We start from the raw sequence: 143,381 nt of genomic DNA on the forward strand, positions 1-143,381 counted from the left end.
GGAGTTGAGGAGGTTAAAACAGATGAACCAGAAATATGAAACAAGTACTATATATAACCCCCCCAAATTGTAACAGTAAGTAACAACTGCTTGAGGCAAAAAATTCTCCGAAAATGAGACCTCAGGTTGAAAAGCCATAGAAGCTTGTCAGCATGAAAGGAAGAATGAGAATATCAGTAAGGTTTTTTTCTTCTAATCAGAATATGCCAACCTAGCTGGATTATTTAGAGTATAGGAAACAAGAAAAGTCGAGCTTTACATCAGCATCGCCTTACACAACCCTTCCAAAAAGAAATGACACCAAAGCCAAACTCATAATGAAGAGCTAGATATACCTGGACAACCTGTACCCCAAAACTGGATCTTGTTTCATAGAAATCATCATTTCCAACGCCCTTCAAATTCGGCCCACACATGTAGTAACTCCGATCAGGACTACAACATTGAAAAAACCAGTCAACTAAACACCAGACTGCAAAATAACAAAGCACAAAAGATTGAAATTCAAACAAACCTGCAATGGTCCCACCGACGGATCCTTAAGTCGGTACCCCCAGTTAATAAATCACCCCCAGGTAAGGGAAGCAACGAACGGATGCCAGGAAGACGAGGAGGAAGTTCATTAAGTTCATCAACTCTGTACTTAGGATTCAGATTTCGCCTCAAATCTGCTCTAGAATTATTTGCCTTGGATGGCCTAGACGATGCCCCTGGCATATCAGACAGCCCAGTATCAGCATCATAATTTGCCACCCTCAGCACCTGGAATCAAAAGATGAACCACACAAATTAAACAAATATGTAGGTTAAAATACTGCCAGTATTCTAAAAATATAGATACCCAGGTCTTCCTCGAAAAATCCAGCGTCAATAACATGCTCATCTAACAGAACACAAACAACTAATTCTCCATAATCTAAAGAATAGACGCACTGCAAGTTTTCTTTTTAATTGATAGTCAATCAACTAGGTTCTTCGTCATTAGAGGGAACATTCTCTTCATATGACAATTTCTAACCACTCTTCCAATTCATTATCAAAAGTTTGTTCATGCAGTTAAAACATTAACTTTAAATGGTAACCAGATCTCCTTAAAAGATAAAGGAACTGAACACTAATCACGTGAAGTTAAGATTGATTATCCAATTATTAAAATGACTTGAAGGAGAAGATGGATAACATTTATAGTTACTGTGTTGGAGGACCAAACTGAGTCCTCATTTAACTCATTAACTTGCATAAAAATCACATTCGAACTTGTTACTCTAAATCTTCTGTCAATTTTTATCCCTCATCATAGCAACTTTGCTCTCAAACTCAAACTAGTGCTCTATTGATAAATCCTTATGTTCACCGTCCCATCTCTTTTGGCTACATGTGAACATTGGTTAATATACTAGCTCTATGTATCATGTGCATCATAAATTCATAATGTATCTAATATTCTACTGTCATTGCAGTCACGGGTAATTAAAAAGCAATTGCCACATACCTGATGGCAGCTCCCATTCTCCGCATTCCAAAGTGACACTTCATTACAACCTGCAGAAACATAGACAAGAGGTCTTGTCGTAGTAGCAAGAGAGGCATGTGGAGGAGGAGCAAACAGGCACATTTTTTCTATGGGGCATACAAGAGAATATTGCCATGAGTTCACAGGTACGAGGAACCTCAGGTCCCAAAGAGTAAGCACACCCCTAGATGACCCTGAAACAAACCAATTTCCACAGGGGCCTGCTACCAAAGAAGACACAAAGCCTTCCTCAGGAACTGATTTTAAAGTCCATGCATCTGAATTTTCCCTAATATCCCAAAGATGAATCCCACAGTTTTGGGTGCTGTACATAACCATATGACTGGCACAATTTTCAGCTGAGTAGTTCAGAAGGCTTAGTATGGCACCTTCCTTGATATCCTTCTTTTTTATATCAGCAATGCCTGAATATTTCTCAACAACATTGCCAACTCCTTTGGAGACACGATCGACAGAAAATAAATGCATCATTCCATCACACGCTCCAACAATGACTCGAGCAGAGTTGGGGAGCATTACCGTGCACAGTCCTCGGCTTCCTTCCAGGTGATATGTCAGCCTCGACCTAAATGAGATGTCTTTCTCCAACTTTCTTGAATCCCACACCTTGACAGTGGAATCATCTGATGTACTCACGAAAAAGCTATGATCATTTGATACTGCAATGGCATTAACTGCAGAACGGTGCTCCTGAAGGTGTGCAACTAAAACCCCTCGAGGCCTCCAACTGGAATCTGGTACCAGCGTTGTTCGCGCAAAAGATGGCAATCCCAACATATCGGGAGCAGAAGCATCTTCTGCACTAGTACTCCCTTTCGATGAATCAGATAAGCTCAACTCTTGAAATTTACTACTAACATTAGATATTTGATCATTTTCCCTGCCTTCTGGTTCATGTACCACTCTATGAAACTGTTTAGAACCACCACTGATACTGAATGAACCTGAAACAAGCTTAGGCACTGGAACCGAACTAGACAAGCTAAATGATTTATTTACAGGATCCATCCAAGGCATGGATGACGAACCGATTCCTATGTAATTGTCTAGTGATGGGGAGTCAGAAGCCATTGAAGGAATTTTCACTTGGCGCTTGTCCCTGCTAAAGGAGTACAAGGGTATGCCTTCCGAGGACTTATCATACATAAAACTATTCACACCACTAGCTCGTGGAGGCATGAAGCCTGAAAACTGTAATTTTTCTGAGCTTAGGGGATCAAGGATGTCAGCAGTACTAGACCCATTGTACATGATGCTTCCCACATATCTCAACTTTTCTGCATCATCATCAAATTCAGTTGGCTCGATTGGATGCACAGTTCTACCTGGTTCTTGACCCTCAGAATAGTGTTGTTTGTCAGGCCAACTCTTCACTGAACTTATATCCTCTACCTCTCTCTTAAGAAAGTCCAAAGTGTCCCATTGTTTGGACTCTGCTGATGAACTGTACCATATCTTTCGTTGCCTCTCCAACATGTCTGAGCTCCTGGCATTTTCCAGGACTTGGTAAAACACCTGCCTCGAGACGGGAGGCTTCAAACACATGAGGAGGGCCCTCTCAGAAGCTAGAGATGCCGGTTGTCTGCAAAGAAAAGGGCTTATCAAGGGTGCAAGGAACACATATGAATCCACTGCACCTAAGCTGTCACTGCTAGATGAAATAAAACAGACAGCTGATCTTCTCACCCATTGACTAGGATAACATAACAATGGAAAAGCATGTTCTATCATCTCAAGTAGTATCCTCTTCCGCAAGAAACAACTTTTGCACAAAATGGCCAAACAGTCCAAAGCATTGACAATGACAGCCTCCGTTGGATCACTTAAAGCTTGCTCAATATAAGGTAGAAGATATTCCTCCACGCTTCGTTGGCCGACAAAGAAACAGACATACACAATTTGCCCATAGAATACTGCCCTCAGCAGCTCATCTTGATCATTAAGAAATGCTGGAAGGATGGGTAAGAGGAAGTCATTACTCTGCCTCTGACCAAAGAAGCAACAAAGGTTACCAATGTCCTGAAGGAGGGCTCTTCTGATATTTGGAGTCTGCTTTGGACCCATCACAAGTTCTTGAATGACCTCAGCTAATGACTTTCTCAGTTGTACAAGCTGAGCATCACCATTCACCCTATGCAGCTGTCCAAAAGTCTCACTAGATGATGAAAACGCCTTACCTGATGGACTCAATTCATCAAGAACCCCAGCCTCGCTCAAGCGTATCGAGTGCATCAGGAATCCATATGCAGTGAGTGCAAGTTTTGCGATATTGCTCGCGTAACATATTCTCACACTTTCCTCTGGATCATCTGGCAGCATAGAAAGCATAGGAAGAATATACTCAGGAAAGATTTTTGCATCACTAGGCGGAAAATCCTGGATTAAAGGCAGAATGTCACACAATGCTTCCAAGGCTGCACAGCGCACTATTGCTGCTGGATCAGAAAGCATTGCAATAACATATGGAAGCACCCGCTGCAAGCGATCTTCATCATCAATGTATAATGAACAAGACTTCAACAAAAGTATAGCCACCCTCCTTAAATGAGGCAACCTCACATTTCGTATGCAGGAACAGAGCAAAGAGGCAATCAGAACCATTCCTTCACATCTCATACCATCTCCAGGTGTTGGAAGAAAACGCATGCCAAAAGTGTCTGATTGGCTATTGTACTCAGATATCAGGGCACTCAAATGATTCATCGTAATCCTTTTCATGAATAGATGACCATTTCTCCCAAATGCATTGGAGATGCTTTGAAGAAGCTCTCCTGGAGATTGCATGCTACATTTCTTGAGATTTTGGGAAAATGCAGTAGCAGGACCACTATCTAGTGTCAGCTTTACATCGCAAGAGTGATGGTTTTGTTTTATGTCTCCGAACAGGATGTTGATATTGGCAAGTTTGGATCTGTCATGAACTAAACCTTTCTCACCCTGTGGGTCCTTCGTATGGTCAACCTTTTGTTTTGCGGTTGATACAATGCCCCTCCTGTCATCTGGAGATAGGCTAAGTCCCATATCTGTCTCCTCACCAGACCTATTGCCTGTCATTTGCTTTAGTATCTCGTGGAAAACACTCTGGCACATTGCAACCTACAACATAATTCAATAGGCGTATTATATAGTCAGTTGACTCAGTTCTACAAAGAACTTGATTGTTTTTAAACACCTAATTACAGAATCACTTACCCTCATATCAGAATAAAGAGGATTCCAGCAGCAGTAAAAATTATGCAGAAATGGCGAGAAGTAGCTGGGAAAAACAATAGCATAATCCTGCAGGTAGCTTTCAGCAGAAAGTCGTGACTCTGAATCCAACTGAATCATATGAAGTACCATCTTCCGTACTCCAGAATCTGGAATCTGCACAAGGAATATGATTTCTTAATTAAACCTAGTGCACGAATAGCCAGCACAGGGAAAGGAAAATACTTCAGCGGAGCACAAAAGAAAATTTGCTTTCACGGATATAGCGGTGATGAATATTAACAAGTCAGTTAAAGGCCATATAAAAAGGACAAGCTAATTTCCTTCGTACTAATAAATTATCTTCAAGGAAAAAGGATGCCCATATGAAGGTGTATGTATCTAGCTGAGATTAAAAGGGACTGTAGAGCTGTGTTTAACTGACTTTCAAACTAAATATCTAAAATAGATGGATGCAAAAGAGTTTGAATTCGAAAGTGAACACAAAAAGCAGGAGAGGAGGATACCTTTTCAAGAAGTTGACTAGGATCATATTGTCCCCTGCGATAAGCAAGAAGCTGAGAGAGTTCAAACAAAGGTTGACCCTCGAGAAAAAGCTCTGCAATTACACACCTGAAAATTTAATAACAATACAATTTCAGATTATATTATAGTATATACAAAATAATAAATAATAGTACATCCAAAACCACTGAGAGAGAGAGTGAGAGAGAGAGAGAAGAGAGTTTGAATGGATCAGAAGTAGCTCTCCAAACAGATGTGGTACAGTAGAGGGAAGAGAAAAACCTTTTGAGCTTTAGTTTACCACATTAGTTTACATCTTGCTGAATAACTAGTCTTTTATGTTTGGTCATAAGCTAGCTTTTAGAAGTAAAAGAGTTGGGCAACAATTTTAGTTCAAGTGGTCAAGCTAATGGCCTAATGCTATACGGTTCAAATACCCAACCCATCGAACAATTTAAGAAAAAATCCATGCTAGAAAGTCATTGCTGTTCTATATTTATGTGTTCTAATCATATTAGATCTGGGAAACCTAAAAGTCATATAAATATTAAGAAGAAAGACATCAAGCTAAAGTTAGTATTTGGCTTATTTTGAAGGATGGTTAACTAGTGTTATCCTTTCTGTTCTCTTTTCGATTACTGTCCTTTTCTTCTACGGTAACTTGGGTAATGTCGCTCTTTTTTAAGTTGAAAACTACGCCCTTAATTATTCCCTTATCCCTCCAATCTTCATGACAAATTTAAAGTATTCTTTGTTGTTTTGAATCGAAAATTTTTATTGAGGCACCTAGCTGGTGCAAACAGAGATCACACAGAGGCTAAATTTATAGCCGCCAGAACATTGTTACAAAGGAAAGTACACAAAAACTTAAAAGCAACTAAACCAGCTTATCTATGAAGCTGTCAAAACTTACAAGATTCAATCCCTATTAAATTCTAAAGCCTATCTTTTCTTCCTACTAGATAAAACACCCAAAATATTAGTCTTTAAAAGCCTAAATCACCCAAAAACAATTGCATTGTAGAAATTTAAAATATGTCCTGCTTCCAGAAGCCTTAACTCATTCTTATGATTCATACAAGCGCGCGCTAGAGCTCACACACACATATATATTTGATGTGCAGTATTAGCATAATATCATTCATGGAAACAACGACTAGAAAAGTTAATATCTAAAGTAGAAGAAAACATTGAAGAACATGTTTTCTTCACACACACACACACATATTATTCTTTATTTTTAAAATCTATAGGCTAAGATACAAAGATGTTGATAATAAAGTTGCTTACCCTACAGCAAAGATGTCCATAGAAGGCTTTAAGGGAGCTTCTTGAGCAACTTGCATATCACCTCCATGCTCATAAAATCTCTGGAAATAGAGAACAAACTTTTCTGTTACAATTTGTAATAGAATTATCATACTCAGGAAAAGAAAATAGGTGACTAGCAACTATTTAGGGTGAAAAACAAAAAAGAATGATATATCTCACACACATTTCTCCCTTTCACTTAAAAATGATTTCATTATGAAAAAAGAAAAGGTTAGCAATGATTTGCATCATGCAGCTCCAACACTAAAAAAAAGAGTAAAAATTATCATCAAAGTCAAAGATAAAATATTAAAATTGTATCACCCAATGAAGATGGAAAGTCATTTACGTGATAACAGTTTTGTTAAAATGAGTTACTTTGTCATTCAACCCAATAAGTTAACTTGTTGGCAAAATCAATGATCAAATTGTACCACCAAAAGAAAATGGAAAGTCATTTACGTGATAACAGTTCAATGAACCCACACTTACTAATGAAACTTTCAAACTAATTTTATAAATTGGGTAAAAAAACTGACAGAAAGATAAAAAGCATCCTAGAGGGAAAGAAGCAAAAGTAGGGATTGCTTTTCTTAGATGCAATAAAGTACTAGGAAAGCCGGAGATTGAAATACAAGGATTCCCATAATGAAGATACAAGTCTTTTCCCAGTTTATCTCAATGACTATAACTCCACCATGTACTATAGTGATACGAAGACATCAAGTGCCAAAGTTGGATCAACGACCAACAAATGAAACAAAACTGAGAGCAGCCTCATGAGCATAGAAAAAATTGGCCAGCTTGAGGCATAATCCATAGATCATTTAGGATGATCTCACAAAACTAAATTCCTATTTGGATAAGTTGGTTTATGTACTTGTGGTAGCTATATAGCTTATTCTATTAACTGTTCATGATTTGCATGTAGCAACGGAAAGTCCAAAATCCGATTTAATTTCAGTTTCTTTTTCACGGGCAATTGGAAAGGTGGAAGATTTATGTATAAACATAAAGCAATGAACCAGCCACATTTTCTAAAAAACTACAGTACATAAGTTCAGATCATGTTTAACATAATCACAAATCTCACATCCTAAGTCAAAAGACAATGAATTTGCGAACTAAATTTTCAGGACTTGGTAAAAGTCAATGGAAAATTAGCAGAAAGAAAGTTTAGAACCAACTTCAGGAGCAAGATAACAGAGCCTCCTCCCGACAGTGTCAAAGAAAAAGGAGAAATCTGAAGGATCATCATAGGGGATGTAGGTGGGTTTGAATGATGCAAAGTCAGTAAGGTACAGCCAATTCCAGGAAGTGACCAATACATTCTCGCATTTAATATCACCTGCAAGAGGCAAACTATTAAAAGCTAGATAGCAGGTGCACCGAAGCAGAAAAAGAAAGGAAAAGTGGAAAAAAAAAAAAAGTGTCCCCTAAGATCTCACCATGACAAATTCCATTCTTGTGGCACTGTTTCACGGCAAGTAGTAGCTGCAGAATCACCAGAAAAAGGCAATGTAAGTGAATTATAGTTATTAGAAATTTATAAATCATTCCACTAAAAGAGAGAGATGGACGGAGACCTGAAAAGCTAACCACTTCTTCTCCACAAGACTTAGAAAAGGTCGAGTGCTAAGTCGATCATGAAGATTGTTGAAGAAGTATTGCCTCACGAGATAAGCTGCTTTATCTGTTTCTAGCCAATACTGCAAAAGGACATCACTGCTTGAGAAAATTTTAAAACCAACCCTAACTAGATAATAAGACGACAAGTCCAATTAAGATTCTTCACATCCAAAAGCTTCAGACAAAATGTAGCTAAACCTATTGCCCTTTTTTTTATCTACATTAAGGAGTGCAGCGCCATTATATTTCAATTTCTTCTTCCCAGAGCAATCACTTGCAAAGCTATATCCTATTCAAAACTCTGAAATCAACAGGGACTCGGTACTCAGAATTGTACTCTCTCCCTCAATGGCAATATACCAAGCTAACCCCAATAGAATTGTACATTATAGCTGCTTTATACCCTAAGTTCCCATCAACCAAAAACAACAAGAAAACCTCCGCAAACGAACAATTGGAAAATAATTGGACCTGAAAGGGCCAAACATGAGGGTGGTCAAGGGCAAGGAAGGTGTCCTTGATCTCAGTCAAGCGGCGTTCGTACTCTTTGAGATCATTGCGCTCACCACGCTTAAAGTAGACCTTAACAAGAACCAGTCCCTCGTCGTGCTTACACAGAATCGTCTTGAAGAATCGACCTCGCCCAAGGACCTCCTTTAGCACCAAATTGTACGACGACGGCAGGTCGTGGAGGTAGTACTCCGACGCCGAGACCTGAGTCGTGCGGGCGATCTTGTTGCCCATCTGTAATTAATGTTATCTGTGCCGTTTATGGCTACTATTTACTTGTCGCATTCTCTGGTAAGAAATTGTGTGTGTTGTGCGCGTTATCTCGACAGCGTCTATGCGAAGCTAAATAGCTAGAAGAAAACGAAGGTGGACATGGCCGGACTGTGTAATATGTTCCGGCTCCGAATCCATTGATCGCTTAATTGGGTCACGTGAGCGCTGCGTGACGATCTGGCTCTTGCATGGGGGCTCCGGCCAAAAGAAGGGCTGGACCGTGTTTGTATGCATATTTATTTTTGGGACAAGAATCATTTTGGCCCTGAAATTTTAACAAATGAGTCAATTGAACCCCTAAACTTCATTTTAGGTTAAACAAGCTTGTGAACTTTGATGAATACCCTCTATTAGTCCTTTGTTGTGTTTTCCTTCCAAAATCGATGAAGTGGCATGATTTTTCCGCTAAATAGATTACATGGATTATTTATTAGGATTTGATAGACACTTATGTATTTGACATGTCATTTTAATTTTTCTAAATGAGGGTATCATGTCATTTATTAAGAAGCACATCAACGATTTTGGTACGAAAACATGACAAAGGGCTAATGAAGGGCATTTATCAAAGTTCATAGGCTTGTTTATCCAAAAATGAAGTTCAAGGTCTTAATCGACTCATTCGTTAAAGTTCGTGGCCCAAAACGATTTTTGTCTCTTTATTGATATTGGAGCGAGATTCAATGGCTCTAGCAAAATTCTAGATAGAAAAGTTTGATAGAGAGAACGATTTCAGTTTGTGACATATCAAGATGCGTGGATTTTTGCGATAATTATGTTTGGCGACCATTTTGGATGCAGAAGAGGTAGCCAAGTTACCCAAAGAAAAGGTAGCAGAGATGGATGAGAATATGCATAGTACGATTCAATTATCTCTTGCATATGCAGTTCTTAGTGAGGTAACAGACGAAGAAGCAGCCAAGGGACTGTTGGACATGCTAGAAAGCTATGACGAAGTCTCTCATGAATCGGTTGTATCTAAAGCAACGATTGTATACTCTCAAGATCGACTCAGATATGTCAATAGACTCAATACAACAACACCTTCATAATTTTATTAGAATTATCATGGATTGGAAAAAGTTGATGTCAAGGTTGACGAGTAGGATCAAGCTCTTATTCTTTTGTGTTCTCTACCAATTCGTATGATTACTTTGTTAATTCCATGCTATATGGACGAAATTCAATCTCCCTGGTTGATGTCAAGGCATCTTTGAACTCAAAAGAGTTAAGGACCAAGTTGACTGGTGAGGATAGTGGTGATCGGGCAATTGGTATGTTGGTTAAAGACAAGAAAGATTCAGGAAAAGGCCGCAGTAAATCAAATAAGAGTGTTCAGTGTTTTTATTGTCATCAATTTGGTCACTTCAAGTCAGAGTGTCCAAAGCTCAAAGATCGTGGGAAGACAGTTGCAGATGCGAATGTTGGCTCAAATGAATATTCAACTTTTGCTCTTTCTGTTACAGTTCCACAGATTCACTCCAAGGAGTGAATTTTAGATTCGGGTTGTTCTTATCACATGTCTCCATATAAGGATGCGTATAGTACCTATGATTCAGTCAAAGGTGACATAGTCTTGGTGGGCGACGGTACTTCTTGCAAGATTGTTGGGAAAGATTCAGTTCCAATCCGGATGCAATGTACAGCTCTTAGGACGTTGATGAATATCTATCATGTACCTGATTTAAAGAAGAATCTTGTGTCTTTAAGTAGTTTGGATTCCAAAGGCTACATGGTCTCCGTGAAAGGTGAAGTTTTGAAGGTGAGAAAGGGATCAGTGACAGTAATGATAGGAAAGATGATTGGTGGTTGTTGGAGTTATTTCAAATTAAAAGAAAATAAATCATTTATGATTTTGTAATCAATTATTTTATTTATTACCATTATAGGGTTATTGATTGATTTTATGTTCAAACTTTATCCATAATTTATGTGCATTTATTAGGACATTACAACTGTTAGAGTCCGTAAATGCTAAACCCATTAATAGCCATTAAATACAGCCCAACCTATATAAAGCCCTCTACCCCAACACTCTCTACACACACTTCTCACAAGCTCTCTTCTCTCTACAAAGAAATACCCTCTCCAATATTCTCTGGGCAGAGATCAAAAGGTGTTCTTATGGGGCTTTGAGCTAACCGACCACGTGCAAGTCCAAGTTAGCTACACGATCGAGTCGGACTGTTGTATCCTAGAGGGGTCAAGCCAAGAGAATTCTGGTGTATCGGTTCTGAAGAAAAAAAGGAACTATTGAGGGCTCGAATCTCCTTGAAGATAGCGAGATACCTGTGCCTCAGTCCACTACGATAAATTTATATTTCTGTAATTTTCTATTATTTTTGTACTACTGCACCAACAGTAATATTTATGTTCTTCAAGGTGGTACAAACTGTGAAGTGCAAGATAGTACTCCAGTTCGGTCTATGGTGGAGAATTCTCAAAGAAGATAGGGTGGTCGTTCTTGGATGAGAAGCACAGTTTTGGAAGCACTTACTAAGGCTGAGAATATGGGGGTTCCTTGTTCCAGAGTTGTCAAAGCAAGTGAGACTGGTCGACAGACTAGAGTGCATCAGTTGATGTGGCAGACAAGTTCAAAGCGAGTTTGAAAAATGGTCAGAGTTAATCTCTAGAGTTTGCGATTTTGTTGGAGAAGACAACATGAGAAAGGGTGTTCATAGGGAAGAATGAAGATTTTTTTGATGTACTATTGTGTTTTCTATCGTTTGTGACGCTCAACTTCGATCCAATGTGGAGATTTGTGAAGTTTGGCTCAAAATTGAATTTTTTTGTTCAGACGAGATTGCCTTTCCTCGAGGAAGGGCCCCATGTCTTCCTCAAGAAAGCCACGGGCCTGACTTTTTTTTTTTGAGAAAATTCCAATCCTGTACCACTTGTGAAACTTTTGAAAACTTAAGTCCAGTCTAAAAAACTTTATCCCTCTAAGATACCACTAGTATGCTAATTAACTTTTTTACCTTTATCTTTTTCCTCCCACAACAACTACACTTCTCTTCTTCTTCCCCTCCTTATTGTTGCTCGTTGGTATCCAACCTAAACTGAAACTTACATAACTATGAACATACTCTGATCGACCTTCCACCACCACCAATGGCCATCCATTTGGCCGAAAAACGATCGAAAAGTCGAGACCATCGCAAGATAAAAGCCTTAGATTCGACTGATTCTTGTGACGGTTCACTACACCACCATTATCGTTGGACTCCCTTCACTGAGACGCACAATGCCTAGCCAGATATGGCCCAAAATAGCCGCCGGATATAGCCATTTTAAAACGGTAACATTGGTTGGCCAATGTTACTATTTAGAAAAAAAAACTTCAGATCCAGTTGATTTCAGCAACGGTTCGCTATACCACCATCACCGTTGGACTCCCCTCATTGAAGCACACAATGACCAGTCATATACGATCCAAAACGGCCACCAGATATGTCTGTTTTAAAATATTAACATTGGTTGGCTAATGTTACTATTTTAAAACAGTAACCTTGGTCGGTTAACGTTTTGTTTTGAAAAATCTTCAAATTCGACCGATTCTAACGACAGTTCGCAACACCACTATCACCGTTGAACTCCCATCACAGAGACAATAATCCCAACCATGTTTGGACCAAAACGACAACCAAAAAAAAAGATGAGAGAGAGAGAGAGAGACAAAGATGTAATAATGAGAGAGATAAAGTAAAGAGAGAGAGAGAGATGCAACAAGAGAGAGAAATTTGTTATGATGAGAGAGAGATGCAGTAGAAAGAGAAGATGTAGTGAGATATGAGAGAGATGTAGCATATAGAGAAAGTAACAATAGAAAGAAATCATATTAGATCTAATCCTCTTTGAAAAAAGGAGAAAAAGGAATCAGATAAAATTTAAATGATTTAAATATTATAAAAAATAAAAATTGACTTATGAGGGACAAAATTTTTTGGAGTGAACCTAGATGTCCAATAGTTTTGAAACTGTAATACCCTGCTCTGCGTCAGATGAGGCGAGGTGTGGGGGTTACTGTTCTGGATGAAAATACCACATCGGCCAGGGATGGGTCTTGGGTGCAGAATATAACACGCTGCAGACCTTAAACCATTGCCCAATCTTTTCTAGTATGGGCTGGAAAGGGTTGGGAACTGCCAGGCTGGGCTTGGTATGGGCCAAGTCCAGTGGTTGGTGGGGAGATTGGGTCGTGGTGGGTCGGGCTGTTACAGTTGGTATCGGAGCCGACCTGGTGGGTATGTGGCTTTCGCCCTCACGTCTAGCCGGGGCGCGGTGCCCGTGTCTGGCGTGACCCACGGGGACGTGGGCTCCTAAGGGGGGTGGACAGTAATACCCTGCTCTGCGTCAGATGAGGCGAGGTGTGGGGGTTACTGTTCTGGATGAAAATACCACATCGGCCAGGGATGGGTCTTGGGTGCAGAATATAACACGCTGCAGACCTTAAACCATTGCCCAATCTTTTCTAGTATGGGCTGGAAAGGGTTGGGAACTGCCAGGCTGGGCTTGGTATGGGCCAAGTCCAGTGGTTGGTGGGGAGATTGGGTCGTGGTGGGTCGGGCTGTTACAGAAAGTACCAAAAAGAGTTGGCTTGGTTGGCAATCTACTGGATTAGGCATATGTGTGTCTAAGATTCGATTCCAACCTCAAGCGTAATTCTTTGTGGTATTTCAAAAAAAAAAAATTTGAAAGTGGTATTAATATGTCATTTTTCATTTTTTAAGTTGTAAATCAAAATTCTATTAGGTTTTGAATTGGAATTAGGGTTTCATTCTCTTGTGTTTTGGGTAGCCTATAAGAGTTTAGGTATGTGCAACTTTCTAAGATGTCCCAAGAAGTCTTGGTGTCCAGGAATATTAGAGAGGAGTTTGAGAGTGTGAGAGTCCGAGAGAAAAGGATTTGGGTTAGTTCTTAAGTTCAAGTACTCATCTGTTTTGTAATTTTCTTTTTGTTAGTGAAATTCTTCGATGTTCTTCGCCCGACACATGCAAGTTGTCTCGAACCTTGTTAAATCTTGTGTCTTTTTTCTCTCTTTTGTCTCCACAATCTTTTTTCTATATTCGAATTTTGTTCATTAATTCACAACGCACCCTATCATATGCCTTCTCCAAGTTTATAAATATTAAATGCATGTCTTTTTTGCTTCCGTTTTCTACAAGTCACCTTAATAAAAATATCGTCTCTCTTGTGAATTGTCTTAGCATAAAATCAAATTAGTTTTTGGATATTGCAGATATCGATCTCAATTCCACAACGTTTTTCTAAAGATTTGTGGATGCGTTAAAAAAAATTACAACAGGGGGTTTTTGTGGACTTCATAACTAAAATCAAACTCATCAAGCATTAAGTTTAGGTAGCACAATCAATTCTCACAATTCCATTAAGCATAGAAGAATTACGTAATCCCCATTTACCCTCAGTTCAGTTGGCTAATCAGTAATCAATTACCAATCCCTTCCAATAAACTATTAATGAAGAACACTGATTACTCAACAAAAGAAAAGAACATTAAGACTGGAAATCAAAACAAACATATGATTTCAATCGAGTCAATTTGGAGCTACAATAAACCACAATCAATAACAAAGTACCAAAAGGTGCTACTATTGACACTCCCTTTTTTACTTTGTAAACTCTCATCCCTATTATTCTTCCAATCAAATCACTTCAACTTGGATAGGGACCCACACTTTATCTTTTCACGTGCCAATACCACTTCTCTCTTTCTCTCCTTACCACAACCATTCATTCTCCTACAAATGCCACAACCTTTTCTCTCTTTTATAAACTCCTCTCCCTATTATTCTTCCAATCAAATCATTTCAACTTGGATAGGGCCCCACACTTTATCTTTCCACGTGCCAATACCACTTCTCTCTTTCTCTCTCCTTACCCCAACCATTCATTCTCCTACAAATGCCACAACATTTTTTCTCTCTTCACGCTAGCCATACCCTACGTCCACAAAGTAATGGTATGCACATAGTGTCAAACGGGTTAGTCCTATGTGTGTATTATGTAAAGTTTGAATGGTGTCAACCTCATTCATATATTTATACTCACATCTATCTTCAATACTGCATACCCCAACCATGTCTTTTTTTGCTTATAATCACCTCTTCTCTCACTCAGTATAACTATATGCATTTATATCTTCAATTCTGCCTATACTAGCCCTGTATTTTTTCCTTTTTTTTTTGCTTATAATCACCCTTCTCCCATTTCGAGGTTGAGAAAAAATGGATCATCTGAGATTATGGGGTGAAGAGCTAAGATTGTCAAGTCGTTCTAGTAATAAGGTAAATATATCAATTTTTATTTTTTCAATAATTATTTTGATTAATTGCATATATTAAAGTGAATTTATATTGTTGGCAGAATGATATTGATAGAAATGAAATAAAACAAGAAGAAGAACTTGATCTTGTAGATGAAAGTGAAGAAGATATTGAAGTGGATGTTACAAATGAATTTTCCACCGATATGGTATGCTAAATAACTAAATTAATACATGCTATATTTTGTTAATTTCTAACAAAATTAATACATTCTCACGTATTCAATTCACGTCAATCGTTAATTGAATGAGTGCAAAATACTGGACGTAATTTGAGTTTTGTTATTGTTATTAAAAGGTCAGATATTGGTGGATTCGGGAGGAGACACAAATTATTGTTACAATGTGACCGTGGTGGCACCTACGATAGTAAGAAAACCTCCACAAGGGTAATTGACACAAAAAAAACGAGATTGTCCATTCAGAGTGAAAGAAATGAAATTGAAGAAAGATGATGATTGGATGGTAAGAGTAGTATGTGGAATGTATAACCATTCCACGACATTATATATGGAGGGACATTCATATGTCGGTAAGCTTTCTGCTGCTGAAAATGACATATTGGTAGATATGTCAAAGAATTTGGTGAAGCCACGAGACATCCTATACACGTTAAAGAATAGGGATTCGAACAATGTGTCCACCATTAAAACCATATACAATGCATGTCAGAAGTTTCAAACTGCTGAGAAAACTGGTAAATCCCAAATGCAACAACTCATGTCATTCCTATACCAGTACGAGTACGTTTTCTTTAATCGAAGCAATGCTCAGACTAATGAGCTTGAAGAATTATTCTTTGCACATCTAGGCCCGTTAGAACTATTGTGTGCATTCCCGCATGTGTTACTGATGAATGCTACATATAAAATTAATAGGTTTAGGATGCCTCTATTTGAGATTGTGGGCGTGACATCTTGCAATTAGAAAGGGAGGACAATTATACTTGGGCACTAAATTGTTTGCGGTCAACAATGGATGAATCCACTTTTCCAAGAGTTACACCGTATACAGGTATGATTGCATAGCTGCATGAGTTACACCGTATACGAAACAACTTGCAGCATACATTCAATGTAGACGTTCTATATTTCCTTCTGAAACCATTGTATTATAATTTACATAATTGTAAGAGAGGTGGGAGATTACATTGAATATCTAAGTCATCACATGAATCATCTATTTTTTAGAAATTAAGACAAAAATGTCACTCCCTCTCTTATTTTGTCACATCAACAATTATTTTATTTTTGAAATTAAAAAGACACATCAAATTCAAGAGTGGATGTCTGGGTCAGAAAGAGAATATGTAAAACAAAAAAAATCCTCATTTTTTTTTGAATTTCAGACAAAAAAGACAAAAAACTTGAGGTCATTTCATAGAGCAATAATTAATGTAAGAGAATATGTCATAATACGGGGTGAAACAAGTAAATTAGGGGAGAGGCTAAATACAGATTCAATTTTACTTTGTAGAGACCTAAGCTCATAGGTCTGTATAGCTATAAACAATGTACTTATTCTATCAAATCAAATAATTTAATAAAAAATAAATAAACACTTCTTTTCATGTTTTTAAAACCTACACATTTTTTACATTGTATAAAAAAGAATAACCGTACATGATTTTTGATAATTGTACACGATTTTTTATGTTATTTTTGACAGTGTAAACAGAACAAGTGATATATAGCTCATACCCCCTCTTCACATTCTTTATAAACACATTTCTCTACCAAATTTTATACAACATTCATTATTTCTCTTCTCATTTTGTATCACAATTATAAATAGCATCTTGTGTTAGTAATATGGATAAACAATGGAAGCTATGGGCTGAAGATCTACGTTTATCAAGCCATTCGAGTAAGGTAAAAATTGGATCAAAATTTTTATATCTCTGTTAATATCTGTCAAAGATCTATGTTAATATCTCAGTCACATGTGGTTGCAAAACTCATTTTAATGTAAACATAATTAATATATTTGTCAATTAATTTTGTTTGGTAAATTTGAACAGGATGATCAACACGTTGTGATGAAAGCAGAATTAAATAATAATCAAGTAGAAACAGATTATACGGAGTAGTTTACAACTGATATGGTATGATTAAATATTATATTGTGTAATTTTTTGAATATGAACGAATACTAATTACTTAATTTTCTATTAGGTATTTAATTGTCGTGAAGATTTAATTTAGTGGACACGAGGTAGAGGACGTGAGTTGGGATTCGTTTTGACTATATCCAGTTCAAATCAAGATGCATTCGGTCTGAAACCTAAATTACTTATGCAATGTGAACGAAGTGGGCATTATTGGTCAATAAAAGCTTCATCCAAATTGACCGGTACTAAAAAATGTAATTGTCCATTTCGTTTGAAAGGAATTGAGTTGAAATCCGGAGATGATTGGATGCTAAAGGCTGTGTGTGGGATCCATAATCATCCTGCTGCATATTACATGGAAGGTCATTCGTATGTTGGTAAATTATCACATGATGAAACTAACATTATGATTGACTTGTCAAAAAATTTAGTGAAGCCACGGGGTTAGTACCACTTTTGCGCACCCAAAGATAGTCAACGTTCCAATTTACACATCGTAGTTTAAAACGTTTCAATTTAGTCATTCACATATGAAAATGTGCCAATTCGGTCATTCGGGCAGATTTTTTAAGTTTTGGGCAATCAACCTGCCCATGTGGCAGGTTGACCGACCTAGGTGGAAAATAATTTTTTTTTCTCAAATGAAATAACAGATGTAAGAAATCAAACCATACACTTGTCTTCCTTCTCCTACACACTCTCTTCCCTTGCTCTCTAACCCTAAGTCAAAGAAGAGGCCGCCATGGAAGCCCACCTGTGCTTCTCTAATACCCTTAATTTGGCCTTATTCCGCTCTTTGTTAGTGTGTATATATGAATACCCATGCCTCCACTTATGGCTTCGCATCTCTAGGCTTCGAATCTTAGTGAAAAAGACCCATGCCTCTGCTTATGGCTTTCATACCACCATATGATAAACAGATAAACACAAAAAAAAAAATTGACAGATGAAAGAAATCAATACACCATGCCTATGAAGAGACTAAGAATTTCTTCGATTTGAGGGAGCAGCGACGGGACCCAAACCGAATACCTTGCCTTTTGTTTTCTGTATTGAGAAGAAATCGTTAATTATTGGTGGGAATACTTGGCTCTGATTTGATGAGAGATTGGTGGTAATGAAATTGGTTGGAATACCAGGAAGCTTACGGAGGGACTGGTGGTATTGGCGGTGGTGGTTGCTGTTGCAGGTAGTGATGGTAGTTGTTGGGAATTGCCGTGGGCGGAGGTAGGGGGAGAAGAAAATTCCTTCAGAGGTCGGTTTAGGAAATGGAGAAGAAATTTTTTTCTTGATTAATTTATATTTCTATTTTTTTTTGAGGTGGCTAATATATAAATTATTTTTCTGTCTTATTACACATGTATGACTCTGATTTTGGCATTTATCTTTTGTTTTTGAGAAAAAAATTTTATTTTCCACCTAGATCGGTCGACCTGCCACATGGACAGGTTGACTGGCCAAAACTTGAAAAATATGCCCAAATGATGGAATTGACACATTTTCATCTTTGAATGACCAAATTGAAACGTTTCAAACTACGGTGTGCAAATTGGAACATTGACTATCTTTGAGTGTGCAAAAGTGGTATTAACTCGTGAAGCCACGTGATATATTATCTACATTGAAAGCCAAAAATCCATAGAATGTATCAACTATAAAGACGAAATATAATTCTCGTCAAAAGCATCGAGTTGCAGAAAGTGTTGAGAGAAATCAAATCAACAATTGATGTTTTTACTTAGTCAGCAGGATTACATATCGTGGCATAGAAGTGATGATGAGTCAAACGAGCTTCAAGACTTATTTTTTGCTCATCCTCGTTCACTTAATTTGTTACGTGCATTTCCTCAAATATTGATTATGGACACAACATATAAGATTAACAGGTTTCGCATTCTATTTTTTGAAGTTGTCGGTGTTACATCCACGGAGATGACTTTTTGTGTTGCCTTTGTCTTCCTTCAATTTGAGAAAGAAGAAAACTTCACTTGGGCATTAAGTTGTTTACGAACTGCTATGGATGGGTGTTTATTACCACTGGTGGTGTTGACAGACAGAGATTTAGCATTGATGAATGTTGTGGAACGTGTGTTTCCCAAGTCAACAACTTTGTTGTGCAAATGGCATATTGGCAAAATTGTACTGGCAAAATGTAAGAAAATGTTTGAAGATAAGCCGACATGGGAGAGTTTCAACTCCATGTGGTGTCATCTTGTGGACTCTGAAACCCCTGAAGAGTATGCCATGAGGTTGTCATCTATCAAACAATTATTTCATAGGTATCCAAAAGTAATAAATTATATCAAAATGGTGTGGCTCGACAAGTATAAGGAGAAATTTATTGCGACAAATCGAGTTGAAAGTCAACATGCATGGCTAAAAAAGTGGGTAGGAACATAGTTACATTGACCAGTTTCCAACTCATTTGCATCCATATATTATCTCTGTGACTGATGTTATTGCTGATGAGAATTGTGGTTTTCGTGCTATTGCGTATGGCAAAAGGTGAAAATGCATGGCCTCGTTGAAGATATGATTTGCTAACCGAGCTGAATAACAACACTGATGAATATGCATCATTATATAGAAGTTATGAAAGGTTCTCGTTCATAAAAGAAGCATTGACGTTTTTTGAGAGAGATAGGTCTATATCGTTGATTCATTGGATGAATTTGTCTGACATGGGTCACTTGGTTGCATCATGGTACAATGTTATTTTCATTATAATTAGTGGATCGCAATCCAGACGTTTCTTCCATCGCGGTTTGCCCCACCACCACGAGAAGAACAATATGTGATATGTCTTGGACATGTTAATCAAATCCACTTTGTGGAAGTAGCCTTGGTTCCTAATGCTCCAATGCCTCCTATAATGATTCAATGGGGCACATTCAGGCACCATTGTGCAGTACAGTGGGGCATAAGTTATGAGCAAAACTTTAAAAACTACAGGCATTTATGGAATCCATTGAGTGTTTCCCAATTAACTGTACATTTAGATTCTGATTAGTATTTTATATGGACTTGTCTTTTCACTTCTCCGCAATATTGACTATTAAATAAAAATCATCACTTTCACTATTTTTATACAAATATATGATCAAATCAAATAATTGTATAAATATGTACAAATAAAAGCAGGGCAATGAAAAATTGAATAAAAAACGTGTATAATATCTCTGAAAATCTTGTTATTTTCATTAAGTGATTGAGTGGTAAAAAAACATATAGAATAAAAATATCAAAAAGTGATAATAAAACATGTAGAATAAAATATCAAAAGACGCGCTGAATTGTTTTTATTGAATTTTTTGATATGATTGATTGAAAAGGTGAAAACCTATGAACTTAGGTCTCTACATAGTAAAATTAGATCTGTATTTAGCCTCTCCCGTGAATTAGCGGGTGTGGATAATCCTGTCGAGTACTAAATTCAATCTGAATTAATCAATCAGACAGAGAGACAACAAAAAAGATCAATAAAGCATAAGAGATTTCGGGTAATACTATTGAGACCCCATTTTTACTATTTAAACCCCCTAATGAAAAGACATAATAGGGGTTCTACCGAGACAGATGGCTAGGTTTAGTACAATTTTTTTAGCACAGACTAAAGTGAAAAAACCTCATCATCTCTTTTCGTCCTTTACTCCTCTCCATCTCTCACAACCCTTCTTCTCTCTCCACACCCACAAACACCAGCAATCTCACCTCTTCGTCCCATGATTTTCGCCTCACATAATCTCAGATAATCTTCCTCTTCCTGTCATTAAAAACCTCGATGTCAAGCTCCTCATACAAAATAAACTCCAGAGCCTCATTCTATACCAAATCGAGTCATGAAGTCGGCGACGATGTAGGGGCTAGAGCTCCTGGCCATCCTTGTACAAGAAGAAGATTTTGAGAAAAAGAAGTGTTGGATGACTGTGAAAAGGGAACTGAGGAGGATGTAGTGGCTGGAGCTCCCCTAGCAATCCTTGTAGAAGAAGAAGATCTTGAGAAAATGAAGTGTTTGGATACTTGGATCTGAGAATGAAAAGAGAGCTGAGTTGAAAGAATACATTTTTTTCATTATAATTTCTGATGAAAATTTTAAAGTGGTGTTATTTTCCTCCCCAAAAACCTTAGCCATCGCAAAGCAAAACACCTTCAAGAGTGTTAGATCTAGGAGGAAGAAAAATATAACTTTAATCTGTAATGGAAAATTTTTTTTCAAAAAAGTTTAACTAGGAAGAAAATCTTATGAGAATGGTGCGATCTTGAAAGTAAGAACGAGGAAGAATCTCACAAGACAATCTTGAGAAAGTGAGATGGAGAGATAGAGATTGGAATGGAGAGAAGAAAATAAAGTGAGAGAGGAATGGAGAGAGAAACAGTTAAGTAAAGTCCTTTTTTTTAACCGATTGACAGTTATCACGTCATGAAGACGACCGTTAACACTTAATACTGCGTATAACATACAGACATACCAATTCTCAGAATCGAGACACTTCTCTTAACCAGATTTGATTGATCACCCTGAAATCCGGTCCGACCACTAGTCTCTCTCACTCTTGACACTCGCAAAACAAGAAACAAGACCGTACTCCCTCCCAAGGCTACTACTGGGTACCACTACTACCTCTATCTCTCTCGAGCTCCGAGACAGGACCCTTTTAAGAGACGTTACTCTCTGTCTCTTCCTATTAAGTAACAAATCCCCGGATAAGAAAGAGTAAACTCATTGAGAGAGCTTGAGGAAGGAGAGCGTCTAGAGTGGGCACACAATCTGCAACACAAAATAGCAAGACTTGGTTTTGGGGAAGCAATGGCGAGGGGATTCAAACTTCTCCTTGCTATTTCGCTGTTGATTACACATTTTGGTATCTCATTCCTTAATCAATATTCTTCCTTTACTCTATCTACAGCTTCAGTCTCTGCTCTGTTCCTGCATTCAATGCTTCTAGCTCTACTTGTGTGCTTCGACTATTTTATAGTCTCGATTAAGCCTTTTTTAGCATTGTTAACGAATTCATTCTGCATTTAGAGACTGATCTGCTATTGGGTTTCTCTTTCATTGCTTCCTTTGGTTCATTGCCTTGAAACTCTCTTGAATGTCTGTTATCTTAATCTATAAAACGACAGGCAGCACCGTCTCTCTTCATATGTGTTAAGTTTTCATGATTGAAGCTTCGATCAGCAAATGGATGTTGACCATTATGTTAAAAAAAGAAAAAGGGATATTTATAATAAGATTTCCCTAAATGGCCAACCTGATTCTGCAACAAAGTTAAATCATTGACGATTTTTTTAAATTGCAGGTAGTTGTGTGTTTACTATTTTATGAGGTTGTTAGGCTTTATGAGTTGGACAGATAAATTGCAGCATTGGTGTTTGCGGGCCCCTTTTGGTTTCCTTCAAAATACAATGCACTAACATGTAAAGCTCCTAAATTCTGATTTCAGAGGTTTTTTTTCACAGTGTAAGGATTTGCGAAGTTGGTAATGTAAAATTATAGCAGAAGTAAAGCATGTGGGGATTCGAGGGAAATAATCAAAACTCTTCAGTTTGCATCAGGTTCCTTGCATTTGATTACATATGCCGATATGCCCCTTTGGATATACTAGACATGAATGGAGGCCTTTAATGGGGAGTTTTCAAGTCAATGGGACTTGGGGACATTTGGTTCAATAGGATCGCTTTAATTGATACCTTTCCTCCCAAGTCATGGACCCATGGTGGAATGTGTAGCTTCATGGGAGAGTCTGTGGCTTGTTTCTCTGGTTCTGTCAGTATCTTGTGAAGATATTTGTTTCTCATTGCTCTGCTCACATGTTAAACCACTCTTGGCATGGTCACCAGAGCCGACTGTGCTGACTTGACCTTGTGAAGGTTTTTATTATATCTGTGATTCTTGATGTGATGAATGTTGCAGATGCTCCATCTGAGTGATTTCTTTTTTATATTTAACATTATTCTTGTTCGTTTTCTGTGAACCTGACTTTTTTGTAATTTTCCCATCTAACTTCTAATCTTGAGTTCATGTGACAATAAGAAAACATGGTTAAATGTTTGTTGTGTATGGAGAAATAACTTTTGCTGGAGGTTTGCATTTTCCTTTCATTGAACTTGTTTACCCTATTAAGAATCCACCTTCCTGTTAAGGGATGTATGTCTTGAAGAATGATGCAAAAAAGATGACCTTGTGAAGGTTTTTAGAAATTCTATTTCTTTATGTAGGCGGGGCTTTGGACTGCATATACAAAAGCAGTTTTCCTTCTCTCCTTGTATTTCTTGCTATTCTGGTTTTTTTCGCTGGAAAAACTATGTGGCTTTGCAGTTGATTAAATATTACATTGTGTCAATTGCGTGACAGACATCTGCATAGGAAGCACTATTGGAGTTTGCTATGGAAGAAATGCTGATGATCTCCCTACTCCTGATAAAGTGGCGGAGTTAGTTCAACAACGTAAGATCAAATATGTTCGAATCTATGACTCGAATATCCAAGTTCTCAGGGCCTTTGCAAACACTGGAGTTGAACTTATGATCGGAGTTCCAAATGCAGACTTGTTGCCATTCTCCCAATTCCAGACCAATGCTGACACGTGGCTAAAGAACAGCATCCTTCCTTACTACCCAGCTACAAAGATCACATACATAACTGTTGGTGCGGAAGTAACAGAAAGCCCTAACAATGTCTCGGCTATGGTTGTGCCAGCAATGCAGAATGTCCTCACAGCCTTGAAAAAGGTTGGCCTACACAAAAAGATAAAGGTTTCAAGTACCCATTCCCTTGGTGTTTTGTCCCGATCATTCCCACCCTCTGCAGGGGCTTTTAATAGCCGCCATGCATCTTTCCTAAGACCCATGTTGGAATTCCTTGCTGAGAATCAGTCACCTTTTATGATTAACTTGTATCCTTACTACGCCTATAGAGATTCCTCCAACAATGTGACTCTGGACTATGCTCTATTTCAGTCAAGCTCAGTTGTTATAGATCCAAATACTGGTTTGCTTTACACTAATATGTTCGATGCTCAAATAGATGCCCTTTATTATGCGCTGATATCTCTAAATTTCAGAACAATTAAGATCATGGTCACTGAGACAGGCTGGCCATCTAAAGGTTCACCCAAGGAGACTGCTGCAACTCCCGATAATGCCCAGACGTACAACACCAATCTGATTCGTCATGCCATCGATGATGCAGGCACTCCTGCAAAGCCAGGACAGGAGATGGATGTGTACATATTCTCCTTGTTTAATGAGAACAGAAAGCCTGGATTGGACTCAGAGAGGAACTGGGGATTGTTTTATCCTGATCAGACAAGTGTATATAACCTTGATTTTACTGGAAAAGGTGCGGTTGATACAACCACAAGCTCAAATCATACCAGTTCAAATGGAACCACATGGTGCATTGCTTCTAGCAAGGCTTCTGATCTGGACTTGCAGAGTGCCTTAGATTGGGCTTGTGGTCCTGGTAATGTGGATTGTTCTGCAATTCAGCCCAGCCAGCCTTGTTTTGAACCAGATGCTTTGCTTTCTCATGCCTCCTATGCATTCAATAGCTACTACCAGGAAAATGGGGCTTCTACTATTGCCTGCGGTTTTGGGGGTGCAGGAGTGACAGTTGACAAGAATCCAAGTACGTATCTGCAGAACTTACCTTTTTAATTAACGTATCTTTTGCTAGTTTGCCTGCTCTTTTCGAATATGAATGCTACTTGGGCGAGTTGCTTTTTGTTGTCAATGTGAAAAATCCATAAGCAATATCTGACTTTTATTAGTATAAATAAAGATAATCTGTTCATTCTATGCAGGCATCTGAACTCCGAGTTATGGGTTATATTGCCTAATGTCTACAAGTTTGACGTGTTCATATTCTAAATTTGCTTTTGGTCTGGAATCAAAATCCTTTATTAGAAATGTCAACTGACCAACCCTTTTTTTTTTATTTGCTGGTGTAGGCTATGATAATTGCTTGTATACGACCACTGGTACCGGGTGAGTTTCAAAACACCAGAAAAGCTTGCATTTCATTGACCTAATTGCTGTTAAATGTAATGTGCTGAACTTGATATGCAAAAAACATGCAGGACCAACAGAACAACATCATTAGGTAATGCAACTGCAATTGCTTCACCTACTTCTTCCGCACCAAACGAAGCTTTTTTTACATTGATTTCTGGCAGTCTTTTAATGGCATTGCTTTGGTTTATCCTCAATGTTTGAAAAGCTCAAGTTAGAGTTTTGAATCATGAATGAGAGATCAGAGATGCCGGTTTGCGATGTAATGGAGAGGTATCTCAACTCCATTGATTTTTCTGAGTCCTAGATTTGTATGATATCAGTAGGTGTTCTGAAGATTTTGTCGAAGAATACTCCATCAATGGAATAACCATATTTTTCTATTGTATGATAAATTGATAACCCTATTTTTTCCCCTACTTTTCCATTTTATTTACAGCGGGGAAATGGGTTTTGTTTCTGAAGTCATGATTTCCAGGTGATGCTAAAACTGCTCTTCCTGCACCACATTCAACTTTTCTAGATTTCAAGCCGCTTTGAAACAATCACCATAACTCCTACCCACCAGAAAAGTAGCAAAGAAGAAATTAAGAGTAACAAATTCCTTACCAAAACAAATTACACACAGCAAATGAAATCACTGTCTTATAGATAATTGACTCACTTAGCAATAATCAGATTACCATTCACCAAGAGAGGGAGAAAAAAAGAAGATAAAGATACCATATCCATCACTCTTACATGCACCATCACCTTTCTTTCCACACAATTCCTAGTACTTTAAACAGTTGTAATATTATTTCACTGCAGTAGACCATTTTAAACAGGAGTGTGGCAGATGCTAGTTTGTATAGAAGCCAATAGAAACTGCAACTTAAGACTGGACATTTGAAGCATCTAAAAACCCTGGTCGAGGAGATAATCGCCAAGCCTTTCAATGATAATGTTGCACTGCCCACCAGTCATAGGCTCATCATAGATACCAACAATTATAGCCATATTTGTCTTCTTAATAGTAGCACCTCCAGGTCCCTGAAATTAAATTAACAATTGCCAAGAGTTGAGCATGAGGGCACATATTCATTTGTGTACAACATAATGTAATTCTTAAAATGTAACCACACGTGCACACTTGTCTGTACAACATAATGAAGAAAGCCAAATAAAAATTGGATGCGAGTTCATCACCTTCTTCCCTCGAATGACAGCTCCAGCCTCGCCTTGGATCACCATATATTTGGAGCCACCAAGGTATAACCCTGTTGGTGCAAGTGAACCAGGTTCGTTAAAGTCATTCATGATGCCAGTAATTTCTTCAGGCTTCAACTGTGACGGCATTAACACTAAAAATGAGTTTATGTCCATCAAAAAGGAAATAACATGCATAGAATTGAAGGATACACAAGCCTATTAACAGTCATATATTGAGATTAAGAACTTATCTATTAGTCTCAGTGGAAATATCGGGATGTGCAAGGATGTTAAGTCCTAGGATTTTGTTCTGTTCAGTCTAGTATTAAATTGAAAGCACAAAGAAAAGGAAATACTAGTAAAAGAAACAAGATTGTCTAACTGAAAACAAACGAACTTCCCAGATGCTTCCGCAACCAAAGATACTTAGTCAAGGGAAACTTAACCAATATGCAATAACCAATATGAATTGTCCTGGCATAAAACCAAATTAATTTTGGGATACTGCAGATACCGATCTCAATCTCCATTCCACAACTCTTTCCCAAATAATATGTGTACGCATCACAAACAAAAAACTTCCCTCAAAGGGGAATTTTCTTGGACTTCATAACAAACATCAAACTCATAGGCACTAAAATACGTTTAGGTAACACAATCAATTCCCACAATTCCATTTAGCATAGAAAATTACCTAATTCCCCTTTACCCTCGGTTCAGTTGGCTAATCAATCACCAATCCATATCCAATAGACTATTAATGAAGAACACTGAGTACTCAACAAAAAAAAAAAAAGAACATAAGACTGGAAATCAAAACAGATATAAATGATTTCATCCAATTCAATTTGGAGATGCAGTGAATCACAATCAGTAACAAAGTACCAAATCCAATCAGCTAATCAATCAGACAGAGAGACAACAAAAAGATCCATTAAGCAGACGATAATCAGATCGCAACGGATACATCAAGGCCACATAATAATCAAACAAAGTAACAGAGTAATAGACTAGTAGTAGAATAATCAAGTACAAAGAAGAAAAACAGGGAAACCTGAGGGAAAGTGGAGCTCTGGGCCCAAACGCTGCCGTCATGGCCGAGGATAGCGGCAGCAGAGAGATGGTTGCCTTCGATTTCGCACATGAGATGGTCATCGACATAGGCTTGCCACGACATGTTTGCTTCCTTCGCTCCTCTTCTTCGTCCTCTTTCTTCTTTGACCAGCTGGTTGTATCTCTCTGTGCTCTATAAAACGCTTTAGAAAATGAATACCATTAATAAAAGGAGCATTAAAGCTTGGTAGTGGTTGGCCTCAACTAGTAACACTCATTGGGCTGGCCCACCAAGATATTATAAACTTTAAACAACGAAATACAGCACACCAACCAAATAATATAAAAAGCAATGGTGTATATGTGTATATATATATATATATATATATATATATATATATAATTATCATATAATATATTTAATTATGCGAGATATACATAACATACTAATAAAATTAGTATAGTAAATATATAAATTCTAACGAACCCCGCGTAGCTCAGTTGGTGAGTTGGGTCATATGCAATCTCGACTCTGAGTTCCAACCCCATCCCCTTCCCCTTTTAAAAAAATAAAATAATATATATATATATATGTAAAAATTGTGCATAATAATTGATTTATTGCTTCTCGAAAGCAGGGGAAAACTTAGCAAATCGGACGCATAATTTTATCTTAGAACCAAAGCCATATAAAGGTTTTATTCATTAGTTATAATTTCAAAAATATGAAAAATAACACTAATAAATCTCTATTAATAAAACTATCTTAATTTCTTGACATATCAAAATTTTTACTCACATTTTCATTCATTTTCCGCCCACAACTGAACATAGCATTAGTTTCAACCTGCAGAGCCAAAGATCCGGTCTATATCCCCACCATAATTTGAAAATGGGAAGGTCCTCAACCACATACTGTGGGACGATTCTCGTGAAGGATATAAATATATATATATCTATTCCTATTCTGCTTGCGGACTGTAAACTGAAAATGACGTTTTATCCTTCAATCTTTAAGGCATGGTCTATGGTCTGTTCTTCTCTGGCTTTATAATGAATAATTCATCATCATCACATGCATTTGTTTTCGTCATAACGCCCCAACGATATTCTCATTTATACTCATGTTCATAAGTTGGGTAAAATTTTACGTTGATTGTCAACCTATCACAATCCTCCTCCTTTATCCGGGGTTGGGACCGGCTTCCAACGCAGGCAGAGTTGGCGTTATAATGAATTGTTTAAGAAAAAGACCTGTATCATCATGATTTAAGCCATAAAAGGGACCTGCTGCCCATTGACAGCCCCAGATGATGATGATGATGCATAAGAATGTGTAAACCCACGTGAATAGATATGAAGGGGGGGGGGGGCAAAAATACGTTATAGCAATGCAACTCAAAAAAAACAAACATCTTAGTTCTCACATTGTTACTGTCTGCAACATCATCATCAAAAATTTAAGGCCTTTCAAGAAATCACATTCAAAAACCAGACAACAAACTGGAAAAATAATAAAGAAAAGGAGCCATGGTTGAACCCCAGAAAGAAATGCCTCGATCATGATAGAGCCAGGCGGCCTACAGACCCTGATCAACGAGGTAGTCCCCCAACCTTTCAACAACCATGTTGCACTGTCCTGGAGTTACAGGCTCCTCGTATATACCGAACACTAGAGCTTGGCTAGTCTTCTTTATGGTGACTCCTCCAGATCCCTGTCAAATAAAACAGCGAGCTTCTGTTAAGATCATGGAATAAAATTGTCATTCTAAGAATCTACGCAAGTTTGAGCTTAGGAATATGTTATGATTTACATCTTGGGGAATCCAAGATTCATTTAGAACATATAAAATAACATTATCATGATAAGCTTATGGAAATGGCCAAAATGGGCCGGCTACAATCACCTAATAGGACTTTCAAGGTCAACTGAGCATTCTAAATTTCGTCATTTCTCATTTATAACAAAATCACCTTCTTTCCACGGATGACAGCTCCTGGCTCTCCTTGGATTACCATGTACTTGGTGCCTCCCAAGTGTAAGCCTGTGGGGGCAAGGTGCCCTGGTTCATCAAAATCTTTCATGATGCCAGTTATCTCTTCAGGCTTGATCTGGATATAATTAGCAAAAACATAAGTACAAGAGATTGGATTGAGTTTCGAGGTTATGAACCATAAGAATAGGGAAAGAAATAAGAGTATTTCTCTTCCTGTCCATCTTAAATCATCAAAACCTAAGAACAATAATTAAACACGGGTTAAGGCACTGAAGTAATTCTCCGAACAATTGTGGAAACAGCAAAGAAAATCAAGCATTCTTTTATTATTGTGCAGACCACATGATGAAATTCAATAAGTACGATCAAATACCACGGGTGGCAATAAACTGCACATTTTTGGCACTTGTAAGATTATTTTTTGAAATGCAAAAAAATTATTAAGCAAAACCAAGGAGGTGCAGCCACACAAAGGGGGATTCATTTTATTTAGGCGGACAAGGAAAAAAGCAGGAAAAGAAATAAAAATAGCATATTCAAATTAGTACTTTCATTGTGCGTGGAACTCAAGACCTCCCACTCACTAAACAGGTGCAATCTGCGTAAGAAAATCATCAACAGAATAGTAAATAATTGGAACCGATATTGAAATGAATGTGCTACTCAATTGATAGTTGACTCAGTGGTGTATATGCTTTACTTGGAAAAAGCATTAATCTAGCATAATCCTATACTAATACTAGTATTTCATGTTCGGAAAAAAATAACTATACCCTCTACTTGCTTTCATGTAACACAACGAATGAAACAATTACACACTTGCTAGATTATTATGCTCATATGTACTTGAACATTCAACAACGAACATTGAAATCAAAAGGATATATATTGAAGTTAGGCAGCTCAAGAAGTTCAGTGTTGGTACTAAATATTGTGTTAGGGTGCTGAACACTTACAAGCTCAATGATCCAGGTGGAAAAAACATAACTTGCTCTTATGCACTATAATTATGTAATACAAAAAAACAATCACACATCATTGATACAAGCACATAGTATCTGCGGCCTTTGCCCCAACTAGATTCTTCGTGAATGTCATTAATCAAGGAAAATAATCTCTCTACATTCGTAAAGGACCATCTCATTAATACAATCGTGAAGCAGTATGGCATTATTTTAAGGAAAATGATCTCAAGGAATCCAACAAATATTTGATATAATTTTAAGAAGAATTAACATCTCATTGATATAATTAATCCAACCTGAGAGAATAACCAAATCAAGAGATTAATAATTTAAAAAACAAAATATATTACTAATATTTTGATAAACAATCCGCTGATTTCGAAAACATCATTAGCATGCTGGCTTTAACGAATCATGTAGCTGAACTCCTATCATAATCAAATCAAAGCAAAATAAAATCTAAAATGAAACACATTGTTGCAGCAATGGTTAATCTAACAAGCAAATTTTAGAAAATGCCACCCCGATTGAATCACAGGATTCCCACCTAGCTAATCAACACAGGATCCGAAATCGTAACGCATTGTCCTTTTAAAGGCCGATCCTACGCAAAACTGCCAGATCAATCAGAGATCACACAAACATGCAGGCTAAAAAGAGTATCCAAAAACAGATCACAGCCTATAAATAGAACAAATCAGTGACAATAAGAAAAGAGATACCTGAGGGAAAGTAGAGCTCTGGGCCCAGACGCTTCCATCATGGCCGACGATGGCAGCGGCGGTAAGATGCTGGCCCTGGCCATCGATATCGCACATCAAGTGATCGTCCACGTAAGTTTGCCACGACATTTTTCTTGGCTTCTTTCCCTCTTCTGTGCTTTGCTTTCTCTGGTTCTGTGGTTTTCTTCACTCTTATTATTGTTTCCTATTAGAAAACTGAACAATAAATATAGAGCGAAGAAGGAGGGAGAAGCTTTGAAAAAGCGAGAGATGACCATGGATCTGATCTGATGATGACGTTCCCTCCACCGTTATTTAATTTCTACCATTCACGTCCGCCTTCATCTTAGGGGCGCTCCTTCTTGGTTTTTACGGAGTCAAGCGTCATTTTACCCGCGGTTTTTTAATCTTTTTCTACGGTAATTGCTCTCCTGACTTCATTTGCAAAACGCTGTCGTTTTTACGGGACATGTCTGGTAAATAAAGATTTATTAATATTGACCTCCACCAATACATATTTTCATTGAATTTTTTTAATGAAAACTTTCCAACCCAACATACTCATCAAACAGCTAATTTCTCGCCAACCCAACTCTCTCCACACGCTGACGACAGAAAAAATTGAGCAAAAACCCATGCGAAAAATAACATCGAAACTACTTGTTTTCCTTGAACTTGGTTACAATGTCAAGATGCAACCATGAACTTCATGTTCCTACTAATGTCAAGTATAGTTCATACTTTTGATTACAGATTCATAAGCTTTAGAGAAAATACTAGCCCTTACAATTTTCATGTTTTTTCTCCTCTCTGCATCAACAGGTTGAGTGCAAGAGAGTACGACACAAGAAGTAATTGTTGTGGCAATTCACCAAAATCAAGAGTAACTCGTTGAAATCAAAACATAGCATCGGGGCAGTGCCCCACTGAAAACTAATGGATTACAACAAAATGATTTTGACAATTTTCTAGCTTTGCATGTTTCTCTACTCAATTGTCTGGGGTGTCATTGGAAAACTTGCTGATCCAGACGGAAAGGAGGCGTATGAATTAAGGCTGAGGGTGTAACAGGAGTATAATCATCCACCAAGTCGATATGATCTTCCTGTGAAAGCACCACCAGTACTCCTGACTGGGTCAGGCTGGGACTGGGAGCGGGTGTTAGTCTGAGCTACAGCTCCTATTCTCCACCTCGCAACAAGTTTACGTCTTATAACAGTTAAGAAAAATGTGTCGGACGAAAAACTAACACTCCAAACAAGACCAAATATGTGATTGCTTATATTGTTATAGAAGCACTTGCAAGCAGGACCCTATTTGGGAACAGCCAATGAGCCAAAGCAAGTTCACTCACAGGAAGGACCAACAAAATGCAGGATATGGGAATATTAGTGTGAGAGTGGGTTTGAGTGTGTGTATATTTGAGTGTGTGGGTGGGCTAGATCAGTGTGTGTGTGAGAGGTTTAGAAAGAGAGCCCAGGTGTGTATCTCCATTGTTAACTTCACATTGAGCATAAATAAAACTAAGCAAGCAAAACATAATCTTAACCAACAAAAGCCAGGAAATTAAGGATACACCCACATTGGAGTCTTCAATAGGTTCTTTCCAGTTGCAAGAGGGTGCAACACTGTCAGAAAGTAATATAGATGTCCTGCGATAATTCCCAGCAGATCTGGTATAAGAGGAGAACCAAAGATAACATCCAAAGCAAGCATTGCCCACGGTAGATAAAATGCCTATAAGAAAGAAAAAGTACAAAACAATTAAATGATCAAGTGGTCAAATCCAATATAATTAAATACACAAACTCTAAACAGCATACCTTCAGGGTCACAAGGCCATATATGTTGATATTGGCCGTTGGAAATTCTCTACTCCAGACATAAACAAGCATAAAGACAAGTGATATCCCTAAGAAACTGGACCGAAATATAGGGATGGCAGATAATACCTACAATACAGGGGGGAACAAAAAAAAAAAAACAGAAGGATGCTCATGTTAATGTCATCATACGCCAAGTTATTGGTTAAAAAGCATATATTCAAACCAAAAAGTGAAAATCCGGAATATGCAAACAAAGCACTCCAGTAATGTACAAAAGCAGATTGGAAAGAAGTAAGGGAAGAGGGAAAGAGGAGGACCAGTTTGCATCCCTAGATAATGCAATATAAAATGAGATAATATCACATACTAGTAGTGTCAATGATCCAAATATCATCATCCATAAGAAATCAGCTGTACGCCTTTCAAAGGGTCCTTTCTCCAATTGAACACCATATCTTGCACTGTGCAAAATTAGAATTTACCACAAAAATGTCAGTACTCAAAAAATTGATCTATTTCACTTGCTCCCTAGGAGACGCACAATAGAACTGCAACTTAACCATGGATCCCATTGAAAAGCATTTGGAATCGAAACTTACATCATCAACAACCGAATTCCGAAATTGACAGAAAACCCACCAAGGAAAAAGAAATTCGTAATCAGCCTCCACACCTAGAAATGAATAAGACTATTAGAGTCACAAAAGAATTATACAGATGAAATTAACATGGAAATAATCCCAACAACCAAAAGAGAGAGAGACCGAGATTTAAGCAAAGATATCAAACATAATAGAAAACCATCCATGGGTGATGGCCTAGTTGCACAAGGCTTAATCCCATGATGTAGTGGACAGGATGTCGAGTATATGATTCTCATAAGGGATTGTTGGGAGTCTCGGAGAGTTAATCTAATACCCATTACTAATGTGTACACACCGGCTTTGCTTCTATCACAGTGCATAGTTGGGGCTAAGCCACTATGGATGGTCAAGATATGGGTCTAGCCTGCCTAGAGGAATGCCATCAAACAATGAATGCCATCCAGGCCTCGCCTAGCTAACTCCTTAGTGGGTGTAGTATACTCAAGCCTAGTAGAGTACAAGAGTTCTAAACAACGCTCCTCAACTCCTACTACCATTTCCATTTTTTTAACTTGAGGGGACTGGGGAGAGGATCTTAAAAATGCATTCACAAAATCAAACATGCATCTCAGTACGTAACTTCCCTACTTTTTTTTTAAAAAAAAATGAGGATGAATTAATTTTTCATTTCTAACTTCTAAGTCCGACAAAGAAAGATCATGCCTTCTAGGATGGGTGTGCAGAGTATGTAAAAGATTATGTCTCAAATTGTAAAAATGGACCCTTGAGATAATATGGCATTACACATTCCTCCTTATCCGCATAACTTTAGAACTATCGATATTTAAATGTGCATGATCCGGATTTATGCCTCATCAGCATTATGTATTGCCAGCACTTCAATGATACAGGAATTGCGGGGGGTATAAAATTCGATCAAAACACTTGAAAGATTATTGATAGGGCTATTTCTTTCATACTGTCGACATGTATAGCTATAAATTTAGCCTTAAAGACAACACCAACAACCACCCCAACAATCCCGCATGCACACACCTATAGATACCCACCATCACCATCCGAGCCTCGTCCCAAACTGTTTGGGGCCAGCTATATGAATCCATAAGAGAAATCAATGGGAATCCACATATCTAAGGCCATACTCTCAACAATACAACCCAATTTCAGCCTTTCAAATTTAAGTGGAATCTTTAAGCCTACAGTAAGCTGTGAACAGAACTGCCGTAAACGAAAATTTGCATTAAATTAGAGATCAAAGCCAAAAATAATAATACATTGGTACATATTATGATCTCATTGAAAGAACGATTCAGCATAAAAATTCATTGATAATAGATCTATACCTGAAAGTTGAAGAACACATGTTCATATATCAGTGCGATATTCTTTGGATTGTATAGTCCAATCTGATATGCTACAGTAAATAGCACGCACAATGTCCCATAAGCCTTGCTTATGGGTGGAAGAGAGTGGTAAAATCTGAAATGAAGTAAATGATAAAAGTTATCGATTGCAGAAGTCAAAAAAATGGCACAATGTTTCCCGAACAAAGAATAAAAATGACCAAAAAAATAACCAGGCAATCAACCCTCAAGCAATTTGGTTAGGAAACAAAACAAGGAAAACACAAATGATTAGTCGAGACTCTCTAACCCGTACCATGGGACAGGAAAGTAATGACTTGACCAGTTTTCTACCTCGGTTATTTAACATCAAAGATTATTTTTAACCAAATGATGATTTCAAGAAAACCTTTTAGGATAATGGAGCATAAACACATGTGATAGTAGGACTAGAGATTCAATGCACCTGCTTCTGCTAATCTCTTATGCAAAAATAAAAGCCATCAAACCATAAAACAAGTATTATTGACATCTCTCTATATTCAATCATGAGTATGATCCAGAATACAATGTCACAAGAAAGTTCCTAAACAAGAATTAATTCCCATTTCATCAAAAAGTTCAATTAAGTGGGGTCATGGTGTAAGTCAGGCATTGCTGGACTGCTACTCTGCATACTCGTGTACTCTTTAAATAACGACCCATAAATTAGAATCGAGAAGACCAAATCTGAGGAATTAGACCTCCACAACGTTAAGGTCAACGAACACAGCACTTCAAAATGTCATCCTACTATGGAAAGGAAAAGAAAACGGAGGCCCAACTTGAGGATTAACAGATTTCAGTACAAATTGGATCAACCAACTATTTGCAAATCTACGAAGGGGACAAAAGAAAGGAAAAATGAAGAGGGTAAAGAGAGTCTTACTCAGCAGGGGACGACATGGAAGCGTAGAGCTGAAAAGAACCGCCTGGCTTTGGATCTTCTTCGTAGATTTTTTTGCTTCGATAAACGATTGTGATTTAAAACGAGCAATATAAATGAAATAGAATTAGAGGTGGTGCTTTTGACCCAGAAGCTTCTGTATTTTGCTGGTTCTTTCTTTGGAAATTCTGTCTAGCACGTGCGAACGGCTGGAGAAGGGGTACTTGGGTACACGTACTAATTGGAGGGTGTGTCCAATTAATTTATGGAAAGTTCAAACGCAAGACCTCTTTAAATGTCATACACATAGGTGACATTTGAGTTACTCGTGATTCTCTAATTAATTTTTTTTGGGGAAAATTAAGGATAAGTCTCTTAGAAGTCTTATTCTATAAAGTTCATATAGTTTGAACTAATATTTCAATAATGATAAAAAGTCAAAATATATGATTTTATTGTCTAAAACATTCTTATCTTCATCCTCAAACATGGCACATGTCTTCTGCACATGATTCATCTTGAACCTCAACCGGAAGCTTTGTCTTCGCTGCAGGAAGTTTCATCTCCGCTCCTTGTGGCTTATTCGAGAGTTCTATGACATTTTTTAGTGATTTTTCATCCGGATTTTATTGTGTTTGAACTAGATCTACTCATACTCACCACGAGACTTGTAGATATGGTTGTTTTCCTTCAATATGTCATCACATCATTATTTTCGATAGTTTATGTGGTAATTTTCGTGGTTTTTTTTGGTTCTAATGTGAGATCTGTAGATTACAGGTGATATGTTATCTGTTTCGATTAATTTGATATCTGTCATAATGTTATCTGTTTTGTTAAAATGTTATATGTCCTTAATGAAATGTTATATGTTTGAAGTTCCAAAATGTCCAAAACCAATAACATATCAGAACAGATCCAAAACAGATATAATATCTGCAGATTCAGATTCAATTTTAGAAGAATATTGACAGATACAAAACATATATAATATTGACGGATATAATATCATATACGAAACAGATATAATATCTGCATATTCAGATCCGATTTCATATCGAAAAAAAAAGTTTGAAAAAGCAATAAAACCTCAAAGGTGATGCTCCTTGGTCTGTGGAGTTGATTGAAGGTATTGATGGTCACCGGCGTTGGCCGTATTGATCGGATCTAGCTCTTTTTCTAACATTTGCCGTGATTTAACAAAGTTTTTTCAACGACTCAAGTGATTTTCTACTGTTGGTGATGACTGGGCTTTGATCGGGCTGACCTAGAGCTTCATTTTGGTAGTTTGTTCGTTGAAAATGATAGTCGGACGACCAACTTCCGATATGGTGGCCCAAGGAAGAAGAAGAATGAGGGAGGGTATTTTGATAAGTTGCTAGGTTTTGTCCTTTTTTCTAAAGTTTTTTTAAAATTGGGGTATACAACTTTTAAGTTTTGTCCTTATGGATAAAAACCATTTTTTTTAATTATAGAAGGAGGGGATGAGGAGGCTCGCGTGATTATCCAATTAATCCATTATTCATTACAGGAGAAGGGATGAGGACCATTGAACTCGAAACCTCTATGAAATATCACACTGAGAGCTATCTGATCCACTCGTGATTCTCCCAATTAATCCATTTTAACATAAGAATCTTTTTTTAAAAGATTTCATAAAAATATCAGATAACAACTATATGAGATGATAAATATGGTAATGTTCCTTTTTCCTTAGAAAAAAAGCATTAAAAATATATGTAACAAATTGAACCGTTGGAAGCTGATTGTAGCATCTACTACTATAACTGTAGAAGTGCATGCTTTTGGGGTTTTTTGTGGCAAGTCTTTTTTTTCTCCGTAGTCGCACACGTTTGTTCTTTTGTGTTCATTGATTGCCTGCTACGTGGTTTGGTCTTGGCTGTTCGACCGGGTGCATGTATCCACGCTGCTTACTTCTCCAACTCTGTCTTTTTTTATCATTGTTTGCCTCGATTCTCTTTATTCATGTACCTGCTTTCTTCCCTCTTACTTCGTCTTGTGTTTGCTGGTGATTGGGGCTAATCTTTCGCGCTTCAGACTCCTTGCTGTTGTCGATTTCTAGTTCCTATCTTTAAGTTCATGATTGCAATTGCGCTGTCATCGATGGGGGCTTTCAGTCATTATCATTGCCTCTGCTCACTGCCATTAGTCCTTAAAATTGAATTTTACCCCCTACCCTATATATGAGTGGGATTGCACCCCTATATTTACTAAATAATTACTTAATGTACATTTTTAATTTTGAAAATAAATATTATCATCATTAAAATCAAAAGCCAATAATAACAATAAGCGCTATCTATAATTATGTTGATTAACGCATAATATTTTTTTAATGTTTTTTTCGAAAAAGTAAATATACTCTTAGCTTTTATCAAAAAAATATACTCTTAAGCGGAATTAGCCCGTACATCCGCCCTAATTGGATTACGTTTATACTAGCAACCAAGCAAACCAGAATTAGCATAGAATTTCTATTGAGAAAACGAAGAACGAGCTGCTATCAAAGGCGCCATGGAGGGGCGACGGTAGAGAGGAGGAAGATGTGTACAACGACACCAAGCTTAGTGCTACGAACAAGCCCAATTCCATCGTGGTCATGCATGTCCCTCGCATGAACAAGAAGAATAGACCAAAAGACAACGATGACATTGATGATTTGGTGATTGATCCTAAGCGTTACAGCTTCCAGCGCAATTTCCAGGTGCCCCTTCCCCTCTCTCTTGCTCTCTTGTAATTGCTTAATTTCTTGTCTGCATGTCTTCATGCTTGAAATAAGGATGTCAAAAATACTCATATTCAATGGGTATCCATATGACCCATCTCAAATCAAATGAGCATGCCCCATTAATTAATAGGTTGGGGATGGGTACGTATATGGAACGGGTTTATCGAAATCCAACCCGCTCCATACTCGTATATGAATCATAGATGGTTCATTGAATTTAGGACCATACAGGTCAATCTATTCTCTTAATTATCGAGAAAAAGAAAGATGCAGGGCAGAAACAAAGAATATTAAGAATGTGATTCTAAACTTGTATATTTCTGTTGTTCTCTACGAGTTTTCATATTTTGAAAATGCGATATTACAACATTATTAGTAATAGTTTCAAGCAACTCCTTTTCTATATAATATACAAGACAATCATTCAAAATTTGATCACTCATTCGGTTGTGCAAATCTATGTTGATAATATCCAATCCAGAAAAGGGAGATAGATGGGTTAAGAGATTGAGAAATTGAGGGGATTTGAGGGCTTGGACTTGGCATGTAGGCTTGACAACTTATAATCGTTACCTAGTGAGTTAGGTTAGAGTTAGTGGACTGAGGGCCTTTTTTTTTTTATGATTTGAGTGTCTAATGTTCAATTTTTCATAAAATTTAATATGCTTAGTGTAAAAAAAATTGACTGGGGCACATGCCCCCAGTTCTTGCATAGTGGGTCAACCACTGGCTTGGGTGTATATACATTTGAATTTTTTTGGGAGAATGGCGATGATACAGGACCAGAATTTTAGACTCTTTTGAGGGTAATTTCTTTTTCTTTATGATATGCTGCTATAAGAGGTTAGATAGACTCATGTTCAAAACTTACTAGAAATGAGATCTTTGCAATAAACAATTAGTAACATTATTTGGGCTGGCACTTCTAGTGATTACTAAAGTGCCATGGAAAAGCTTGTTGAAAGTTTTCCTCTTTTTTTTTTTTCTCTTAATTATTGTTCAAACTACCATTTGCTTTAAACTTGTAGCATCCTTTTTAGAGTTTCTTGGTGGGTGTCGTTTTTGCAAAGTAAAAACACACTATGTCTATGTGAAATGACTATTTTTTCCAACAATGCAATGTGATTCACAGATGTATCATAATGCATGTTTTGTATTGGAATATGGCATTTAACTTTTTCAATAACCTTTCAGGCATCACTATCATAGTTTAACCTAGTCTTTGATTTATTTTGTCTTGCTCATATTTTATATGTTGTTTTCCATCTTGAATGTGTTCCTACTGAGAGATATGAAACATTTTTGTACTTATAGTTTCTTCAAAGAGTGTTTATCATTGACACAATTGTCAAGCCTCTTCCTTGACCATGGCAAACAATGCTTCTCGCAACTTGAACTTCTTCACACGTGAAGTTCAAACGTATTTTCACACAATTCTTTAGTAAGTTTGTGAAGAAAAATAGGAGCAATTGTAGAGACGAATAGAGACAATATTTGGTGTGTATGTATATTGATCAAACATTACAATTACAACCTCATATATATAGGCATCAAACATTACACCTTAAGACAAATGTTCCATAATTTGATGAGCAAATTATGGGACAAAGGTTCCATAATTTGAGGAGCAAATTATGGGACAAATTATGCCATAATTTGAGGAGCAAATTATGCCATAATTTGAGGAGCAAATTATTCCATAATTTGAGGAGCAAATTATGCCATAATTTGAGGAATAAATTATGCCATAATTTGAGGATTTAATGTCAATACTCCCCCTCAAGCTGGATCAAGAGGATTGATTGAGCCAAGCTTGGACAATAATCGGTGAAAATGACCAGAAGACAGAACCTTTGTAAAAACATCAACAAGTTGATCATGACTTCGAGTGTAAACTGTTTGAATAACTTGATTCTGAACTTGATGACGAATAAAATGACAATCAACTTCAATATGTTTTGTGCGTTCATGAAACACGGGATTAGCAGCAATATGCATAGCAGCCTGATTATCACAAAAGAGAGTCATAGGAAGACTACTTGGAAAACCCAAATCTGCGAGCAAACTCTTAAGCCATATTAGTTCACATGCACTGGATGCCATTGCACGATATTCAGCTTCAGCACTAGAACGAGCAACCACATGTTGTTTTTTGCTACGCCAAGAAACAAGATTTCCACCAACAAACATACAATAGTCGGAAGTGGACTTTCGATCAAGGGCATTTCCAGCCCAATCAGAATCACTATATCCTGTAATCCGTAAGTGACCGTGCTTAGCTAGAACTATGCCACGACCAATAGAACCCTTGAGATAACGTAAGATTCGTTTGACAATGCCCAAATGGAAAAGAGTAGGAGCGTGCATGAACTGGCTAACAAGACTTACACCATAAGCAATGTCAGGTCGAGTAATAGTGAGATAAATGAGCTTACCAACCAACCGTTGGTAATCACTAACTCCTTGTAAAGGTTCACTGGCTGTATCAAGATTTAATTTGCTATCCAGTGGAGTGGATGCTGGCTTTGAATTCATCATTTCGGTTTCCTCTAGCAAATCAAGAATATACTTCCTTTGATTTAGAAATAAACCTTTGCTGGAAACTGCCATTTCAATGCCAAGAAAGTAATTTAAGGAACCAAGATCCCTAATAGGAAATCGAGATCGAAGAGTGGTTTTGAGTTGAGAAATAACATCAATACTATTCCCAGCAATAATAAGATCATCAACATAAATTAGGACCACCACTATAGTATTGGAAGAATGACGAATGAACAAGGAAGAATCAGCTGTACTGCGAGAGAAACCAACCTCTTGAAGAACGGTACTTAACTTGGCGTGCCAAGCACGCGGAGATTGTTTCAACCCATAGATTGATTTGTGTAGGTGACAAACCAAAGAAGAATTCGAACTCTGTGGATGTCCTGGAGGTAGTTTCATATAGACTTCTTCTTCAAGATCCCCATGAAGGAAAGCATTTTTGACGTCCATTTGACTCATAGACCATCCACAATTTACGACAACTGAGAGGAGAGTACGCACTGTATTCATCTTAGCAACAGGAGCAAACGTCTCTTTGTAATCTACACCAAAGGTTTGAGTAAATCCCTGGGCCACAAGGCGAGCTTTATGTCTGTCAATGGTGCCATCCGAGTGAAATTTAGTTTTATATACCCAGCGGCTCCCCACTGGTTGTTTTCCAGGAGGAAGTTTAACAACACTCCAAGTTTGATTTTTCAGCAAGAGCTTGAAGCTCTTCACCCATAGCTTGTCGCCATATTTCCTGAGAATTTGCTTCCTTGAAATTCTTAGGTTCATGAAAAGTAGAAATAGCGGTGAGAAATGCCACATGAGCTGAGGAAAGACGATGATAAGTGACATACTTGGAGAGAGGATGGCAAGCAGAAAAAGTGACATAATCTTGAAGTTTTGTTGGAGGGACGCGATTTCGAGTAGGATTCCGTCGAACCAATGACGGTGAAACCTCATGATTATTAGTGGAAGCAAGCACCTTATGATTATTAGTGGAAGCAAGCACATGCACATCTCGGAGATTCTCGGGCTGTTCGGCTGGAGGATTTTCAACCAAATTTTCAGCTAGCACATTTGGAAGGAGTTCAGCTTGTCCAGTTGGAGGATTTTCAGTGGCCTGGCGCGGAACAAACTCAGCAATATTAGGCTTGTGAGGAACCCCTTCAGAAATAATCTCGGATATAGGCAAGGGAAACACGTCCTCTAAATCATCTTGAGAATTTGTATAATAAGGTGTTGCTTCTTCAAACATAACATCTCTGGAGACAAATAATCTTCGAGAATCAGGATGATAACATTTATATCCTTTCTGGGTCGAAGAATACCCCAGAAAAATACACTTAGCAGCTCGGGCATCAAGCTTATCACGATGAGCTGCTTGTATATGCACAAAGCAAGTGCAACCAAATACTTTCAAGTGAGACACATCAATAGTTTTCCCCTACAAAACTTCAAGGGGAGATTTAAAAGACAGCACTCGGCTCGGAAGCCGATTAATGATATAAACTGCTGCTAATACTCCATAAGACCAAAAAACTTTTGGAACATGCATGTGAAGCATCAAAGCACGAGTTTTTTCCAACAAGTCTCTATTTTTGCGTTCTGCTACTCCGTTCTGTTGAGGAGTACCAACACAACTAGTCTGATGCACAATGCCATGAGAATATAAATACTGTGTCATATTTTTAGACATGAATTCTGTGCCATTATCAGAACGAAGTGTTTGAATTTTAGAGGAAAATTGAGTCTGAACAAGCATATGAAAATCTTTGAAGATATTCATAACTTCACTTTTTGATCTCAACAAGTACACCCAAGTAACACGTGAGAAATCATCAATAAATGTAACAAAGTATTTAAAACCATCAATTGATTCAAGAGTAGGTCCCCAAACATCGGAGTGAACAAGTTCAAACATTCTAGTAGTTCTAGAAGAAGAAGACACAAAAGGTAATCTAGTAGATTTTGACAAATGACAAATTTCACAAGAAAAATAATTGGTATCAACATTTGGCAACAATTTAGTGAGAATATTATCTGAAGGATGTGCTAAACGTTGATGCCAGAGAACATGATCTGTCGAGGAAGAAGGAAAAAACGAGACTTGAGTACTTTTGCTAGGTTGAAAATTTCCTGAGATGTAGTAAAGACCTTGTAGAAAAAATCCTCTACCAATGATCTTCTTAGTGACAAGATCTTGAAAAAGTACCTCATGAGGAAGAAATATAACACAACAATTTAAAGCTTGAGTGAGTTTTCTAACCGAAAGTAACTTGACTGGAAAAGATGGAACATATAAAGCCATTGAAGTCACATCTTTAGACAACAATTTAAGTTTACCTTCACCAAGAACAGGAACACCATTCCCATTGGCAATTGACACATGGGATGGAGTAGAAAATTTTTTGAAGTCAGACAAATTGGTTAATTTATTTGTCATATGATCGGTGGCACCAGAATCAACAATCCAAAAATCATGCACGGTATTAAATTCTATAGCAGTAGAGAATGCACTGAAAATACCTTCAAAGTTGTCATTGGATTGATGTCCCGAGTTTGATAAGAACCCAGCAAACTTACCAAGAAGGGTTGTGGAATTAGAGTATCCTATACCAGAAGCTCCATGTATTGAATTTGATGTGTAATTTACTCTTCCCTTCTCCTGAAGATAGGTTGCAAACTCATTTATAAGGGAAATTGGATTTGAGGTGTAATTTACCATATTTCCCTGTAATGTTTCTACAACATGACCTCCTCTGATACCATGAAGAAAAATAGGAGCAATTGTAGAGAAGAATAGAAACAATATTTGGTGTGTATGTATATTGATCAAACATTACAATTACAACCTCATATATATAGGCATCAAACATTACACCTTAAGACAAATGTTCCATAATTTGATGAGCAAATTATGGGACAAATTATGCCATAATTTGAGGAGCAAATTATGCCATAATTTGAGGAGCAAATTATTCCATAATTTGAGGAGCAAATTATTCCATAATTTGAGGAGCAAATTATGCCATAATTTGAGGAATAAATTATGCCATAATTTGAGGATTTAATGTCAATAGTTTGTTAGTTGTTTTTCTTTTTTGTGCAATATGGAGGATGCTGAGAAGTTTGAAAACGAAATAACAGATAGAAGTGTACATTCTTTATCTAATTTTGTCACAATCAAAAGCTTATCAGAAATTGTTCCTTTTGGCACATTTCTTATAGTTTTTGTCCCAAAATACCTTACAAAGCTATGTCTAATTCCGTCATGTACACAATTGAGTCATTTACCGTGTATACAGAATTGAAATATTACATGTTTCCTCAATAATAACCGACTAAGCAAGCCAGGTCAAGCTAGCTTTAGCTTTTAATTCATTCCTATCAATGTGCAAGTGGGGAGACATTTGTACATTGTGCACCAAGTGCTTTATTTTATTGGAGTAAAAATTAAAATATAACATTTTGTCTGTCGAGCATTACACATTATGCAGCAGTTCCATTTGAACTCTTGCTGATATCATTGCTATTTGCTCACATGGAAACTGTCTCTTGATAAGATAAACAAATGTGTTTACTGATTGGATGTTGTGATCTATTATATTGCAGATCTTGAAGGCATGTCAAATGCACAAAGGTTTTTGGGTTGGGACAGGAAGAAAGAGTACGTCGTGTCCAGGATTAAGCGTTGCATCTCTCCTTTGCAAATGTACTCCCCTGTAATTGCGAAGATTTGAAATAGGTTTTTTTTTTTGCAAACTCAAGATGGGAACTTCAGTCTAATCTTGAGATCTTGATGTGTGATTCTTTTGGCTAGTTTGGGTCATTTAGAATTCAGGTTGTCTATACGTGTGCTTTTCTTCTTTTTTTGGTAACCAAGAGTTCTCGACCCTGTCCATCAGACAATTGGGTTTGCTCTAAACTTGGATCGCTAACCCAACCCGCTCCATACTAGCAATAGGTAATACCGGAACGAAACTCATGTGTAGAGAACGAGGTCGAAACTATTGGTTGTAGGAGTTGAACTTTACGCACGAGGCCGAAACTGCTAAGTGTGGGAGTTGAATTTGCGACTTTCTATATTTACAAGGAGCAATCGTAGTCAACTTTGTTATCCCAACCAAAGTTTTGTTGTGCATGTGCTTCCCCTAAAACCGGAAACTGAACAATTACTCAAAAATTCTACTTTTACCCCTTGGTAGCATTGCCATCTAAATATTGTTGATTGAGATAAAAGCAAACCAAATCAACACTGATTGATTTCGATAAGTTGAATGGCATTAGATACAATTTGTGATTGAATACGTGAAAGTTAAAGTATTGGTGAGTAATTAATTTGGATAAGATCCAAAACTTGAAAAATACTTTCAACAATGAATATCAAGTAAAAAATCTTGTCTTTTATTTACATCGTAGCACACTCGAGCTTACTTAACTGCGGAAGAGAAACAAAAGGCACGGATATCACACTGGCCAATGTGTCTTATGTCCACAATTAACACTACTTTATTTGCACCTTCCAAACTAACCCCAAAATTGGAAAATAAGCAAAAAAAATTACACTCACTGTACATTTCAAACACAGAAGAAAGAAGATGACACACTTGAACGGTTTCCTTTGAGGCTTAGCTTTACTTCCATCACATATAACATACACTATCACATTTCCCTTTTGTTTGTTTTTTTCCTTTCCAAAATTGAAAATTTGTGAACCATATATAACTTGGGTCGGGCCAGGCCCACCTAAACTATTGGGTTTGAAATTTATTTTGGGCCTAAATTTTATCCAAAGCCCGGACCATGAACAAAAACTTTCCGAAGCCATTCTTTTACTGGACCGGGCCAAGTGGCTCATGATGAATTCTGGTTAAAATGGGTTATTTATTTTAGGGTCTGTTTGGTCGAATTTTCTAAAATTGCTCTCAAACAAATGAAGCTAGTATAATCTAAAACACTTGAAAACAAGATCTAACTGTTAAAATTGTGCATAATTATAATTTGTTAGTGTTTTTCTAAAATTTTAAAAAATTATTTTGTAAACTAAAATAATAGTTAATTGGAGGGGATCCGCATCCACTTGGGCGAGGCTGGGCTTTGTTGAATTCAGACTACGGCCTGTTGATTTTTTAATGTCATGAGTTGGGCCTAATTGTACCTTAAATGCCCAAAAACATGTGTATGGGCTTTGAGGGCCGAAATAGATTTTCGCTACTTCGTTTTTGTCATGCTCTATCTCGATTTTTTCTTAACAAAAATAACGCACGTATTCAAAAGCCCGTTCACCTTAAAACCCGCCTCTGCATGATAAACTCAAGTCTCGGGATTGTTCGGTCGGTTATTGATTGTTTGATCAATTTTTTGATTTTTCAATTGATTCTCAGTAACATACATTTGACAATAACCGATCAAACAATCAATTTGGTTTGACACAATTTTTTACATCCCTAAATGTATTCGATAAGTAATTTGACGCAATTAATTTGGTGGGTTCCCATATGTGAGTTAGCAGACAATTGGATGAAGAGACACATCCGCCAAGTTAGCTGTGTATGTCTGTCTGCCGGTATCAAGTTGGCATTTGCTTACATATGGATGGGACCATTTCCCCACAACTAGCTAGCACACAATTGTTCAGGGTGTAATGTAACTATTGAAACACGAGCACAACACCATCGACTGCTATCTGTATATCTCATTCTTAACATTAATGACATGTGCCCTATTATTCCAGCCCAAGTTTGTCTTGACCCGAGAAATGTCGATGCTAGCTAGTACTATGTGTCGCGATGTGCGCACGAATAGTCGCCCATCACTTAATTTTTTTAAGGTAAGATGTCCATTTGTTATCATTAAAGTAAGGCGCACTGGGTAAGATGTCCATTCACTATCACTAATTGGCTCCTTCTCCCTCTCTCTAAAAAAAGTAAAATAAAAAAGAAAACCCTTTTCAACTCTCCTCTCATTTTTCAAACAGCACTGCTACTCGATCCAACAACTAGGATTCCAATAATCTCAGTTGCTGAGGTGTATAGAGGAGATTAAAAATACAAGTGGGGTCCATCACTTGCACTTTTAATCTCCTCCATACACCTCAGCAACTGAGATCACTGGGATCCTAGTTACTGGGACAAATAGCTTTTTCGTTTTTCAAAATTGATAGGGGAGGTTCCCACTTCCCACCCTCTTCTCCTTCTCCCCACCTCTTCCTCATTCTCTTACAGGTTTGATATGCCCTTTCTCAACTAGATCTATTTAATTTTTTTTAATGTTTTTGTGTTGAATAAGAATTTTGTATGGATTCTCTTCTCTGGCTATAGATCTTCTCTATCCGTCGCGGATCTTTGATCATCGACATTTTTAGTGTACTTCGGCGACATATATTCGGTTACACAGTGATGATATTTTCAGATATATGAGGGAGATCGGTCTCTCTTATTAAAGGGGAACCCAAATCCTTACTGTAGATCCAAGTTATGATTTGAGTGTTGGTTTTTTTTGTCTAGTCTTTGTTACACAACGTAAACCAGTGGAGTAGGGAATCATTCCGCGGTCGTTCGGAAATATCTTGTCTATGACGCTGTCGTCTTGGGAATGTCCGGTGATAGCTATCTTTGAGTTTGCGTTTTTATGTTTTTTCTTATTTTTTAATCTTCTTGGTTGTACTCCATCTTTATGGTGGCCAGAGTGCTTACGGGTCTTAATTACCTAATTTATTAGATAACTTAATATAATTAGGTTGACATTTTTTCCAAAAAAAAAAAGTAACACACAACAAGAATACAACCTAGAATACAAAATCGATAGGGTAAATCCAACCCATTCACTCCAATACTCAACAGGGAAAGCAACCCAAATAAAGTTGCGGCCCTCCGACCTAACAACTAAATAATTATAACGTTCATAGACAATATATGATCCATCAATGTACGTTGAAAGAGATATAAATGTGTTGTTGTGAAAAATCACCAACCCACACACTATGCACCAAATCGATTAACTAAAACAATATCAAATCCAATTAACAATTATAGATAACTAAAAATAAAGCAGTAAAAAACACAAACGATATACACGATTTGGAAAAAACCTACGCCCATGGGAAATAAAGATCGATTTCACTATGTTTGAAGAAGTTACAAGTTAAGAGACTCACCAATACAAGGAAAACAAGCATACTCTAGATGCTATCTTATTCTCTCAAGATTTCTCTCACAAGAACAATATGAATAAGACTACAAAGACAATATCCTACCCATACACAAGACAATTGAAACCTAAGAGCTGCTCTCTTGCTTATGTCTTGGATCACTTTACTCTCTCTCAAGTGTTTTTTCTCTTATATGGTGCATTCTCTCTCTTCCTCTCTCAAAACGGTGCACACTCTCATTCTCAAATAAAACCCTACAAGTTCTATTTTAAATAATTGTCTCATAAGTTGCATATTTGCGATTGTTGTCCGGACAGTAGCTGCCCGATTTCATCGAAAATAATAAGTTTCATTTCTAGCCACAAAATACTCAAACAATTAAACTACACAAAGGCTTTTTGGATAGCCCTTTGGGCTTGTCTAGACAACAGTCCTTCTGTCCAAAAATTGTAGCACGTAATGAGCCGATATTTCTACATGTGTGACGTCAACCGACATTGATGTTACACACACAATTAGGATACTTAGTATGATCCACACAAGTTGTGTAGTACCCAATTTGAGTTAGTGAGTGAGACCACAAACCTCTATAATGTCAAATTTCGTGCTGTTGGGCAATTGTGTAACAAAATTATAAAATTTTGCTAGGCTAACAAAAATGTATTGGATTTTGTGTTTTGTTGATGTGACTGTATTGAAAGACGTGTTTTGCTGATGTGGTTGTATTAAGATTTTGTGTTTTGATGTAGTTTTATTGTGAACAACATGGAGACATGAAATATTGTTGGCCTTCATGTTGGGTGGAAAGGGATAATATATAAAAATTTGTGTTTTGCTAATGTGGCTGTATTAGGAGACATGTTTTGCTTGAATTTTTATATAATAGAGGTGGAACATAGTATTGATTTTTGTTGGGCCATTAAAAATAAGTCATTGCATTTGCTCTAGCACTTACAATGGTGCAAGTGTTGTTGGGCCAATAAAAATTATTTTTGGGTCCTACCTCTATTACACAAAAAATCAAGTCAAACACGTTTTTCAATACGGTCACATCAACAAAACACAAATACCTATACATTATTCCTTCCCACCCAACGTGGAGGTCAACAATATCCCGTGCCTCTATATTGGGCATAACAAAACTACACAAAAACACCATCTTTCAATAAAGTCACATCAGTAAAGCACGTCTTCTAATACAACCGTATCAACGAAACACAAAATCCCATATAGTTTTATTGGCCCAACAAAACTTGTATCATTACAAGTGTCTTGAGAAGAGCTGCAAATATGAAGAGTAGTGTAGTTTTGTAGCAACAGAAGTGACACTTTCCTTTTTTCTTTGTGTACATGAAGTGACACTTTTAACTTATGTTTGTATACATTATGGTATACGACGTCATTGCTTTTCTTCTTTCTTTACAATCCACCAAATCAAAGTTTGGGTTAACTTCCTAGCAATCAATATGCATTCTCGCCATAAAAGGTTATGTTTCATCATTGATGGCCCATATCAAGCATTCAACTTCAACATATCGCGTGTTGACACACTCCATATGAACTGCTCTGCTGGACTCTGTGTGTCTCTGTGTGTGTGTGTCTATATATATATATATTGTGCATGGACAATAACATATATATGTATGTATATATGTATGGCGTAGCAATGAAACAACTATCATGGGCTGACCCCAAAAGGAAAAGCAATGCCAGCCTCATAAAGCCCCTCCACCAACATAAACCTACAACTACAGAACTACCTAGTCTTATTTGGCCAGGGTCACACCCTCCATCGATCATCATGAAACTTTGATTATTTTTTGTACGTGTTTTTTGGATTCGGGAGTCTACAAGTTACTACTATGCATATTTGGTCAGTGTCACACCTTGGATCTATCATCATGAAACTTTGATTATTTTTTGTGCATGCTTTTCGGATTCGGGACTCTACAATTCACATCTAATTGTGAAGAAAAAATTAGATAAATTTTAAAAATTAAAAATGAAAAATAAATGTATGGTATGACGTGATACTCCTAAATAATTGGATTAAAATTATAGAGTTTCCTATTCTAAACGAATTGCAAAGTCCGCCAATTCTTTTTAATCATGTAAATATGTTACCAGTTTACCTTTTACCTTTTCCTACGCAGGAAATGGACAAGACCTAAAAAAAAAATGTTAAACTACTTTTAATGTTCATGTCGAACCATTAATATAATGTTATTAAATCCTAAAGGGAAAATAAAGTGTTTAACAATATATGAAAGTTTATTCTCTCATAATTAAATGTATTTTTCTTCGTTCTCCCCCAAGTTTCTTAATCCCCTATGGAAGGTGTCATTGACTTGAATTATTTCTACTAATTCTTATTTTGTATTCTAAAATAGTATTAATATTTAAATTGTACTTAAATGTTGTGATATTTCTATAAATTTTTAATTTTGTAGAAAAATTATACACCAATCGTAGTCCAGCTAGCCTCTGTATAACAAAAACGTGGTGACAGCTGTGCTGTCCCCACTGTGGCCTGTGGGTCCTCTCGTCCTCATATCCAATTTTTTCATTCTAATTTAATTTTTTTCTAATTTTTATTGATTTTTAGAGTACATCATTATCAATTATCTTAACTGAATATTTGGAATGACAAAAGATCAATTATACTTTTTTTTAATTTAGTAATAATATATTTGTATTTCAATATCAATTTAATTATTCATTTGCACACGTTAACCACTCACATTCTTAAGTTATGTTAGGTTGCCCCTTTAACCAAGGAATGATAATGGACATTACACCACTTTATTACCACTCCTATATTTGGTTGGTTTTGGAGCATTGTAATGGAATGATGATCATTCCGTTTAGGTCGAATCGAACAAGAAGACAGACTATTGTAACTTGAAAGCGTGAAAACTGTGAGTTTTATCAAAATAGTCGGTTTCATGGAAACATCGGTTTACAATTTAATGTGGTTTACACGATTTAACCTTTGATTCCCTGGTATTACTACTTAAACGGTATGATGTGATTAAAAAACCGATTGTACTATCGGTTCTCGGTTTTTCGATCGAACCAGCGGTACGACACGGTATTCAAAACTATGGTGGTAATAGCCATTCCCACCTCCCCTATGAATGGTCATTCCCATTCCCATTCCCATGAGAATATGTGAATGGTCAACTATTGCATTTTTATTATTATACCCCTATTAATAAAACATCTCATTAAAACATAAGAGTATTATGGTCAACAAAACATTTTATTGCCATTCCATTCTCACATATATTTGCATACCAAAAATAATATTATAATTACACTCATTGGAATATATTTTAGCAAATAATATTATATTATATTTTAAAACATTTTTAGATTTTAAAATATAATATATAAATGTTTTTATCATAATATATTTTAAAATATATAAAACATTTGTTTGAAACATAAAGTATACGGTTCAATTCATATGAGAAATACAATGCATTTATGATTTTTTCAGACATTTTAAATTTTTTGGTTAGGTCTATCGTTTTCCAATACTAAACCTACCCCCAATCTTAAATCTAGATTTACACACCAAAGACTCATGATTTATCGTCATAAAAATTATTTATTTAAATTTGTAAAATATTAAATTCAACGAGAAGCTTCATCTCTTGAATGATTCATCAATAACAAAACAAAAATAGGTTAACAACTTACAATGCGCTAGCAAATCCTTTTTAGGTAAATGACTACAATTCAAACTAATATGAACTCAAAATAAAATGGATAACAAAATCAAAATCAAAATCAAAATCAATTTGCCAAAATATTAATAAATCAAAACCAGCAAAGTAACATTATGTCCTACCACTACACGACAAAATACCTTCCTCACTGTGACAAGGACAATATCCCTCACTGATTTTCCCGCGAAAAGAAAAGGCCAAAAAAAAAAAAATACTGAAGAGAGTCAGAGACCCCACCATCACACAGTACATAAGCCACCATTAGAGTAGAAAAAGCGATTTGATTTGTTAACGAAGCTCTCACCAGCTGTGTCTGAAGCTTCTCGTTCCTCCAACAAACTGACGTACGTACATTTCAACGACGATCTTCACTCTCACTGTCAAGAATGGATCCATGCCCGTTTGTGCGTCTAATTGTGGAATCACTGGCTCTGAAACTCCCTCTCGCGACTAAACCGGCGGGTCCTGGAGTACACCCATCGGCCACTCCGTGTTTCTGCAAGATACGCATCAAGAATTTCCCCTCCCTGACGGCGCTCCTCCCGTTAAGCGCTTCCACCGGTGAATCTCCTCCCGAATCGACTGCCTCCGCCCTCGGATTCCACCTTGATGGAGCCACACTTCGCCGCCTCTCCGGGAAGCCGGTCACACTCCGCGTTTCTGTCTACACTGGCCGAATGGGGAGTACCTGTGGGGTTAGCTCTGGTAAATTGTTGGGTCGGGTTAAAGTGAGTATGGACTTTGCGGGTGCGGAGGCTAAGCTGTGTTTGTTTCAAAACGGGTGGGTCAAGTTGGGTAGCGAAACCGGTAAAACCTCGGCCCGACTTCACCTCGTGGTTCGGGCTGAAGCCGATCCTCGTTTCGTGTTTCAGTTTGGGGGTGAACCGGAGTGTAGCCCGGTGGTTTTCCAGATTCAGGAGAATAGAAGTCAACCCGTTTTCAGTTGCAAGTTCAGTGCAGACCGGAACTCAAGATCACGGTGAGTACACATCCCCTTCACTCTCTGCAAATCCGTTTACTTTAGTAGGCTAATCTTGCATACGCTAAATTACGCCGGTGCTGGTGGATAAAGTAGTCATTATGTGTTGTCAATTAACATGTTCTTTGGATGGAAAGCCATTTGACCTGTCAATTTCTTTGCAATAGCTGGTAACTAACACCATCACATGCTCATTATGTAAAGTTGGTCACCCCCACCCCACCACCTTATCTATATTTGCAATTATTATTCCTTCCATGATAATTCAACATCATTTTTTCTCTTCTTTCACAGTGATTAATGTCTGATTTGATCACTTCACCTTGGTCCCATGAAAACTCATCCTATCTTTCTCATTAAGTTGGCATGCCAATTTGGGGTTTTTGAGTTTTTTTTTTCCATTCGTTTTCTGTTAATCAATGTGCATGGTTTAGTCATCTAGATTAAGTTTTGATGCGAATCTTCAAAGTGATACCATAATGGAATCTGGCCTTTTGAGTCTGTAAAATGGGGTTTCAATGGCAGCAACTGAAATTGGGGGACTTGCTTTCTGTTGGGTTGCAGTTGGGGTTGTTGATGAGAAGGTCAATGGTAGGCTGGTAGGAGAGTAATAATAGGTGGTCAATCTTGCCAATGTGTATATGAATATCACTGGAACCTACAGCAGAGAAATCAAAAAATCTTATAGGTTTTCGTTTTGTTTGTTTGGTTGCAAATCATTCAAGATCAATGCTGTACTATCTCAAGAATTCAATTTTTTTTTTTAAAAATAAACATTGTTCTTTTTCATGATTCCATCATGTTCAGCAAAACTAATCAACATTGTTATCGGTATTCCCTATTTTCACCTGCTAGAGACATGACTTCGTCACAATGTCAGATATTATTGAAGAGATTCTGTATCTAGCACCCATGGAAATTGATACATGACCTTCTCTGAGTTTAAATAAAAGAAAGGTTTCATAATAAACTAAATCTTGATTATGAAGTAATGCTGCTGCCTCTCTGTTGGCTGTTGCCTAGCCAGCTTGGTCAAACAGAGACAAGTCCAAATTTCCCCAACTACCGAAGGCAACAACTTTGGATTCTCTGCCATGTGCTTAATATTTGGTTTTGCAGTTTTATATTATCCTGAAGCCTTGTTGATATGCCTTATTGATTTTTCTATCCACTTTCTAAGCTCTCTTCCATATTTAAATTCAATATTTCAATAATTGATCTCAAATTTACTTTCTGGTCTTGTGTAAAACCAGATCTCTCCCATCAGATTTCACCACGAACAATTGGGGATGGATGAGATCATTTAAGGGCGAGAAGGAATGGGCTGCAAGAGAGCGAAAGGGATGGATGATAACGATACACGATCTCTCTGGCTCCCCTGTTGCAGCAGCCTCAATGATCACACCGTTTGTACCTTCTCCTGGCTCAGACCGAGTCTCTCGGTCTAACCCAGGTGCATGGGTGATTCTCCGAACTCATGGACACTCCGCCAGCAGCTGGAAGCCCTGGGGTCGCCTAGAAGCTTGGAGAGAGAGGGGTCCAGTAGATGGCTTGGGCTATAAGTTTGTGCTAGTTACTGACAATGGCCCAACTAGTGGCATTTCCATTGCTGAAGCAACTATGAGTGTCAAAAAGGGTGGCCAATTCTGTATTGATAGCAGGATAATGAGGGATTCTGGATTGACTACTAGATCACCTGTTAAGGGGTTTGTGATGAATTCAACAGTGGAAGGCGAAAGACAGGTTAGCAAACCTGTGGTACAAGTTGGGGTGCAGCATGTAACTTGCATGGCAGATGCTGCCTTGTTTATAGCTCTCTCAGCCGCTATCGACCTTAGCATGGATGCTTGTCAACTCTTTTCGCGCAAACTGAGGAAGGAGCTCTGCCCTGATGTCCACGAGTCCTAACGCATAAATTTCCCTTCTCCTGCATTGATAACTAACTAGTTCTACCTCCTGATTGAGTGAAGCACTGTTGGTTTGAGCAAAATGGGAAGAAATTTACATCCATTCTTGTCTTGTTCTTCCATATGATTAAACATTTTTGCCCAAGTTTGGAAGTTTGGTCTGATTTTGTGGCTCTTTTAGGTTGATTAAGGGTGATTTTTGGCTGTTAAATTTGTTGATTGGTTTTCTGAACACCTTATACAGAAGGACTCTTAGTACAGAATTTCTTGATGTGTAATTCAAAATATAATTATATAATTCTTTTATTATTTCTAACCATTATTTTATTTTTGGCTTCATATATGTTTTCGTAATTTGCTTGGATTTGTTCAATTTAACACATTTTACTTTGATTAATATATATTTCATATGTTTGCTGCATTTGGCGTATCATCCGAAATTATTGAATGTTGACATTAGGCCCAAGAGCATTTAATAAGCCCATTAGGTTGGTTAGACATGCCTCGACAGAGGGGTGTCCACCGGGTTGGGTTTGACCTGATCCGACCCAGTATCCTTAACAGGCTCAGCCCATTGTCTCAAGCCCACATTCCTATACATATTTATCTTCATTTACTCGTTGCTTTTGTATTGAAGCTACAAAACCTGCAACCAAAAAATAACATATCAATCCAAGAACACCTCGCTATGTCATCAAATGCAACAAATTGAAGAATTGGAAGTTTGAAACACATCCAGTAGAAGCCAAGCCATACAAATATAAGTCAAAAACATAGATTAAAGAAAAAAGAAATGAAACCCACTTCAAATTGAGCAAAGAAAAGCAAGAAAATAAGACAAAAGCACCCGGGACATGGATTGGTAAGAATTCTTTCGGGTCAACCCGATAATCACCGGGTTGGGCCGGGTTTCACCACCCGGTGGACACCCCTACCTCGACATGCTGTTTTTCATCTCGGTGAGCAAAACGACATCATTTTGTTTGCTTGTATTTTCCCGCTTTAAAACGACGTCATTTTGTGATTGTTTTTGTGATTTTATTTCCTGGACCAACGCCATTTTCTACCTTGATCTAGCTTCGAATTAGTTCATGCATATGCTCTGATAGAGCTTATCGATTCCTGCGCATTGTTAGAAATACATCAATTCACCCCCAAACTCTTCCATCTATGCGTGGTCTTGGGAATAGCTCACCACTGCTTATTCATGTTGTTATAATTAATTTGGTACTATTTTAGCATATTTACGATCACCTTGTTACCTGTTTGTTGAGTACTTGTCATCTTTGTGCAACCAACACCTTCAAAATTTTATGGTAAGGTTGAGATTATGCCAGCTGTTATATTGAGAGTGTCTTAGAGATCATATACAGATGCATTAATGTTTGTAAACTGGTCTCCTCCTTTCTCTTCTTTTATTTTTCCTCATTGTGTGTCTTCATGAAAATTTTATACCGAAAAGGAAATGGACAATATCATATCCATTTTCTTTTAGTTAAACTGTAAAATTATTAAGAAACTATGCGGATATACACCTTCAAACAATAAATTTTTTTTCTGAATCTTAATAGTTACAGTTTCAATATGCAGATTTTTTAATATATTGAAGAAATTTTTTACTTAATATATGCAATAGGCTTTCAATTCCCAGAAACAACCATAAAATCATCCAAATTAATAGTTATATTAAATGGGAATTTTGACAGATACTATTTGACAGATATAATATGCAGATTTTTGAAGATATTGAAAATAATAAAGTAAAATCATGAAAACTTGAATGGCTATATGAATATAAATGACTATATGAACAAGAAGAAGCAAAATCAACATATGGATTATGAAAAAGAACATATATAATTACTAATGGGTTAGGTTTTTGTCGAGTTCGAACTTACAACCAAACCCTAAATCAACATATATAATACAATGTACGTACTCTTTCCTGCTTCATAAATACATATTCTTAGATGTTTTGCTCGTAATCCTTAATTTACAATAAAGTTTGCTAGCACAATTTTATTTTCGTTTATTTTTCTTATGGATAAAGAATAAACAGCAAAGAATGCCTCATGAACTCTTATCCCCGGCTCATCTAGTGGACGATCATTTTTGGAGCACCTGTGTAGAGCCAAATCCGATTTAGATATGTAGAGGAGTCTGCAAGCAAATGAGCAATTGAATCATGCCTCGTAATCAAAATAACTTTTTGGTGTGTATGAACATCCTTCTCCATTTTCAGGTTGCGATAGAACAAATTGCAGAAAACAATTATTTCTTCTACCATTGTGGGGAAGTGGAAAACGAGAGAGAGTTATAGAGAGATGAGAGAGAAACTTAGTAGAGTGAATGCATGAGTGTGTGAAGGGACATGTTTAAGTGAATAACTTAATATGGAGGGTGAGCACAACTTTTTCCTAATCAGAACAATAATTTAATAAATATAACAATAGTTTTGTTAGTGGTAAATTTATTGGTTCTGTCATTTTTATCACATGCAATTTTTCTTATGTACTCCCCGTTGTTATTATTATTCTCCTTTCTAAGCTCTCAAAGACTTTTAGGAAGATTATTATATAGTTGACATACTCATATTCAAAAAACGATTCTAAGTTAATATATTGTTAACATAAATCGTTTCACTTCGTGAAAATAAAAAATTTCCAAGCGTAAATGATAACACCCGTGTCCAACACGCTGGTGCCTACCTAATTATTCTATATATTTCAATCTGAAGTTTGATGGCAACTAGGGTAGTTCCTCCTCAAGCTTGTTAGTTGTTGTTGTTTTTGGCTCCCAATTATGCAACAGGAAAACTGCTGTTTGGTTTATGCTGTCCAAGCGGGCTATCCTAGCTGTCCGAACAGTTAGATGCTAATCGAGACAGAAGACCCTTCCTCGAAGAAGCCACTCAAAGAAGACCTATGCTGTCCGGATAGGCTTGGGAGCTGTCCGACTAGTAGGCGCGATTTTGACCTTTACAGACAGCTTGTATAAATAGATAAATTATAAGGTTTTATAAACACATTGAGAGAGGCGTCATTTTTGAGAGATAAAACACCCAGAGAGAGAGAGAGCATGAATCATAGTATTTGGCGCGATATATGAGCCATTGTTCGAGACAAGTGACTATCTCATGCTATTTTCTTCTTTCAATTTCTTTTCGTCTTCTTCACTCTTCTTCTTCTTCTTCTTCATTCTTTTGGAAGAATCATCATGGTATCGAAACTTTAGCTTCAATCTAATATCAATAAGTTAACAGAACAAGGTAAATACTCTGTTTTATTTACAAAAGAAAGGTGTGGCATGCAAGATATGCTCACTATTCATGTTTTGTAAATTCTATCATTACTCCTAAATTTTGGCAAAATGGTTGGACACCCTGTAAAGAATGTTTCCAAACTGGAATATTATGTTTCTTATAACATTTTGGAGGACTGTAAGGAATGTATAATGGGAAAGATGAATACAAAACATTGACACTAAAACAAATGGATGTTTTGAACTCATACATATGGATAAATGGGGACCAAATTCTATCAATTCACTAGATGGATATAAATATTTCTTACCAATGGTGGATGACTACTCTAAGATGACTCGGGTGTATCTCATGCACCCCAAGGAACAAGCTAGAATTTACATTAAGGGATTCATAAGTTTTTTAAGAAATCAAGTTGATAAAAATATGAAAGTGATTAGGACAGATAATGGACTTTAGTTGAGTATGCGCGAATATTGATTGAAGGAATTCAGCACCAAATTTTTTGTCCTTTCACTTAGCATAATGGAGTGGTGGAAATAAAATATTAACACATTTTAAATGTAGCATGGATAATAAAAATACATAGTGGACTCTCAAAGAATTTTTGGTATTTTTGTGTCTAGACAACTATCATACTGATAAATAGGCTGCCTAGTAGAGTCTCAGATAATAAATCCCCCAGTAGGTTATACAAATTTTAAATTTTTTGGATGTTACTGTTTGGCTAAAAATAACATAACACAAGGTTGAAATTTTGAACCTAAGGCCAGGCCTTGTGTATTCTTAGGATACCCTCTTGGAACAAAGGGGTATAAATTATTAAACATAAAAAGTTATGAGATTTTCATTTCAAGGGATGTTGTGTTCCATGAGAATGAATTTTCATTCAATAAAGAACTAAATCCTATTGTTTGACATAAGAAAACACATATGATCACTCTGATAAGCCAGAATCTACAACAAGAAATTACAACACTCACAAAGAAAATAGAACAACTAGAGTTAGAAAATGCCAGGATACTTATAGGATTATTATCGTGACATTGCATCCATCTACACTCATGCATCTCAGAACAATTCAATCACACCTCATGAGCATTTTATGGCTGCTATTTCTGTTCACAAATAACTCAAGAATTACACAGAAGCCTTGAAGGATAGCAATTGGTATAATGCTATGGATTTAGAAATGGAAGCACTAAAAAATATTTACCTGGGAACTAGGTAGTTTACCAAAAAGAAGAAAAACAATTGTTTACAAATGAATTTTCAAAATAAAACACAATTATGATGGTTATGTGAAAAGATATGAAGTTAGGTTAGTTGCTCAAGGTTTCAATTAAAGTGAAGGGTTTGATTATAAAGAGACTTTTGCACCAGTGGTAAAGATAACCACTGTTAGAGTTTTTTTGGCATTAACTAGCGTGCACATATGACATATACATCACTTAGAAGTACACGATGTCTTCTTAAATGGAGATTTAGAAGAAGCGTATATGAAAATTTCCCCAGGATATGACACTAGTGAAAATAAACTAGTATGTAAGTTAAACATGTCTATTTATGGATTAAAACAAGCATTACGACAATCGAATGAGAAATTTAAAAAAGGCTCTATTAAATTTTGGGTTTACCCAAAGCAAAGCTGATTGCTCGTTTTTTTATTATCATAAAAACTCTAAAATAAGAGTTCTATTATGTTATATGGATGATATATATGACCTTAGGAGGTAATGACATTCAACTAATACAACAAATAAAGCAATACATAGCTAAATATTTTATAGGTCTTGAAGTTAAGGATCTACGAACTCTAAAATATTTTCTAGGTACAGAAACAACACAGAATTAACACTATGTCAAAAGAAATATACTATGGATCTTTTAGATGACAATGCTAAAATTAGTACTTCACCAACTGACACTAATGTGAAAATGTCACTACACTTAGGAAACCTAATAACCTAAAGAGGCATTTTACAATATAGAAGATTGATAGGAAAGCTTATGTATTTAACATTAACCAGACCAAATATCACTTTTGACGTAAACAGCTTAAGTCATGATAAATCCCACTACTCAACACATAAATGCCGCAAACAAAATTATTACATAGCTAAAAGGAAAAAGATATAAGGGGCTTTTTCCATCCTAACACTAACCAAATATAGGTAGAAGCCTATTGTGATGCGGATTGGACATCCTATATAGACACAAGGAGGTTTGACACAGACTATTGTGTCACATTAGGGCAATCCCTAATCTCTTGGAAATCCAAGAAGCAAAACACAGTGTTGAGGTCATTTGTAGAGGCAGAATACAAAGCTATAGCAACTACTGCCAATGATGAGAAGTCATTTCTTTAATAAGATATGTTCTCTATCATTATTTTGATCATCTACTACTAGGCGTCACGCACACAAAGACCTGAACATTGCGTTATACGGGGTGGTAAAAATGGAAAAATATAAGACGAGCTGCTAACATGAAACGAGCCCCTCTGTAAATGTCTTAATTAGGTAAGTTCGGAGTCAAGCTAGAGGGTACTACCTTTACATGATTGGGTGATGGATGTGCTTATTCGTCTTGCGATTGAGAGGGCCTCATCAATAAAAGGACATAATTATATCATGAGGGAAAGTCATTTCTTATTATTATTTTGGCCGTCTACTCTCATTTATAAAAGGACATAGACTTCCTCTTGAATGGTATGTTGCATCACACTCACATATTACATAGTCTAAGTATCAATGACTTCTCATTCGAATCTAATGCTCATAATAAATTATTTTTTTATTATTTATTAAGGACAATAAGATCTCAAGAAATTATATCCAGATTGTTGTGATTTAATGAAACAAAACTTGAATATAAAAAGTATGCATAAACAAAAGAGAGAAAGAAGACACAAGATTTAACAAGGTTCGACACAATTTGCCTATATCCTCGGGAGAAAAACAATGAATAATTCCATTAATATGAAGAAGATTATAAAAGAGATAAGCTCTTGAACTCAAAAACTAACCCAAATCTCTCTCTCGCTCTAGACGACACTCTCCCAATTTTTACTACTCTAAACAACTCTCTCAAGTCGGCTCTCTTAAAAAATCCTACAAATAAAATCTATTTATAAGGGCCATCCTATGTAGATCTACAACAACCATCTGGATGGCTCGAGGAGCAGTCCGGACGAATACTAATCTTCTCCCAATAGTGGACCTGCTGTCCGGACACTAACATAGTTTTGTAAGAGCCAAAATATCACAAAGATCCACCTTGGCAAATATTGAGCAAGCAACCATCTTGACCTAGTCCAAAACAAAATCCACCAAACGGGAACAAATCAAACCAACCACTTGAGATGCAACCAAAACCAATTAAGACGAGCCGACAAAAATCTTCATCCTTCCTCATGAACATCCTTCCTCATGTTGCCTTCTCCAAAAAAATCACAAACTTTAGAGATTAACTTTGACCAAGTCCAAGCTCTCTTGAACTTGTTTGCCAGTTCCACAACATCACCTGATGCACTATAAATATGTCGACCAATCTCACTTTCTTTTGACTACTTTAGAACATGAAACCCTCATATTCTTTACCTTAGTAAGTGCTTCCGAAACTGTGTTTCTCATCTGAGAACGACCACCATGTCTTCTCTGAGAATTCTCTGCCATAGATTGAACTGAAGTATCAATCTACACTCCACTTGATTTTCTCATCTGAAGCTCCACTTGTTTCTGAGACCCCGAAACACCTTTAGTATTGATTATACCACTTTGAAGAACATACAGATCACCAATCATCTTCCCCATCATTATTGTTAGTAATCCCTTGCTTACCTTCAAAACTCCACTTTTTGTGGAGAACCCGCAGCCTTTGGAATCCAGACTTCTCAAAGACAATAAATTCTTCTTAAAATATGGTACATGACAAAAACCCGTCAAAGTTTTAATAGCTCCACATTGCAATCGGATTCGTACTGAGCCTTTCCCAACAATCTTGCAGAAAGTACCGTTGGCCACCAACATTAATTGTGCCACCTTTGACTGAATCATAGATAGTGAACGCGTCGCTATAAGGAGACACGTGATAGGTGCAACTCAATCCGAATAGATATATAGTAGTTGTGAATAAGACAACTATTGCTTATAACAAATTATAACTATTATTCACACATCCGCAATAGTTTAAGATGTTAGAGTGAAATATATTGATCAACCACTTGAGTAATAAGCTAATAGTGAACTTCTCTGGGGCTAGTAGTGAATATATTGATCAACTATCATTTACGTTTCTCTTTAGTTGAAAGGCTACCAGCTTCACCATAAGTTTCACCAAACACTCTACACCAAGAACGTAGAGTTGTTTGCAGAGCCGATACTTCTCAAAAGGACTTTTTTGTCAACCAGGTTGGTAACCCACAAACCCTCCAAAATCATCACCATCTTTTGAATATGAATCTCTTGGAAACGGTGGTCGATATAAGTGTAAGCAGGTACATGACAACCAAGTTTTGGCTGACCATGTCCCCTATTACGGATGGTTCTGGGCACTTGTTCCTCTAGGGATATCTCCTTAGCAGGAAGTTGACGTTCAGCATGTCTAGGTTGTACTTGAATCATGAATCGAGTGAACATCTCGCGCAACTCATTCATCTACTGTCGTTCAGCGTTGATCGCTGCCCAATAATCTTTGATTCCTTGCTCTTTAGCAGCTGGGTTCTGTCCTCCTCCTTTATTGTTAGCCTTAGATCCAAGGTGAACTCCTTAACTCTGATACCAACTTAAGATGGCGAAAACAACAATGAAGCTTAAACCAACATTTAATCCAAGAAAAGAAACAATAGAATCCCCATATTTGAGAGAGACTCTCAAGGGTTTCAATATAATTCTCAAAATTCAAAGTTGATGACCACTAGGGTCAGCTACAAACCTAAAAGGATGAAAAAAGAAAACAAAAATGTCAAATTATTACAATACCCTAAAACATAAAATGACCCACTTAAGGGCCTCAACGATGGAATTTGACAAAACTAGGTCAAATTTTGTGTGATTCTGACAACATGGTATTTCAATCTTCCTAAGCAGTTTTCTTGTAAATATGGTGCGACTAGTCCTACATCAACTACAAAGGCTGTAGAGAAGCGAGAGTCGATGCATTAAATTCATCTGCGCTATCTAAAATGCAGTATCTGTTGTGATTTTTTTATGTATATAATAAAATTTATCTTCACTAAATTTATCTACATTATATATTGTGGTTTTGTTATAATTAGTATATATTAAAATTTATCTGCAATAAATTTCTATGCATTATTTTTTGTTGCTTTGCTATGGTTAATATATATTAAAATTTATCCATACTAAATTTATATGAATTAATTTATCTATAATAATTTATTTGTACGTTGTGGGTTTGTCATGATTGGTATATAAAGATAAATTTATATGCGGAACTTTTTCATCTTAGAATATATCGATGATGAATCTTATTTGAAATAAAAATGAAAAAATTATTGAGGGAAAACAAAAATAAAAATGTGTTTTTATAAGATAATATCTGCTCTCTAAGGTTAGCAGCTAAAGAATTGTGTTTTGTGATTATACAATCCTAGAGAGAGATCATCAAGATTAGTTGGCCAATTCTGTGTCAAGTGAGTGAGTAGATGGATAATGTTCATGTGTTGTATGTTAAATATGTTTTAGTGAAGGAGGATCAATGACAAAAGCGAAGGATGATGAGTAAGATTTGGGAGCTCCGCAAATTCGACGAGGTAGTGTATGTGTCAACATTTATGTTATTGTACGAGGCTGCTCGATTTGTTGTGGATAACATTATACTCCCTCCGTCCCGTAAAGATAGTCATATTTCTTTTTTCACACAAATTAAGAAAATCTAATTAATATAGTAATAACATTCAATTTTACTCACATATTTCCTAATATACCCCTAAGTAATACTTAGATAACCCTAATTAATACTGTGACAACAAAACACATTAAATAGGGGTATTTTAGGAAACTAATAAACTAATTACATTCTAAAAAATAAAACAATAATATAATTTGGAATAGACTAATAAAGAAAATAGGATTATCTTTACGAGACGGAGGGAGTATAAGTGTGAGGTCTGCATTGATTTCTTTGGATTCTCATAATCTCACCACGCTTTCAATCTTTTCTCGATCTCCATTATTGTCCTTTGCAAATAAAAATCTGAATGACATGCACATGCCGAAAACGTTTATCGATGGTAGTACATATATATATATATATATATCTGAAACAGTATTTGAGTTAGAACAAATTCATTGGGCTTATAAAATTTTAGAAGAACATTTTAGTGAAAATTCACTAAAATTATGGGATCGTAGTCCATGATTCTGTCATCTCCTAATATAATTATTAGGGTTAAACCAATGGTTTATCCTAGACAAGATATACATGAATTTGATAGTCAAATAAAAAAATTATTAGAAAAAAAAGTACTTGATAGAATAGAAACCACTAAAAGTCCACATTCTAGCCTTGCTTTTATGGTTAGAAATAGGAGTGAGATTAGAAGAGAAAGCCTCGAAAAGATGTCTTAGTTAATCTAGCTAAGGGAGCTACGTTTTTTTAGCAAGTTTGATTGTAGGTTTGGATACTAACAATTAAGATTAACTGAAGAGTTAACGAGGCATTTGGTTGGTGTTTTGAGAGTGGGAATGAGGTTGAGATGAGGGTAAGATTATATATTCTCTTATTTGGTTGAGTTTTGGAGTTGCCATTCTTCATAAGGGAGAATGAGTTTTGATGTGTAAAAGACTTTTTTTTTTTACATTTGTTATAAAATATTATTTTATTTTCTAAAAAAGAAAAAAAGGTAATATGAAAATTGTACTATTTTCAGATTTTGTACTATTTTCAGATTCATGCCCACTATTTTATTTTATACCAAACATGACAATGCTCACTCCATACTCATCTCACGCTCACCTCGCATCTCATGCTCACCTCACAAAATTATAACCAAATGCCCTGTAAAAACGTTGACTACTTTTAATACGCTGAGAGGATTGTAATCTTTATGATCATTATCATCAAGTAATCTTGATGAACTCGCTCCTCTATTAGGATGGTATAATCACAATTCACAAAACAAAATGCTTTAGCTGCCAACTTTGGAGAACAGTTTGATTTTAAGTTATAAAACACTTTGTTTTTCCTCAATATTCTACGCATCTTATTGGTAATTGCCCTAAATAAAAATGTGTTTGTTGAGAAAAGTAGACTTGCGACACTTATTTTGACACTACCCCAAATGGGAGTTAGTGTCAACCGTTCTTACAAAAATCGATGGTGACTATTCACATGGCTCATTATCTATATTGGTGTGAACAACGCATGATGAGCAATTTCCGACATAAAATTGACCCAATTTGAAACCGATTTCTTACCATGACCTAATAGCAAATGTTTCCATTTCTCCATGGTCTATTTGAACTTCTCTATCTACATCCATGTGAATCGCATGTTCAATTATTTTTTACTCAGAAATCGATAATACTTGTTAAAAGTAACTCACTCGACTTAGGCAACTAGCAAATATAAAAAGGGAAGAACAAAGAGAACCTCCAGAGTAGCAGACATTGTTCAAGGTTTTCCTACAATGTCGTCCTCCAATCAATCCCTTCTCCTTTCAGTCCTTCTCTTTGCTCTCATCTCTTCCACCATTTCCCGATCAATAATCCGAATGCCTAGTGCTACCAGCCGCCGAAATATCCACGCTGATGACAACTATCTATATTGCGACAGCTGGCGATTGTCCGTCGAGACCAACAACGCCGGATCCTGGTCTACAATCCCCTCTTCATGCGTTAGCTTTGTTCAAGACTACATGACTGGTGATCGCTTCATCTCGGACTCCGAGACCGTCGTAGCAGACTCTCTGGCCTTTGCCTTGACTGTGGAGATCGTCGGCGATGGCAAGGACGCTTGGATCTTCGATGTCGATGACACTCTGCTCTCCAATCTTCCTTACTACCAGGACAATGGATGGGGGTAAAGTAGTTCTGTCCTGATCGTTGCTTGATTTGTTGTTGTTGACGTAAATTCTACACCAAATTTAGTAACCATGGAATCTTGGTTTTGGATGCAGATCAGAACCCTACAATCATACTGCTTATTATGAATGGGTGGATTTGGCTAATGCTCCTGCTATACCTCCAAGTTCTTATTTGTTCAAGGAGCTCAAGAAGCTTGGGTTCACTATATTTTTATTGACAGGGCGCGATGAATTTCAAAGAAATGTTACCGTCAAAAACCTTCTTTCTGAAGGATTTTCAGGCTGGGAAAAGCTTATCTTGAGGTATAGGATATATATAATGCAAAATGTGGTTAATTATAAGAAGGTTTCATGTCATCTGTTAAATTTCATGCAAGTTGTTGAGTTGTGTATGCAAAAGTTGAACAAACAGCTCTGGTATTTTGGTAATGATACAGGCAGGAATCAGACCAGGGCAAAAAGGCTGTTCTCTATAAGTCTCAGAGGAGATTGGAGTTGATTAAGAAAGGTTACAGGATTCATGGGATGTCTGGAGATCAATGGAGTGATTTGTTGGGCTTTGCAGTTGCAGAACGATCCTTTAAGCACCCAAATCCATACTATTACCTTTCTTAGCTCGAAAATGAACGATAATGTGATATTAATGCTGGGTTTTAATTAAGGTTTTAAAGCCACTAGGCCTAATGAAAATAACTCCCTTTGGGAGAATTATATGTGTGTGTCTATATATATATATATGGTGGAAAGTCATTTCTCTAATAAGATATGTTCTCCATCACTATTATTTTTATATATCATCTACTACTAGATGCCACGCGCACAAAGACTTGAACATTGCGTTATAAGGGAAAATAACTGCAAGTTAACATGAAAACGCGCGAGACGAGCCTCTCATCTATAAATGAATGTAATTGTATCATGATGGAAACTCATTTCTCTAAAAGGTTATGTTCTATATATATATATACCACTATTGTTTTCATCATCTACTCTCAATTGCAAGAATAGTCTACCCTTGTTTCCTGTTCGACTCTTGTTGTCACCCTTTGTCATTAATAAAATCTAAGTTGTGGTAGGCTCGAAAGAGATCGAAAAATAAAACAACTTCCACAAGATCAATTCACTAAGAAATTGAGCAAGTAGGATCTTACTTGAAATAAAACTGAAAAACTTATTGAGAAAAAAAAAGTATTTTTTTTAAGTTTTTAAGTTAAGATCAAACTGCTCTCCAAGGTTAGCGGCTAAAGAATTTTGTTTTGTGATTACACAATCCTAGAGAGAGAGAAAGAGAGAGGAGAGATCATCAAGATTAGTTGATGATAATTATCAATGAAAGATTACGGAGAGTTGGCCAATTCTAGCTATGTCAAGTGAATGGGTAGATGGATAAAGATCATGTGTTGTATGTTAAATATGTCTGAGTAAAGGGGAACCAGTGACAAAAGCAAAGGACGAGGTAGTGTATGTGTCAACATTACGGTATTGTACGAGGCTACTTCATTTGTTGTGGAGAGGTCCACATTGATTTCTTTGGATTCTCACCACACTTACAATCCTTTCTCCATCACCACTTTTGTTGTTTGTTAAGTAGTATCACATCGGTAAAAGATGTGGGAGTCTTTCACTTTATAAGATCAAGTCCTCCCTCATTACACTAACAATGTCTTTTCCTAGGCTTGAGTGAGTTGAGCCTAAAGAGAAACAAAGTCATGCGGACTCGATGTCTTCACGAGAATCGGACAACCCAAAGCAGACAATATTGTTGGTGTGGATTTACGACATGGTATTGGAGCAATTCGGTCCAGTTGGACATGACTTCTACTCCATTTATTGGGCGGGGGAGTGTTAAGTAGTACCACATCGGTAAAAGATGTGGGAGTCTTTCTGTAAAACCCCAAACTTTCCATAGGGGGCTAATTGAAACCAAACAAAAACTTCTAGGGGGAAAAACTAAAGTAAGGGAATTAGAGGGGGTAAATTTGAAATATTAGAGAAATGCCTAATACCTAGTATACGATACAAATACATCTCTTCATCTGTTGTTCTATACGAAACCTAAATTTACAATATGGACAGCTGCACTACCTCAAACACTCTCTATACTAAACCTAAACAAATCTTAGAAGCCGCTGTCAAGGAAGGAAGACTAACACTACTAGTTCGATCGCCATGATCCTTAGACATTGGAGATCACCTTCGTAGTCGACGGAGCAGAAATAGCAGGCTGGAATTCTTCGTGACGGAGGAAATCACCGGAGACATTCATTGGAGAGGATGCAGCATGGGAAGAGAGGAACTCATTCGGTAAATTCTTTCTCTAGTTTTCTCTATACAAGTTCAAATTCCATGGTTGTAATAGAGTACCGGTGATTCCGGTAGATCCCAACCACGAAGCACCATCACAGTGGTTGCAGAGGCATGGGCAAATTGGTCCCACCCTTGGTGGACTTTGAGGGCTGCCATCATGGTAGTTGATGGATAAGCCGAGTCTAATCTTATGTGACTCGATGCTTGAGTTGTATAAAAGCTTGAAGGAGCAGTTCATGTTGACTCGATGAACATCTTACCCAATTGTATATGGATTGATTTGTAAGAATGGAGCCCACATGTGAGTGGACCAAAAGATTATGGTATAGGCAGTGTAGTGTGTACATAAAACTCCTATTGGAGTTTGACTTTTTTCAACTTGGCTCATTAGTCAAGAATGAATATTTAACCAGTGCAAGAATTTACCGTGATATTACATTGACAAAAATTAAGTTATCTGGTCCATCAGATTTTAGTACAATTAAAATTTAATTGTACTTTGGGTTATTTTGGATAGTATAGTATAATATATATACATATATATATATATATGTATATGTACTTAATAACTCGTGACACACCGATATTTATATAGGTGATCGAGGAGACACTGTAGACGTTTAGAATTTGGTGCACTGCTATCGAGGTAGGGGTTCTTCATTTATTGGCCTCTATTACCCGATACTTCGTGTTCTATAATTTTTTTTGTTTTCCTTGTGTGTTAAATACCTGCCTCTTGAATCGTTCTTTGTTGTCTCTTCATTGGTTCGCATTTCTCCGTGCTTGACTATAATCTTTTCAGCATGTAGATAGGCATGTGTAATTTTGACTATGGGAAAATGTTTGATTTGATTAGGACTCTTCGTAGAGCTTTGTGTCCTATTTTTCTAAGAAAGTAAAATATTTTCTTAACTAGTTTGGACATGGGCTTTGGGTGCATGGAAAAACTCATTGTAATATATGCATCATGATATATGTTGACTGTGTGTTCGGATTGTGGATTTGTGGAAATGGGTGGATGTGATAGCCTTGTTGTTGTTGTCTGGCTCTGGTTTGTGCGATGGTTGTGACTCGCGACACACCACCTTAAGACTTGATCACTGTCTGAGATTTATTCCCCTTTATCTGTTCCCACGTGATTATACCAGGATTTGATTGCCGCGGCCTCCGAGGGGGAATCCGGACTGCCGTGTGTCGATGATTGGATGTAGATGATTTGTGGCGCTACGTGCATTGAGAGGAGATGTGTGTTTTGCATATATAATTTGCATGCTTATATATATATGCATATTGGATTGTGATTGTGGCATGAGCATGTTCCTATTGTTCTTGCCTATTCTTGCATTACTCTTGAGGTGATTGTTGTATTTGTAGACTAGTTCTACTTTTTGTCATTTCGTATGTGATTGTCGTTCTAATTCTCTCTCCCTCGGTATTCGCATTATGGATATCTGAGTTCTTTTTGGGTATTTTACCCCTACTGGGCTATTTAGCTCAACCTCCATTTTTTTTTCCCTTTTCAGGCAAGTATAGAGATGGAGACCAATTTTCGAGGCGTGCGCAGTTTCTCATGGATACAGTTGTGGTTTATGGATAGCATATGGTTTGATTATTAAAGACTTTCGCTTTGTTAAATTTTAAAGGTTTATTAATTATGTCTTAATGGGTTTCTAAATACATTTTTTTGGGATTATATTAAATGATTTTGTAGGATTTGCATAGATGATTTGTGTTTTGGACAAATTGGTAATTCCGTAGACCCCCTTTGGGACAGGTCGTTACAGTTTCGCTTTATAAGATCAAGCCCTCCCTCTTGGGCCTAGCCCACTTGTTTAGACCTAAGAAGAAATAAAGTCGTACGCACCTAATATATCCACGGAAATCGGACAACCTAAAGTGGATAATATTGTTGTTGTGTATGGGGGTATGAATTTACAACACTGCTTGTAAATAAAAAGCCTATGTATAGGGGTGTGAATTTATAACATTGTTTGCAAATAAAAAGCCTAAAAAGGCTGGATGACACAGACACAGTTGCAGTGTTGCACATGGCGAAAACGTTTATTGATGGTAGTACATATATATGTATACATATATACACAAGTTGAATTACTTTCTTTGTTATTTTTTAAGACACCCTTTTGATATGAAAACAGGACTGAGAAACAAATTCACTTTTTGGATAATCTAACTGTAATGTTTTTTAATTTCGATAATTGAGTGGTAACACGTTATACATATATATATATATATACTTGGATAAAAGATCAGTTATATATGTAAGAAATTTTGTCCCACCCGAATTGAGAGAATTAAGTAATAAATATATATATATATATTTTGACAGAATTAAGATGAATTTGATATTTAACTTTAAAGGTCAAAATTATTTATATTTTGCAAATATTTTAATTTGTAAAACAAGTTACGTTTAGTGCACCTCAGTCGGATTGAACATTATCCATCTACTCACTCACTTGACACATAATTGGCCAACTCTCGTTAATCTTTCACTGATCATTATCATCAACTAATCTTGGTGATCTCTCTTTGATCAGGATTGTATAATCACAAGACAAAATTCTTTATTTGATCTTAATTTATATAACACTTTTTTTCCCTCATTATTCGAACGTTTGAGACGGTGTATTTTTAATTTTATTAGTAATTGCCCAAAACAAAAATGTGTTTGTTGAAAAAAGTAGACTTACCGACACTTATTTTGACACTACTCCAAATGGGAGTTAATATCAACAGTCGTTACAAAAATGGATTTTCACTATTCACATGACACATTATCTACATCCATGTGAACAACGCATGTGACAAATTAACAATTTTGGGATGAAATTCATCAGAATTAGATCGGAGTGATCCAATTTGAATTTTTTTTTTTTTTTACAGTTACTTAATTTAAATACCCATATATTTCAATTGCATATTTGAATTTCACCCTATGTACATCCATGTAAAAAATTCATGTTCAATTATTTTTACTTTTCAGTACTCGAAAATCGATAATAATGGTTAAAATTTATGTATATATATTTTGTTGTGATTTTGTTATTATTAATATATATTAAAATTTATTTACACTATAATATATAACTTTATAAGCGAAAATTTCTCATACTAGTTGTTGACAGCAAAAGCAATATATGGTCTAGTCAATGTTTTTTTTTTTCTGAGTACAAGTACAGATAAAATATACGACATACCACCAGATCAAGTATAAGAAAGTACAGATATCAACAGGCCCCACGTAGGGACAGACTAAGCCCACACACCTTCTTACAAATATACATGAGGAGGTGAGACTAGAACCCATGACCTAAAGTCAGGGACAAGCAAAGTCATTACCACTCAACCAATGGCTCAATTGCATGGTCTAGTCAATGTTAATGTTAAGTACATAAGTCTTCCTCTTCTATACTGCAAAGGATTGTCAATGATTTTGCCTGAATTAACTGATAATTTTATGTTTAAATCTGTTATGAACCACTAATTTTAGTATTCATAAATCATGTGTCCTTTTTTTTGAAACAAGGATATGAGGAGGGGGTAGGATTAGAACCCACGACCTAATGGGTAGGTGATCTCTTACATACAATGTGATTGTCGTTCAACCAACGAATCACTTGCAAATCATGTGTCTTTTAACAAATCAATGGTGTATTTCTTTTGACATAAAATTAGGCCAGAGTTGTTTCTACTTATTTCAAGACCGAGAAAATATTTTGGAGGTCCTAGATCTTTGATTTTAAAACAGTTGGGTATATATTGTTTCACCTGGTTAATCAAACTTAGGTCATTACTCCAAAAATCATATCATGTACATAGACTAGTAGGACTATACTCACAGACTCCTTATGGTAATAAAATAGAAAGTAATCAATCTTACTTAGGTGAATCCAGAATCTAGTAAAGCTTTCCTATATTTTTTATGTCATTACCTTGAGGCATGTTTTAGACCATAAATAAATAAATCTTTTAAATTTGCATACTAGTTTTTTGTTTTGATTTTCGTAGCCTTGTGGAGCTTCATATAAACCTCTTGTTCTAAATCTCTATTTAAGAAGGCATTATGTAAACTGACTAGGGTTAGGAAAACCATTAAAGTGGTTATCTTAACCATTGGAGCAAATGTTTTTTTGTAGTCAAAATCCTAACTGTTAGGATGAAATATCCCACATCGGTTATAAACCAGGCAAAGTGCCTGTATATAGGAGCAAGCCGCCTCTCCCCTTAAAAGGCCTTTTAGGGGGAGGCCCAAGGGGTCCCAAAATTATTTAATAATTCTGGGTTGGTTACTGAATCTTTGTGCAACTGATCTAGCTTCTTATCTCTCTATTCTGCCATAAGAATTATATTTTATTTTATAAATTTGTTTTGACCCTATTATTTTTCCACCATCTGGTAAACTTGTAAGTTCCCAATTATCATTATTCTTTGAGGCTTCCATCTCTAAATCCATAGTTTTACTCCTATTGGGCCATTTAACGCTTCAGTATAGCTTTTAGGTTCCTAGTGAATAGAAATGGCAGCTAGAAAATGCTCATATGATGTACTATGATAAAGTTTTGATGCATGAATAGAAGTAACATCACAATAGTAATCTTGTAAGTAATAACATCTACACCAATTTACCTTAACAGATTCCTTAAGATACAAATAAAATGTCATTGTTTTTAATTTTACAGATTTCATATCCAACCAACAATACATCATATTATCTCCCTTATTAAAATAATATTTTATTCTCTCTCCTTTATTATTTTATTAATAAAAAAATATTATTGAAAAAACTTCAATAATAAAAATCTCAGTCACTGACAGTCCCCCATGCTCTGCTCGCTGGACTATCGACTCACCAAAGATGAAGTAGGTGCCTCTCCAATGGAGTCCATGCCAACAAAGATGAAGCAGTGGCTTCTCCAACGGAGTCCATGCGAGCACCCAGTCTCTCTGTCCAATTCCATCCTCACTCCACATCTATTTTAAAAGGAAAATCTCCTTCATGAGATAAAAAAAACTTCATGATTTCTAAATATAATACTTTATATCCCTTCGTTCCAAGGGGATATCCTAGAAAAATACATGCTTTGGCTTTAGGTTCAAAATTTGAACTCGGTGGCTTGCTATTTTTGCAAAACAGTAACAACCAAATATTTTAAAACTGTTATGATCTACTTCTTTATTGTATTCTATCTGATAGGAAGATTTGTTAACAAGAACTCTACTTGGGATCCTATTGATCAAGAATACAGCAGTTTGTACAGTATGCAATTTAAGTTTTGGTGTTGGATACTATTGGAAGAAAAGATTGCGTGATTAGAAGATTGCGTAATTAATTATGATTGTGTAATCTCGTGTATATATGGTTTGTGTATATTTAGGCTTGATTATAGGGTCAATGACTGTAGCAACACTTAAGGAGAGATGCCAGGGATTTTCCTATAATCAAGGAACCATGCAAATTATATATGATAGGTTGTATCCTCAAAGTAAATACGATTACTGAAAGCAATTATTCTTTTGTTTCTTCTTTTCTTCAGATACCCTCATTTTAGAAAAATTGTCCCATTTCAAATTCTAACTCATTATCTGTCCATATGATTTTGATGTTTTTTATTGAATTGATTTTTGATGAAGCTTACAAATCCTTTAACATAAGCCCTGGTTTTTGCCATTGAACTCATTAGATAGACCCAAGTCATCCTAAAGTAGTCGTCTACTACCATCAAAAAGTATTTAAAACCGTCCAGAGAAATCACAGAATTGGATCCCTATATGTACATATGAATTAATTCAAAGCAATCCTTTGTGGTAGTAGAACTAATGTCGAAAGAACCTGTGTTAACGACGACGCTTTTTTTGGAGCTTTTTATAAAGCGTAGACACTCATTTTATTTCACGGTATTTTTTTAAATAAACGTCGTATATATTTTAATCAATTGCGACGCCTAATAAGAGCGTCGTACAATCATTGATATAACAACAATGACTATTAAAGCATCTGATAACACACAATTATGCACATTTTGCATCCCTTATTCCTATACTTTGCACTAGTTTCCTTTGTGAAATTGGTTGTTTTGTTGTGTTTTGTGTAAGTTTTGAAGGAATACGTCCCTAATGGTACTTGAGAGCTAAAGAGGCAAAAATATGATGAAATGAGAAAAGATGAATATGTTCACAATTTTGAAGTCAAGTCAGGTTCCTAAACAAATTCGTCAACTTCACGAAATAAATTGGATGTACTCAGGAAGAACTGGATGACGAGTAATATACCGTTGGAAAGATCTAGAAGTCTAGTTTCCATATAATTTTATGGTTCTTGATTTGGAGTTTTCTAGAGGAAGTTTCATTAGTTTTAGCATCAGTGGTTCAGTGTAGAAATTATATACGAAATTAGAATATTTGATACCTCAAGTTACTGTTCTTGGTACTCAAGACACGGAACAAATCTTGGGAGATTACAGGGCACTCTAATCTTGTATTAGAAGTAAATGACAACTCTCTCAGTCAGTTTAAGTTCGGTTTCCATAAGGAGACGTGTATTGAAAGTCAAGTTCTATATCAATTAGGAGAAACACTTATAGTAGTTGGACTTAATTCCTATTTTGTCTCAAAGGTCTCAGTTGGTGGTGCCCTATTTTGGAACTATAAAAGGGACGTAAAAGTCATCAAAGAACGAAGGAACGAACGAATGGAGAGCACGGAGAGAAGGTGAAATCAGCAGCAAGCAAGCCGAGATCTACTATTTGGTTTTCTCTTTCTCTTATGTATGCTAGTCTTCAAAACAGATGACGTGTGGCTAATATTCCTTCAGTAAAGGGGTTGGTTGAAGCCCGAACATTATTGTATTGATGCTTCGTTAATCTTATTTCTTGAGATCGAATGAAAATCTTTTCACTATATTACTTGTTGATGAAATCTGAGATATGTTTCTTTGAGTGCGCGTTTAGATTCATGTTTTAGGATTCTATTGCTAGGACGATATGATTGATCACCCATATCTTCATAAAGTCTCAAGTAGCCAATGAATAAGATAACTCATATTCATGTGAATTGATTTCTAGATGACGTAAGATGCATGCCACGTCCTATGAATTTAGTGATGTTTGCCTTCTTTCTGCTTAATGATTCTTGAGTGTTGAATCTATGAACATGTCATTCTAGATTGCATCTTAAGAACTAAGTTAAGGAGTACATGTCACGCACTTGACATACCAATTAAGAGAGAGCAATAAGATAAAATCAACATGCCATTGTTTTATCTTAGACATCGTCATTCGTGAATTAAGAAATATAGATGAAGGTTGCAGCAGTACATGATTGTTAGCGGTGGATAGCTTTCCCTTGACTTTTTCTCTTATAAGAATCAAAAACGTTTTTACTTCTTACTGACTATTTTGAGTTATCCATTTAGCTCGAGTCACAATTAGATTTGATTTGCAATTATATTCCAATCCTCTACGGGAGATACCCTTGCTTCTCACTATACTTAACAACCTTTTCTTAAGTTGCAAGGATTAAATTGAGTTATTTTTTAGTACCTATATTGGTATTCGAAAATAGCTGAACAATTTTTGGTGCTGTGTCGCCGGAGATTGTTTTACTTGATTGCAAACTGATTTTCTTGTTGTGTTTCTTTTCAGTTTATGCACACTCAAAGTCCTCTCAATCACTACCGCCAACGCCACAATCTAATTCGGACGAAGAGGAAGAGCAGCCTATTTTTTAGGATAACGCAATGGCTGAAGGGGAGAAACCACTCAAAGCTTCTTTTGTCCCTACAAATTTAGCTCAGCCATGATGCATTGCCTTTACTCCCACTGCGACATCTACATATAACATATCTCCTCAATTGATCAATTCTGTATCACACTTTTATGGAAAGCCAATAGGGGATCCCAACATGCACCTTCGGGAATTCTATGATATGTGTAGGACACAGAACATCCAACACCTAAATGCCGAGGGACTCAGGTTAATTATTTTTCCCTTTTCTCTAAAGGATGATGCTAAGTGGTGGTTAACTTCTTTGCCAGCAGGATCTATTACCACTTGGGATCAGCTGGCTACCAAGTTCATCACAAAGTATTTCCCCGCTCAGAAAACAAGGCAATTGAGAAAGGAGATAAATGCCTTCCAGCGGAAAGATGGAGATTCTTTTCATGAAACATGGGTACATTCAATGAGTTGCTTCGCAAGTGTCCTCATCATGGTTTTTCCAAAATGACGAGGCTCAATCCTTTTATGAAGGCTTGAATGATGCCAACAAAGTCCTTGTGGACTCAGCATGTGGGGGAGCTTTTATGAATAAAACAAGTAATGAGGCTTTTCAACTATTTGAGACCTTAAGTGAAAATTCTCAGCAATTCTCTACTGGAGGAAGGCAAGGATCAAGGAGTAGGAGTGTTTATGAAGTAAATGTTTGGGATGGATCTTCCTCACAAATAACAGCTATTGAAAATAAATTAAACATGCTGATGAAGACCATACTCCCAATAAGACAAGCGACTCAAAAGTGATGTATGTGCTAAATGTTTCAATATTGATCATGCAACTGAAACTTGTCATATGTCTTCTTTAGAGCTGGAGCAAGCTAACTATGCGGCACAAAAGTCAAGGTATAACCCTTACTCCAATACTTACAATCCGGGTTGGCATGACCATCAATCTTGTTTTCCCGTTGATACTTCTGATTATTTGGTGCAGGATACATTCAATACAAGCATGGGTGATGACTCTTTAAAAACTGTGCTGGAATTGGGTTTATTACCGTGCCAACAATCAACCATCGCAATGACCAACCAAGAAGCTATGTGGTGTCAAGAATTGGAGAGTTCAGTGGCTGCCCTTGAAGCTTTGCCACAAATACAAGGTAAGCATTATTCTCCTTTTATTTCTCTTCCAATTTCTAATGAAAAACTTGTTCCTTATGTGATTGAGGCACCAAAAGTAGAGCTTAAACAGCTACCGGACCATCTGCAATATGCATTCTTGGGAGACAATGAGACACTACCAGTTATTATCGTAGCTAACCTTTCGGTAGAGGATAGAGATAAGCTGATTCGAGTTCTTAGAGAGCACAAAATAGCAATTGGTTGGAGTATAGCGGATATCAAAGGCATAAGCCCAGCCACATGCATGCACAAGATACTTTTTGAGGAAGGATCAAAACCTACAAGAGAATCCCAACGTCAATTGAACCCTCCTATGATGGAAGTGGTCAAGAAAGAAGTTCTCAAACTTCTTGATGCCAATATGATATACCCTATCTCTGATAGTAAATGGGTGAGTCCAGTACAAGTTGTTCCCAGATGATCCGGAATAACAGTTGTGAAGAGCAAGGACAATGAACTAGTGGCTCAACGTTTGCAAACGGGCTGGAGAGTGTGCATCGACTATCTCAAGCTCAACAATACTACACGTAAGGATCACTTTCCTTTACCTTTTATTGATCAGATGCTTGAGCGTCTTGCAGGTCATGCATATTATTGTTTCTTGGATGGCTACTCGGGTTACAACCAAATTGCCATAGCTCCGGAAGATCAAGAGAAGACGACATTCACTTGTCCTTTCGGAACATTTGCGTATAGGAGGATGCCTTTTGGTTTGTGCAACGCCCCTGCCACATTTCAACGTTGTATGATGAGCATATTTTCTGACATGGTCGAAAAAATTATCGAGGTATTCATGGATGACTTTTCGATTTTCGGTAATTCTTTTGACCATTGTCTTCATAATTTGTCACTTGTTTTAAAACGTTGTCAAGAAATTCACCGTGTACTTAATTGGGAGAAGTGTCACTTCATGGTAACACAAGGTATAGTTTTAGGCCATATTATATCTCCTAGGGGTATTGAAGTTGACAAAGCAAAGATAGACCTTGTTCGTTCTTTACCACCCCCTACATGTGTGAGGGAGGTTCATTCTTTTCTTGGTCATGCAGGTTTCTATCGGCGCTTCATCAAGGATTTCTCAAAGATTACAAGGCCTCTTTGTTGCCTACTCCAAAAAGAAGTGGAATTTGAGTTCAATGAAGAATGCAAAGTGGTGTTTGACAAGCCTAAGGGAATGTTAACGATAGCCCTTATCATTGTGCCACCAGATTGGAGCCTTCCCTTTGAATTAATGTGCGATGTAAGTGACTACGCGGTGGGTGCTGTTTTGGGACAACGAGTAAACAAGCTGCCCCACGTTATCTACTATGCATCTTAGACTCTCAATGAGGCTCAAGTCAAGTATACCACCACAGAGAATGAGCTACTTGCTGTTTTTTTCGCGTTAGATAAATTTCGATCATATCGTATAGGCACTAAAGTGATTGTTTTTTCTGACCATGCAACATTAAAATATCTTCTCACAAAAAAAGATGCTATGCCCAGACTAATTCGATGGATGCTCTTGCTTCAAGAGTTTGATATTGAAATCAAAGACAAGAAGGGGAGTGAGAATGTTGTGGCGGATCATCTCAGTCTCAGCAGCATGACACATACTCAAACTTGGGAAGGTGAGGTCTTGCCCTTACAAGAACAATTTCCTAACGATCAAATTTTTGCTATGCAGTTTACGGATCCTTGGTATGCGGATATCATCAATTATGTTGTTACCAAGGAGATTCCAGTAGATTTTTCTAGAGCACAAAAGGATAGACTTGTCACGATGGCAAAGTACTATGTGTGGGATGATCCATATTTATGGAAGCAATGCCCGGATCAAGTGATACGAAAGTGTGTACCCGAAAGTGAGTTTGATTCTATACTAACTTTCTGTCACTCTTATGCATATGAAGGCCACTATGGAGCTAAGAGGGCAACTCTTAAAGTACTTGAAAGTGGTTTTTATTGGCCATCATTGTTCAAGGATGCATATCATTTTTGTAAGACTTGTGATCGTTGTCAAAGGACAGGTAATATTGGCTCAAGAAATCAAATGCCCTTAAACCTATTCAATATTGTTGAAATCTTTGATGTTTAGAGCATTGATTTCATGGGTCCCTTTCCTTCTTCTCATGGATTCCTTTATATACTTCTCGCTGTCAATTATGTTTCTAAGTGGATAGAGGCATAGGCCACTCGGACTAATGATTCTAAAGTTGTTCTCAATTTTCTTCGAGCTAAAATCTTTTCAAGGTTTGGTATGCCTCGAGCTATTGTCAACGATGGAGGAACTCATTTTTGTAACATATCCTTTGCAGCTTTTTTGAGGAAGTATAATTGTAATATCCTGGTCTAATTTTACACTATTCATAGTATCTTCTCGTGGTGGTTGAGGTGGAGGGAACCTCTGTGTTGGTGAACCGGTATTTGAAGTAAAAATTAAATTGTGATAAAATTATAAAAATATTTTTAATAAATGGGGAATTTTAAAGGAAAATTTTTAAAGTAAGAATTACTTAAATCGGATTTAAATTTGATTTGTTATGAATTTTTGAAGTTAATTATAACAATTTAGTTAGGGGTGTTTTTGACAGATGGGTGTTTTGGTAAATCAAAGATATTATAAAAGAAAAATTAAAATGAAAAAAACTACTTACGCAGTTTTTTCCTGTTCTTCCTTTTCTCTCGCGTGTATTTACTCTTTACTATTCATTTTCCGAGTCCGACGACGGTGAGCGACACCACCGGTATCAAAAGAAGCGTATTGACGAGACGAGTATAACCCAACTTGAATCACGTCGATCGGAGTTGTGGTTAGGGAGATATCGGAGTTTGAAGTTCCGATTTCCTCGGATTTCTTTTGGTCGATCCGGCCGATTCCGGCGACGGTTTGACGTGTTTCAGGTACCTATGAGTTTATCTCATCGAGTTCTTTAATTTGATATAAGATTTGACAGGTTTGGGTGGTCGGATCGCCGGCGATGGGGTTAAATGGGTTTCCGGCGAGTTGACCGAGTCAGGCCGAGTTGACTCAGTTGACCGGCGAGTTGACTCGGCTGGGTACTATTTGACCCGGTCGGGTGCTATTTGACCCGGTTCGGTACTATTTGACCCGGTTACTATTTGATTGTTGTCTTTGACTCGGTTACTATTTATACGCTGACTTTGACCAGTACTATTTGGCCGTTGACCATAGTTGACCGACCGTATTTTTACAGTATTTACATATATCGTGTTTTTCGGTGTAGACGGTGGTCACGGTTGAGATTCGGAGCGGGTTAACTTTTGGAGTTAGGGGTTTATCTGGGACGCGTGCTTGGTTTTAGCACTCTGATTTCTAGGTAGGGGTTTCCTTACTCTTGCATGTGACTTTAGAGTTCCGGTTTACGGACTCTGGTGATATTATGGTTTTGTCGGTTTCCGGGGGTGGAAATACGACCTGTTTGCATGTTGATTTATATTCTCTGTTTTATATATCACTGTTGGTATGTTTTCTGAGAGTGAGTGATTGGAGGTGTTGGATGTGGATGTGACGGTGGATGTGGATATGGAGGTGGATGTGGATGTGGATTGTGGGCCCATATAGGAGCCCAAATGATCAGATATGGATTTCTGATGGATGATATATGTACATATACAGACCGGATATATATACCGGTGGACCGTCTGAGATGGGGTGCATCACAGGGGACGCCCTCTGGTGTAGGCTATGCTATCGGGATACCCGATCCTCATCCAGTTTCGGTGTGGACCTGGATTGAGACACCCTACGGGGATTAGGGTGGGTCCAGGGGTGATTGATAGTTGCTGGATTATGGGAGTTGGTGTGGTGGTTACGGTGTTGGATAGCCTTATCGGCTACCATTTTACTTGATTGGATTGGTGTATGGATTTCTGGAGACCGGTGTGGGTGGTTCCAGTGTTGTTTAGCCTGATCGGCTATTGTGCTATTTGGTTGGCTACTGATGGATGTATATTTACTGTATTGCGTATTACGCATTATATTTCTGGATTTATTAATTATGGATATTGACGTTTCCTCTCTACGCCCTACTGAGCTTTGTGGCTCACCCCTCTTCTTTATCCCCTTTCAGGTGAGTTGGATGTAGGTGATGGCGGTCAGCAGCGGGATGCGTGAGCTGGTGTGTAGCCTTGGGCTGACTCTTTAGTGGGTGTGGGAACTTTTTGTATTGTATTTGTATATACTATACGGTTTGGTATCGGGTAGATATATTTTATTATTCTGCTGTTGTATATTTACATAGGTGGATGTACTTTGTGGATATTATGGTAGTTCTTATTATTATTATTATTATGTCTGTTGGGTTTAGTTGTAGATTAGGGATCTGGTTGGAATCTGGTTCGGGGGATGGGGTGTCCCCTGCCGGTCACGTTCCTGTGGTATAGGTATACTTCAGTATATCTTAGGAGAGAGGGGCGTGACAGTTTGGTATCGGAGCTGTAGGTTTAGAAACTTACAGTGGTTAGGTTATCTAGGTTATCTTGTTGGCTACACATCATGCGCTTCCCGGCTGACCTGGTGAGTTTTTACATTTTGGTGTTTCCTGCTTTAGATTTATGTATACGTGTGTTATATTTTCCAGATATGGTTAACACATGTAGTACTTGGGTGTGAGGGTATGGACGGGGGTAGAGGAGAACATGAGGCGGATGAGCCTCAGGGGGTAGATGAGGTGGGTATGCCTGAGGTGGCTCCATTAGAGCGGGGGCGAGGATGGAGAGGTAGGGGTACGAGACGTGGTAGGGGTGGAAGACGTGGGAGAGGTGGCGGCAGGCGACGAGTGTATATAGACCCAGTAGATGATATTAGGGAGGATCAGGAGGGATATTTAGCACCACAGGGGGTAGAGGCTGTCGTTACTACTTTACGACAGGAGGTTCGGGATGTTACTGAGTTGGTACGAGCTCTTGGGCAGACTGTTACAGGACTTGTGACACAGATGACTGCTCCAGTCCCAGTTGCATTATAGGCTCCTGTTGAGGTTCCAGCACAGGTTCTGGCTTTGGGTGAGTTACAGGAGGGTGTAGGACAGATTGTGGAGGCACAGGTAGCTCCTTTGGCAATTGATACGTCGATCAAAGAGCTAGCCGAGTTACGGAAGACGAATCCTCCGGTATATAGGGGAGTGATAGATCCAGTGGCAGCAGAGGAGTGGGTTCGCCAGTTACGGAGGAAGATGACTTCCTTACGAATTCTTGAGGAGAGGAGGGCTTTATTAGCTGCTGAGTTTCTGGAGGGGGAGGCTTTTACATGGTGGGAGGTCATGACAGTTAGTCGGGGCAGAGAGGGCATGCCCTGGGCAGAGTTTGAGACTGCTTTTCTGGCACAGTATGTACCACAGACAGTGCGTGTTGCTAAAGCTAAAGAGTTTCTTGAGTTGATTCAGTCTCCGGACATGACAGTGACACAGTATCAGGCTCGTTTTGAGGAGTTAGGGCGATATGGGGAGGAGTATATTTGCACAGAGGAAAAGAAGATACTGAGATTTAGGAGAGGGTTGTCACCAAAGATTTCACCTCATTTGGCGGCCCAGACTATCACCACCTATCGCGAGTGTATTGATAAAGCACTCAGAGTGGAGAGGACTCTTGTGGAGATTAAGGATTACTGGGAGATTCACAAGAGGAAGCTTGAGAGTTCTGCATCTGCTTCTGGCGAGAGCAGCAGCGGCAGCAGCAGCAGGTTCAGAGAGGTGGAGTGTATGCACTTAGGCCTGATGTGGTTCCAGCAGAGCGAGATCACTTGGGAGGTAGGTTTCTCTTATTCAGTTCTTGGGCACGTGTTTTATTTGACACTGGTGCTACGCATTCATTTATTTCTGCATCATTTGCTGAGACATTGGGTTTGGAGATTACGGGAGTGGCGAGGAGATTTATAGTTGATTCACCACTAGGACCAGGTACCGTGATTAGTGGTATCTGTAGGGACTGTGTATTTAGCTTCTCAGACCATGAGTTTAGAGCGGATCTGTTTGTGATGTCATTTACTGATTTTGATGTTATTCTTGGATTGGATTGGTTGACTGAGTATGAGGCGATTATAGAGTGTGCTGAGAGGAGGATTACACTGACCACACCTACGGGGAGGGTTAGATTTCGTGGGACGAGATTACTTCCGTGTCCACATTTTCTAGATAATCCTCAGTATACCGATTGTGTTATAGCGGGTTTGATTACTTCAGCGTCTAAGGAGGATTCTTCGAACCCTATACCGGTTGTGGAGCATTATATGGATGTTTTACCCGATGATTTACCGGGGTTGCCACCGCAGAGGGAGATTGAGTTTGTGATTGAGTTGTACCCGGGTACAGATCCGATTTCTATACCACCGTATAGGATGGCACCAGCAGAGCTGAAGGAGTTGGACACTCAGTTGACAGATTTACAGAAGTTGGGATTTATCAGACCGAGCACTTCACCTTGGGGAGCACCTGTTTTGTTTGTGAAAAAGAAGGATGGTACGATGCGTATGTGTGTGGACTACCGGCAACTGAACAGGGTGACAGTAAAGAACAAATATCCATTGCCGAGGATTAATGATTTGTTTGATCAGTTGAGAGGTAGTCATTATTACTCCAAGATTGATCTCAGATCGGGGTACCATCAGTTGAGGATCAGAGAGGAGGATATTCCAAAGACAGCATTTCGCACACGGTTTAGACCGTATCTGGATCAGTTTGTGATTGTGTTCATTGATGATATATTGGTTTATTCAGCCACTGAGGAGGATCACATTAGACACTTGGAGATTGTGTTGCAGACGCTCAGAGAGCATAGATTGTATGCCAAGCTGAGTAAATGTGAATTTTGGGTGACTCAGGTGAGATTTTTAGGGCATGTGATTTCTCAGGAAGGTATAGCGGTGGATCCAGCGAAAGTAGAGGCAGTGGTGGCATGGAGGAGACCGAAAAATGTAGGAGAGATTCGCAGTTTCCTGGGATTAGCAGGTTACTATCGGCGTTTTATTGAGGGATTCTCACGGATTGCAGCACCGATGACACAGTTGACTCGGAAGGATACTCCATTTGTGTGGACAGATGTGTGTGAGCAGGCTTTCCAGGAGTTGAAGACTCGACTCACTTCACCTCCAGTGTTGGTGATACCCGACAGGGGTATTGGTTATCAGGTATATTGTGATGCTTCAGGAGTTGGTTTGGGTTGTGTGTTGATGCAGCAGGAGGGAGTGGTTGAGTATGCTTCACGTTTGTTGAAGCCGCACGAGAGGAATTATCCTGTGCATGATTTGGAGTTGGCTGCAGTAGTGTTCGCACTTAAGCAGTGGAGATATTATCTTTACGGAGAGAGGTTTGAGGTATTCTCGGATCACAAGAGTCTTCGGTACTTGTTTACTCAGAGAGATTTAAACCAAAGACAGCGTAGATGGATGGAGTATCTTGAGGACTTTGATTTTACCTTACAGTATCATCCAGGCAAGGCCAACGTGGTGGCTGACGCCTTGAGTAGGAGATTGATTGCAGCTCGGTTGGCTATTCAGGAGTTTGGGTTGGTGGATACACTTAGTCAGTATCGACTAGATGTGGAGGAGCGTAGAGATGTACTGAGTTTACGGAGTTTGATTGCTCGTCCGACCCTGGTGTAGAGGGTGTTGGATGCACAGTTGGGGGATGCATTATTTGATGACATTGAAGATATGGAGGGATGGGTTAGAGGCACTGATGGTGGAGTCAGATTCAGGGGCAGATTAGTGGTTCCAGAGGATAATGAGTTACGCGAGGAGAAGTTTCGAATAGAGAGATTAAACACATTCTAGAAAGAACTATCAATACAAACCGAAAGATTAGAGTGATAGGTTGGACGATGCTCTATGGGCATATAGAACTTCCTACAGGACCCCCATTGGGATGAGTCATTTTCGGTTACTATATGGGAAGTCATGCCATCTTCCGGTGGAGCTTGAACACCGTGCTTATTGGGCCATCAAGAAGTTCAATTTTGATATAAGGTTGGTGGGTGATCATAGACGTCTTCAGTTGAACGAACTTGACGAGTTAAGGACTGAAGCATATGAGAATTCTTGAATTTACAAGGAGAAGACGAAGGTGTTTCATGATAAGCTAATTGCCAAGAAGACCTTTGAAGTTTGCCAGAAAGTCCTCCTCTTTGATTCTCTACTTAAGTTGTTTCCGGGTAAACTTCGCTCTCATTGGTGTGGACTATTTATTATTACTAATGTTTTCTCTCATGGTGCAGTTGAAATTCAGAATCCAAAAACAGGGAGTACTTTTAAGGTGAATGGGCATCGGCTCAAGCCATACCTTGAGTTGGTCACAGAGCGGTTGGTGGAGAATGTACCTCTCTGCGACCCTGATGTTAGTGCATGATTAGTGGTGTCGTTTGGCTGAAGATGTTAACTCAAGCGCTACTTGGGAGGCAACCCAACAAGGGAGAAGAAAGCTACACTCTCGTAACTTTTCTTTTCTTTTCAGTTTTAATTTCTAATAGTTAGTTGTGTTTCCCTCTTTCCATGCTTGGCTTAGCCTTGTTCTGTGTTTTAATTTCTTGTCATTGGGACAATGTCTAATTCAGGTTTTGGGGGTGTGGGAATGTTTAGAGTCAGTTAAAATTTTTTTTACTGTTTTGAAACCTTGATTTGAAGTGCTACTTTTGCTTACTAATGGAGATGTATATGTTGTGCATTGATCAATAATTTTTTACTAAGAGATTTTCACGTAGGGATTGCATCATAGATGATTCATTTAATTGTGATGTGCTCTTAATATCTTGGTGACCAAGGATGCCATAGCAGAATGAACTGTGAAAAAATAGTGGAGACTACCTTGTGAGATTATTGAGCCTATACTGATTTTTGCTGAGAGATGCACTGTTATTTCTACTCTTAAACACTCTTACTTCATCATTTAGATTGATCTCACTAGGCCTTGCATTGGATACTAAAGAACTAATCTCTATACAGACATCATGATGCTTGCCTTTGCTTTTGAGTTGAATGAACCCTGAAAGATGAAGTTAGGCTATGTGTGTCTTACCCTTGTTAGACCTTTTGAATTCATTACCTTTTGTGTCCGCTGTTTACCCCGTTGAAACCAACCACTTAAGCCTTTTCTTTCATTACCCTCAACTTATCCATATTGCCCTGTTCTGAACCTATCTTGTAGCTTGAGCTATGTTAAGATAATCTTGTAAAAATTCGAAGGTTGAGCTCGAAATAAAAGAAGAAAAAATATGGTGTGTACCGAGGTAGATTGTGCTTTCATTGGAAGAAAGAAATATGATGTAGAAAAAGAAAGTACCAAGAAAAAAAAGAAGAAAAGAAAGGAACAAAATTGGGGTTGAGAAGAATATGAGCTTACAAATTAAGGAAAAATCATTTCAGCTCCCAAGTGAAAAAGAAAAAAAGAGAGCACTAAAGGCCTGGACACCGATTACAAAGTTTCTAAGAGGGCCAACCTATTGTATTTCATGAATGCAAGACCTTGGTATAGCTCAAGCTCTGACCCTTTGTATTCCTTTCTTTCCTACCCATAAGCCTTCCCTTACGCTACAACCATAACAAAAGAGCTAATTGATTTCTTGGTGAATTTTTCTTGGCGGTGAAGATAAATGTCATGGTTTATCTGTGTTCTTAGTATCTAATTTCTTTTGTGAGATTTTCTTTCTATAATTGTGCTTCATTGTCATCTATTCATACGTGGAATATCTATACCTATTTCACATAAGTTCCACCACGTATGCTTGTGAGAGATTTCAAGCCCTAGGTTCTGAGTGAATTAAAAGAAAAAGAGAGAAAGTTATCATGTGAGGTGTAGAGTAGAGGCGAATTTATTCCATGGCATTCTGGTATGGTGCTTCTTTAAGCTTGGAATTTATGAGTATCAGCATTATACTCTACACTGTGATGCATTTCCTTATAGTGGCATGATCTTAGTTCATTGAGTACAATTGACACACATTGGCTTTTATTCGTTCGTTTAAAGGATGCCTTTAAAATTTTTAGTTTCATAAATGTTTGTGGGTATCGTTCTAGTAAACCCTTAGGAGACACAACTCCTCCTACTAGGGACACCTAGAGGTTTAAAGGCTTGTGGCACACACTAAGTGTCATCATGTTTCCCTACGAAAGTGGCCTAGGTTATTATTTTTTTTTTTTGATTACCATTTTGCTCGGGGACTAGCAAAAGTTCAGGTTTGGGGGTATTTGATAACACATATTTATGCACATTTTGCATCCCTTATTCCTATACTTTGCACTAGTTTTCTTTGTGCAATTGGTTGTTTTGATGTGTTTTTTGTAAGTTTTGAAGGAATACGTCCCTAATGGTGATTGAGAGCTAAAGAGGCAAAAATATGGTGAAATGAGAAAAGATGAATACGTTCACAATTTTGAAGCCAAGTCAGGTTCCTAAACAAATTCGTCAACTTCACAGAAAAAACTGGACGTGCTCAGGAAGAACTGGATGGCGAATAATATACCGTTGGAAAGATCTAGAAGTCTAGTTTCCATATAATTTTATGGTTCATGATTTGGAGTTTTCTAGAGGAAGTTGCATCAGTGTTAGCATCAGTGGTTCAGTGCAGAAATTATATACGAAATTAGAAGATTTGATATCTCAAGTTACTGTTCTTGGTAGTCAAGACACGAAACAAATCTTCGGAGATTACGGGGCACTCGAATCTTATGTTAGAAGTCAATGACAACTCTCTCAGTCAGTTTAAGTTCAGTTTCCATAAGGAGAAGTGCATTGAAAGTCAAGTTCTATATCAATTAGGAGAAACACTTCCTTATGGTAATTGGACTTAATTCCTATTTTGTCTCAAAGGTCTCAGTCGGCGTGGAACTATAAAAGAGATGTAAAAGTCATCAAAGAACGAAGGAACGGAGAGCACAGAGAGAAGGTGAAACCAACAGCAAGCAAGCCGAGATCTACTATTAGGTTTTCTCTTTCTTTTATGTATTTTAGTCTTCAAAACAGATGATGTGTGGCTAATATTCCTTCAGTTAAGGGGCTGGTTGAAGCCCGAGCATGATTGTATTGATGCTTCGTTAATCTTATTTCTGAAAATCGATTGAAAATCTTTTCACTATATTACTTGTTGATGAAATCTAAGATATGTTTCTTTGAGTGCACGCTTAGATATATGTTTTAGGATTCTATTGCTAGGACGATATGATTGATCACCCATATCTTCATAAAGTCTCAAGTAGCCAATGAATAGATAAATTGATTTCTAGATGACGTAAGATGCATGCCACGTCTTATGAATTTAGTGATGTTTGCCTTCTTTGTGCTTAATGATTCTTGAGTGTTGAATCTATGAACATGTCATTCTAGATTGCATCTTAAGAACTAAGTTAAGGAGTACATGCCATGCACTTGACATACCAATTAAGAGAGAGCAATAAGATAAAATCAACATGCCATCGTTTTATCTTAGACATCATCATTCGTGAATTAAGAAATATATATGAAGGTTGCAGCAGTACATGATTGTTAGTGGTGGATAGCTTTCCCTTGACTCTTTCTCTTATAAGAATAAAAAATGTTTGTACTTCTTACCGACTATTTTGAGTTAGCCATTTAGCTCGAGTCACAATACTGATTAGCTCAAGTCAAAATTAGATTTGATTTGCAATTATATTCCAATCCTCTACGGGAGATGCCCTTGCTTCTCACTATTCTCAACAACTTTTTTCTTAAGTTGCAAGGATTAAATTGAGTTATTTTTCAGTACCTATATTGGTATTTGCAAATAGTTGAACAACATCGTAGTAGGGTAAAAAAATTGGTGCGCAAAATTGGCACGAATTATATGACGGTGCTTTTTAATAAAGCGTCTTCAGATACCGACGCTTTACAAATAAACGTCGTCTTAGGTTTTCAATATAATGACACAAATAATAACCGTCGTAAAGTAAAAACGATAACGTGGTGTTTCAATCCTACTAAGCAGTTTTCTTAGAAGTGTCAAAGTAAGTGTTGGCAAGTTTACTTTTTTTCAACAAACACATTTTTATTTTGTGATTATAAAATCCTAATAACAGAGAGAGAGAGATCATCAAGATTACTTCATGATAATGAAGAGTGCAAGATTAAGAAGCATTAGGCATTACTATGTCAAGTGAGCAAGTAGACGGATAATGTTCATGCATTGTATGTTAAATATGTTTGAGTGCTGGGGACCAGTGATAAAAGCAAAGGACGAGGAGGTAGGATATGGGGAGTCCGCAAATTCAACAAGATAGTGTATGTGTGAACATTAATGTTATATGGTACGAGGCGGCTCGATTTTTTGGTGGATAATATTATGAGTGAGGGGTCCACATTTGATTTCTTTGCATTCTCACCACACTTTCAATCTTTTCTCGACATCCATTATTGTCCTTTGCTTTGTCTTTTGCAAATAAAAAACTGAATGACACAGTTGCACATGACGTAAACGTTTATGGATGGTAGTACATATATATGTATACATTAATACATATATCTGAAACAGTATTTGAGTTAGAACAAATTCATTGGGCTTATAAAATTTTAGAAGAACATTTTAGTGAAAATTCACAAAAATTATGGGATCGTAGTCCATGATTCTGTCATCTCCTAATATAATTATTAGGGTTAAACCAATGGATTATCCTAGACAAAGAATACATGAATTTGATAATCAAATCAAAAAATTATTTAACCTATCTATGTAAGTGTTAATTCTATCTGTGTATGCACTCTTAGTGTTGATGATAAAAAGCCTAAAGAGATAGAGAGAGAGATCATCAAGATTAGTTGATGATAAAGATCAGTGAAAGATTAAGGAGATTTGGCCAATTCTTGTCAAGTGAATGAGTAAATGGATAAGGATCATATGTGTTGTATGTTAAATATGTTTGAGTGAAGAGGGACCAGGAACAAAAGCGAAGGACGAGGCAGTGTATGTGTGAACATTTTAAGTTTGAGAGAAGATGGACCAAGAACAAAAGCCAAGGACGACGTTCACATTGATTTCTTTGGATTTTTCACTACACTTGCAAACAAAAAGCCGAAGTGTCAGAGTTGCAAATGCCAAAAACGTTTATTGATGGTGTACATATATATATAAAAAGAGGATAAATTTTTTTAAAATCCGTCATGTATTTTGAGAGAAACCATTTTGAAGTTTCATTTAATAAAAGAGAAAAAGTCAAAACTATTGATGTCATACTAGGAGAAAATCTAAAAGAACTAAAATGAAAAGACGCGGATTCACTAAAACTTAATAATTTTATTAAATAAAAAGGGACACATAGGTAATTTAATGAGTTGTGTCATTATTAATATTCTTTTTAGGTTGTCCTTAATTTAATACTACCCCAAATGGGAGTTAAATGCCAATATTCCTTACAAAGATGGATGGTGACTATTCACATAGGGCATTATCTATAATAAAAATGAATAGTACTATTCACATGCATGGCGCATTATCTAGATAATAAAAATGAATAGTACTATTCACATGCATGGCGTATTATCTGCATCCATGCGTAAGAACACTTGTTCAATTATTTTTACTTTTCACTACTCGAAAATCAATAACACTGGTTAAAAGTAACTCGCTCGACTTAGGCAACTACTATAAAAGGGGAATGTTTGTCAATCAGGAAGAACAAGGAGAACCTCCAGAGTAGCAGACATTGTTCAAGGTTTTCCTACAATGTCATCCTCCAATCAATCTCTTCTCTTTTCAGTCACTCTCTTTGCTCTCATCTCTTCCACCATTTCCCGATCAATAATCCAAATGCCTATTCCCAGCCATCGAAATATCCACGCTGATGATGAAGATCTCTTGTGCGACAGTTGGCGATTATCCGTCGAGACCAACAATATGGGATCCTGGTCGACAGTCCCCCCTGATTGCGTTACCAATGTTAAAGACTACATGACCGGTGAGCGCTACAACATGGACACCTTGTGGGTCACATGGATCTCGTTGTCCTTTGCCGGTGATTTAAAGCTCGCTGGCGACGGCAAGGACGCTTGGATCTTGGGTGTTGATGACGCTCTGCTCTCCAATCTTCCTTACTACCAGGACCATGGATACGGGTAAGTCGCGCTGTTGAAAAATTATTTGTCGCGCTGTTGAAAAATTATATGTGAAAAAATGACGTACGTAATAGAGTTGCAATTATTTAATCAAATAAATTTGTTTTTGTATGGCCAATGGCCGTGTGCCACATGCCATGTATGACGGCAGTATTGGCCAACAATATAGTGGTTGACTGATGGTAAAGGAGAAAATAATAAAAATCACAATAGTTTGATATTTCAATTATCCTAATTATTGAGTTGATCGTTCGTGTACTCTACATATCTCATATGACGCACAACATATAAAATCATGCGCATAAAATTCAGCAACTGTGATAATTGAAACACCTCTATACCAATAGTTGATGGTCATGAAAGGAGAAACCGTTAATATGGGTGTAAGTTTTGACCTAGCTAGTAATTGCTTTTGGTTCTTAATGAACCATATATAGCTTAATTACAAGGTGTGTTTGTATTGTGAAGTTCTGTCCTGATTGTTGCTTGATTTGTAGTGGTTGACGTAAATTATAAACCAAATTTAATAACCAATATGATTTTTGGATGCAGATCAGAAAGTTTCAATGAAACTTCATATAATGAATGGGTGGATTTGGCTAATGCTCCTGCTGTACCTTCTAGTCCTTTTTTGTACTGGATGCTCCAGAGGTATGGGTTCACTATATTTTTACTGTCAGGGCGCGATGAATTTCAAAGGAAAGTTACCATTGAAAACCTTTCTTCTCAAGGTTTTTCGGGCTGGGAAGATCTTATCTTGAGGTATTGGATATAATACAAAATATGATTCAACTCAATAAGAATGGTTTAAATTTCATGCAAGTTTAGTTGTTTATGCAAAAGTTAAACTGACAACTCTGGTCTTTTGGTAATGATACAGGCAGGATTCAGACCAGGGCGTTCCGGCTGTTGTCTACAAGTCTCAGAAGAGATTGGAGTTGGTTAATAAAGGTTACAGGATTCATGGGGTGTCTGGAAGTCAATGGAGTGATTTGCTGGGCTCTGCAGTCGGAGAACGATCCTTTAAAATCCCAAATCCATTATATAACGTTTCTTAGCTTGAAGATGAACGATGATCATGTATTCATTGTAAGGACTATGATTGTGATATCGTTGTATTAAGGGTTTAAAGCCACTAGGCGTAATCATAATAACACCCTTTGGAATAATTGTATTATGATGGGAAGTCATTTCTCTAATAAGATATGTTCTCTTCTCACTATTATTTTTGATCATCTACTACAACTATTGCGTTATAGGGGTCGCAAGAGATGACATTTGAAGTTTAAGAAAAAAAGAACAATATGAAAGAATTAAAGAATTTTATTGATTGTTGCCACTTCTCGTTAAACATAAGCATCCGTTGTTAAATAGAAGCTTAACAAACAAATAATGGAACTAATTACTAACTGCACATGACCACCATTCTCATACAGCCATTAGAGTGATAATCCTTATTTTGGTTCAAGGATAAGTGGTAAGCTGCCTTTGAATGATGAGGTTTGTTGAGACTTGTTGATTAACATGTAGTCTGTTATTGACCATACCAGAATGAGACTGAATTTGTTCTTCCGTTGATTGATTGTTGAGTTATCTCTTGTCTTGAGGAAGTCACACTTGGATCAAACTCTTTATCCAACATATTCAAACTAACCATGTGAGGTGGACTGCCTTATCTCTCCAATTCAACCCCTTATCTCTCCTTTGATCCTCACATGACTGCTAACATGAAATGAGGAGCCCCTCTGTAATGTCGTAATTAGGTAAGATCGGAGTAGGGATGAGAACGGTCGGTTTTGACTATTTTTTTCGATTTTTGATATAAAATTAACCAACTGATCGGTCGATTATAGTCGATTTTTTCGATCAGCTCTTTAAAAAAATATATAATCTTTTGAAAAAATCAACCGATCGATTGGTTTGGTTATCAGTCGGTTCGGTTATTCGATTTAGTTTTTAACATCCAAACTTCGGAGTCAAGCAAGAGGGTAGTGGGAAGGTGAGGGTCTTCTTAAATTCCACCACACTCATATATGTCATAGTCTACGTATCAACGACTTCTCATTTGAATCTAACGTTCATAATTAATTTTATTATTTAATAAGGACAATAAAGTCTAAAGAAATTATTATATCTAGATAAAAACCCTTCGTAATGGTTCTCCCATTGTTTGCAATGAACAAACCAACAAGCCTATAGTCGAAAGACCAAACGCGAGAGTACAAAAATGAAGATCAACTTGCCCGCAATTGTATAGAGTTACCTTAGATTTTTAGTGTTTTACATGAGTGTATATGTATGTATGGGGAGAATTAGTTGGCCATACACCACTGTCGTCACAATGTGTGGCACGTACGTATACACACAAATGACAAGATATATAGAAAGGATAAAATTAGTTTTGGGTGTTTTGAGAGATAGTAATGGTATTTTTATTTGCATTTTTTTCTGGTCCTTCAATGAGTAAGGACTCAAATTCTGCTGAACTGAGGGCCATCATGACTGCTCGAGACCTTGATTGATCGTGGTTTTCAAGATGTAGATGGCATCATTGTGGAATCAGATTCTCTCATTGCTATTAATTGGCTCACAAAGAACTCCTCGACGCCCCGGGCCTTATCTAAGGATTTTAACATGATCAGAAACTTCTGCAACTCTCTTCCTCACATAACTTTTAATCATGTTTGGAGGGAATCCAACTTCGTTGCGGATGCTCTTGCTAAGCAAGGTGTGAGTAGGTTGGGTTTGTTCACTGCCTGACTTAGGGATGATGCCTAGTCTGCTGGGGTCTGTTTTAGTCTTCTTTCTTTTGCTCCATGGATGCTAGCTAGGGTCTGCTGTTGGTGTTGTATGGGTGGTTTCGTCTTGGTTTCTTTCGTGCTCCTCTTGTTTCTGTGTGGTTCTTGTGGGAGGGCTCACTTTGTTGTTATGTATCTTCTTCTGGCTATCTTCTTTCCTTAATAAAATCTATCATTTGATAATAAAAAAAAAATCTGTACAATGGAGGAAGAAGAAGAGACAAAGAAGAGAGAATTTCATTGATTCAAACTCAATGCGTACATGTACAAATAAAACAATACAATGGGCTTGGATCAGAAAACCTCTAAAGGAAATAATATGAAACAAAGGTCATGAAGGAAAGCTGAATAACCAGCCCAACTAAAGGAGACCATGGCCCATAACTCTAATGAAGAAGAGAGCCTAGGGTTCCATTAGATATGTGCGAATAAGCTTCTAGGAGGGAATCAGATAGGCGGAGAGACCACAGATCAGAGAAGTAGGTGAACAGACGAAGCAAAGCGTAACAGATAAAGAGAAAATCAGAAATAAATCAATCCCAAGAAGTAAAATGTTATTCTTGTCTGCTAATTCCTTCAGTTGGCAACTTTATTCCTCTTCAGAAACTACGAAGAAGTTGCCCTTTCAGCCTTACATATATGTTTGGTTGTACCACTTTATTACATGCATGTCCCATGTAAGTATGTAACCAAAATAAAAAAACACCATGCACGTTGGTCTCTCTCTCCGTCTCTCTCTCAAGGAATATAAAAGCAAACTAGCTACTACTCTATTAGTTATAACATATAGTGCACAAAAAGCTCGAATCTAGAAGACCCTAATAAAGCAATAAGGAAGTTTCCCCATCTACTCATAAACAACACTTTTTTGGGTAAATAAGTGGGGTAGGAGAATCGAATTTGGGTATCATCAAGTCGAGTATATGCCTTAACCATCTCGACTGAGGGGTTGTTAGCTACTCATCAACAACACAATAAAGAGAGATCCTTATAAGTACAATATTTATATAGATAATATATTCATCAAGATTATTCTATGGTACTCTAGTAATTAGTTTCTACAAAATTAACCCTCCTATTTAAGTCAAAAACCCAATAACACCCCCAATTAGTGGAGTATTAATGTTTTATCAAAAAAAATTAGTGGAGTATTAATAAGGGCACTTGCAATGGTAGACAATTATTGGGCCAACAAAGATGTTGTCTTATGCTGATGTAGCTGTATTGTAAAACGTGTTTTGCTTATGTGACTGTATTGGGAGAAGTGTTTTGCTGATGTGGATGTATTAGTATTTGGTGTTTTGGTGTAGTTTTGTTGTGGATAATATGGAGGAATGGAATGTTGTTGGGTTGGATGGAAAGAGAAAGTGTGTGGGAAGAGAAAGTGTATAGAAATTTATGTTTTACTGATGTGGCTATATTAGAATACGTGTTTGATTTGACTTTTTGTGTAATTGATGTGGGACCCAAAATTAATTTTGTTGGGGACATTTCCCCCTAAACCCTTGCAAGTGCACCATAGTTACTGGGAATGGTCTAACCCCCCTCGTACCCCGAACTGGGATGCACGTCCCGGAATGGGATACACTAAAGAGCTGGGACACTCGGGAACGCGACCTGGGACTCCCAAATGGGTGTCCCAAAATTCTGCTAACTTGAAATGAAACAGAATGAAGATGGATCTCGTGATCATTCCACATCGAGCATGAGAGAGAGACGTGCGACAGGGAAGGAGACGAAGTGGTGTACCATAGGGAAGAAGACGAAGTGACGAACAAGCCTTCAAAAGTCAAAAAGTCGGCTGAAGATAATATGAGAGCAAGGCGAGGATTTTAAGCAGCCAAAAAAACTCTAATCAGGGCAAGCCCATAAAACTGGGCCTTTAAAGATCCAAATTCTGGTGGAACTAGTTCAAGCTCACTATTGAAACACAGGCCCAACAATGTTTCATACAAGTTACTTATTAGTCAACAGTCAAAACAAAAAAAAATTAATAATCTTGTGACCATGGGATTAATACATACACTCTAATATACATTCAATATTTAGTGGTGACCCGAATAACTCTACAAATCGTACCACGTTCTCAACTAGCGTACCAATTAATCCTACACCCCAACTTATCATAAATTAATCAAGTGGCGTACCCCGTTCCTGTACCCGTACTATGACCCGAAGTGTATCGAATTCCTAGTAACTATGTTAATAACCACTCGATGAAAAATTTATCATCATGCATGAAGTGGTCATTGGTCAAAAGCCAAAAGTCAACTATCAAATTATATATATATATATATATATATATATATATATATATATAAGAGAAATTCCCTCAAACGGACTTAAAATGAAGATTTATGTTTTCACCGTTGATTTGAAAAATGTGGCACTCAAGACAATGACTCCACTTGTCATTTCACTTATTTACAACCTCGAAAGTATTGATCCGTATTTTAGGTCTTTGAATAGAGAAATTCATATATATATATATATATATATATATTGGGTTGATGGGGACCCACATTAAACAACAAATTCTCTTTAAAGGAAATTTCCTTTTAAGAATGCAAATGCCGACAAAATAATTCATGCTCCAATAATTGCCTCTCATTGCCATCGGCCGCTTATGCAGACGACACCAACCTATGACCTTTCAAATCATTCTGTCATGTATAATTCATAGTCCTAGACACACTAATCTTTTTAATGTTGATTTCTTGGAGTTTCTTTTTCTTAATGATATATTATTAACAATAATTATTAGCTACCTCGTCTTCTTCTTCTTTTTATAGAAATGATATTTTATTGATTAAGAGAAATGAAAGTTACAGACAAATTAGATAAACTCTTCTCCTTGACAGATAAATCAACACGATAATAGAGATATTGGAATTGAAAAAAAATACAGTCAACACAATAATATACATAAAAAAGCTCCAAGATCAGAGGACAAACCATCGTGTTGTCAAAAGACAATCAAGATAAAATCCACTATATAGAAAATCGTTACAACTATACACTCAATTTTCTCTCACCTTTGCCCAATTAAATTTAAGAGAGAAACCACAAAGTTTTTTCCAATTTTGCTCTCTCTCTCAACTGCCTCTCAAAACCCATAGAAACTTACAATTGGAATTAGGGTTAAAAATCTAGAAACAAATCTCCTATTAATACTAAAATCCTAGAAACAATTGGAATTAGTCTATTTCACCGCTTCTGACTTGATTTCCAACATAGCTGTTCGGACACCCATCTCATCCGTCTGGGCACCTTGTCCTTTAAATCTGCCTGTAACTACAATTTTCGCCTACCGTCTGTAGTTACCAAAAATCTTATGGCCCCACTAGGTCATGTAACGACAGAAACCAAGTTGGACAATCTGAGTCCACGGGCTTAACCTATGCATTTAGGCCCATTCCAAGGCCCATTCTGAGGCCCACGCGTGACCTTTGAGTCATTGTCAAGTAATGTAACAGTCATACAAAGCATGTCTAACACCATGTCTGACACTAACGGCTAATATCTTTTCTAATTAATTACTTTTATGTTCACAGTAACTCTTTCTTGGGCAGGAACTATGTTTCGGAGTATCTTTACTGTATTGGCGCCTGCATAATGGCGCCACCATAGCAAGGGCGCCGGCACTTCCGAGCGCCAACCTATTGGGTGGTCATTCCTCAAAGGAGCATCATCCAATCCAATTTACAACCGACATTCATGGATGTGACATGCACAAATCCCCAGGTACGACCTTCTGTCATGTAACTATCCATTCATTAATTGTTGCCCACAATACTATCCATACTCCGATCGACACCTGTCATAGTCACTTCATATGTTTTTATATCCTTATCATGTTTTTTGTCTGTCATCCCTGACACAACCGATATACTTGATTTTCATACTCTTACACAATATCATCCTATCCAAAAGAACCCAAGTGAGCAACACAATTCCCGAGGCCAATCATGACTTTCATATAAATACTCTTCTCTTACCTTGGAGAAAGAGATCAATTCCCAAGAACATTACAAGCCAAAAATCAAAAACTCTACAAACCCTCACAAAGTATACTCAGACAAAACACACAGACCATCGCCAATCTTCAACCTCCGACAAACATTGGCTTGATAGTCGGAGCCTCCACTATCGGCACCCCCCAAACTGGTCAAGGAGCTCTCACGGTTGCTCTTACACCGTCTGGACAGCTTCTAAAGGTGCAGACGTTTGTAGGATCTAAAGGTGCAGACGGACCCCACGAAGATAAAAATTGACCTTTCAACGATTGTAGTAATTTGCCCCTACACCGTCTGGACAGCTTCCCCTTCCATCCAAATAGATGCACCCTACCCAGATTTTCTTCACGTATTTTCACCAGTTTTTGATCAAAAACTTCACAGTAGCTACCTCTTCTTCTTTAGAATGATGTGAATGTAATTTTAATTAATAACCCCTATATTTTATTCTTAAGCCTTTATTAGCTATAATTAATAGCATGCAGAATCCACAATATATTGAATTGAAGTATCAATCTACGACCACCATGTCTTCTCTAAGAATTCTCTGCCATAGATTGAATTGAAGTATCAATCTACACTCCACTTGATTTTCTCATCTGAAGCTCCACTTGTTTCTGAGACCCCGAAACACCTTTAGTATTGATTGTACCACCTTAAAGAACATACAGATCACCAAACATCTTCCCCATCATTATTTTCAGTAATCCCTTGCTCACCTTCAAAACTCCACTTTTTACAGAGAACCCGCAGCCTTTGGAATCCAGACTTCTCAAAGACAATAAATTCTTCTTAAAATCTGATACATGACAAAAACCCATCAAAGTTTTAATAGCTCCACATTGCAATCGGATTCGTACTGAGCCTTTCTCAACAATCTTGCAGAAAGTAACGTTGCCCACCAACATTAATTGTGCCACCTTTGACTGAATGATATATAGTGAACGCATCGCTATAATGAGACACGTGATAGGTGCAACTCAATCCGAATAGATATATAGTAGTTGTGAATAAGACAACTATTGGTTATAACAAATGACAACTATTATTCACACATCCGCAATAGTTTAAGATGTTAGAGTGAAATATATTGATCAACCACTTGAGTAATAAGCTAATAGTGAACTTCTCTGGGGCTAGTGGTCAGTATATTGATCAACTATCATTTACGTTTCTCTTTAGTTGAAAGGCTACGGGCTTCACCAAAAGCTTCACCAAACACTCTACACCAAGAACGTAGAGTTGTTTGCAGAGCCGATACTCCTCAAAAGGACTCTGTTGTCAACCAGGTTGGTAACCCACAAACCCTCCAAAATCATCACCATCTTTTGAATCTGAATCTCCTGACAGCGATGGTTGATAAGTGTAAGCAGGTACATGACGACCATGTTTTGGCTGACCATGTCCCCTACTACGGATGGTTCTGGGCACTTGTTCCTCTAGGGATATCTCCTTAGCAGGAAGTTGATGTTCATCATGTCTAGGTTGTACTTGAATCATGAATCGAGTGAACATCTCGCTCAACTCATTTATATGCTGTCGTTCAGCGTTGATCGCTGCCCAATAATCTTTGATTCCTCGCTCTTTAGCAGCTGGGTTCTGTCCTACTCCTTTATTGTTAGCCATAGATCCAAGGTGAACCCCTTAACTCTTATACCAACTTAAGATGGCGAAAACAACAATGAAGCTTAAACCAACATTTAATCCAAGAAAAGAAACATTAGAATCCTCAGATTTGAGAGACTCTCAAGGGTTTCAATATAATTCTCAAAATTCAAAGTTGATGACCACTAGGGTCAACTACAAACCTTAAAGGATGAAAAAAAATACAAAAATGTCAAATTATTACAATACCCTAAAACATAAATTGACCCACTTAAGGCCCTTAATGATGGAATTTCACAAAACTAGGTCAAATTTTGTGTGATTCTGACAACATGGTATTTCAATCTTCCTAAGCAGTTTTCTTGTAAATATGGTGCGACTAGTCCTACATCAACTACAAAGGCTGTAGAGAAGCGAGAGTTGATGCATAAAATTCATCTGCACTATCTAAAATGTAGTATCTGTTGTGATTTGTTATGTATATAATAAAATTTATCTTCACTAAATTTATCTACATTATATATTATGGTTTTGTTATAATTAGTCTATATTAAAATTTATCTGCACTAAATTTCTATGCATTATTTTTTGTTGTTTTGCTATGGTTAATATATATTAAAATTTATCCATACTAAATTTATATGAATTAATTTATCTACAATAATTTATTTGTACGTTGTGGGTTTGTTATGATTGGTATATAAAGATAAATTTATACGCAAAACTTTTTCATCTTAGAATTTATCGATGATGAATCTTCTTTGAAATAAAAATGAAAAAATTATTGAGGGAAAACAAAAATAAAAATGTGTTTTTGTAAGTTAATATCTGCTCTCTAAGGTTAGCAGCTAAAGAATTGTGTTTTGTGATTATACAATCCTAGAGAGAGATCATCAAGAGTAGTTGGCCAATTCTGTGTCAAGTGAGTGAGTAGATGGATAATGTTCCATGTGTTGTATGTTAAATATGTTTTAGTGAAGGGGGATCAGTGACAAAAGCGAAGGATCACAAGTAGGATTTGGGGACTCCGCAAATTCGATAACAAGTAGTGTATGTGTAAACATTTATGTTATTGCACGAGGCCGCACGATTTGTTGTGGATAACATTATATAAGTGAGAGGTCTGCATTGATTTCTTTGGATTCTCATAATCTCACCACGCTTTCAATTTTTTCTCGATCTCCATTATTGTCCTTTGCAAATAAAAACCTGAATGACACAGTTGCACATGCCGAAAACGTTTATTGATGGTAGTACATATATATGTATATATATATATATGTATGTATATATATATGTATGTGTATATATATATATATGTATGTATGTATACATTAATACATATATCTGAAACAGTATTTGAGTTAGAACAAGCTTATAAAATTTTAGAAGAACATTTTAGTTAAAATTCACGAAAATTATGGGATCGTAGTCCAAGATTTTGTCATCTCCTAATGTAGTTATTAGGGGTAAACCATTGACAAGATAGACATGAATTTGATAATCAAATAAAAAAATTATTAGAAAAAAAGTACTTGATAGAATAGGAACCACTAAAAGTCCACATTCTAGCCTTGCGTTTATGGTTAGAAATGGGAGTGAAATTAGAAGAGAAAAAGCCTCGAAAAGATGTCTTAGTTAATCTAGCTAAGGGAGCTAAGTTTTTTTAGTAAAGTAGGTTTGAATACTAACAATTAAGATTAACTGAAGAGTTAACAAGACATTTGGTTGGTGTTTTGAGAGTGGAAATAAGGGTGAGATTATATATTCTCTTGTTTGATTGAATTTTGGAGAGTGGAATCTCAAACTCATTCCACACTCTATTGTCTCTTGTGGAGAATAGTCAAGCTCACCAAAATGGTGACAATGACTATTATCCACAAGGAGATTGAGTTTTGATGTGTACAATACTTTTTTTTACACTTGTTATAAAATATTATTTTATTTTCTAAAAAGGAAAAAAAGGTAATATAGAAATTGTACTATTAATATTTTCACAGTCATGCTCACTCTTTTATTTTATACCAAACATGACAATGCTCATCTCGAACTCATCCCGCACTCATCCCGCACTCATCCCCTCCTTATCTCATGCTCACCTCACACAATTATGAACCAAATGCCTCATAAAAGCATTGATTGTTTTTAGTATGCCTAGAGGATTGTAATCTTTATGATCATTATCATCTAGTAATCTTGATAACTCTCTCCTCTATTAGGATGGTATAATCACAATTCACAAAACAAAATTCTTTAGCTGCCAACTTTGGAGAACAGGTTGATCTTAAGTCATAAAACACTTTGTTTTCCCTCAATATTCTACGAATCCTATTGGTATTCGCCCCAAATAAAAATGTGTTTGTTGTGAACAACGCATGGTGAGCAATTTCCGACATAAAGTTGACCGAATTTGAAACCGATTTCTTACCATGACCTAATTGCAAATGTTTCCATCCCTCCATGGTCTATTTGAACTTCTCTATGTACATCCATGTGAATCGCATGTTCAATTATTTTTTACTCAGAAATCGATAATACTTGTTAAAAGTAACTCACTCGACTTAGGCAACTAGCAAATATAAAAAGGGAAGAACAAAGAGAACCTCCAGAGTAGCAGACATTGTTCAAGGTTTTCCTACAATGTTGTCCTCCAATCAATCCCTTCTCCTTTCAGTCCTTCTCTTTGCTCTCATCTCTTCCACCATTTCCCGATCAATAATCCGAATGCCTAGTGCTACCAGCCGCCGAAATATCCACGCTGATGAGAACTATCTATATTGCGACAGCTGGCGATTGTCCGTCGAGACCAACAACGCCGGATCCTGGTCTACAATCCCCTCTTCATGCGTTAGCTTTGTTCAAGACTACATGACTGGTGATCGCTTCATCTCGGACTCCGAGACCGTCGTAGCAGACTCTCTGGCCTTTGCCTTGACTGTGGGGATCGTCGGCGATGGCAAGGACGCTTGGATCTTCGATGTCGATGACACACTGCTCTCCAATCTTCCTTACTACCAGGACAATGGATGGGGGTAAAGTAGTTCTGTCCTGATCGTTGCTTGATTTGTGGTTGTTGACGTAAATTCTACACCAAATTTAGTAACCATCGAATCTTGGTTTTGGATGCAGATCAGAACCCTACAATCATACTGCTTATTATGAATGGGTGGATTTGGCTAATGCTCCTGCTATACCTCCAAGTTCTTTTTTGTTCAAGGAGCTCAAGAAGCTTGGGTTCACTATATTTTTATTGACAGGGCGCGACGAATTTCAAAGAAGAAGGATTTTCAGGCTGGGAAAAGCTTATCTTGAGGTATAGGACATATATAATGCAAAATGTGGTTAATTATAAGAAGGTTTCATTTCATCTGTCAAATTTCACTCAAGTTGTTGAGTTGTGTATGCAAAAGTTGAATTAACAACTATGGTATTTTGGTAATGATACAGGCAGGAATCAGACCAGGGCAAAAAGGTTGTTCTCTATAAGTCTCAGAGGAGATTGGAGTAGATTAAGAAAGGTTACAGGATTCATGGGATGTCTGGAGATCAATAGAGTGATTTGTTGGGCTTTGCAGTTGCAGAACGATCCTTTAAACACCCAAATCCATACTTTTACCTTTCTTAGCTCGAAAATGAACGATAATGTGATATTATTGTTGGATTTTAATTAAGGGTATAAAGCCACTAGGCCTAATGAAAATTGTTGGACCTAGGTTACACAAGAGGAGGGATGAATTGTGTCCCCAAATTCCGAATAGGAATCCCCTTATATCAATTTCACAAATCAAGCACCACACCAAGCACACAAAGTGAGTCTTACGAATATAATTTTCCTAATTTATTTCTAAGCAAACTTGTAACTTAAGTATATAATGCGTCTAGATGTAAAATCCTATCAATTTAATCAATGGTAAAGTATAGTTGCACACAAATGGACCTATATGAGCAATATGAATAAATTGCACGATAGGAACCTATTGAAGCAAAGCTTCTGACAAGATAAGCACTAGAAAGTACTTAACATGCAATTTTACAGGACAATAGCAATATACACAGAATAAACAATAATAGAAAGTAAATAAAATAAAGCAAGTTATGTTAGATTAGAAGAGTTAATGAAAGCTGTAAAAGTAAAGCAAGTAAAGAGCACACAAGTATTTTATAGTAGTTCGGAGACCCTTCTCCTACGTCTATTACATAGGTTCACCACCTAGGATTTTCCAACCTTCACTAAGGTGTGGCTTTTCAAGAGCTCCACAAAACTCTTACACAAGGGTTTCAAAGTTACCCCAACTCTTCCAAAATCTCACAAATATAGTACCTAGTTTGGGTTTTACAAAGATAGGCTCAATGATTCACTCACTCAGTGTTTGCACTCAACAAACTAGGAGGAACTCTCAAGAAATTTTAAAGTGAGGCTCACGGATAGAAAATAGGATTTGAGTTTAGAAGAGCTCACAAGAAGACAGGATTCTTCACACCTGGATTAACACTAAGCTAAAGGTGAAGAATATGAAAGAATGTTAAGAAACTTTTGTAGCCGAGTGAAGAAAAAATGAAGTATAGCTCTCTGATTTGAAACAATAGAATATGCTTGAGAGTGAAAACTTTTCTTATATATTTGATGGCATCCCATGAGCTCCTTTTATAGTCCACAAGGACTCCTTGATTTTCTCGGTAATTTGATTCTTCTCAAACCAAATGAATCAATCAATTAATAGCTTTGATTTGATTCATATGATATCCTTCAATCTCTTTCACGTTTTGTCTTTAATAAGAAATAATCTCCTTATTTGCAACCCCACCACTTTAGAAACATCTTGACTTTTGCTTGTATGTAGCCGTTGCACTTGCATCATTTTCCAAGTCTAACTTTCCAAGATTTGAGTTGTCATGTGCACTTGCAGCCATCTTTGACCATTTGATCAAACTTGCACCAAATCTTGGCCTTGGTATCTCTAACGATTGCCTACAAAATGTGTAGCAACTTGCAGTCATCTTTGACTCCAAAAATCAAGTAAGATCTTCTTTTAAGTCAAAAATTGCAAGCAAGAATGTTGTCTTATGCACAACCATTGGATTCACCTTTAAATGGTCATCTTAACCCTTCAAGTCTTGTTGTAATCTGATCCATTCAAAACAATTCAATCTCGGCCATAGATTAGTGTACCGTTAGAGCTTGTAGTCTTCAAGAATATCTTTATAATCTAAGTCTTGTCTGGTTGAAAAAATATACTTTCTCATCTCTTACAAATTTCAACCATTGCATTTGTCCTTTAGCTTCATCAATTGTCTTGTCACAAAAATCTGATCATTGACATCAATAAAGGAAGCATGTGCAAGATATTGTTTGATGAAGACAAGAGATCCTTCACGTGACCAAACATGTCCCAATAGCAAGGCTGACCCTTCACACGTGCTTGCATATGTAACGAAACATTTTATAATGAACTCTTGATGAAGTCCCTCTCAACTTTCCTGAAAATTTGCTTGTAAACTCATTTGAGTTTCATGCTTGAACCATAGGTTAATTTAGGTTAAATAATTAAAATCTAAGCATATAATATCATAACATATATAGACTAATGTGCATGTAAGTTTCCAGCTCAAATAAATATCATATAGTCATATAATAAGTCACATAAATCAATCGGATAATAACATTGTGCAGTAATTTCGGACAGTTGATTGGGCAACGATTTTGAGCAAGAAAAAGTCAAAATTTCTTCATCATGTCTTCATGAAATATGTTTATTATGATGTAAATAATGTCTCTACCAAATTTCAGCTTAATCCGAATTCATTTGATATAAAAATGATCAGTGAGTTCACAAGTACGTATAAACCTCATCAATAAAAACCAATCTCAAATTCAATCTTAAATTCATCACATAGTGCATGTAATCAAATAGCACAATAATATTGGATCATCAAAATTAAAATGTAGGACCTTTGGTCCAACAAAAATAACTCCCTTTGGGAGAATTATATGTGTGTCTCTCTCTATATATATATGATGGAAAGTCATTTCTCTAATAAGATATGTTATCTATGACTATTATTTTTATATATCATCTACTATAAATGAATGTAATTGTATCATGATGGAAACTCATTTCTCTAAAAGGTTATGTTATATATATACATATATACCACTATTGTTTTCATCATCTACTCTCAATTGCAAGAATAGTCTACCCTTGTTTCCGATCCTGTTCGACTCTTGTTGTCACCCTTTGTCATTAATAAAATCTAAGTTGTGGTAGGCTCGAAAGAGATTGAAAAATAAAACAACTTCCACAAGATCAATTCACTAAGAAATTGAGCAAGTAGGATCTTATTTGAAATAAAAATGAAAAACTTATTGAGAAAAAAAAAATGTATTTTTTTTAAGTTTTTAAGTTGAGATCAAACTACTCTCCAAGGTTAGCGGCTAAAGAATTTTGTTTTGTGATTATACAATCCTAGAGAGAGAGAGAGAGAGAGAGAGAGAGAGAGAGAGAGATCATCAAGATTAGTTGATGATAATTATCAATGAAAGATTACGGAGAGTTGGCCAATTCCAGCTGTGTCAAGTGAATGAGTAGATGGATAAGGATCATGTGTTGTATGTTAAATATGTTTGAGTGAAGGGGAACCGGTGACAAAAGCAAAGGACGAGGTAGTGTATGTGTCAACATTATGGTATTGTACGAGGTTGCTTGATTTGTTGTGTATAACATTATAAGTGAGAGGTCCATATTGATTTCTTTGGATTCTCACCACACTTACAATCTTTTCTCCATCACCACTTTTGTTGTTTGTTAACTAGTATCACCTCGGTAAAAGATGTGCGAATCTTTCCCTTTATAAGATCAAGTCCTCTCTCATTACACTAATAAGGCCTTTTCCCAAACTTGAGTGAGTTGTGGGCCTAAGGAGAAACAAAGCCGTGCGGACCTGATGTGTCCACGGGAATCAGACAACCTAAAACGGAAAATATTGTTAGTGTATATATGGGGGTGTGGATTTACAACATGGTGTCGGAGCAATTCGGTCCAGTTGGATATGACCTCTACTCCACTTGTTGAGGGAGAGTGTTAAGTAGTACCACATCGGTAAAAGATGAGGGAGTCTTTCACTTTATAAGATCAAGCCCTCCCTCATTACACTAACAAGGTCTTTTCTTAGGCTTGAGTGAGTTGGGCCTAACCCACTTGCTTGGGCATAAGGAGAAACAAAGTCGTACACACCCAATGTATCTACAAAAACCAGACAACCCAAAGCGGACAAAAACCGGACAACCCAAAGCGGACAATATTAGCAAATAAAAAGCCTAAAAAGCCTCGATGACACAGACGGTTGCACATGGCGAAAACGTTTATTGATGGTATACATATATACCCAAGTTGAATTACTTTCTTTGTTATTTTTTAAGACACCCTTTTGATATGAAAACAGGACTGAGAAACAAATTCACCTTTTGGATAATCTAACTGTAATGTTTTTTAATTTCGATAATTGAGTGGTAACATGTTATATATATATATATATATATATATATATACATACTTGGATAAAAGATCAGTTATATATGTAAGAAATTTTGTCCCACCCGAATTGAGAGAATTGAGTAATAAATATATAAATATATATTTTGACAGAATTAAGATGAATTTGATAATTAACTTTAAAGGTCAAAATTATTTCTATTTTGCAAATATTTTAATTTGTAAAACAAGTTACGTTTAGTGCACCTCAGTCTGCTTGAACATTATCCATCTACTCACTCACTTGACACATAATTGATCATTATCATCAACTAATCTTGACGATCTCTCTCTTATCAGGATTGTATAATCACAAGACAAAATTCTTTATTTGATCTTAATTTATAAAACACTTTATTTTCCCTCAATATTCCAACGTTTGAGATGGCGTATTTTATTAGTAATTGCCCTAAATAAAAATGTGTTTGTTGAAAAAAGTAGACTTACCGACACTTATTTTGACCCAAAATAATGTGTTCATAATTTTGATGTCCATAATTGTCCATAATCTAGGTGGCATGAGGAGAAGTGTGAGGAACCATTTAATACAAAATGGTCCCCAGTCCCTACACTTCTTGTAACATCCCGATCTTCAAATTTGTTTTAATTAACATTTAGTATGGATTAATTAGAGGAAACAAAGGAAAGGGCTTGTTAGGGATAGCCATTTTAGTGGTGGCAAATGGGTAATTGAAGTGGTATGGGATTTACATGAGGAAAGGAAAAACAAAAAGGTGAAATGGATAAGGCAAAGACCACCGCCTCTCCTCTTTGTATGTATGGCAAGAAGTAAACCAAAAATGGGAAAAAAAGAAAGAAAAGAATGACTTTCTTCTCCTTATTTCGGTGATGGACGAGAAACAGAGAGAGATGAGTGGGTACGAGAGAGTTGAATTGGTGAGTTTTGGCAAAGATTCTTCTCAAGAAATTAACCCATATCTACTACAGAAGGTTTAACCCAGGTAATTACTACTCCAGTTTATTATACTAGACAAATATAGGCTATGCAAATGTTAGAAGTTTGATATTTAAACTTCAGAGCATGTGTGATGCTTTACTAGAGGTTGTCGGATGACAAGGGTTTAATTGGGAGGTTCCTGAACTTGGATCCCAGGTGAGGGCCATGAATTGTGTATACGTCCGGAAGGAATCTAGTGGAGGTAGGCAAGGTGCGGCTTAATGTGAGTGATACCTAAACTATTAGTTTTCACTGAATGAAAGTTTATGGCTATTACTTGGTATTTGAGCATTTTATAGAGTGATTAATACGAAATGTTTTTGGCCCAAGGGACACTTATATTCAAGTATGACGAGATTTATGAAGTTGTACTCGCTCTGGTTTCTGATCCATCAACCCAGATGCGTGAGATTGATATGAGTTGTCCATGGCCAAGAGATGATATTTGATATCATGATTTTATTGGAATATGTAGTTTTATGGGTTTTCACCAGGTGTTGCCTAAGCATGGTTTCTATGTTTGAAAATCAACGTGGCAGCACTATAACAGATTTCAGATGCTATACTTAATTATCTCAGATTTCAGATATGTTTTTAAAGTGTATCTCTCACTGGGCTAGCGAGCTCATGCTTTTATGTTTTTAAATATATTTCCAGATGGGTTAGCAGATTGAGAGTATTCCACACTGATCGATACTTTTTGTTGCAAGAAATACTTGCAACTCAATACCGACGAGTTTATTCCACTCGCAAGTGTACGTACCGACTGACAGTAAAATAGTGAATGGGGTCGAATCCACGAGGACTGTATTAATTACTAACAATGGTGTAAAATAAATATCAGGTGCTTCTAATATTAACTAATTAAATAAAATTGAACTAAATATCAATGGATGAAAACTAGCTTGGGTTTGGCTTGCCAACTACCTCCACCTGTGTACACAAATTAATATGCAATCACACAATTTAAAAGTTTAACAACGTTAATTGAAAGGCCTTGGTCCAGCTGCAATCAATTAGATTTCCCTAAACAACGATTCTGACTTTGGTCCAGTTGCAAGATCTTTTCTTAGTAAAGGGCTCTTGGTTGGTCTATCCTAAGAGTTTCCTAAGACAAGCATAAGCACTATGAAATCGACAGTTGCACAATCTAGGTTAATGGTCTATTACCCAATCAATCATGTCTTATGTTCCCAAAACTTGGATCTTACGCAAGTTCTTGTTACTTCGTCAAACATCGGGTCATGATCAGCCGAATATGTTTAACTAACAATTCCTAGAATTATGATGTTGATCAGGCATGCATAACAATAGAAAATAAGCAATCAATCCGGAGAACAAAGAATTAAACTTCGTTTGATTGTCAATCAAATCTGTGCACAAGGTTTATGGTAGAAGAATTACCAAACCCTAGCTAGAAAAGAATTTAGCTACACATAATCATAATTTAAACCATATAACTACTCATTAACAACGTTCAAATCGATGGAAGAATTGAAATCTGCCGAAGAAATTGGTCTGCCGAGTTTGATGTTTCTTCTCCTCGTTCTTGCCGTCACACTCTCTCCAATATTAGGTCTTTAACTGTGCAGCAAAAAGTGTCCTTTGTCTCAGCATAACACTGCTTATATAGTCTTTAACAAGCCCTAAACTGGCCCAATTGTCTTTGCCACGTCAGCCACTTGGACATGCAGACTGATTCCCGCGTTCTGCGACCGCAACAGGTTGCAAAAATAGGTTACAAATTCTGTCCAATGCCAGCTGTACCCTCCAGTAGTACCTGTTCATAAAAATACCAATATGGGCAATATTTTGCACTAAACAACATAGAAAAATAATAACTTTAAGCCCAGAAAAATAGGTGTATTTTACACCTAACAAAATCCCCCAAACTTCAACCTTGCTTGTCCTCAAGCAAGCAATCAAGAACAAGTTTAAACCATTTTAAGAATCATTTGAAAAGCTTCAATCAAGAATTGGCAGCACACGTACTTTCTCATTATTTCGATGCAACATTGACGTCCGGTAGAGAATTGCACAACCTAAACTCTGCTCACAACTACTTTAGTTTACACATTTATTTTCACACACCCTCACAAAAGTACACACATAATAAATAAAAGAAAATTTTCAGGGTAGTGTTTACTCTCTTATGAACTCATAACCTACAGCCATATGCTTGCATGTCCACCAACCTTACTTCACACTAAAACTCTCATTCAATGAATCAGAAGGACTTTATTGGGAGCAAGAAAATTCGGCTAAGGAAGGCTAAAAAATACACAAAATAAATATGAATTGGATTCAAACTAAAGTCATCACAATCAAATCACAATTAAGTCCAATGCAACAAGGATAAGCTTCAAGGAATAACATAAGTTAGATAAAGGTATGGTTAAAACAAAACATGTGATGATCATGCCATATATCACAGAGTCTCAAAAATAGGCATCCATCATAAGACTAATCATAACTCCATCTACCCATCCCAACATAATAAAATAACAAAAGCTTCCCCTACTCCAAAATAACAAGTCAAAATATTACTAAGCCTAATCAGAACATCAGCACATCAACCAAATAAAATCAGGGTAAGGTCCCGTCACGAATCAAATCAAACATCTCCCTCTGTTGAGCTTCAAATCTCTGCTGAGCCTCCTTCATCTCATGCATATGCATTCCAATACTCATCTGAAGTGACTCAACAGTTGATTCAAGATGCTCCAACCGGGTTATGAATAAGCAGCAGCCGTAACTTTGAGGAGTGGAAAGCAAGTTCTGGAAAAGCTGATGCTGAATAATAGAGGAAAGAATGATGTGGTAGAGGAGGAGGACAAAAGGGACACAGTTCCTGGGCAAAAGGAGATGGAAAAAAAATATTGAGGAGAAGCAAACAACCGATCATCAGGTAACCAATGCTTCAAATTCGTATACTGTGCCTATTCCTTTCCCTCGCAGGTTCATGAAAACCAAGAAGGAGCAGCACTAAAAAGATATCTTGGATACCTTTCGTAAGGTCCAAGTGAATATCCCTCTCTTGGATGCTATAAAACAAATTCACAAGTACGCGAAATTTCTTACGGAGCTTTGCACTAACAAGAAGAGGTTTGAAGAACATGAAATAATAGCTCTGAGTGAGGAGGTGTCAGCTGTGCTCCAACGTAAACTACCTCCCAAATCGAAAGACCATGGAAGCTTTACCATACCGTGTACCATCGGTGAAAAAAGGTTTGAAAAAGCCTTACTTGATTTAGGTGCTTCTATAAATTTAATGCCTTTTTCTGTTTATGAAGCACTTGATCTAGGTGAGCTCCAAGAGACTAGTGTGGCTATTCTGCTTGCGGATAGATCACTTAGACGATCAAGAGGTTTGTTGGAAGATGTTTTGGTATGTGTGAATGAATTGATCTTTCCAGCCGACTTCTTTGTGTTGGAGATGGAAGAAACTGTTATGCCGATCTCCTTACCCCTCATACTTAGCCGGCCCTTCATGAGAACTGCGCGAATCAAGATTGATGTCTATGAAGGAACCTTGTCCATGGAAATTCAAGGAGAAAAAAATTGGCTTTAGAATTTTCGAAGCAATGAGGTATCCTTGTGATGATCAATCTTGTTTTCCCGTTGATACTTCTGATTATTTGGTGCAGGATACATTCAATACAAGCATGGGTGATGACTCTTTAAAAACTGTGCTGGAATTGGGTTTATTACCGTGCCAACAATCAACCATCGCAATGACCAACCAAGAAGCTATGTGGTGTCAAGAATTGGAGAGTTCAGTGGCTGCCCTTGAAGCTTTGCCACAAATACAAGGTAAGCATTATTCTCCTTTTATTTCTCTTCCAATTTCTAATGAAAAACTTGTTCCTTATGTGATTGAGGCACCAAAAGTAGAGCTTAAACAACTACCGGACCATCTGCAATATGCATTCTTGGGAGACAATGAGACACTACCAGTTATTATCGTAGCTAACCTTTCGGTAGAGGATAAAGATAAGCTGATTCGAGTTCTTAGAGAGCACAAAATAGCAATTGGTTGGAGTATAGCGGATATCAAAGGCATAAGCCCAGCCACATGCATGCACAAGATACTTTTAGAGGAAGGATCAAAACCTACAAGAGAATCCCAACGTCAATTGAACCCTCCTATGATGGAAGTGGTCAAGAAAGAAGTTCTCAAACTTCTTGATGCCAATATGATATACCCTATCTCTGATAGTAAATGGGTGAGTCCAGTACAAGTTGTTCCCAAATGATCCGGAATAACAGTTGTGAAGAACAAGGACAATGAACTAGTGGCTCAACGTTTGCAAACGGGCTGGAGAGTGTGCATCGACTATCTCAAGCTCAACAATACTACACGTAAGGATCACTTTCCTTTACCCTTTATTGATCAGATGCTTGAGCGTCTTGCAGGTCATGCATATTATTGTTTCTTGGATGGCTACTCGGGTTACAACCAAATTGCCATAGCTCCGGAAGATCAAGAGAAGACGACATTCACTTGTCCTTTCGGAACATTTGCGTATAGGAGGATGCCTTTTGGTTTGTGCAACGCCCCTACCACATTTCAACGTTGTATGATGAGCATATTTTCTGACATGGTCGAAAAAATTATCGAGGTATTCATGGATGACTTTTTGATTTTCGGTAATTCTTTTGACCATTGTCTTCATAATTTGTCACTTGTTTTAAAACGTTGTCAAGAAATTCACCTTGTACTTAATTGGGAGAAGTGTCACTTCATGGTAACACAAGGTATAGTTTTAGGCCATATTATATCTCCTAGGGGTATTGAAGTTGATAAAGCAAAGATAGACCTTGTTCGTTCTTTACCACCCCCTACATGTGTGAGGAAGGTTCATTCTTTTCTTGGTCATGCAGGTTTCTATCGGCGCTTCATCAAGGATTTCTCAAAGATTACATGGCCTCTTTGTCGCCTACTCCAAAAAGAAGTGGAATTTGAGTTCAATGAAGAATGCAAAGTGGCGTTTGACAAGCCTAAGGGAATGTTAACGATAGCCCTTATCATTGTGCCACCAGATTGGAGCCTTCCCTTGGAATTAATGTGCGATGTAAGTGACTACGCGGTGGGTTCTGTTTTGGGACAACGAGTAAACAAGCTGCCCCACGTTATCTACTATGCATCTTAGACTCTCAATGAGGCTCAAGTCAAGTATACCACCACAGAGAATGAGCTACTTGCTGTTTTTTTCGTGTTAGATAAATTTCGATCATATCGTATAGGCACTAAAGTGATTGTTTTTTCTGACCATGCAGCATTAAAATATCTTCTCACAAAAAAAGATGCTATGCCCAGACTAATTCGATGGATGCTCTTGCTTCAAAAGTTTGATATTGAAATCAAAGACAAGAAGGGGAGTGAGAATGTTGTGGCGGATCATCTCAGTCTCAGCAGCATGACACATACTCAAACTTGGGAAGGTGAGGTCTTGCCCTTACAAGAACAATTTCCTAACGATCAAATTTTTGCTATGCAGTTTACGGATCCTTGGTATGCAGATATCATCAATTATATTGTTACCTAGGAGATTCCAGTAGATTTTTCTAGAGCACAAAAGGATAGACTTGTCACGATGGCAAAGTACTATGTGTGGGATGATCCATATTTATGGAAGCAATGCCCGGATCAAGTGATACGAAGGTGTGTACCCGAAAGTGAGTTTGATTCTATACTAACTTTCTGTCACTCTTATGCATATGGAGGCCACTATGGAGCTAAGAGGGCAACTCTTAAAGTACTTGAAAGTGGTTTTTATTGGCCATCATTGTTCAAGGATGCATGTCATTTTTGTAAGACTTGTGATCGTTGTCAAAGGACAGGTAATATTGGCCCAAGAAATCAAATGCCCTTAAACCTATTCAATATTGTTGAAATCTTTGATGTTTGGAGCATTGATTTCATAGGTCTCTTTCCTTCTTCTCATGGATTCCTTTATATACTTCTCGCTGTCAATTATGTTTCTAAGTGGATAGAGGCATAGGCCACTCGGACTAATGATTCTAAAGTTGTTCTCAATTTTCTTCGAGCTAAAATCTTTTCAAGGTTTGGTATGCCTCGAGCTATTGTCAACGATGGAGGAACTCATTTTTGTAACATATCCTTTGCAGCTTTTTTGAAGAAGTATAATATCACTCACAAAGTCTCAACACCATACTACCATCAAACGAATGGCCGAGCAGAAGTTTCGAATAGAGAGATTAAACACATTCTAGAAAGAACTATCAATACAAACCGAAAGATTAGGGTGATAGGTTGGACGATGCTCTATGGGCATATAGAACTGCCTACAGGACCCCCATTGGGATGAGTCATTTTCGGTTACTATATGGGAAGTCATGCCATCTTCTGGTGGAGCTTGAACACCGTGCTTATTGGGCCATCAAGAAGTTCAATTTTGATATAAGGTTGGTGGGTGATCATAGACGTCTTCAGTTGAACGAACTTGACGAGTTAAGGACTGAAGCATATGAGAATTCTCGAATTTACAAGGAGAAGACGAAGGTGTTTCATGATAAGCTAATTGCCAAGAAGACCTTTGAAGTTTGCCAGAAAGTCCTCCTCTTTGATTCTCTACTTAAGTTGTTTCCGGGTAAACTTCGCTCTCATTGGTGTGGACTATTTATTGTTACTAATGTTTTCTCTCATGGTGCAGTTGAAATTCAGAATCCAAAAACAGGGAGTACTTTTAAGGTGAATGGGCATCGGCTCAAGCCATACCTTGAGTTGGTCACAGAGCGGTTGGTGGAGAATGTACCTCTCCGCGACCCTGATGTTGGTGCATGATTAGTGGTGTCGTTTGGCTGAAGACGTTAACTCAAGCGCTACTTGGGAGGCAACCCAACAAGGGAGAAGAAAGCTACACTCTCGTAACTTTTCTTTTCTTTTCAGTTTTAATTTCTAATAGTTAGTTGTGTTTCCCTCTTTCCATGCTTGGCTTAGCCTTGTTCTGTGTTTTAATTTCTTGACATTGGGACAATGTCTAATTCAGGTTTTGGGGGTGTGGGAATGTTTAGAGTCGGTTAAAAAAAAATTTACTGTTTTGAAACATTGATTTGAAGTGCTACTTTTGCTTACTAATGGAGATGTATATGTTGTGCATTGATCAATAATTTTTTACTAAGAGATTGTCACGTAGGGATTGCATCATAGATGATTCATTTAATTGTGATGTGCTCTTAATATCTTGGTGGCCAAGGATGCCATAGCAGAATGAACTGTGAAAAAATAGTGGAGACTACCTTGTGAGATTATTGAGCCTATACTGATTTTTGCTGAGAGATGCACTGTTATTTCTACTCTTAAACACTCTTACTTCATCATTTAGATTGATCTCACTAGGCCTTGCATTGGATACTAAAGAACTAATCTCTATACAGACATCATGATGCTTGCCTTTGCTTTTGAGTTGAATGAACCCTGAAAGATGAAGTTAGGCTATGTGTGTCTTACCCTTGTTAGACCTTTTGAATTCATTACCTTTTGTGTCCGCTGTTTACCCCGTTGAAACCAACCACTTAAGCCTTTTCTTTCATTACCCTCAACTTATCCATATTGCCCTGTTCTGAACCTATCTTGTAGCTTGAGCTATGTTAAGATAATCTTGTAAAAATTCGAAGGTTGAGCTCAAAATAAATGAAGAAAAAATATGGTGTGTACCGAGGTAGATTGTGCTTTCGTTGGAAGAAAGAAATATGATGTAGAAAAAGAAAGTACCAAGAAAAAAAAGAAGAAAAGAAAGGAACGAAATTGGGGTTGAGAAGAATATGAGCTTACAAATTAAGGAAAAATCATTTCAGCTCCCAAGTGAAAAAGAAAAAAAGAGAGCACTAAAGGTCTGGACACCGATTACAAAGTTTCTAAGAGGGCCAACCTATTGTATTTCATGAATGCAAGACCTTGGTATAGCTCAAGCTCTGACCCTTTGTATTCTTTTCTTTCCTACCCATAAGCCTTACCTTACGCTACAACCATAACAAAAGAGCTAATTGATTTCTTGGTGAATTTTTCTTGGCGGTGAAGATAAATGTCATGGTTTATCTGTGTTCTTAGTATCTAATTTCTTTTGTGAGATTTTCTTTCTATAATTGTGCTTCATTGTCATCTATTCATACGTGGAATATCTATACCTATTTCACATAAGTTCCACCACGTATGCTTGTGAGAGATTTCAAGCCCTAGGTTCTGAGTGAATTAAAAGAAAATGAGAGAAAGTTATCATGTGAGGTGTAGAGTCGAGGCGAATTTATTCCATGGCATTCGGGTATGGTGCTTCTTTAAGCTTGGAATTTATGAGTATCAGCATTATACTCTACACTGTGATGCATTTCCTTATAGTGGCATGATCTTAGTTCATTGAGTACAATTGACACACATTGGTTTTTATTCGTTCGTTTAAAGGATGCCTTTAAAATTTTTAGTTTCATAAATGTTTGTGGGTATCGTTCTAGTAAACCCTTAGGAGACACAACTCCTCCTACTAGGGACACCTAGAGGTTTAAAGGCTTGTGGCACACACTAAGTGTCATCATGTTTCCCTACGAAAGTGGCCTAGGTTATTATTATTTTTTTTTTTATTACCATTTTGCTCGGGGACTAGCAAAAGTTCAGGTTTGGGGGTATTTGATAACACATATTTATGCACATTTTGCATCCCTTATTCCTATACTTTGCACTAGTTTTCTTTGTGCAATTGGTTGTTTTGATGTGTTTTTTGTAAGTTTTGAAGGAATACGTCCCTAATGGTGATTGAGAGCTAAAGAGGCAAAAATATGGTGAAATGAGAAAAGATGAATATGTTCACAATTTTGAAGCCAAGTCAGGTTCCTAAACAAATTCGTCAACTTCACAGAAAAAACTGGACGTGCTCAGGAAGAACTGGATGGCGAATAATATACCGTTGGAAAGATCTAGAAGTCTAGTTTCCATATAATTTTATGGTTCATGATTTGGAGTTTTCTAGAGGAAGTTGCATCAGTGTTAGCATCAGTGGTTCAGTGCAGAAATTATATACGAAATTAGAAGATTTGATATCTCAAGTTACTGTTCTTGGTAGTCAAGACACGAAACAAATCTTGGGAGATTACGGGGCACTCGAATCTTATGTTAGAAGTCAATGACAACTCTCTCAGTCAGTTTAAGTTCAGTTTCCATAAGGAGAAGTGCATTGAAAGTCAAGTTCTATATCAATTAGGAGAAACACTTCCTTATGGTAATTGGACTTAATTCCTATTTTGTCTCAAAGGTCTCAGTCGGCGTGGAACTATAAAAGAGATGTAAAAGTCATCAAAGAACGAAGGAACGGAGAGCACAGAGAGAAGGTGAAACCAACAGCAAGCAAGCCGAGATCTACTATTAGGTTTTCTCTTTCTTTTATGTATTTTAGTCTTCAAAACAGATGATGTGTGACTAATATTCCTTCAGTTAAGGGGCTGGTTGAAGCCCGAGCATGATTGTATTGATGCTTCGTTAATCTTATTTCTTAAAATCGATTGAAAATCTTTTCACTATATTACTTGTTGATGAAATCTAAGATATGTTTCTTTGAGTGCACGCTTAGATATATGTTTTAGGATTCTATTGCTAGGACGATATAATTGATCACCCATATCTTCATAAAGTCTCAAGTAGCCAATGAATAGATAAATTGATTTCTAGATGACGTAAGATGCATGCCACGTCTTATGAATTTAGTGATGTTTGCCTTCTTTGTGCTTAATGATTCTTGAGTGTTGAATCTATGAACATGTCATTCTAGATTGCATCTTAAGAACTAAGTTAAGGAGTACATGCCATGCACTTGACATACCAATTAAGAGAGAACAATAAGATAAAATCAACATGCCATCGTTTTATCTTAGACATCATCATTCGTGAATTAAGAAATATATATGAAGGTTGCAGCAGTACATGATTGTTAGTGGTGGATAGCTTTCCCTTGACTCTTTCTCTTATAAGAATAAAAAATGTTTGTACTTCTTACCGACTATTTTGAGTTAGCCATTTAGCTCGAGTCACAATACTGATTAGCTCAAGTCAAAATTAGATTTGATTTGCAATTATATTCCAATCCTCTGCGGGAGATGCCCTTGCTTCTCACTATTCTCAACAACTTTTTTCTTAAGTTGCAAGGATTAAATTGAGTTATTTTTCAGTACCTATATTGGTATTTGCAAATAGTTGAACAACATCGCAGTAGGGTAAAAAAATTGGTGCGCAAAATTGGCACGAATTATATGACGGTGCTTTTTAATAAAGCGTCTTCAGATACCGACTCTTTACAAATAAACGTCGTCTTAGGTTTTCAATATAATGGCACAAATAATAACCGTTGTAAAGTAAAAACGATAACGTGGTGTTTCAATCCTACTAAACAGTTTTCTTAGAAGTGTCAAAGTAAGTGTTGACAAGTTTACTTTTTTTCAACAAACACATTTTTATTTTGTGATTATAAAATCCTAATAACAGAGAGAGAGAGAGAGAGAGATCATCAAGATTACTTCATGATAATGAAGAGTGCAAGATTAAGAAGCATTAGGCATTACTATGTCAAGTGAGCAAGTAGACGGATAATGTTCATGCATTGTATGTTAAATATGTTTGAGTGCTGGGGACCAGTGATAAAAGCAAAGGACGAGGAGGTAGGATATGGGGAGTCCGCAAATTCAACAAGATAGTGTATGTGTGAACATTAATGTTATATGGTACGAGGCGGCTCGATTTTTTGGTGGATAACATTATGAGTGAGGGGTCCACATTTGATTTCTTTGCATTCTCACCACACTTTCAATCTTTTCTCGACATCCATTATTGTCCTTTGCTTTGTCTTTTGCAAATAAAAAACTGAATGACACAGTTGCACATGACGTAAACGTTTATGGATGGTAGTACATATATATGTGTACATTAATACATATATCTGAAACAGTATTTGAGTTGGAACAAATTCATTGGGCTTATAAAATTTTAGAACAACAGTTTAGTGAAAATTCACAAAAATTATGGGATCGTAGTCCATGATTCTGTCATCTCCTAATATAATTATTAGGGTTAAACCAATGGATTATCCTAGACAAAGAATACATGAATTTGATAATCAAATCAAAAAATTATTTAACCTATCTATGTAAGTGTTAATTCTATCTGTGTATGCACTCTTAGTGTTGATGATAAAAAGCCTAAAGAGATAGAGAGAGAGATCATCAAGATTAGTTGATGATAAAGATCAGTGAAAGATTAAGGAGATTTGGCCAATTCTTGTCAAGTGAATGAGTAAATGGATAAGGATCATATGTGTTGTATGTTAAATATGTTTGAGTGAAGAGGGACCAGGAACAAAAGCGAAGGACGAGGCAGTGTATGTGTGAACATTTTAAGTTTGAGAGAAGATGGACCAAGAACAAAAGCCAAGGACGACGTTCACATTGATTTCTTTGGATTTTTCACTACACTTGCAAACAAAAAGCCGAAGTGTCAGAGTTGCAAATGCCAAAAACGTTTATTGATGGTAGTACATATATATATATATAAAAAGAGGATAAAATTTTTTTAAATCCGTCATTTATTTTGAGAGAAACCATTTTGAAGTTTCATTTAATAAAAGAGAAAAAATCAAAACTATTGATGTCATATTAGTAGAAAATGTAGAAGAACTAAAATGAAAAGACGCCGATTCACTAAAACTTAATAATTTTATTAAATAAAAAGGGACACATAGGTAATTTAATGAGTTGTGTCATGATTAATATTCTTTTTAGGTTGTCCTTAATTTAATACTACCCCAAATGGGAGTTAAATGCCAATATTCCTTACAAAGATGGATGGTGACTATTCACATAGGGCATTATCTATAATAAAAATGAATAGTTCTATTCACATGCATGGCGCATTATCTAGATAATAAAAATGAATAGTACTATTCACATGCATGGCGTATTATCTGCATCTATGCGTAAGAACGCTTGTTCAATTATTTTTACTTTTCACTACTCGAAAATCAGTAACACTGGTTAAAAGTAACTCGCTCGACTTAGGCAACTACTATAAAAGGGGAATGTTTGTCAATCAGGAAGAACAAGGAGAACCTCCAGAGTAGCAGCTCATTGTTCAAGGTTTTCCTACAATGTCATCCTCCAATCAATCTCTTCTCTTTTCAGTCACTCTCTTTGCTCTCATCTCTTCCACCATTTCCCGATCAATAATCCAAATGCCTATTCCCAGCCTGCGAAATATCCACGCTGATGATGACGATCTCTTGTGCGACAGTTGGCGATTATCCGTCGAGACCAACAATATGGGATCCTGGTCGACAGTCCCCTATGAATGCGTTACCAATGTTAAAGACTACATGACCGGTGAGCGCTACAACATGGACACCTGGTGGGTCACATGGGTCTCGTTGTCCTTTGCCAGTACTATAAAGATGGCCGACGACGGCAAGGACGCTTGGATCTTGGGTGTCGATGACGCTCTGCTCTCCAATCTTCCTTACTACCAGGACCATGGATACGGGTAAGTCGCGCTGCTGAAAAATTGTTTGTCACCGCCATTCGATCTACTTATATGTAAAAAAATTACGTACGTACGAAATCGGGTTGCAATTATTCAATCAAATAAATTTGTTTTTGTATGGCCAATGGCCGTGTGCCACATGCCATGTATGACGGCAGTATTGGTCAACAATATAGTGGTTGACTGATGGTAAATGAGAAAATAATAAAAACCACAGTAGTTTGATATTTCAATTATACCAATTATTGAGTTAAACTTTCGTGTACTCTACATATCTTAATGGACCATATATGGCTTAATTACAAGATGTGTTTGTATTGTGAAGTTCTGGTTGTTGCTTGATTTGTAGTGGTTGACGTAAATTATAAACCAAATTTAATAACCAATATGGTTTTTGGATGCAGATCAGAAAGTTTCAATGAAACTTCATATAATGAATGGGTGGATTTGGCTAATGCTCCTGCTGTACCTTCTAGTACTTTTTTGTACACGCTGCTCAAGAGGTATGGGTTCACTATATTTTTACTGTCAGGGCGCGATGAATTTCAAAGGAAAGTTACCATTGAAAACCTTTCTTCTCAAGGTTTTTCGGGCTGGGAAGATCTTATCTTGAGGTATTGGATATAATGCAAAATATGATTCAACTCAATAAGAATGGTTTAAATTTCATGCAAGTTTAATTGTTTATGCAAAAGTTAAACTAACAACTCTGGTCTTTTGGTAATGATACAGGCAGGATTCAGACCAGGGCGTTCTGGCAGTTGTCTACAAGTCTCAGAAGAGATTGGAGTTGGTTAATAAAGGTTACAGGATTCATGGGGTGTCTGGAAGTCAATGGAGTGATTTGCTGGGCTCTGCAGTCGGAGAACGATCCTTTAAAATCCCAAATCCATTATATAACGTTTCTTAGCTTGAAGATGATCATGTCTTCATTGTAAGGACTATGATTGTGGTATCGTTGTATTAAGGGTTTAAAGCCACTAGGCGTAATCATAATAAGACCCTTTGGAATAATTGTATTATGATGGGAAGTCATTTCTGTAATAAGATATGTTCTCTTCCCACTATTATTTTGATCATCTACTACTAGGCGTCACGCGCACAAAGACATGAACATTGCGTTATAGTGGTGATAAAAATGGAAAAATATAACTGCTAATGAACATGAAACGAGACGAGCCCCTCTGTAAATGTCTTAGATAAATTCGGGGTCAAACTAGAGAGTAGTATGAAGGTGAGAGTCTTTGCAAATCATTTGCCGCGATATGCTTCTAGTCTTAGTCTGACTTTTACATGATTGGATGATAGATGTGCTTATTTGTCTTCCGACTGACATGGCCTCATCTATAAAAGTACATGATTATATCACGATGGAAAGTCATTTCTCTAATAGGATATGTTCCCTACCACTATTGTTTTGGCCATCTACTCTCATTTATAAAAGGACATAGACTTACTCTTAAACAATATGTTGCATCACACTAACATATATGTTACATAGTCTATTTCTTAATGACTTCGCATTTGAATCTAACGTTCATAATTAAGTTATTATTTTTATTATTTATTAAGGACATTAAAATCTCAAGAAATTATATCTAAATAAAATCCCGTTCTTTGAAATCAACAAACCCAACAAAGAATAGCAACTTACCCCAATTGTACAGAATTGTCTTCGATTTTAGTGTTTTACATGCCGTGTATATGGAGAAAATATTCACTATTGCCGTACACCACGTCATCGTATTGATATGGTTTGCATGCACCACTGAATGATTGACACATGTACATGACTTAAAATCTGGTTCTCTCTCTCTCCCTCCCCCCCCCCCCCCCACCACTAGATCCAAATCCAAACCCCAAACCCATTCGGTGAGAAATTGAAGTAATGAGAGCAAGACAATGCCAGATTCACACCACCACCTCTCAAGTATAATATTTCTATCCAGTTTATGATGTTAGAGTGAACATATTGATCGACCACTTGAGTGATAGATTACTAGTGAATTTTTCTCAAAAGACCTCTATTGTCGACCATGTTGGTAACCCGCAACCCTCCAAAATCATCACCATCTTTTGAATCAGGATCTCCTGGTAGCGGTGGTTGATAAGTGCAAGCACGAACATGACGACCACGGTTGAGCTGACCACGTCCCCTACTACAGATGGGTAGGGGTGCTCGTTCCTCTAGGGATATCTCCTCAGTAGGAAATTGACGTTCAGCATGTCCATGTTGCACTCGAATCATGAATCGAGTGAAGATCTCGCGCAACTCATCCATCTGTTGTCGTTGTGTGGCGTTCTCTGTCCAAAAATCTTTGATTCCTTTCTCTACAATAGTTGGGTTATGTCCTCCTCCTTCGTTGTTAGCCATGGATTCAAGGTCAACTCCTTGAATCTGATACCAACTAGCGTAGGTGGAAACAACAATGAAGCCTAAACCATCATTTAATCCAAGAAAAGAACACTAAAATCCACCATATTTGAAGTAAACTCTCAAGGTTTTCAACGTATTTCTCAAAATCCAAAGTTGATGACATGAAAAATGCAAAAATGTCAAATTACTACAATACCCTTGAAATATAAAATGACCCATTTAAGGCCCTCAATGATGAAATTTCATAAAATTAGGTAAAAGTTTGTGTGATTATGACAACGTGGTGTTTCAATCCTTCTAAGCAGTTTTGTTAGAAGTGTCAAAGTAAGTGTTGGCAAGTCTACTTTTTTCAACAAACACATTTTTATTTTGTGATTATAAAATCCCAATAACAAAGAGAGAGAGAGAGAGAGAGATCATTAAGATTACTTCATGATAATGAAGAGTGCAAGATTAAGGAGAATTAGGCAATATTATGTCAAGCGAGCGAGTAGATGGATAATGTTCATGCGTTGTATGTTAAATATGTTTGAGTGAAGGGGACCAGTGATAAAAGCAAAGGACGAGGAGGTAGGATATGGGGAGTCCGCAAATTCGACGAGATAGTGTATGTGTGAACATTAATGTTATTGTACGAGGCGGCTCGATTTTTTGGTGGATAACATTATAAGTGAGAGGTCCACATTGATTTCTTTGCATTCTCACCACACTTTCAATCTTTTCTCGATCTCCATTATTGTCCTTTGCTTTGTCTTTTGCAAATAAAAAACTGAATGACACAGTTGCACATGACGTAAACGTTTATGGATGGTAGTACATATATATGTATACATTAACACATATATCTGAAACAGTATTTGAGTTAGAACAAATTCATTGGGCTTATAAAATTTTAGAAGAACATTTTAGTGAAAATTCACAAAAATTATGGGATCGTAGTCCATGATTCTGTCATCTCCTAATATAATTCTTAGGGTTAAACCAATGGATTATCCTAGACAAAGAATACATGAATTTGATAATCAAATCAAAAAATTATTTAACCTATCTATGTAAGTGTTAATTCTATCTGTGTATGCACTCTTAGTGTTGATGATATAAAGCCTAAAGAGATAGAGAGAGAGATCATCAAGATTAGTTGATGATAAAGATCAGTGAAAGATTAAGGAGATTTGGCCAATTCTTGTCAAGTGAATGAGTAAATGGATAAGGATCATATGTGTTGTATGTTAAATATGTTTGAGTGAAGAGGGACCAGGAACAAAAGCGAAGGACGAGGCAGTGTATGTGTGAACATTTGGGCTTGTTTGGGAATGTTGTGAGGTGCTGTGAGGTGCGGTGTGGTGATGTGAGTTATAAAACTGTGGTGCTGTGAGGTGAGTTGGAACGCAAAAAGCTGTTTGGCGCATCACTTTTAAAACTGTGATGCGGTGGGGTGCGGTGCTGTGAGGTGCGTTTGACGTATCTAAATTATGGTTATATTAGATGACTAATAATATTAATATAAAATCACTTAAGGTTTACATTGTACATTAATCTAAAATAAAATAATTGACCTAATTTGATTACATAGGACAATTCGACATATATTGTAAGCGTTTGGGAGTGATGTGAGGTGTGGTGAGGTGTTGTGAGGTAAAAAGCTGTGGTGCTGTGATGTGAGTTGGAACGCAAAAACTGTTTGGCATGTCACAAAAAACTGTGGTGCGGTGAGGTGTTTTGCAACTGAACGCAGTTGTAACACACTGCAAAACTCATACATTATAAGTTTGAGAGAAGATGGACCAGGAACAAAAGCCAAGGACGACGTTCACATTGATTTCTTTGGATTTTTCATTACACTTGCAAACAAAAAGCCGAAGTGTCAGAGTTGCAAATGCCAAAAACGTTTATTGATGGTAGTACACATATATATATATGTATGTATATATGTATGTATACATATATACGCAAGTTGAATTACTTTCTTTGTTATTTTCTAAGAAACCCTTTTGATAATGTATTGTAAACATGATAATTTTTTTCCAAAATACGTATCCATTTGTGTTTTTATTGGTAATCGTCCCAAATAAAAAAGTGTTTATTGAAAAAAAATAGACTTTCCGATAGTTATTTTAATACTACTCCAAATGGGAGTTAAATACCAATATTCCTTACAAAGATGGATGGTGACTATTCACATAGGGCATTATATATATTAAAAATAAATAGTACTATTCACATGCATGGCGCATTATCTACATAATAAAAATGAATACTACTATTCACATGCATGGCGTATTATCTGCATCTATGCGTAAGAACGCTTGTTCAATTATTTTTACTTTTCACTACTCGAAAATCAGTAACACTGGTTAGAAGTAACTCGCTCGACTTAGGCAACTACTATAAAAGGGGAATGTTTGTCAAACAGGAAGAACAAGAAGAACCTCCAGAGTAGCAGCTCATTGTTCAAGGTTTTCCTACAATGTCATCCTCCAATCAATCTCTTCTCTTTTCAGTCACTCTCTTTGCTCTCATCTCTTCCACCATTTCCCGATCAATAATCCAAATGCCTATTCCCAGCCATCGAAATATCCACGCTGATGATGAAGATCTCTTGTGCGACAGTTGGCGATTATCCGTCGAGACCAACAATATCGGATCCTGGTCGACAGTCCCCCCTGATTGCGTTACCAATGTTAAAGACTACATGACCGGTGAGCGATACAACATGGACACCTTGTGGGTCACATGGGTCTCGTTGTCCTTTGCCGGTACTATAAAGATCGCCGGCGATGGAAAGGACGCTTGGATCTTGGGTGTCGATGACGCTCTGCTCTCCAATCTTCCTTACTACCAGGACCATGGATACGGGTAAGTCGCGCTGCTGAAAAATTGTTTATCACCGCCATTCGATCTACTTATATGTGAAAAAATGACGTACGTACGAAATCGGGTTGCAATTATTCAATCCCATAAATTTGTTTTTGTATGACCAATGGCCGTGTGCCACATGCCATGTATGACGGCAGTATTGGTCAACAATATAGTGGTTGACTGATGGTAAAAGAGAAAATAATAAAAATCACACTAGTTTGATATTTCAATTATCCCAATTATTGAGTTAAATGTTCGTGTACTCTACATATCTTACATGATGCACAACATATAAAATCATGTGCATAAAATTCCATAACTGTGACAACTGAAACACCTCTATACCAATAATTGATGGATCCCTATCATTATGAAAGGAGCAACGGTTAATATGGGTGCAAGCTTTGACCTAGCTAGTAATTGCTTTTGGTTCTTAATGAACCATACATGGCTTAATTACAAGATGTGTTTGTATTGTGAAGTTCTGGTTGTTGCTTGATTTGTAGTGGTTGACGTAAATTATAAACCAAATTTAATAACCAATATGGTTTTTGGATGCAGATCAGAAAGTTTCAATGAAACTTCATATAATGAATGGGTGGATTTGGCTAATGCTCCTGCTGTACCTTCTAGTACTTTTTTGTATACGCTGCTCAAGAGGTATGGGTTCACTATATTTTTACTGTCAGGGCGCGATGAATTTCAAAGGAAAGTTACCATTGAAAACCTTTCTTCTCAAGGTTTTTCGGGCTGGGAAGATCTTATCTTGAGGTATTGGATATAATGCAAAATATGATTCAACTCAATAAGAATGGTTTAAATTTCATGCAAGTTTAGTTGTTTATGCAAAAGTTGAACTAACAACTCTGATCTTTTGGTAATGATACAGGCAGGATTCAGACCAGGGCGTTCCGGCAGTTGTCTACAAGTCTCAGAAGAGATTGGAGTTGGTTAATAAAGGTTACAGGATTCATGGGGTGTCTGGAAGTCAATGGAGTGATTTGCTGGGCTTTACTGTCGGAGAACGATCCTTTAAAATCCCAAATCCATTATATTACGTTTCTTAGCTTGAAGATGATCGATGATCATGTCTTCCTTGTAAGGACTATGATTGTGATATCGTTGTATTAAGGGTTTAAAGCCACTAGGCGTAATCATAATAAGACCCTTTGGAATAATTGAATTATGATGGGAAGTCATTTCTCTAATAAGATATGTTCTCTTCTCACTATTATTTTGATCATCTACTACTATTGCGATATACGGGTGGTAAGAGATAACAATTGAAGTTTAAGAAAGAAAGAATAATACGAAAGAATTTTATTGAATGTTGCCACTTCTCGTTAAACACAAGCATCAGTTCTTAAATAGAAACTTAACAAACAAATAATGGAACTAATTACTAACTGCACATGATCGCCATTCTCATCCAGCCGTTAGAGAGTAAGCTACCCTTGAATGATCTCTGAGGTTTCTTGAGACTTGTTGATTAACATGAAGTCTGTTATTGACCATACCAGAATGAGACTGAATTTGTTCTTCAGTTGATTGATTGTTGAGTTATCTCTTGTCTTGAGGAAGTCACACTTGGATCAAACTCTTTATCCAGCATATTCAAACTAACCATGTGAGGTGGACTGCCTTATCTCTCCAGTTCAACCCCTTATCTCTCCTTTGATCCTCACATGACTGATCATTATCCAGCCTTACTTCTCCATCACTCATTTTTTTGTTATTTGTAAGAATAACAAAATGACTGCTAACATGAAATGAGGAGCCCCTCTGTAATGTCGTAATTAGGTAAGATCGGAGTAGGGATGAAAACGGTCGGTTTTGATTATTTTTTCCGATTTTTTATATAAATTTAACCGACTGATCGGTCGATTATAGTCGATTTTTTCGATCAGCTCTTTAAAAAAATATATAATCTTTTGAAAAAATCAACCGATCGATTGGTTTGGTTATCAGTCGGTTCGGTTATTCGATTTAGTTTTTAACATCCAAACTTTGGAGTCAAGCAAGAGGGTAGTGGGAAAGTGAGGATCTTCTTAAATTCCACCACACTCATATATGTCATTGTCTACGTATCAACGACTTCTCATTTGAATCTAACGTTCATAATTAAATCAATTTTTTATTATTTAATAAGGACAATAAAGTCTAAAGAAATTATTATATCTAGATAAAAACCCTTCGTAATGGTTCTCCCATTTTTTGCGATGAACAAACCAACAAACCTACAGTCGAAAGACCAGAAGCGAGAGTACAAAAATGAAGATCAACTTGCCTGCAATTGTATAGAGTTACCTTAGATTTTTAGTGTTTTACATGAGTGTATATGTATGTATGGGGAGAATTAGTTGGCCATACACCACTGTCGTCACAATGTGTGGCACGTACGTATACACACAAATGACAAGATATATGGAAAGGATAAAATTAGTTTTGGGTGTTTTGAGAGATAGTAATGGTATTTTTATTTGCATTTTTTCTGGTCCTTCAGTGAGTAAGGACTCAAATTCTGCTGAACTGAGGGCCATCATGACTGCTCGAGACCTTGATTGATCGTGGTTTTCAAGATGTAGATGGCATCATTGTGGAATCAGATTCTCTCATTGCTATTAATTGGCCCACAAAGAACTCCGCGACGCCCCGGGCCTTATTTAAGGATTTTAACATGATCAGAAACTGCAACTCTCTTCCTCACATAACTTTTAATCATGTTTGGAGGGAATCCAACTTCGTTGCGGATGCTCTTGCTAAGCAAGGTGTGAGTAGGTTGGGTTTGTTCACTGCCTGACTTAGGGATCATGCCTAGTCTGCTGGGGTCTGTTTTAGTCTTCTTTCTTTTGCTCCATGGATGCTAGCTAGGGTCTGCTGCTGGTGTTGTACGGGTGGGTTTCGTCTTGGTTTCTTTTTTGCTCCTCTTGTTTCTGTGTGGTTCTTGTGGGAGGGCTCACTTTGTTGCTATGTATATTCTTCTGGCTATCTTCTTTCCTTAATAAAATCTATCATTTGATAATAAAAATAAAAAAAAAATCAGTACAATGGAGGAAGAAGAAGAGACAAAGAAGAGAGAATTTCATTAATTCAAACTCAATGCGTGCATGTACAAATAAAACAATGCAATGGGCTTGGATCAGAAAACCTCTAAAGGAAATAACATGAAATAAAGCTCATGAAGGAAAGCTAAATAACCAGCCCAACTAAAGGAGGCCATGGCCCATAACTCTAATGAAGAAGAGAGCCAAGGGTTCCATTAGATATATGTGCGAACAAGCTTCTAGGAGGAATCAGATAGGCGGAGAGACCACAGATCAGAGAAGTAGATGAAAACAGGCGAAGCAAAGCTTAACAGATAAAGAGAGAAAAAAGAGAAAATCAGAAATAAATCAATCCAAGAAGTAAAAGGTTATTCTTGTCTGCTAATTCCTTCAGTTGCCAACTTTATTCCTCTTCAGAAACTACGAAGAAGTTGCCTCTTCAGCCTTGCATATATGTTTGGTTTTACAACTTTATTACATGCATGTCCCATGTAACACCATGCACGTTGGTCTCTCTCTCTCTCTCGCTCTCTAGGAATATAAAAGCAAACTAGCTACTACTCTATTAGTTATAACATATAGTGCACAAAAAACTCGAATCTAGAATACATAATAAAGCAATAAAGAAGTTTCCCCACTACTCATAAACAACACTTTTTTGGGTAAGTAAGTGGGGTAGGAGAATTGAGCTTGGGTATCATCAAGTCGAGTATGTGCCTTAACCACCTCGACTGAGGGGTTGTTAGCTACTCATCAACAACACAATAAAGAGAGATCCTTATAAGTACAATATTTATATAGATAATATATTCATCAAGCTCTAGTAATTAGTTTCTACAAAATTAACCCTCATCTTTAAGTCAAAAACCCAATAACACCCCCAATTAGTGGAGCATTAATAACCATAGTTACTGGAAATGGTCTAACCCCCTAGTACACCGAACTGGGACGCACGTCCAAATGGGTGTCCCAAAATTCTGCTAACTTGAAATGAAACAAAACGAAGATGGATCTCATGATCATTCCACATCGAGCATGAGAGAGAGATGTGCGACAGGGAAGGAGACGAAGTGGTGTACCACAGGGAAGAAGACGAAGTGACGAACAAGCCCTCAAAAGTCAAAAAGTCGACTGAAGATAATATGAGAGCAAGACAAGGGTTTTAAGCAGCCAAAAAAACTCTAATCAGGGCAAGCCCATAAAACTGGGCCTTTAAAGACCCAAATTCTGGTGGAACAAGTTCAAGCTCATTATTGAAACACAGGCCCAACAATGTTTCATACAAGTTACTTATTAGTCAATAGTCAAAACAAAAAAAATTAATAATCTTGTGAACATGGAATTAATGCATACACTCTAATATACATTCTATATTTAGTGGTGACCCGAATAACTCTTCAAACAGTATCACGTTCCCAACTAACGTACCAATTAATCCTACCCCTAACGTACCATAAATTAATCAAGTGGCATACCCCGTTCCCGTACCCATACTATGACTCGAAGTGTACTGAGTTCCTGGTAACTATGTTAATAACCACTCGGTGAAAATTTTATCATCATGCATGAAGTGGTCATTGGTCAAAAGCCAAAAGTCAACTATCAAATTATAATATTATATATATATATATATATATGAGAAATTCCCTCAAGCGGACTTAAAATGAAGATTTATATTTTCACCGTTGATTTAAAATATGTGACACTCAAGGCGATGACTCCACTTGTCATTTCACTTATTTACAACCTCGAAAGTATTGATATGTACTTTAGGTCTTTGAATAGAGAAATTCATATATATATATTGGGTTGATGGGGACCCACATTAAACAACAAATTCTCTTTAAAGGAAACTTCCTTTTAAGAATGCAAATGCCGACAAAATAATTCATGCTCCAATAATTGCCTCTCATTGCCATCGGCCGCTTATGCAGACGACACCAACCTATGACCTTTCAAATCATTCTGTCATGTATAATTCATAGTCCTAGACACACTAATCTTTTTAATGTTGATTTCTTGGAGTTTCTTTTTCTTAATGATATATTATTAACAATAATTATTAGCTACCTCGTCTTCTTCTTCTTTTTATAGAAATGATATTTTATTGATTAAGAGAAATGAAAGTTAAAGGGAAATTAGATCAACTCTTCTCCTTGACAGATAAATCAACACAATAATATACATAAAAAAGCTCCAAGATCAGAGGACAAACCATCGTGTTGTCAAAAGACAACCAAGATAAAATTCACTATATAGAAAATCGTTACAACTACACACTCAATTTTCTCTCACCTTTGCCCAATTAAATTTAAGAAATAAACCACAAAGTTTTTTCCAATTTTGCTCTCTCTCTCAACTGCCTCTCAAAACTCATAGAAACTTACAATTGGAATTAGGGTTAAAAATCTAGAAACAAATCTCCTATTAATACTAAAATCCTAGAAACAATTGGAATTAGTCTATTTCACCGCTTCTGACTTGATTTCCAACATAGCTGTTCGGACACCCATCTCGTCCGTCTAGGCACCTTGTCATTTAAATCTGCCCATAACTACAATTTTCGCCTGCCGTCTGTAGTTACCAAAAATCTTGTGGCCCCACTGGGTCATGTAACGACAGAAACCAAGATTGACCATCTGAGTCCACGGGCTTAACCTGTGCATTTAGGCCCATTCTGAGGCCCACGCGTGACCTTTGAGTCATTGTCAAGTAATGTAACAGTCATACAAAGCATGTCTAACACCATGTCTGACACTAACGGCTAATATCTTTTCTAATTAATTACTTTTATGTTCACAGTAACTCTTTCTTGGGCAGGAACTATGTTTCGGAGTATCTTTACTGTATTGGCGCCTGCATAATGGCGCCACCATAGCAAGGGCGCCGGCACGTCCGAGCGCCAACCTATTGGGTGGTCATTCCTCAAAGGAGCATCATCCAATCCAGTTTACAATTGACATTCATGGATGTAACAGGCACAAATCCCCAGGTACGACCTTCTGTCATGTAACTATCCATTCATTAATTGTCGCCCACAATACTATCCATACTCCGATCGACATCTGTCATAGTCACTTCATATGTTTTTATATCCCTATCCTGTTTTTTGTCTGTCATCCCTGACACAACCGAGATACTTGACTTTCATACTCTTACACAATATCATCATATCCAATAGGACCCAAGTGGGCAACACAATTCCCGAGGCCAATCATGACTTTCATATAAATACTCTTCTCTTACCTTGGAGAAAGGGATCAATTCCCAAGAACATTACAAGCCAAAAATCAAAAACTCTACAAACCCTCACAAAGTATACTCAGACAAAACACACAGACCATCGTTGATCTTCCACCTCCGACAAACACAGGCTTGATAGTCGGAGCCTCCACGATCGGCACCTCCCAAACTGGTCAAGGAGCTCTCACGGTTGCTCTTGTTGTGACGTTTGTAGGATCTAAAGGTGCAGACGGACCCCACGAAGATAAAAATTGACCTTTCAACGATTGTAGTAATTTGCCCCTACACCGTCTGGACAGCTTCCCCTTCCATCCAAATTGATGCACCCTACCCAGATTTTCTTCACGTATTTTCACCAATTTTTGATCAAAAACTTCACAGTAGCTACTCTTCTTCTTTAGAATGATGTGAATGTAATTTTAATTAATAACCCTATATTTTATTCTTAAGCCTTTATTAGCTATAATTAATAGCATGCAGAATCCACAATATATCACTTTCATGTTTTTTTCCCAAACAATCAATAAAGCAAGTAATGGAAAAAAAAGTGAAGCACCAAATGAGAATAAACAATTCTTCATTTCTAAAAGGGTGATATATATCATACAAATTCCCTTCCATATGTATATTTTACTAAAAAAGGGAATAATTAGGACACAATTTATATTACAATTAACAAAGTTTTTCTTTGCCCTAATTAATTTGCACAAACTCTGTGGTATTTCCTTTGCAAAAGGAAGTATAAAAAAAAAATATATATATATATATAGAGAGAGAGAGAGAGAGAGAGGCATGAAAGTTGATAGTGTAATGATAACATTGATGATTTTCAGCACAGAAAGAGAGAGAGAGGATTTGCTTTGTTTGGGTCTTTGGCTCCTGCTCTGGGGCTTGTATGTTGTCAGTAGAGAAGCATCCTTTCTTAGTTTCTTGGCTTCTTTTCTTTTCTTTTCTTTTCTTTTCTTTTTCTTTGTTCTTTTCCTTTCTTGGCTTTCTTTTTCTTTCTTTTCCAACATGGACTGTTTGTGAAGTTAATTTCAGTTGAGAGACAAAGAGAGAAAAGAAAGAAAAAGATGAGAGAGAACAAGTACTGTTGTGGGTTTCAGGGCATGCATTATCCTCTTCAAGTACTAATAATGGTGATGATGGTGTGTTGTTGCTACCCATGATGATCTTGGTTGTCAGGGTCTGCAGGCCAGAAGGACGAGTACTTCAACCATTCTGCCTCTTGTGTGTTTGGAATGGACGATTCCTGCAATTACCATACAACGTCAATGTAATTCATTAGCTACCTAGTTAGGGTTTTGCATATAAAGTCTAAAAATACTGCATCTTTTTTTCATTTTCTCTCACCACCAACAATTGTATTGAAATTTAACAGTAGACAAACAGAATAATTTTCACACGCGCACCAACTTTATGCACTTCAAATTTAATGGTTGTAATAAAATACAACAAAAGTGGAGACTACACATTTATTGTGGGACCCATTACATTTATGATTGAAAAACAAGTGCGTAAAATTAGTACGCATGTGAGAAGTGTTTTATAAATCACATGCTAGCTTATCAAAAACAAAAACAAAGAAAAGAAGTTTGTGTCTTTAAAGGAAGAGTGAAAATCATGTTCCACCAACTATATATACATATACAACTTGGGTTTTCACATCCACAAACTATATAACTATATATATATATTTATAAATACATATTTATACTTTCTTTTTTGTTTGTTCACAGTTCACACTTTCCTATTGTGGTACACTGTAGCTAGTCTGGTAGTTTATATATATTCATCACGAGTGTTCACATTTGAACAAATTAAACTCCCTTTGACAAAATGGGAGGGGGCTCCAATTCGGACTTATTCTCTCCAAAAAAAAGAGAAAAAGGAAAGACAATCCTATATCAACCTGGGTTTCTCTCTTTATTTTTAATTAATTGTAATAAAGAAATTGATTTTAACGCTTTAGTTAACCCACTTTAATCTTTTCCTCTTTATCCAGTCTGAACTAATAATAATTATCACGACACACAGGTCTAGCTCCTGGATTTCAGGGTCATGAAATAGCATATACATAATTACATATATATATATATATATATAACTCACTTCTTTGATGTCTGTTGAAGTGCAACCCATGATGAGCTCCTCCAAACCTGATGCAGACCTTCCTAATAGTTTATGATGATGTTGTTGCTGCATTAATCATGCATTCAAAACAGAAAAATATATTACAATTATAAATCTTCGTATGCTTTTAGGAAGGGAAAAAAAAACAAAAAACAAAATTAATGACCGAGTCATAAGCATTCTGACTCACTGGTCTTTCTTGGTCAAACTGACTACTCTCCCCTACAAATATAAGTGTCGATGCTGACTACTCTCCCTACAAATATAAAGTGCATGCCCGCCAACTCTTTCTTCATTCGTGATATAATAAGGAGTGAAAGACAAAAGTGCATGCATGCTATCTAAAATTTATTTTTTTAACAAATATTCAGCTTATTTATATTTTTTTTGGTAATCGAGAATTCTCCAGCCCAATATGTTCATCGGACAGTTGGGTCAGCTCTAAATTCGCCAACTCAGTCCGATCCACATTGACGATAGGGTAAGATAGAGTCGAAGCCCATAAATGAGAGTTAACTCCACAAAACCTCCTAGGACCATGCAAGGAAATAACGTGGAATGTCTAATTTTGGCTTATATGATATAATATGATTAGAAATGTTTGGTCATAACATAAATTATTACCTGGAAATTATCATTTGGAAGCATCAACCTGGAGACATGATAAGGGTCTTCGTTGAGAATTATTGAAGTGTGATGGAGCGGAGGAGGAGAGACAATGGTGGAGATTGGATGCGAAGGTCTGCTTATGTGAAAGCCAGCAGTTGCAATATTCTGATGATGTTCATGGTGGTGTTGTTGTTGATGATGTTCTTGGTGATGTTGTTGTTGATGATGATGTGGCCTTTGTTGATTGTCGCAGAACTCGACCTCGGACGTGACAGGCATGGAAGGGGGTTGATCCCTTGCTGTTGAAGCATCTTCTATAATCCCCACCTGCAAAATTGACAGTCTCACCTCAAATATGAAGCCAGTCTCACCACTATAGCTAGATAGTCCATTCTTAACATGCTTTATTTTTTGTCCTTTAGATTGTGTAACAAATTAAGCTTTCAAGTTAGTTAGCTGACAAGAGATAATCAAGTGAGGTCCATGGAAAGAGTTTTCATGCTGGATTTGCAAGCAATGGATATTTCAAAATCAACCCTAGCTAGCTAGCTGCAACTTTTTTTGGATTCTCTACCCTTTACTACTTTTTATTTTATTTTATCTAAAGATATATATGACCAAACAAAATTGACCAAAATTAAACAAGATTTTATGGTATTTATCAAATATTGTTTGAATCATGAAGAAGGTGCATGTAATTTTTTCAATGTAGAATTAATGGACATTAGCAACTGTTTCAAAACCTAGAAATTAAATAAAATTTAATTGTTGACAATTTATTATAATTCAAAAACTGTAGTTTAATTTAAAGAGAGAAAATGGAATGCCAAAATTAAAATAATTAGGGAATTTTCATGTCTATAATATCTTCAAAGCAATTATCAAAAGAATCTATGCTATTTATTCTTGAAAAGTACAATTTTGAATATATATATATATATATATAAATATATAAAATTACCTCATCAAAGTTTTTCCTGAATGGGTCAAAGCTGAAATGTTCATGAGCTTTCAACTGTGACAAATGATCCAAGGCAGAACCAAAACTTGATATTGCAGCGCCAGTTGCAGATATTTCATGATCTCTAAGTGATATATTAATCTCTTTAGAAGAGCAACTACCACTACCACTATCTCTTCTACTAGTACTAGTAGGGAATTGATCACTACTTCCTTCACCAGTAATCGCAGTATTACTCCTATCAACACCAGTACTAGTCCAATTACATTGCCTTGGTTGAGTCTGGTAGAATATTTTGGACACCACAAGCTCACCTTCCTTCTCTTCCTCATGTTGCCCAAGATGGTATTGGTGCATCACCCAGTTCGTCTTTTCGGGTTTTCGATTCTTACCAAAGTTTGTATAGAGCACCAAGATTTTCTTGCACCCTTTCTGTTTCCCACTGACCATGACTGGCCTTGTTTTGCCGGTTTTGTGCCACCTTGTCTCTCCAGCTCCTTCCAAGTCACATTCTGTTTGGATTTTCCTTCTCTTTCTTGTTCCAGTTGTGTATGCTTTGGATGGTCTGTGGAAGAAATGCCTGCTTAACCCATCTCTTGTCACTCCTAATTAGAAGAAATAAAAAATCAAAGTTAGGTTGACTTAGGTGTAACCAACTTGACAGTCCCCCTTAATTAACAAACCCTATATATATACATATATGTATATGTATATGTATAATGAAAATATGATGACGACCTGGAAGTTTCTCTGGATGGGTGTAACAAATCCCATCTTCACCTTCAATAGTAGGTATGAATTCATCTATCAAAGGATGAGATCTGGTGTCTTTGGCTACTTTTGCTTCTAAATGTTCAATCAATTCTTGGTCTGTTGGATCAAATTTGACTCCAGCAGGTAGTCCTAACCAGTCCTGCAAATTAAAACACAATTCTAATTAAAATTCAACTTGAATTGAAACCCAAAAAAGAATAATTGAAAATCAAAAAAGAGAATGAAAAAAAAATAAAATATATATGTATTTTGAATTAATTTGAATTGGGTTTGAAAAAAAAAAGGTAAAAAACATTACTCTTGAAAACAAAACAAGAAGCATCACAAGTACTAGTGCTTTGTTTGGATTCTTACTTTAGTGCAATTTCTTGTTAGAATCCAAAGAAGAAAAAGTAAAATGAGAAGAGATAATTAATGAATTAATTCGTACCGGCTTGCCTTCAAGTTTGTGACCACAACCTGGACAGTGGTTGGATCCACATATGATCTGATGCTCTTCAAGCTTTGCATCAATAAGATCAGAGCTGCTGATTGACCCGCCACCTATATTAATATTCATCACTTCTTCAATTCCTTTCGCTCTAATGGTTGGTCGATGCCTGCTATGAAGATCTTCTTGATCTCTGAAAACTCTTGAAATCTTGCATGTAGTTAATTAACTCTATCACTACTCATCTCCCAATAAGCAGCAGCTGTTTTATGCACCACCACAAATAATCATCAAATTCAAGATCTGGGGAATTATATATGCCTATATCAAAAAAATTAAAACCCAACTTCAGAGTTTAGGAAGAAAGAAAAATTAGACACAAAAGAGGGAAAATGAAGATATATGGATCCTTAGAGAAAGACTTGCGAGGGAATTGAATAACAATGAAAGCAAGAGAAGAGAAGGAGAAGGAGAAGGAGAAGAAGAAAAAAAGAAGAAGAAGAGGGAAACTGTCAAAGGAGTGGATTGAGGGTATAAAACCTGCTTTAACCATGAAAACCACCAGAAATCCCTCTCTGTGGTCTCTTACTTTAACTGAAGCAAGCAAGCCACCCAGCCAGTACTCAACCTAAAAGAAAAGATAAAGGTCTATGTCTCTCTCTCAAGCCCCCTTCTTTAAGCCTTTGTTAATTTAAGCACCACCTCTCCATATATGTATATGTATATGTATATGTATATGTATATGTACATGTATTGCATAGGGGTTATATATGTGTGTATATATTTTTTCTTTCACTGAGGCACACAAGGGCCTCTCTCCTCCCTTTTGAGTCTCAGAGAGTATTGACCAGTAAAGCAAAAATAATTAAGCCGCACACACAATAAAACGGCCTTCACAGCTCTTGCAAACGTCACACAAACCCAATCTACACTTACCCACTACATATATATGTCTTCATCATTTAACCGGGCAAGGCGCTGAAAATGCTCACAAAAATAGAAATTTTTAAGCCTTAAAAATATTAAAAATTGTCAATATATATGCATGTTATAGTAATAGAAATCGTAGAGTCTAAATAAGGTTAACATCATATTTGGTCATCGAAAGATAGTCTGTATTTCAACTTACACACTAACGATCAAAACGTTTCAATTTGATTACCCAAAGTTCAAACCGTGCCAAATAGGTCGCTCGGGTAGATTTTTCATGTTTTGGGCAGTCAACCTGTCTATGTGACAAATTAACCGAACAATAAATGTTAACATTTGATGATGTGACTTGCCACATGAAAAATAAAAATTTTAAAAAAAATGATAGATGATAAAATCAGAACCATACATCTCTTTCGTCTCTCTCCCTAACCCCCAATTTAATCTCTCTTGGGTATGAATCCTATATTCCCCAATTTAATCTCTCTTTAGTTTGAACCCTAACCACTGCTTGTCACTGCTCGAAAGCCTTATTCGCAGCTCTTAAAATCATTTCGAAGAGGGGTGTTTGATGTGCAGATTTGTTACCTCGAAAATTTGCTTTTGAATGAACATCTTCGATTAGTGTACTGATAGTGGGCTTTGTTTTCTTTTATTAGAAATCTCACATCGATCGATTGATGTGGGAGTTCCATTCATTTAATAAGAGGTGTCCAACCTCATAACACTTGAGGGCCCTTTTAGAGAAAAAGCTCATATTGATCTTTGGTCCAATGTGAAACAGTACCTCAAGTGTTTGTTAGGTCAACCTTTCTTCTTTACCCATTCTTCAATTATTACATGGTATTGGAGTGTTTACTCGATCCTCAGGACCTCCACCCGATGGCGTTTAGGCCACCTGTGGGCCTTTAGGTTATGAACCACCCAAAAAGTGAGAGGTACCAAATGATGGACCCTAATTCATCTAGTCCACTTGTTAGGTCTCGTATGAGCCCACAAATGCAGAGGAGTGTTAGAAATCCCACATCAGTTAGATGTGGCAGTTCCATTCACTTAATAAGATGTGTCAAACCTCATAGCACTTGAGGACACTTTTAGGGGGAAAAAATCCACATGGGCCCAATATGAGATAATACGTCAAGTGTTTATTGTGTCAACCTTTCTTCTATACCCATCCTTCAAATTATTACATTTTCCTTGCCCTTTTCAGAGCAACAACACCAAAAGGAGTCAAGCAAGCGCTAACCTCTATGATAGCCCAAAGATTTGATTAGCATATTTGTTACGCGCAATCATACTGACTGCTTTTATGCTCCGACCTTACCAGGCTGAAGTTAACCAGGGAGTAGGATATTTAGTTAGGTTACCTCTCTTGGGCCTAGCTCTTGCGGTCGAAATTGATAATAGGATTGGAGAAATTTGCAAAATGAGGAGGAGGAAGTTTCTGTTCGCTTAGAACTTGGAAGAGACGGGGGTGGGGGAATGGGAGAGGAGGATGGTCAACAAAAATTGGGGATTTTTATTTTTAGGAATTAGCCATTTCATCATGCCATATGTTAGGTAGGTTTATTGCCCAAAACTTGAAAAATATGCTTGAGTGATCTATTTGACACATTTTGATATTTGGGTTACCAAATTGAAACGTTTTGACCATCGGTGTGCAAATTGGAATACAGACTATCTTTTAGTCCCAAAATGTGATATTAACCCAGTCTAAATACGACTGTTAATTTGTTATACAAATTACATAGATTTTTATTTTTTATTTTTAGTAAAAATTTCTTATTAGCTATCGCCACGTGATGTGATGTATAAATTCTAAACGTTTCAGTTTTTAAGTATTGTATATAGACTAGTCGGAAGTCCGCGCAAAGCGTGGAAAGCGCCAACAAAAGGACAAAATTTGAGTTTTAACAAATAATATGTATATTTAATTTTTTCAATATATATGCATGTTATAGTGATAAACTTATAATCTAGTTTTCTTTCATTGACATATAATTAATTTTTTTCAATATATATGCATGTTTCATTGACATAGAATTATAATTCTGCTATGCGCACCTAATTTACGCACTTAAAATACGTATCACTTTTTAAAGGTGTGGATGAGTGAAATGACAAGTGGAACCGACTGCTTTGGGTCCCACATGTTTCAAATCAATGATGAATACATAAGTGCGTAAATTAGGTGCACATAGGAGAATTTCTCGTATAATAGATATCTTTATAAAATCCAAATATAATTACCATAACAATCAAAAATATGTGTATGTTTCTTTTTAATAAAAATTTTTATTGGTTACCGCCATGTGGTGCGACATATAAATCTATACGTTTGAGTTTTTAAGTATTGTATATAAATTTAATCTAATATATTTTTAATCCTCCTATATATATATATAATATAGTTGGAAGAAAATTAAAATACATAGGAAATTGAAAAAAGAAGATAATTAAAACTCACATGGGTTTTGAGCAGGAGTGCTGATCATGATTCCTTTGCCATGAACATTTTGGACAGAGAGAGAGACTGATGAGAGAGAAAGAGAATTAAGAGGTTGCTTGATAAGCAAGGCAAATGAGCAGTGTACTTGATGGACCACCACACACCCTTCTTATTACAAGGACAAACAAAATCATACGAAAAAAAATTTCTCAGGAAACTTCAAGCAGGAGTACAAAACACACACAGTCACATGTATGTATATATAAACAAGCTTATCAGTGTGTATGTATGTATGTATATACATATACACACAACCAAACACCAATAGTGTATGAAATGTTTTTCTCCCTCTCTTCCTTTTGGTCTTTGTGTTGTGTATATATTCAAAGAGAGAGTCTGAAGTGTTAAAAAGTCATACACAATTATGTTTATGCAAATGAAAAAGGCAATGTAGCTAGACTGGCCCCACAATTAAGTGGACCCAATTCAAAGATCATCTGATCCCAAGCCCAAGGTTTCTAAGATCAGACTTCACGCTAATTTGCAGCATTCTTTTCAACAGTCAAGAACCAAAATAGACGTTCATGATTACTTTTTCTAGCTGGATAAAATTGTCAAGAAGACTCTTTACTCCCACATCGGATTGATATAATCTAATTTACTGATATATGAGTAAAGGTCCAGTTCATCTTATCTGAATGACGCGTTTTCTATGCCTAAGTACTTAGGAGACGATTCAAGAGAACAAATCCGTGTGGGTTTTAGACCCAAAACGGATAATATCACTTTGATATATTTGGGATTGATTTCTAACAAAAATTGACTCTCGACATGAAGATTTTATGTAACCAAACCAAACTTAGGGACTCTGATTGTATATATTTTACTCTTTTTTCCTGAAGTGGAAGGGCATGATTAATGTAGAGGAGAAATTATTAAGCTTGCGAACAACCTCTGATTAGGTTTCTCTTTTTGTCCAAAGGAATTATAGAATCAGAGATTATCCAACAAAGTAGAGTTTTGACCAATGGAAGCACCATATATAAAACACTTTAATATGCAAGTCTAGTCTGGTAGACAGACAGTAGTCTTGATTCTTTAGGATGTGTCCTGAATTGAATTTGTGGGTGATAAGTATGTTAATGATGAAACTCTACCCAGAAAATGAAAATATTCCACAAATTTTATTTATTTTTTTTTAGAAATATTCCGCAAATAAAAAGGTTTTATATGATAATAAATTGGTCCAATTTGTGCACACACAAGCATATATTCCATTGTAGGAAGCATTCCATTACAAAAATGTTGACTTGACAATATTCTATTCAATAAATTATAGTCTTGACTACAATGAATAATATTCTTGGTACTCATATGTTTATTTATATATATATATGTGTGTATATATATATATATATATGTATGTATATATATATATATATGTATGTATATATATATATGTATGTATATATATATATATGTATATATGTATAGAGCACATGTATATTCCTATTTTTTTATAATAAAAAAACAAACATTCACAGACCATCTATGTAATCGAAAACTCTTTGTATCCCTAACAATATTTTCCAATAACTGACCATAACAGTATTATGTTATTTAATTACATTAAATTGTGTTATTATGTTGTCTAATTACATTGACTTTCATTATTACATTATCTAGTTACATTATTTTCGTTATTGCATTATCTAATTACGTGTTATAGTTGATTATAACTGAATTTGTTAGGAATACGTAACGCTGCCATTATTTAATTAGGGTTTAATTTAGTTTTATGTGGTTCTCCACAGACATGCTATAAGCTCAATACTTATATGGTTGTTTAATTTTATTTTTTAAATTTTTTGTTTCGTTTTTTCTTTAGCACTTAGCAGGTCACAGGGCACGCTCTTCCCTGTTCACTTTTCTATTGTCAAGTGAGGCAATTAACTACATTATGTACAAATCCATCATTAAGTGCCTTTTGTGTCCTATTAACCTTTTACACGTCACCTTGCTTGCTTAATTAACCAATATTAGGCCGCCAACTTAACACTAAATCACTAATCCAAATAAGGAGTAATAAATGGTAACTTTAATTAGACCATTACTTCATTTTCTTGTAAGCAAATATGTTATGCTAAGATGCATGTGAATTTTAGAAATCTATGATTTATTAAGTTTTTGTTGGGATAGTGAAATTGACTATGATAATTCCTTATCAATGCATGGAGTCGCAAGTTCAACTCTCATGCTCAGCTATTTTGACGTTATTTCCTTGTATAGACCAAAGAGACCCGTAAGATGTTTTTCACAAGTGCTTCGGCCGAGTCTCAACTATCACCAACGTAAAACGAGCTTGGTTGGTGGCTTGAGTTTAAGGCTGACCCAACTGTCCGATAGACATGTTGGAGTGGAGAATTCTCATGTTACCAAA

At 36.8% G+C, this 143,381-nt stretch overlaps 13 protein-coding genes, 1 non-coding gene and 1 pseudogene across 15 annotated transcripts in view; 9 read left to right on the top strand and 6 right to left on the bottom strand.

Moving 5' to 3' along the window:
* The window catches only part of LOC119993309 (serine/threonine-protein kinase VPS15-like), a 9,581-nt gene extending 405 nt beyond the window's left edge, over positions 1-9,176 (bottom strand). Inside the window, exons 1-10 of the mRNA XM_038840376.1 lie at positions 8,660-9,176; positions 8,146-8,268; positions 8,008-8,053; positions 7,747-7,907; positions 6,539-6,618; positions 5,251-5,356; positions 4,727-4,900; positions 1,493-4,630; positions 515-762; positions 336-435 (exon numbers count right to left, since the gene is read on the bottom strand). Of these exons, the coding sequence (XP_038696304.1) occupies positions 336-435; positions 515-762; positions 1,493-4,630; positions 4,727-4,900; positions 5,251-5,356; positions 6,539-6,618; positions 7,747-7,907; positions 8,008-8,053; positions 8,146-8,268; positions 8,660-8,932 (4,449 nt within the window). The 5' untranslated portion in view covers positions 8,933-9,176. The remainder of the gene's footprint in view (positions 1-335; positions 436-514; positions 763-1,492; positions 4,631-4,726; positions 4,901-5,250; positions 5,357-6,538; positions 6,619-7,746; positions 7,908-8,007; positions 8,054-8,145; positions 8,269-8,659) is intronic.
* A 6,621-nt stretch (positions 9,177-15,797) lies between these two features.
* Positions 15,798-16,241, top strand: LOC119992791. The gene has a single exon (XM_038839582.1). It carries the CDS (start codon positions 15,798-15,800, stop codon positions 16,239-16,241), a length of 444 nt encoding a protein of 147 aa, XP_038695510.1.
* Positions 16,242-21,017: 4,776 nt separating this feature from the next.
* LOC119993861 (glucan endo-1,3-beta-glucosidase 13-like) lies at positions 21,018-25,936 on the top strand. Its single transcript, XM_038841156.1, has 4 exons — positions 21,018-22,286; positions 23,780-25,054; positions 25,377-25,413; positions 25,506-25,936. Exons 1-4 carry the CDS (start codon positions 22,232-22,234, stop codon positions 25,639-25,641), a joined length of 1,503 nt encoding a protein of 500 aa, XP_038697084.1. The 5' UTR covers positions 21,018-22,231; the 3' UTR covers positions 25,642-25,936.
* An 88-nt stretch (positions 25,937-26,024) lies between these two features.
* On the bottom strand, positions 26,025-27,891 carry LOC119993862 (profilin-2). The gene is made up of 3 exons (XM_038841157.1): positions 27,683-27,891; positions 26,626-26,763; positions 26,025-26,469 (listed from the first exon to the last, which is right to left on the bottom strand). Exons 1-3 carry the CDS (start codon positions 27,803-27,805, stop codon positions 26,335-26,337), a joined length of 396 nt encoding a protein of 131 aa, XP_038697085.1. The 5' UTR covers positions 27,806-27,891; the 3' UTR covers positions 26,025-26,334.
* Positions 27,892-29,029: 1,138 nt separating this feature from the next.
* LOC119992955 (profilin-4) lies at positions 29,030-31,622 on the bottom strand. The gene is made up of 3 exons (XM_038839803.1): positions 31,366-31,622; positions 29,656-29,793; positions 29,030-29,396 (listed from the first exon to the last, which is right to left on the bottom strand). Exons 1-3 carry the CDS (start codon positions 31,492-31,494, stop codon positions 29,262-29,264), a joined length of 402 nt encoding a protein of 133 aa, XP_038695731.1. The 5' UTR covers positions 31,495-31,622; the 3' UTR covers positions 29,030-29,261.
* Positions 31,623-32,028: 406 nt separating this feature from the next.
* LOC119992641 (derlin-1-like) lies at positions 32,029-36,244 on the bottom strand. Its single transcript, XM_038839439.1, has 7 exons — positions 36,068-36,244; positions 35,140-35,275; positions 33,791-33,864; positions 33,559-33,652; positions 33,189-33,317; positions 32,942-33,102; positions 32,029-32,574 (listed from the first exon to the last, which is right to left on the bottom strand). The coding sequence occupies exons 1-7, from the start codon at positions 36,082-36,084 to the stop codon at positions 32,445-32,447; spliced, it is 741 nt and encodes a 246-aa protein (XP_038695367.1). The 5' UTR covers positions 36,085-36,244; the 3' UTR covers positions 32,029-32,444.
* Positions 36,083-45,030, top strand: LOC119992792 (annotated as a pseudogene).
* Positions 45,031-52,451: 7,421 nt separating this feature from the next.
* LOC119992922 lies at positions 52,452-55,276 on the top strand. Its single transcript, XM_038839762.1, has 2 exons — positions 52,452-53,205; positions 54,459-55,276. The coding sequence occupies exons 1-2, from the start codon at positions 52,613-52,615 to the stop codon at positions 55,111-55,113; spliced, it is 1,248 nt and encodes a 415-aa protein (XP_038695690.1). The 5' UTR covers positions 52,452-52,612; the 3' UTR covers positions 55,114-55,276.
* Positions 55,277-65,975: 10,699 nt separating this feature from the next.
* LOC119993756 (acid phosphatase 1-like) lies at positions 65,976-67,149 on the top strand. Its single transcript, XM_038840980.1, has 3 exons — positions 65,976-66,420; positions 66,518-66,727; positions 66,862-67,149. The coding sequence occupies exons 1-3, from the start codon at positions 66,029-66,031 to the stop codon at positions 67,037-67,039; spliced, it is 780 nt and encodes a 259-aa protein (XP_038696908.1). The 5' UTR covers positions 65,976-66,028; the 3' UTR covers positions 67,040-67,149.
* Positions 67,150-76,859: 9,710 nt separating this feature from the next.
* LOC119993888 lies at positions 76,860-76,965 on the bottom strand. Its single transcript, XR_005466583.1, has one exon. It is a non-coding gene; the product is annotated as a small nucleolar RNA R71 (small nucleolar RNA).
* A 14,280-nt stretch (positions 76,966-91,245) lies between these two features.
* On the top strand, positions 91,246-92,919 carry LOC119993719 (acid phosphatase 1-like). Its single transcript, XM_038840937.1, has 3 exons — positions 91,246-91,694; positions 92,247-92,456; positions 92,575-92,919. The coding sequence occupies exons 1-3, from the start codon at positions 91,306-91,308 to the stop codon at positions 92,750-92,752; spliced, it is 777 nt and encodes a 258-aa protein (XP_038696865.1). The 5' UTR covers positions 91,246-91,305; the 3' UTR covers positions 92,753-92,919.
* A 9,728-nt stretch (positions 92,920-102,647) lies between these two features.
* On the top strand, positions 102,648-103,599 carry LOC119992793 (acid phosphatase 1-like). The gene is made up of 3 exons (XM_038839583.1): positions 102,648-103,145; positions 103,243-103,426; positions 103,561-103,599. Exons 1-3 carry the CDS (start codon positions 102,754-102,756, stop codon positions 103,597-103,599), a joined length of 615 nt encoding a protein of 204 aa, XP_038695511.1. The 5' UTR covers positions 102,648-102,753.
* Positions 103,600-120,690: 17,091 nt separating this feature from the next.
* Positions 120,691-122,199, top strand: LOC119993697 (acid phosphatase 1-like). Its single transcript, XM_038840910.1, has 3 exons — positions 120,691-121,132; positions 121,537-121,746; positions 121,865-122,199. The coding sequence occupies exons 1-3, from the start codon at positions 120,744-120,746 to the stop codon at positions 122,040-122,042; spliced, it is 777 nt and encodes a 258-aa protein (XP_038696838.1). The 5' UTR covers positions 120,691-120,743; the 3' UTR covers positions 122,043-122,199.
* Positions 122,200-125,940: 3,741 nt separating this feature from the next.
* Positions 125,941-127,450, top strand: LOC119992413 (acid phosphatase 1-like). Its single transcript, XM_038839086.1, has 3 exons — positions 125,941-126,365; positions 126,930-127,139; positions 127,258-127,450. The coding sequence occupies exons 1-3, from the start codon at positions 125,977-125,979 to the stop codon at positions 127,433-127,435; spliced, it is 777 nt and encodes a 258-aa protein (XP_038695014.1). The 5' UTR covers positions 125,941-125,976; the 3' UTR covers positions 127,436-127,450.
* A 5,983-nt stretch (positions 127,451-133,433) lies between these two features.
* On the bottom strand, positions 133,434-138,212 carry LOC119993651 (NAC domain-containing protein 75-like). Of its 2 annotated transcripts, XM_038840853.1 has the most exons (7): positions 138,103-138,212; positions 137,563-137,824; positions 137,097-137,271; positions 136,359-136,963; positions 135,413-135,724; positions 134,768-134,854; positions 133,434-133,907 (listed from the first exon to the last, which is right to left on the bottom strand). In XM_038840853.1, the coding sequence occupies exons 2-7, from the start codon at positions 137,689-137,691 to the stop codon at positions 133,815-133,817; spliced, it is 1,401 nt and encodes a 466-aa protein (XP_038696781.1). In that variant the 5' UTR covers positions 137,692-137,824; positions 138,103-138,212; the 3' UTR covers positions 133,434-133,814. The 2 variants fall into 2 exon arrangements, with proteins under 2 accessions (XP_038696781.1, XP_038696780.1); XM_038840852.1 differs by having other exon boundaries at positions 137,563-138,209.
* Between the last annotated feature and the right edge of the window lie 5,169 nt (positions 138,213-143,381).

The sequence above is a fragment of the Tripterygium wilfordii genome, chromosome 23 (genome assembly GCF_013401445.1).
Source record: "Tripterygium wilfordii isolate XIE 37 chromosome 23, ASM1340144v1, whole genome shotgun sequence".
Lineage (NCBI taxonomy): Eukaryota > Viridiplantae > Streptophyta > Magnoliopsida > Celastrales > Celastraceae > Tripterygium > Tripterygium wilfordii.

What these genes read in the sequence shown, in the direction of transcription:
- LOC119992791 (XM_038839582.1), top strand. Translation starts at nt 15,798, where the DNA reads ATGTATAACCATTCCACGACATTATATATGGAGGGACATTCATATGTC.
- LOC119993861 (XM_038841156.1), top strand. Translation starts at nt 22,232, where the DNA reads ATGGCGAGGGGATTCAAACTTCTCCTTGCTATTTCGCTGTTGATTACA. An exon ending in GCTGTTGATTACACATTTTG is followed by an intron (nt 22,287 to 23,779) that starts GTATCTCATTCC and finishes ATTGCGTGACAG; the next exon opens with ACATCTGCATAGGAAGCACT. An exon ending in GACAGTTGACAAGAATCCAA is followed by an intron (nt 25,055 to 25,376) that starts GTACGTATCTGC and finishes TTGCTGGTGTAG; the next exon opens with GCTATGATAATTGCTTGTAT.
- LOC119993862 (XM_038841157.1), bottom strand. Translation starts at nt 27,805, where the DNA reads ATGTCGTGGCAAGCCTATGTCGATGACCATCTCATGTGCGAAATCGAA. An exon ending in AGAGCTCCACTTTCCCTCAG is followed by an intron (nt 26,764 to 27,682) that starts GTTTCCCTGTTT and finishes ATGCCGTCACAG; the next exon opens with TTGAAGCCTGAAGAAATTAC. An exon ending in CTGTCATTCGAGGGAAGAAG is followed by an intron (nt 26,470 to 26,625) that starts GTGATGAACTCG and finishes ATTTAATTTCAG; the next exon opens with GGACCTGGAGGTGCTACTAT.
- LOC119992955 (XM_038839803.1), bottom strand. Translation starts at nt 31,494, where the DNA reads ATGTCGTGGCAAACTTACGTGGACGATCACTTGATGTGCGATATCGAT. An exon ending in AGAGCTCTACTTTCCCTCAG is followed by an intron (nt 29,794 to 31,365) that starts GTATCTCTTTTC and finishes AATTATATCCAG; the next exon opens with ATCAAGCCTGAAGAGATAAC. An exon ending in CTGTCATCCGTGGAAAGAAG is followed by an intron (nt 29,397 to 29,655) that starts GTGATTTTGTTA and finishes TTTATTTGACAG; the next exon opens with GGATCTGGAGGAGTCACCAT.
- LOC119992641 (XM_038839439.1), bottom strand. An exon ending in ATGTGTTCTTCAACTTTCAG is followed by an intron (nt 33,865 to 35,139) that starts GTATAGATCTAT and finishes ATTCATTTCTAG; the next exon opens with GTGTGGAGGCTGATTACGAA. An exon ending in ATGGCCTTGTGACCCTGAAG is followed by an intron (nt 33,103 to 33,188) that starts GTATGCTGTTTA and finishes TCTTTCTTATAG; the next exon opens with GCATTTTATCTACCGTGGGC.
- LOC119992922 (XM_038839762.1), top strand. Translation starts at nt 52,613, where the DNA reads ATGGATCCATGCCCGTTTGTGCGTCTAATTGTGGAATCACTGGCTCTG. An exon ending in GACCGGAACTCAAGATCACG is followed by an intron (nt 53,206 to 54,458) that starts GTGAGTACACAT and finishes GTGTAAAACCAG; the next exon opens with ATCTCTCCCATCAGATTTCA.
- LOC119993756 (XM_038840980.1), top strand. Translation starts at nt 66,029, where the DNA reads ATGTCGTCCTCCAATCAATCCCTTCTCCTTTCAGTCCTTCTCTTTGCT. An exon ending in TACCAGGACAATGGATGGGG is followed by an intron (nt 66,421 to 66,517) that starts GTAAAGTAGTTC and finishes TTTTGGATGCAG; the next exon opens with ATCAGAACCCTACAATCATA. An exon ending in TGGGAAAAGCTTATCTTGAG is followed by an intron (nt 66,728 to 66,861) that starts GTATAGGATATA and finishes GTAATGATACAG; the next exon opens with GCAGGAATCAGACCAGGGCA.
- LOC119993719 (XM_038840937.1), top strand. Translation starts at nt 91,306, where the DNA reads ATGTCATCCTCCAATCAATCTCTTCTCTTTTCAGTCACTCTCTTTGCT. An exon ending in TACCAGGACCATGGATACGG is followed by an intron (nt 91,695 to 92,246) that starts GTAAGTCGCGCT and finishes TTTTGGATGCAG; the next exon opens with ATCAGAAAGTTTCAATGAAA. An exon ending in TGGGAAGATCTTATCTTGAG is followed by an intron (nt 92,457 to 92,574) that starts GTATTGGATATA and finishes GTAATGATACAG; the next exon opens with GCAGGATTCAGACCAGGGCG.
- LOC119992793 (XM_038839583.1), top strand. Translation starts at nt 102,754, where the DNA reads ATGTTGTCCTCCAATCAATCCCTTCTCCTTTCAGTCCTTCTCTTTGCT. An exon ending in TACCAGGACAATGGATGGGG is followed by an intron (nt 103,146 to 103,242) that starts GTAAAGTAGTTC and finishes TTTTGGATGCAG; the next exon opens with ATCAGAACCCTACAATCATA. An exon ending in TGGGAAAAGCTTATCTTGAG is followed by an intron (nt 103,427 to 103,560) that starts GTATAGGACATA and finishes GTAATGATACAG; the next exon opens with GCAGGAATCAGACCAGGGCA.
- LOC119993697 (XM_038840910.1), top strand. Translation starts at nt 120,744, where the DNA reads ATGTCATCCTCCAATCAATCTCTTCTCTTTTCAGTCACTCTCTTTGCT. An exon ending in TACCAGGACCATGGATACGG is followed by an intron (nt 121,133 to 121,536) that starts GTAAGTCGCGCT and finishes TTTTGGATGCAG; the next exon opens with ATCAGAAAGTTTCAATGAAA. An exon ending in TGGGAAGATCTTATCTTGAG is followed by an intron (nt 121,747 to 121,864) that starts GTATTGGATATA and finishes GTAATGATACAG; the next exon opens with GCAGGATTCAGACCAGGGCG.
- LOC119992413 (XM_038839086.1), top strand. Translation starts at nt 125,977, where the DNA reads ATGTCATCCTCCAATCAATCTCTTCTCTTTTCAGTCACTCTCTTTGCT. An exon ending in TACCAGGACCATGGATACGG is followed by an intron (nt 126,366 to 126,929) that starts GTAAGTCGCGCT and finishes TTTTGGATGCAG; the next exon opens with ATCAGAAAGTTTCAATGAAA. An exon ending in TGGGAAGATCTTATCTTGAG is followed by an intron (nt 127,140 to 127,257) that starts GTATTGGATATA and finishes GTAATGATACAG; the next exon opens with GCAGGATTCAGACCAGGGCG.
- LOC119993651 (XM_038840853.1), bottom strand. Translation starts at nt 137,691, where the DNA reads ATGAATATTAATATAGGTGGCGGGTCAATCAGCAGCTCTGATCTTATT. An exon ending in ACAAACTTGAAGGCAAGCCG is followed by an intron (nt 137,272 to 137,562) that starts GTACGAATTAAT and finishes TTTAATTTGCAG; the next exon opens with GACTGGTTAGGACTACCTGC. An exon ending in CCATCCAGAGAAACTTCCAG is followed by an intron (nt 136,964 to 137,096) that starts GTCGTCATCATA and finishes TCTTCTAATTAG; the next exon opens with GAGTGACAAGAGATGGGTTA.